Raw genomic sequence first — 140,274 nt, 5'->3', positions numbered from 1 at the left:
AGGATGCCTGAACCCTCGCAGACGTCGGCAGCCGTCCAGTTCCAAATAGACCTTGGTGACGGAAGTAACTTATGCTTTACTGCTTGGTATCTGTAAGCCCCTATCCCAAATAAATACCCTTTATAAAAACCAACCGATTTCTGGTATTTTGTATCAGCACCCCTTTGGCTGACTAATATAGACTTTGGTACCGAGGAGTGCGGAAGAGCTTTTGCAATTACTGAAATGCTGGAACGGTTTTATAAATGGGTAAGGGGTATTTTTTGGAGGAATTGTGAGATGCTTGATGGAAAGGCCTAGAATGCTTTGAGGAGACTGTTGATAGCAATATGGATGCTAAAGAGAGTTTTTATGGTGCCTTAAAAGTAAATAATGAAACTATTATTGCAAACTGGAAGAAAGGCGATCCGTGTTTTAAAGTTGCAGAGAATTTAGCAAGATTAACTCCTGGTGTTTTATGGAAGGCAAAATTTGAAAATGGCGAGCCTGGGCATTTAGCTGAAGAAATTTCCAAAGTAAATCCAGAGAATGTGGCTTGGCTTCTGTTTGCAGCTTATACCAAAATGCTAGGTGAGTGAGATAAGCTGAGAACTGAATTGTTGGGCACAAAGAAAACAGAAACTGATTCTGAAAATTCCTAGCCTCTGTAAATTAGGCTCCCGGATGAAAGTGCCCCACTGGAGGACTTAACTAAACTTGGAACTTGTAAATCAGGAGGGAAAATGCAGTTATGTCAGAAAGACTTGTGGAAAGTCTTACTATCTGATGGTTTGGACCCCTGCTTCCTGCATACTAAACCAACAAGGTTTTTGAGAGAGCTGTATGAACAAAACCACTGTCAGCCTGGAATAAAAAGGACATGGAAAGGAGAGACTGAAGGAGAAACAGCTTTAAGAGGAAAACCATGGAAGCTGAGATCTGGACTTCCGACATCACCTTGGGCAAAGAGAGGAACCCCACCCATGTGTACAAGAGGGTGAGTTTGCCCCAGCAGTTGAAGAGGGTGGATGTTCTTGTGAGATGTTCTGGGAGAGTTTTGCTGCTCCAGGGTACAGAGAAGGTGGGGCACATTCCCCAAGGATTAGGGTGGTTAAGGTCAGCACCCCACAGGTCTGAGAGGAGTAGACCTGTCCCCCAAAGGTTAGGGAAGGCCAGGTGGTCAACTCATTGCTCTGAGAGGGTTGTGCCTGTATGCCAAAGGTTAGGGGGATATTGTTTTCACCTCACTGTACTAGATGGGTTAAGACTCTAACCCGAATATTGGGTAAGGTGTGGCAATCACCCCAACACTCTTGGAGGGAGAGGTCTGGAGCTTCATTGACACCTAGATGTTTGATGAGGGTGGAACCAAGAAAATGGCTCTTGGGCAAACCAGTGGAAAGGGTGGGTCACCATATGGCCCCAAGGAGAAGAAACTGTCTTCTTAAGAATGACTCTCAGACTTTGAAATCGAATGGAGGATGCCCTGTAGGTTTACTGAACTGTAGAGGACCCATGACTCATGCTTCCCTCCCAATTTCTCCTTATTGTAATGAAAATGTTTATCCTATATCGTTCATTTGTGTATTGGAAACAGATAAATTGTTTTGTAAGTTTCAGAGGTCTATAGCAGACAGGATATCGCCCTGAGACAAACTGTATTTCCTTAAATAGATTGTGATATGATTTAGTACTTGCATTGTAACTGATTTAAGTTTTTTAAAAAATATTGTAATGTTTTTTTGGAATTGAGAGGGTAGAGTATAACAGCTTAATATTATTGATGAATTTCAAAAAGAAATATTGGATTATGCTTGTAATTTGATCTGTACCTGGGCAGGATTGAGTTATGATTAGGGCTTTGAGCCCCACCCCTTGGTGGGGGGTGACTCACAAATAAAAGGCACGGCAAAGAACAGAACTGAGGGTTTCTGATGTTGGAGTTTTCATTTTGGAATTTGATGCCGAAGACTTAAGCTGGAGCCCTGGGAATTCAGCTCACAGAGGAAAGAGAAGCCAGCCCCAGGAAGGAAGGAACCTTGAACCCAGAGTAAAGCAAGCCCCAGGAACGTAGGAACCCAGGAAGCCTGAACCCTCACAGACGTCAGCAGCCATCTTGCGCCAAATAGACTTTGGTGAGGGAAGTAACTTATGTTTTATGGCCTCGTGTCTGTAAGCTCCTACCCCAAATAAATACCCTTTATAAAAACCAACCAATTTCTGGTATTTCTCATCAGCACCCTTTGGCTGACTAATACAAACAGTAAACATTATCTCATAATTCCTGTGGGTCAAGAATTTGGGGGTGCTTAGCTGAGTGGCCCTGACTTGAGGTCACTCCTGAAGCAGCAGTCACGATGTTGACCGGGGCCAGAAGTCCGGGTGAAGGCAGGGGTGACTGTGCTTCCGTTTCTGATTGCTTCAGTGTTTGGGTTTTTTCATGGCCGCCCAAGATGAACCAAATCTTCAGGAAAGTGAAACCCAAGGCCCCCCCACCCAGCTTGACTGATTGTACTGGCACGGTGGATCCAATGACCAAGAGATTTCTCGACTGGCTGCTGAGATCAGGAAGATGAGAGAGGGCCCTGCAGAGAACATGGTCAAGCAAAAAGCCTTGCTGGTTTTAAAGCAGAGGCAAATGTGTGAACTGCAGTGGGACAATCTTGCCCAACACTCACTTAAGTAACAAGCCAATGACCATCCAGTCACTGAAGGACACTGAGACAACGGTTGATGCTCTGAAACTGGGAGTAAGAAAGGAAGAACACATACAAGCTCTTGAAAATCAATCAGATCAAGGATTTATAAGACCAGCTAGAGGATCTGATGGAAGATGCAAATGAAATCCAAGAATCTGGGAAGCAGATGTGGTTCAACTGATAGAGCATCTGCCTACCTTATAGGAGGTCCAGGGTTCAAACCCAGGGCCTCCTGACCTATGTGATGAGCTGGCCCATGCACGGTGCTGATGTGCACAAGGAGTGCTGTGCCATGCAGGGGTGTCCCTCATGTAGGGGAGCCCCATGCACAAGGAGTGCGCCCCCTAAGGATAGCTGCCCTGTGCGAAGAAAGCACAGCCTGCCCAGGAGTGGCACCACACACACGGAGAGCTGATGCAGCAAGATGACGCAACAACAACAAAAAAACCAAGACATAGATTCTGGGTGCTGCTGACAAGCGGACACAGAAGAACACACAGCGAATGGACACAGAGAGCAGACAACTGGGGTGGGGGGGAAGGAAGAAAAATAAATAAAAAATAAATCTTAAAAAAAAATAATGAATATGTCTTGATATTTAATGTATAGGACATTTATTTATGCTCAATAAATATTTTTCAAAAGAAAAAAAAAAAGACGTTGGCTGGCTGTGCAGTCATCTGCTGGCTTGACGGCGGCTGGGGGATGCCCTTCCGAGGTGGCTCTCTCACACAGCTGTAGCTTGATGCAGGCAGTCGGCAGGATGAGTTCCTTCTCGTGTGGATCCCTCCAAGAGGCCCGTTGAGCATCCTGACAACATGGCTGCTGGTTCCCCCAGAACGAGTGATGGGAGAGATAGCCTTAGAAGCCATATCCTGCCTTTTTTCAGAATATCCTACTGGTTTTACAGGTCAGCCCTCTCCAGCGTGGGCAGGGACCACATAAAGGCATAAATACTGGGAGATGAAGTTCACTGGGGGCCATCCAGGGGTTGGCTGCTTACCACAGGCCCTTGATCGGAGGGGAGAGTGCCAGCCCTTCCTCTCCTTTCTCCCTTGACTCTGCCTTGAATGCAAGAAAATTGTCCTTTTGTAGCTGGAGGGTATGTGGGTGATGGCAGAGCCTCAAAAGGAAGGCGCCAGCACTGTTGAGCTGCCAGGCCAGCCCTGGACCACCTGCCTGGCCTGATGTACGAGAGGAAAATACATCTCTGTCTCCTCGAAGCCACACTATTTCTGAGGCCTGGTCCAGGAGCCTGGTCTGTCCTCTAGCACAGCCCCCTGCTGAAGCAGCGTGCTTTGTCCCCCCATCCCCTGCCTCAAATCCTTGACCTCTGGGCCTACAGGAGGTGGACTGAGGAGGAGATGGTGACTGGATTATCAGCTTCTGCTCGTGGCCCTGCCATCCCTCGACAGGTCCCGGCAGTCTAGAAAATCCCAACAGTTTGAGCCACCAAATTTCAGCTCCATTCTTATCTCCCAACAGCCCCCCATCCCTGTCCCTGACTGATGGACCCTTGTGGTGACTTGGAGCTGTATGTACCCCAGAAAAACATGTTCTTAAATCTACTCTACTCCTATGGGTGAAACCCATTGTAAAGAGGACCTTTGGATGAGGCTGCTTCAGTTAAGGCGTGATGCCCCTCATTCAGGACGGGTCTTAATCCTCTTACTCGAGTCCTTTATAAGAAAATGAAATTCAGAAAAAGAGAGAGAAAGCCTCAGAAGCAAGAAGTTGAAAGCAAAGAAATCCAGAAGCCAAGGGAAAGACCCACAGAGGCTGCCGTGGCCTTGGCCTGTGATGTGCAGAGGAGCTGGACCCCCAGCAGCCAGTCTTCAGGGAGAAAGTTTGCCTTGGTTATGGCTTGACTTGGACATTTTCCTGGTCTCCAAAACTATAAGCTAGTAAAGCTGCATTGTTAAAGCCGACCCATTTCATGGCATTTGCTTCGAGTGGCCTAGGAAACTACAACAACCGTTCAGAGCATCTTTCCTTTACTGAGCTCCCTGAAACCACGGACCTTGCAGTGGCTCTGGGAGGAAAAGCCCACTCAGCTGTAGCGTCACTCTGCCAGTACCTCTCAGTGTTATCCTATTATCCAGTTCACTTGCCTAGATATTCTTGGCAATCTAGAAAGTTTTGTGTGTTTTTTTTTTTCCCCACCACCCCATTTTCTCATCTGAACCTGGAAACAACCCCATGAGTCCCATTTTACAGATGAAGAAAGTGAGGCTCAAAGAGAGCTGGGAAAGAATGATGGAGAGAGGGGAGCGGCGGATGATGGCGGACGGGCTCCTTTCAGCGCTTTCTGCTTTCCCTCATCGGGGCGTTGTTGCTCTGCCCAGTGTCTGCATCCCCCATGGGCTGTGAGTTCCTTGAGGACAGGGTCCTGTCTGGTTTGTCACTGTGTCCTCAGGGCTTTCCATCAAGTTTGTTGACTGAATGAATGAGGGTATGTGGGCATATCTATAGGGAGTCACAAGGGAGCCTGAAAAGTGAGGCGAGGGAAGCAGCTGCGGCTCAATGAGTTGGGCCCCCATCTACCATATGGGGGATCCTGCGTTCACGTCTCGGGGCCTCCTTGTGAAGGTGGGCTGGCCCACACCTGTGGAGAGCTGACGGTCTGCGCCTGTGGAGAGCTGGCGCAACAAGATGACGCAACGAAGGGAGACAAGCAGACACAGAGAGCGCGCAGCGAATGGACACAGAGAGCAGATAGCAAGCAAGTGGCAAGGAGGGGAAATAAATAAATACATAATAAATCCTTAAAAAAGAATAAGTGAGGCCAGAGGAAGAGTGTGCCCGTCTCCCTGGCCTGCCCCTCACCTGCTCCTGGCCTCATCAGTGCCAAACCAGGGCCTCAGAGAAGTCTTTCAAAGCCAGTGTCCACCCTGTGCTGGTCGCAGGCCGGATGATATCTTAAGCATTTTCGTAGATTAGTCGAGTTCCCATGAGGACGGCACTATTATTATCCCCACTTTACAGATGAAGAAATCAAGATTCTGAGAAGGGAAGTAAATTATCTAGGGTCACACAAACCCAGGCCATTCCTAACCACTAATCACCTGGCTTTGTTTGTCCTTGGAGGGGCCCCCGTCCTGCTTCCAGCACAGAATCTTCTCCCAGGCCTCGGACAATCGGACCACGGTTCTGGACAAGCACCGCCGGGTGACTTTTGGTAGGGATGGTCCAGAAGCATGTGGTTTCCACTTACTCCCAAACTTAAAAAATTACAATAGTTACATGGGAGGAAGGTTTGTTCAGTCCAGGCGCCCGCCAGCAGCTGTTCTGTTTTCTGCCTGTGTTCAGATCTCTCTGGGACTCTAACTGCCCAGCGAGGCCCGGCAGGGGTGGCACCTGCTGCAGAGAGCCTGCCTGCCCTCAGCTCGTGTTTTCTAGGTAAGCACAGATGCCAGTCTTCGCAACCAGATGGCATTTCTATGGCCTCGTGAGAACGTCCACCCAGCACAAGCAGCTGGAAGATGCTCCTGAAAGTCCCAAGGGAATTGGCCAGGGGCTTTCTGAGACTTCAGTGGATCAGCTCGTTCTGTTTTTGCTCATCCATGACAGCCTCTCCCCTCCTGCCTTAGAAGAACTGCTCTTGTGCGGGATTCACTCATTCATTTGGAGGTCTAGGTTGAGGCTCCCGCCATGTGGCAGGCCTGAGCAGGGAGCTGCGCACTCAACTATGTTCTCCGTACAGGCCTGCTGCCCTCACAGACTTACAGTCCGGCTGAGAAGACAATTTTTAAAACAGAGAGATACCATTTCACACCCACCACAAATTAGAAAGGTAGATCCTCCCAAGTGCTGGTGACGACGGTTGGAGATGGGAAACCTCAGGTGTCGACGTGGACATGCGAAGTGGTACAGTCACTCTGGGAAGCAATCAGGCAGAATTTGCAAAGCAAAATATGGGCACGCCTTGGGACCCAGAAATCCCACTCTTGGTAATCATTCTGGGAAATTTCCACAAAAATCCACAGGGGAGCTCGGGTCAGGATGTTTACTGCAGTGTTGGCAGTAGCAAAATTCAGTGGCTCCTTACTGGGGAGTTTGAAGCAGCAACAAGAAAAAACAAACTATACAGGCCATTACGTATCTTGCCAGAACCTACAGAATTGGGTGGGAGAGAGCGTAAACTACAATGTAAACCATAATCCATGCTTAGTGGCAATGCTCCAAAATGTGTTCCTCAATTGCAACGAATGTAACCACACTAATGAAAGAAGTTGTTAATATGGGGAAAAGTGGGGGGCGGGGGAGTGGGACATATGGGAATCCCCTTTATAGTCTCTGTAACATTTATGTAATCTAAGTATCTTTTTAAAAAAGGAAAAGAAACAAACAAACAAACAAAAATGAACTAGATGTACATCCAGCAACAGGGACATATAGGTCTCAAGACTGTAAACAGAATGGGGCTTAATTTTTGAAAATGAAAACACATATAAGAAGTCCTTAAAGGAAAACTTTTACAAGATTCATGCATGTTTGGGGAGGAGAAGGCAAATGAGAGTGAGAATCAGGGAAAAAGAGAAACATAAAATAATTAAGAAAGAGATCTTGCACAAAAACCACGTGCTATGCGCTGAACTTATTATGTACCTGGCAGTCCTCAGGAGCTAAATGAAAACAAGTGACTACACTGACAACCAAATCCGCCAGCCCAGTGGACATAATCTCCGTGTCCCAGCCCGGGCTGCTCTGCTCTGTTCTCTGGTCAGAATTCTCCCCTCTGGCCTTGGCCCAGTGGCCTTATACCAAACTTCCATGCTCGGGCTCTTTCACCTTCTGATGAGTCCTTTCCCTGAAGGTCTCATGCAGATCATCCCATGGTGGGGGCCCAAAGCCCCCATCTTGCTGAATCCCAGGGAGAACACAGCTGGTGAATGTGACATGTGGTTGCCGTACACAGTCACAGAACCTTAAGTCCTCAGCTAGAGCCTCGTCACTCACTCATTTGTAACCATTTATTGAGAGCCTGCTTGCTCTCAGGTCTGGAGGCATAAAGAGGGTGATAATGATGAACGCATTTCTATGAGCTTACTGAGTGACAGGCTCCATTCTAATGCTTCAGCTATAGCAACCATTTAAATCCACTCAAAGTCACAGAGACTTACAGCTTTGGTTAGTTGACTACGGAAAAGAAAGGAAAGAGCCAGGTAGTTTACATAATTCTTACTTGGTCATAACAAGTGGAAGAGTTCAAGGTTGAATGAACAGAAGTCTAACTTGTATCACCAAAACAGAACATCGCAGCCCCTCAATTAATTCCCAGCCTTGAGCCAGTTTACAGACCTTGAGTAGGGGAGGCTGGGTAGGGGGGACCCTGCTACAGGGCCAGGAATGTACATTGTTTATCTGTCTCCCAGCCTTCCAAGGGGCCTAGGGCCATTTTCCAGGGTGACTGTGCATTGGGGAAAGGGAAATAATTTGGGGGATGACTAGCCCTTAGCGCTGAACTGACAGTAATTCCAGGAGACCCAAAATGTCACTGTGGTCTTCCAGTCAAGAGCAGGTGCTCAAGGAGGTCAGACGGCGAAAGGAGCTTTAGCTCACGGTTGTCTCGCAGTGGCCCAGAAGATCCCTGAACCCATCCTGTGGCTGTTTCCCCAGCTCCAGAAAGCATGATTAGAGTGGACACCCGCAGTGACCGGCAGAACCCCCATGGGGAAGATACTGTTGTTATCATCATCCCCATTTTACAGGGAGGGAGACTGAGGCATAAGGCAGTTACGGTCTCACAGCTTGGAAACTGGATTCCAACCTTGGCAGATTGGCTCAGAGTCCACACCCTTAACCATTCTGCCCTCGAGCCTTTGATGCTTAGTGGGGGAGACAAGCAGGAACAAAAACTGTGCAATTGCAGGGATAGAGCTACCCAGGGAGGACTATGGGAGCTTGGGGTGGGGTGGGGTCCGCAGAGGGCTCCCAGGGAAGGAGAGGTCTAGTTTTCTAAAGATTTGCTGGAGTCGGTGAGACCGAGGTGGGTGGAGTCGGTCTGCCTCCCGGCTTGGGCCATCCGGGCTCCCCCAACCCCGCCGGGAGGCTTTGCTCACCTGCAGCCTGGGACGTTCCTGCGTGTCCCAGACTCGTGGCTTCTGTACACAAGCCTCTGCGGCTGGTTCGTGTTTAGCTGTGCCTTTTCATCTCAGAGTAAACACTTCGGGAGGTTTAGTTTTCGCTCCCTCTTTATTTATCCTCTGGACATACCAGGGACCCCCATCTGAGTCCCCCAGAGGAGGGCGGAGGCTTTCCCACCCACGGGAGGGGCGGGGGCCTTCTGCTGCCGAGTCCATCCCGGTCACGTGCACCGACGGGGCGGCCCTGGAGCCAGCTTTTCTCTGGTCCTTTGCAAACCAGCAAGACCCTGGCAAGGGAGGGAATAAACTGCCCCAGGCCCTGGCCACGGTTCCACGGGAGAGGAGAGGGGCGGAGCCTGTGAGCCTAGGGTGGAAGGGCCCTTTCCTGCTCTGAGACCCCTAGCTGGCCGTGATGCTCGTGTCTTAGCTGCTGTCTGTCCTGTGCCTTGAAGCATGAACAACCCAGTGTCTTTGGACTGGTGGAACTTGGGTAAGGAGACTGAGAACCTGGAGATGAAGGACTCATTCCTTTCCTTCTCGCGTACAGTCTTTCCCCGGAGTGACTACTATGGGATAGCAATTGCTAACTTTTTTGAGTGCTTCCTTTGTCCCAGGTACTGTTCTGAGCATTTTCTCATTGAATTCTCACCCATGATTCCTTTGAAGTAGATGCTGTTATTATCCTCATTTTATAAGTGAGGAAACCGAGGCTCAGAGAGGGAAAGCAACTTGCCAAGGTCACACAGCTCTGGAGGGGCAGAGCCAGGATTTGAAAGCAGGCAGTCTGGCTCTGGAGGCCACTTCCTCCCTCTTAGCAGAAGCCCAGTGGTGCCTCTTGGGCTGTTGCGTGAGGCTTCCCTGCAGGGGAACTGGGGGGAAGGCAGAGTGATCAAAGAAGACCTCAGGCCTCTCGTCCCTGCCCCTCCACCCCACCCCCGCCCCATCCGCAGGTTGACTTCCCACCAGCCACTCTCATCAAGCCTCTACGCCGCCTCCCTTGTGGCCTGGGCCAAGTCCCTCAGCACCCCCACCCCGCGCCTTAGTTGCCCCAACTGTAACATGGCGTATCCATTGTCCCCTGCGCACCCCGTGAGCTTGCACGTGGACGTGAGCGTGTGAGCAAAACGTGAGAGGCAGGCATTCCCCAATGCTGGCGGCTCTTCCCAGCGGAGCAGAGTCAAAACACGTGGCCGGCTTCCTGTGTGACCTTGGGCCAGTGACCTCTCCTCTGAGCTTCAGGTGTCCTTCTCATTTAGAGATAACTATGTCTCCCCTGCTTACCTCCAGGGGAGGAGAGCACAGGAGATGCCGAGTGTCACCACGCTGATCTGGAACATTACCTTGAGCACCGCTTGCGGCCTGTGCTGATCCTGGGTCCCTGGCGTGAGAGAGGCGGTCACAGCTCTCACTTACCTTGATACTTCCCCACAGTCCCTCCATCGACCCTCGTCCTCTGACTCAGGATGCGCCTGCCCTCCAGTGCTTGGTCCCCAGCTGTCGGCAGTTCAAGAGCAGGGCTCCCATGTGCGGGAACCGAAAGGGGATTTGTTGGCTCACGGAGTGGGAGGTCCAGGCAGCCCGGGATCCAGGTATTCACGCGATGCTTCGCGCGATGCTGTCAGAGCTCTCCTCTCTGCCTCTTAGGTCTGCTTTCCTTGCTGCTGGCTTTATTTTCAGGCTCTTCCCACAGGAAACGAAAGGCAGCCACCAGCTGCTCCCGGCTTGCCGCAAACCAGGCAGGCACCTTGGTGGAAGAGAGCGTCTTTCTCTGAACAGCTCCAGCAAACACCCTTGGGGCTACCCACCCCCCTCTGGGCTGGCGCTGACATCCTTGAACCAATCCCTGGTTAACTTGGGCCACGGGGATTGATGTGGGAGCAGCCTCTGGGGCAGCCCAGAGGAAATGTGAGGTTTGTTATCAGGAGACGGACAGGCAGACCGGTGAGGACAGAAGCGTCCTGAGCCCGGGTTGGGGAGCCTGCAGTCTGGGCTGCGTTTTATTATTCACTCCCTCTGTGGTCTTGACAAAGTCACTGTCCCGCTCTGGGCCTCAGTTCCCTTCAATGCAAAAGGTTTTTGGAGTCCATTGGTGGGTCCCAAAGTTTGGCTGCTGCTAAAATCTAAAATCCCCTGGGGAGCTGGTGAGTGTGTAACTTCCTGGACCCACCCAAGGCATTCCTGTAGGGGCAACGTGGGGTAGGACCAAGGACTCTGCGTTTCCGACAACCCCACTGGATGAGTGGCTGTTGAGGTCCCTGCCACTCCAAGGTCCCCCGCTTCTAGACTCGACTGGCCTTGGCTGGGAGGCTGAGCAGAGAGATGGTGGCAGACGCAGCAACCAAACGTCCCACTCCCTCGGGCACTTCCCGTCCCCTTTCACTTGAGCCGGGCCTAGCGCTGGCCATTGAGATGAGAGTGAAAGTGACAGTGTCACTTCCAGGATGAAGCCGTTCAACTCCCCTGCACAAAACGTCAGCCTCTCTCTGCCCTCCCTTGGTGACTGCTTTGTCAGGCGAAACTGGGCCTGCAGGGTCGGGTGGACCCCAGGGAGGAGAGAAGGGGGCTTGGGCCTGGGCGCTCTCCTCCCCTCCTTTCTCCAGCTGAGTGGGAGCCTCCCGTGTGGAGCGGTGGGGGCCAAGTTAAAACGGTGGCCCCCGGGGAAGGAACAGGAAGTCTGTCCAAGGTCAGAGGCATCTAGGACAATTGGAGAGGTCTCGGAGGGGGTGGCTGAGCTGCCCAGGGCTAGCTGATACCCATATAAGGCTGGGGGGGAGGGGAGCGCTTCTCCTTAATGAGGTTATTCTTCCTTAACGGGACTGGAAGGCCAGCCGGGCCGGCAGTGACTCACCCGGAATCCACGAATACCTCGGATGCTGGGGGAAACGCGGCCAGGGCCAAGGTCAGCTCCTTCCGTGCACCATGACTTCAGCGTGGCGTTGAGAATGTTTATACCAAGCCATGCACACTCCTTTGAGAGGTGACCCTTTGCTATCGTTTGGAAGTTTTCCCAGCTGATCTTAGAAGAAACCGGACTAGCGCTTTCCACAGTAAATTCTGTCATGTGGGGACACCAGTTTATGCCTCTGCATTTGGGTGTCTTGCCCCAGGCGAAGCCTCGACCCAAAAAGATGAAAAATTACTTCCAGCTTTTATTTTCCCTTTCGTTATATTTTTATTTCATTTTTATATAAGTTATATTTATATAACATACAATATATTTATAATTTATTACATTTTAAATTACACCGTTTTTTAGAAAGAATTCATTCCCATAATTAAAAAATTTAAAAGATAGGGACTCTTGTACAGTGAGAAAGTCCTATTCTCACTTGGGTCCTCCGGCTCCGCAGTTCCCCTCCCAGAGTAACTATTTCTTACAAGTTTCTTACAAATCTTATAAGAGATCATCTGTACCACTGGTTGACAAAGTTTTTCTGTTCAGGCTGTAGAGTAAATATTTTGGGCTTTGCAGACCATCCCACTCAGCTCTGCCATTGTAGTTTCACAGACAACACGTAAACTAATGAGCATGGCTGTGTTCGAAACTTTATTCATGGATGCTGACATTTGAATGTTATATGGCTTTCTTCTTCTGATGTTTTCACAACCATTTAAAAATGTAAAACCCTTCTTAGCTCATGGGCCATCAAAAGAATAGGCGGCAGGGAAGCAGACTTGGCCCAGTGGTTAGGGCGTCCGTCTACCACATGGGAGGTCCACGGTTCAAACCCCAGGCCTCCTTGACCCGTGTGGAGCTGGGCCATGTGCAGTGCTGATGCGCGCAAGGAGTGCCCTGCCATGCAAGGGTGCCCCTGCATAGGGGAGCCCCACGCGCAAAGAGTGCGCCCTGTAAGGAGAGCCGCCCAGCGTGAAAGAAAGTGCAGCCTGTCCAGGAATGGTGCTGCCCACACGGAAAGCTGACACAACAAGATGACGCAACAAAAAGAAACAGATTCCTGTGCCACTGACAACAACAGAAGCGGACAAAGAAGAACACGCAGCAAAATAGACACAGAGAACAGACAACTGGGGCGGGGGGCGGGGAGGGGAGATAAATAAATTAAAAAAAAAAAATAGGCAGCAGCTCCTATGGGCTATGGGCCACAGTTTGTTGATTCCTGGTCTACACATTTGCAAACATACAATCCCTGTCACATCCATATACATATATAATACGTTTATTTTTAATTTACATAATGTCCATAAAGTTTTTCTGTGCATTTCGTGGACAGGATGTCAGGATATTCCTTGGACAAGGAAGTCATGAACAGGAGCAATGGAAATCCACATTTTAATTTTTATAAGATAGTAATTACAAAATTTCCCAGCTTACCCAAATTATTAAAATAATAATTTTTATTTTGTATTGATTAATATTTAGGAGTTTCTCATTCATGTCCTTAACCCATTTTAGAAATTTGGATATTTTTTTTTATTGGTTTGGAAGAGATCTTATTTATTACTGATATAACATTTTGGTTTATGTGTAGTATATATTTTCCTCGGTTTCCAAATGCCTTTAGAACTTGACAAAATGATTCTGAAGTTTATTTGCAAGAATGAAATTCCTAAAAGAGTAACAAGGGGAAAAATTTTCTCTCAGATATTCAAATGTATTGGAAAGCTACAAGCATTTTAATGTTTGTTCTTTTTCTTTCCAAGAGTTGTATACTGCTAGCCTCTGGGACAAGATGCCTGGCACATAGTAGGTACTCAAAGAGTATATCTAGTTGAATGAACACTGGGTGAAGGTTTTCCTGCATCATCCCATCTTCCTAACGTGGTTTGAAGTACAAATTTTTTTTTTCAATGTGTCAGGGCTGGGAATTGAAACCGGGATCTCTTATGAGGGAAGCTGGCACTCGACCACTGAGTCACATCAGCGCCCCTGAGTTGTTTGTTTGTTTTTCCATTTTGCTTGTTGTTGACTGTTTTTTTGGTTTGTTTTTTTAGGAGGCATGGGAAACAGAACCTGGGACCTCCCTTAAGGAAAGCAGGGCTCAGCTGCTTGAGCCACACCTGCTCCCCGCTTTTTAAATTAGAGAAGTTGTAGGTTTACCGAAAAATTAGACATAAAATACAGAGTTCCGATATACAACCCTATTATTAACACCTTGCGATAATGTGGTAGATTTGTTGCCATTGATAAAAGAACATTTTTATAATTGTACTATTAACTATACTCCATAGTCTGCTTTAGGATTCACTATTTCTTTGTTAAGGCCTATGGTTTTTAAAAAAATTTTTTAAATTTTAGTAACATATACCTAAAATTTCCCTTTTCAATCACATTCAGATATATATTTTGGTGCTGCTAATTATGGTCACGATGTTGTGCTACCATCACCACCATCCCATCATCCCAAATAGAAACTCTACAATTTAAGCATTAACTCCCCATTCCCTTCCCCCACCTGGCCCCTGGTAACCTACATTCTAGTTTCTGACTCTATGACTTTGCTTATTCTAATTATTTCTTATCAGTGGGATCATACAATATCTGTCCTTTTGTGTCCGGCTTACTTCACTCAACATGATGTCTTCAAGTTTCATCATGTTATTGCATGTATCGGAACTTCATTCCCTTTTTACAAATGAATAATATTCCTTTGTATGTGTATATACCACATTTCGTTTGCTGAAGTAGAATCTTTAATACTAATGGGTAGAAATTAGGAAATAGAATTCAGGGTAATTTAAATAAAAACTTTCTAGTAATAACCAGTACTATTTATTAAAGTCTGTTGTATGCTGGGCATATAGTAGGTGCTTTATGTAAGTCATCTCAATAATGCATACGATGATCCTATAATGGTGGAACATTCCTGGAGAGGAAGCTAAGCCTTAGAAAGGTGAAATAACTTGTCCAAAGTCACACAGGTAATAAAAGGCAGGCCAGGGCCAAAGCCATGCTTTTTCTAGTGTGCTGATTGCCTTGCAATAATATTACTAACAGTGAAGTGTTTTTCCATTTATAAACGTGTTGCAAGATATTTAAGACACATGACAATCCTACAAAGCAGGCAAAACAGACATTATTGTTGTATCTAGATGATAGATGATGAAACTGATGTTCCAAGTGGTCCCATGGCTCCATTCACCAAACATGGACTGTGCCAACCGCCTTATAACTCTTAACAATTTAATAACCATCCCATGGAATTTCTTATTTTAGGTGTGAAGAAAGTGAGATTCAGAGAGATAAAGTGACTTGCCTTAGGTCACACCACAAGTAACTGGGAAAATCGGAATTTGAACCGCAGTCTAACCACGAAGTGATGAAGTGATAATCTCCTTCAAGCACTATCTACGTGTTAGATAGTTAAAAGAGGTGGGAATCATCTCTTTTAAGTTTTCCATTTGACTACCTCATAGATTCTCACATCCAAGCTAGGAGGGTGATGTTATTATTTCTATGTTCCAGATGAGAAAACCGAGGCTTAGAAGGGTGCGGTGGATTGTCCAAGGTCACATAGCTAGCAGGTGGTAGAGACAAGGCTTGAAACTGCTTTGGATTTTCCATGGAGTATCTTCTCCCAGCACCACGTGGCAGACTTTCGGACCTGCCCCTTTTTCTTACCCGGAGCACGTGTGCTGGAGGTGATTTCTGTATTCACCAAAGACTGTGAGCACCTGGCAGGTGCGCAGGCAAGGTAAGGGTCAGCCCGGGTGTCGGGCGAAATGATTTAGCAATCCTTCAAATCTGTTTCTAGGATTCCAGGGCCATCAGCCTCGATACAGCATTCCTTCTGGCCGTCCTTCTTTCTTCCGCAGTTTCAAAGTACTTTTCGCCACCTGAAGACATTTTGCAGTTCTCGGAGCTCAGGCCGAATGGGAACCTGGCCGACCTGTTGCGCCTGCCCAACCATTGGTTGTCGGCGGGGGCGGGGAACTGGGCTATTTTGCATAACGCGCTCGATTGGCTCACGGGAGGGAAGCGGGCGGGTGATCAGCTCCACCAGTCTGCCGGTGGCGCAGGACTTCCTGGAGGGAGTGGTGGGAGGAGCGCGCGGAGCGGTGAGCGAGGCCGCCTCGCTGTGGGCGGGGCGGAGGCGAGGGCGCGAGTCCCCGCCGCTCACCGCCGCTGCGCAGGTGCGGCCTCGCCGTAAAGGTGACTCTGCTGGAGCCTTTCACCAAAATAGCCGTGACATTGGTTAATTGTGGGGAGAGTGCGTTATTTCCGCGGTTGGGGGCGGGATAGGTGTGGCAGGAAGATTTTCATCTTTTACGCCCAAATTGTGAACCATGCATGGGAGCGTAATGAAACAGGTAGGTAGCTAGGTAGGTAGGTAGGTCTTTTTACACCATTATCAGAAATTTACAATAAAGCCCTCTGCAATCTGCCCTAGCCTTCCTCCCACCCGCCCCTCCACCCTGAACCCAAACCTGTAGTCTGGTGAATTGGTCTCTGTGCTCAACCCCCCTTTCCTGCCTCTGACTTTGCAGTTACCATTCTCTTAGCCTGCGCTGCTCTCTCTCTTTGCAGCTCCATCCAGTCTACCCAGTCACCCAATTCTACCCAGTCTTCAGGGATCTCCGCCTTGAAGCTTTCCCTGATTCACAGTCAGAATTGGTCCTTCTCCTCTGTCTTTGCCTGGCACATGGTTTGTACATGTTAGTGCCCTTGTGCCCACTGGTCCCCACTGAGTCATCAGCCCAGCTTCTTAGCCTTGGCAGCATGTATTTCCTGATTCAACAAACGTTTAATGGACACCTGCTCTGTGCCAGCCACTGTTCTAGCCCTGAGGACAGAGCAGGGAACCAGCCCGACAAGTCCCTGCCTTCGTGGAGTTTGCGTTTTAGTGAGGACAAAGAGTAAAGAAATAAATCAACACAAACGCAATTCGTCAGGTGGTGGTGAGCGCCTGAAGAGAGCTAAAGCGGGGTATGTGGGCCGCCCTAGAGAACGACGTGGGTTCTCTTTTGGATTAGGTGTTCAGGGATGGCTTCTACACGGAGGCGGCGTTTTCGGAGCAGCCTGAAGGAAGTAAGGGAGGGCGCCAAGCAACATGTGGGGCAAGAGTGTCCCAGGCCGAGGGACAGCAAGAGCAAAAAGCCGTGCGCCCACGCAGGGCCCCACGAATAGCTGTTGAGTGAAATTGGACAGTGGAGAGGCACAGAGGAAATGGCTGTGCACTGCTCCAGGAGCAAGTGAGGGCAGCTTATCTTCTCAAAGGATGGCTGATGGGGGGCTTAGCGGCTGAACACCTACTTCCCATATATGAGGGCCTGGGTTCAATCTCTGGTACCTCCTTAAAAAAAAAACCTGGCTGAGCTGTAACCAGTAAGACAAACTTTGGAAGCCACACCCACTGAGCCTGGCTTCTCTAGGGAGGCAGCAAGGGACCGCAAGAAAGAGAAGCCTGTTGTGAACTCAGATCCTGGCTTTGGCCCTTGTCTTTGTGAGCTTGGGGTCACTTCACCTCCTCAGCCTCGCTCCCTTTTCTACCCTAGCTGTAGGATAATAACATGTTGTAGGGAGCATAATATGAAGAGTGGACCATTTCTTGAGCTCTAGCTATGAACTAGGTCCTGGGCCAAGTTTTTCACCTCCCTTACCTCACTTACTACTCAAAACAACATTTTGAGGCAGGTCTTGTGGTTTGTAGAAGTTCAGTAACATGCCCAAAGCTGCACAGGCAATAGAATTCCCTGGGATTCAGGCTTGTCAGACTCCAAATCTCAGACTCTTAATCTTTACTGTGATTTTTAACTGTAGGTTGTGATCCATGAGTGTGCATGAAGTCAATGTCATGACTAGCATTTAAAAAATAATGACAATAAGATTAGAAGAGAAAATAGAGTACTTTTGGTGAAGCTTGTTTCATATCTGTGAGTATATTTGCATTGTAAAATTTTTTTTTTTAAAGATTTTTAAATTTATTTCTTTCCCCCATTCCCCCCCCCCCCCCCCCGTTGTCTGCTCTCTGTGGCCATTTGCTGTGTGTTCTTCTGTGTCTGCTTGCATTCTCATTAGGTGGCTCCAGGAACCAATCCTGGGATCTTCCGGAGTGGGAGAGAGGCGACTGCTCTCTTGCACCACTGTATCTCCTTGTTCTGCTATATCTTCTTCTGTTCTCTCCTCTGTGTCTCTTTTTTTTTTTAAAGATTTATTTTTATTTATTTAATTCCCCTCCCCTAGTTGTCTGTTTTCTGTGTCTTTTTGCTGCGTCTTGTTTCTTTGTCCGCTTCTGTTGTCGTCAGCGGCACGGGAAGTGTGGGTGGCGCCATTCCTCGGCAGGCTGCTCCCTCCTTCACGCTGGGCGGCTCTCCTTATGGGTGCACTCCTTGCGCGTGGGGCTCCCCTACGTGGGGGACACCCCTGTGTGGCAGGGCACTCCTTGCGTGCATCAGCACTGCGCATGGGCCAGCTCCACACGGGTCAAGGAGGCCCGGGGCTTGAACCGCGGACCTCCCATGTGGTAGACGGACGCCCCAACCACTGGGCCAAAGTCCGTTTCCCTCCTCTGTGTCTCTTGTTGCATCATCTTGCTGCGCCAGCTCTCAGCATGGTCCGGCCCTCCTGCACTGGGCGACTTTCCTGCACTGGGCGGCATTCCTGCGCTGGGCGGCTTTCCTGCACTGGGCGACATTCCTACGCAGGGCAGCACTCCTGCATGGGGCCACACTTCTGTACAGGACAGCGCTTCTGCGCCAGCGCTCCATGTGGGCCAGCTTGCCCTCACCAGGAGACCCTGGGCATGGAACCCTGGACCTCTTATATGGTAGTCGGGAGCCAAAATTGGTTGAACCTCATCCATTCCCCATAAAATATATTTCTTATAGTGGATTCGGGGCTAAAAAAAAAAAAGGATGAAAAATGCTGCTTTGGACACAGCCAAGGGCAAAGCTCCTGTCACAGAGGAGCACGTGGAAGTTTGCACGATGGTATGGAATGTAAGAAATCAGGCAGCACGCGTGGAAGAGCTCAGAGAGATCTGAGAACTCAGTGGCCCCCTGGGGTCTGAGATTTCCTGAAAGTCCCTCAAGAAATCTTGGTGCAAGGCCACTGGGCTGAGAGCATTGGTGGCTTGGGCTCAAGGAGGAGGGAAGCTCGGGGCTCTTGCTGGAAGTTTGGAGAGTGATGGGATGGGCTCAGAGAACCCCAGAGGGAGACAGAAGGTATGCAGCTAGGAGAGGCAGCAAGATGTGTCCTCGGTGATGACAGAGAGTGCCTGGGAACTGGTGACCCTGCCGTCCAAGCTCCAGTGCCCATGCTGGACTGATGGGTAGCGGCTCTTCCTGCTCTGACTATTATTATATTACCAAGACCCTGGAAGGCTCCTCCCTGCACCTGACCTTCCCTGCTGTATGGCTCGCCAACTCCAGGCTCGGAGGCAAGAGAGGGGTTGCTAAGAAGGTGGACCCTGGAGCCAGATGTCTGGTCTTGCAGCTTGGCTTCTCCACTTACTAGCTCTGTCATCTTGGGCAAGTCACTTCCCTCTGTGCTTTCGTGCCCTCATTTGTAACCTGGGGAATGTAAGGGTACCTTCCTCAAAGGGCCGTGGTGAGGATTAGAGGAGTTAATGTACGTTCTCGGAAAATGCTTGGTGCTAAATGCCAGCTGCTGCGGGCCTCCTAGAGGCCATGGAAACCGCTGACGGGGGTGCCGGAAGTCAAGGGGGAGTTGGCAGCCCCCTGGAGTCTACCTTCTGTCCAGACATTGCCGATAGGAGGGACACCTCTGGGCCCTGCAGTCTTGCTGCCAGCAGTTGATACCTTTGCCCTGTGTTTAACGAGGAGGCCCTCCCTGGCTGTGAGCTCTTGCCTCATTTCCAGGGCCCCTCCCTATCTTGCCCCACAGCACTTTGTGGTTTTGTCTTCATTTCCTTTGGTTAAATGACTTTGAGATGGGGGTGGGGGCGCTGCTTGGGCAAGAGGAATGCTTCCCCCGTCTCTTCTCTGCCTTGCCCTGGTCGTTGCCCCCACTGTCTGGAGCCTGTTTATCTCCCGGATCTTGCAAGTCACTCTTTCCCCACACAGGCCACGGAGACCGGGCTCAGCAGGCTTTGAGCTAGGCTGTCACCTCATCTAATGTTTACTTATGCTTGTCAGCCTCGGCTGCGCCTTGGGCATCAGGTCAAACTGCAGATTCTAACTCCGTAGGTCTGGGGTGGGGCGAAGGCTGCTAGTCTGAGACCATAGTTTGAAAAGCAAGGATCCCTTCAACAGTCACCTGCGGCAGGGTTCATCAGATGAGGAAGTGGAGGCCCTGAGGGGTTAAGAGACTGTTCGAGCCCACCCAGCTTGGAGGGGTGGAACTAAGACTCAACCCCAGTGTTCCGGTGCCAGGGTGCTGCCTTGCCGTCCCTGCTGCTCTGCACTGGGGGCAGAGCTGCATTTGCTCCAAGTCTCTCAAATCCTGTAACATCCCCTTGACTCCATCTCCTCCCAGTGCTCTGGGCTGTTGAGATGGCTGGAGAGGGGAGCGGGTGCAGCTCAGTGGTTGAGCGCCTGCTTCGCACGTGCAAGGTACAGGGTTCAATCCCGGTACCTCCTAAAAAAAAAGATGGCTTTAGCCATCAGCTTTTCCATCTTGGAATGGACTTCACACCATGTGACCAGAGTTCCCAGCAAAGGATATATTATGATCATGAAATCCTTTGCCACAGAGAGGTACCATGAGGCCAAACGTTACAAAACGGGACCTTGAAGGAAAGAGGGCCGCAGCTTAACTCCCGCACCAAGTCAGACACGCCAGGCGTGGCTGCAGGTGCCACACTGGGTGACGCAGAGAGGAGGCTCTCATCGTGGCAGGACGTGGAGTGGGCTGTGGTGCTCACAGCAAATGCCAGCGTCCATGGATCTGGAAAAGGCAAAGGTCGCTCTCTTAAAATTTACTTTTATTCTTTTTATAACAGCTGTACTGAGCTATATAGTTCACATGCCATAAAATTCACCCTTTTAAAGTGTGCAGTCAGTGGTTTTCAGCTCATGGAGTTGTCCAGCCACCATCGCTGTCTAATTCCATGGCATGTTCATCACCCCAACAGGAAACAGTACTCGCTGGCCGTCCTTCCCTGCGCTTGTCCTCGCCGCAGCCCCTAGTCTATATTCTGTCCCTATGGATTTGGCTACTCTGGACCTTTCATAAAAATGGGATCCTGTGTTACGGGATCTTTTATACCTGACTTTTCATGTAGCATAATGTGTTCAAGGTTTATCCATAACAGTACTTTGCTGCTTCTTATTGCTGAATAGTATTGTATTATACCACGTTTTGTTTATCCATTCATCAGTGGATGGATGTTTGGGTGGTTTCCACCTTTTGGCTATGACCATTTGTGCATAAGTTTCTGTGTAGACGTATGTTTTCCTTTCCTAGGAGTGGTATTGCTGGTATAATAACTCTATGGTTAATGTTTTTAGAAACTGCCAAATTATTTTCCAAAGTGGCTGTACCATTTTATAATCCCACCAGCAATGTATGGGGCTTCCAATTTCCCCACCATTTATTTTATTTTATTTTTTTTAAGATTTTTTAAAAAAATTTACTCCCCCTCCCCCTATTATTTATACACGCCGTCTGCTCTCTGTGTGCCGTGTCTGCTCATCGTCTCTTTTGGAGGCACCAGGAACCAACCCTGGGACCTCCCATATGGGAGAGAGGCACTCAGTCGCGTGAGCCACCACAGCTCCCTGCTTTGGTGTGTCTCTCATTGCCTTTCCTCTTTGGGTCTCCTTGTTGTGTCAGCTCACCGCACCTGCTGTTGTGCCAGCCCACTATCTTGCTGGTCTTCTCCAGGACACACAAGGAACTGAACCTGGGACCTCCTGGGTGGTAGGCAAGAGCTCAATCGCTTGAACCACATCTGCTTCCCCACCATTTATTTATTTTTATTTTTATTTTTTCAGTTAGGCCAGTAAAAAGAATTTATTTGGGAAGTGGGGCAAAGAACATAGCTCGCTTAGAAATGGGAGAGAAAGAAATACACGCAAAGGTTTGTTGCGGGCTCCTCTTGGCAGGGAGAGCGAGCTCAGCCTCATGTCATTACCGTTTAAACTGTTGATTATTCCTCCCCCTTCTTAATGATAAAGGAACGGACCCCAGCTGTTACTGGTTACCCCTCCAATAGTGGGACCAATCTGCCATTTATTTATTTATTTATTTTATTTTTTATCCCCTCCTTGTGGCTTTTTGCATGCTGTCTGCTCTCTGTGTCCATTTGCTGTGTGTTCTTCTGTGTCTGTATTTATTTTGTTTCCCCTCCCCCCTTGCAGCTTGCTTGCTGTCTGCTTCTCTGTGTCCATTTGCTGCACACTCTTCTGCATTCTTGCTTGTCTCCCTCTTTTTGTTGTTGCGTCACCTTGCTGAGTCGGCTCTCCACAGCGCTTGCGGGCCAGGCGGCGCTCCGCAGCGTGCGGGTGAGCCTCCTTCACAAGGAGGCCCCAGGACGAACCCCAGGGCCTCCCATATGGCAGGCAGGAGCTCATCTGATTGAGCCACAGCCGCTTCCCTCTGCCATTTATCTTTTTAATTGAAAACTTCTATTTCCACTTGAGCAGTGCAAGGTGGAATGAATATGCAGTAACTGTGACCCTCTGAAGCAAGCCTGCTCTTGGAAACAAGCAGGCCTGGCCTTCAGTCCTGGAGCTTCTGTTTTGCTCTGTGTGCTTGGGAGTCACTCACCCTCTCTGGGCTGGTGTTTTTCTCTTGAGACCTGAAGTAGGATCTAATAATAGAGATCACAGGAAAGTAGAGTGCAAGAAGCTTTGGCCTCCTTGTGCTTTTTTGCTGTGGTGGTGGTGGTTGAATCACCCACTCCCAAAGGCCTGATTCTAACTTCCACACTCACCTCTAAGAGGAGCGCACCAGTGGTAAAGAACAGCACGATGGGAGGCAGAGAGACCTCGAATTAAATCTCAGCTCTAATTCTTACTGTCTACCAGGCTTTGGGCTTGTAAACTTTACCTTTCTGAGCCCAGTGAAACAGAGATTGGACACCACATCACAGGATACAATGGGTGTGGCGAGCATGCAATAAACGGCAGGTGCTGTAATTAAAACACGGGCAGATCCAGTCATCCCACCCATGCCGACTGGGTTCCTGTTAAATGTCATTGCTGTGGTGCAAACATGATTAAGCTTCTTAATGCCTGCAGCTCCCAGGTTTGGGGAAGCTGATGTGTAGACAAATAACTGGGCTCCAGAGTGACAAGTGCTGTAAAGAGGTGTATCTGAAGCTCTCTGTGGTCAGAGAGGAAGAGGTGTGGCAAGCTGGGCTGGGCCTTAGGAAGCCGCTGCGGGCAGGTCTGGGTGGTGCCGGGGCAGGTGGGAGAGGCCCCTTTCCTGCAGCGTGGACAGTGAGGCAGGGAACTCCTGCACCGTGGCTCTCCTTGGTGCCTGCACCCTCGCTCATCCACGTCCACCCCAGGGAAATAGCCCGTCTGCGCTGAGGCTGGAGGGAGGGCAGACCCTTGTCTGGAAAATCCAGATTAGATAAAGGGGTCACACTCCCTGAGCACACACCCAAACCTCTATGTATCCAAGGTCAGGTGGCCACAGACCACCCTGGACCCCAGGAAAGGCCTATGAAGGTTGGGTTCATGAGGGAAAAGGACATTAATGAAATCCCAGATGAGGGAGCCGGGCAGAATGGTGCAGAGCGAAGGGCTTGCTGTTATAACGCTGCCATTTAACAGCCTCGTGATCTCTGGCAGGTCACAACTGCTCACTCTAGCCTCAGTTTACTCATCTGCAAAATGGAAATAAACGCAACCCTCTGCACACAGTTAATGCCAAAATTAAGGGAGGGACATGGACATGCCGTTGCCAAAGCTAAGTATTATCTGTAAGAAAGCTGGTTGTCATCTGATGAATGGATAAATAAGACGTGGTCTGTCCTACAGTGGAATATTATTTGGCAGTAGAAAAGCATGAAGTACTGATACATGCCGCAACATGCATGAGTCTTGAAAACATTATGCTAACTGAAAGAAGCCAGTCTCATATTGTACAATTCCACTTATTTGAAATGTCTTGTCCAGAATAGGGAATCTATAGAGACAGAAAGTAGATTAGGGGTTGCCTTGGGTTGTGGGATTGGTTATTTTGGGAGGAATGGGGAGTGACTGCTAATGGATCCTGGGTTTCTTTTTGGGGAGATGAACATACTTTGGAATTAGTGGGGGACGGCCACACAAGTCTGCAAATATACTAAAAACCACTGCATCATACACTTTAAATGGATAAAGATGTTAAAAGGAATACCTCAGAAGAACGGTTATTAATTTCTTCTTGCACACCTACCTGTGTATGACACCGTGGGGCATACATAGATGAATAATCATATTTTCTTGCAGTGATATAGAGCTCTCATATATATTCTTACTTAATTTTCATTAGCAAATTATTTACGCATTCACTCTCTAAACATGTATTGAGGGTCTTGCAAAGAGCCAGGCTCTAAGCCTAGTACTGGGTATCAACGCCATACAAAGCACCGATCGTCCTTGTGGAGCCCGTGGCCTCCTTATCTAGAAGCAGGCAAGCTGGCGGCATGAGGATTCCAGGACAGAAGCAAGCCCAGTGCTGGGGGGCACAGAGGGGGCATCTGTATCAGGTGGGAGGATCCAGAGAGGCTTCAGGGAGGGGAAGGGTAGATCTTTGAGTTATGGCATGGAGACAAGCGTGGGCCCTAGGGAGATCATGCTGTGCACCAGTCACAGGAACAATGGTACTGGATTCATGGAATAAGTGTTTGTTGAGCGCACGCTGGAGTGGGGGACCGAGTGGCATCCAAACAAGGAGGTGGTGTGGTCCTTTCGATGGACGACACATAGCTGGTGTTTAATCATCATTTGCTGAATGAGTAGTGAACGGTATAAAATACCTGTGCTCAGGACCCCCTGCCTAAGAGTCTCATTTAATTAAAATCTCCCCGGAGTTCGAATGTGCAGCCACAGCTGAGCATCTCAGATGAAATGGAAACTCTTCAGCATGACGGTCTAACCGGTGTGTGTCACACTTTAATTTGATGAAAAACACCTGAGGAGCTTGTGAACGTGCAGAATCTGCTCCAGAAGCTCGGGGTGGATCCCCGCCGGCTGCCTGGCAAGTCCTGCTGCGGGGCTGAGGGTTACCTTCCCTCGGCAGGCCCTGGCTGCTGCCACCCCTCCTGCCTCCCCGACACCCTGATGCCGAGGTGCTGGCAGTCCCACGCAGGCTGCGCCCCCTCCACTCTGGGCCTTGCACCCCACCTTCCTTCCTGGAACATGCTTCTACTCCCCCTTTATACAGATGACCCCCTTGCCCCCCCCACCCCATGCTTCTGTTTGTGGGTCTCAGCAGCTGCCCTGCAAGCCCCGGGCGAGCATCTTCAGTGTAGCACCAACAGTTTCCCCATTGCCAAATCCCAGCCCCTGGCATGGCGCCTGGCAAACAAGGAGCCCACAGTAGATACCTGGGGAAGGAAAAACAAACCTATTCGAGGACATAGATAGGAAGATGCATAGTTATAACCAAATGACTCTGTGCCTGGCCCGAGTATTGGCACTGGCATTATTTAAATCATTTCATCCTCACAATAACCCAATTTTGTAGGGACTTTCTTTTTTTTACTTATTTTTAGAATTTTTAATTAATTAATTACCGTATTTTTTAAGTTTTATCTCCCTCATCGTTGTTCTTTTTTTGCACACGTTATCTGTTCTGTGTGTCCATTTGCTGTGTGTTCTTCTGTGTCTGCTTGTCTCTTTCTTCTTGTCTTTCTCTTTAGGAGGCACCGGGAACCGATCCCAGGACCTCTGGTATGGAAAAGAGTCACTCAATTGTTTGCACCAACTTATCTCCCTGGTCTCCCTGTCTCTCCTCTGTGACTCCCTTTGTTGTGTCATGTAGATGTACACATATCAGAGAGATGTACACATACCATTCTAGTGGGGGCTCAGGGTCTTGAAGGATGTGTAGGAGTCTGGTGGAGGGAGAGGTCAGAGAGGGTGTAAAAGCAGGGGTGGTGATGGAGGGTAGGTTCAAAGCTCAGTGAGCTGGCTGCTGCTTGGGGGATAGGTCCCTGCAGAGGACCAGGGAGACATAAAGCTCAACAGAGCCTGGACACAATTGCCCAGGGCTGGGATACTGGGCAGGGAGTCTGGGTCGCCCAAGGCAGTGGAAAGCATCATGGGAGAAGAGAGGCAGGAGGTACTCCAAGCTCTTTCAGGGCCAAGGTAGTCTACTGAGACAGTACAGGGGAGCTGGAGAGGTTGCTGGATCTGTGGAGCCAGAATATCTGGGTTCACATCCCAGCCCTGCCACCGAGGAGCTGAGTGGCCTTGAACAATGAGTGACCTCAAACAAGGCACTTAACTCTCTGTGCTTCAGCTTTCTCATCTGCAAAATAAGGAGAATGACCTTAATAATAATAATTGGGCTTTGGAGAATAATAAAACAAATATAACAGTGTTGTAATTAGAATCAGAGACTCAACCTTATCTTGGGCACCTGACTTGATTCCTCCCAGCCTCAGTGTCCTCATCTGTAAAAAAAGGGGGGGGGGGGAGAATAATAGCAGCCACCTTAAGGGGCTGCTACGAGGATGTAATAGGTGACACGTGCCAAGGGCTCAGCCCCAGGCCTGGCACATAGTAAGAGCTCACTCGGTAAGTGGGTGTTGAGCGCTGCGTTTCCCGGGGTGCAGACATGTGGGCGGGTGCAGGAAGAGACACAGGGGGAGGGCTGAGGCCATGGTCCAGAGGAGAAGGAATTGGGAGGCGGGGAGAGGGAGGCTGGGTAAGGTGGTGGCGGGAAGGAGCCAGGGAGAGCCAGGAGGAGGGAGGCTTCGGGGTTTGAGCCCGGCTGCCACGGAGAGGCTGGAAACCTGAGCGGAGCAGGAAGTCAGGTGTGCAGACAGGTTTGGCAAGAACCAGATGCGGGCGCGGGGGGTTTGAGAAGGCAGTTTAACGAGCGGGAAACACACAAAGAATCTTGGACTTGGGTAATAAACTACAGGTGACTCAGATGCTTCTCTGTGTTATTCAGTTTAAAAATGAGCATGGATTATCTTGCATCTCTATTTTGTTTTGTAGCATGTTTTCATATTTAAATATAAATAGAAAACACCTTCACAGGAGTCTAAAATGAAAAGCTATAAAAGGTTTTTCAGGAAAAACACTCCCTCCTACCCCTCTTCCCCAACCCAGTTCCCCTCTTAAGGACACACAGTGTTACTCACTCCTTGTACATCCTTCCAAAGAGGAGATTCTCTATCTACTCTAGCATGTATTCTTTTAGCATAATATCTATCTATCTATCTATCTATCTATCTATCTATCTATCTATCTATCTATCTATCATCTCTCTATACATATATATAGCTTTTAAAAAAGACTGAAGGTCAGGATGAGTCTGGGGTTGGAGATACAGATTTGGAAGTCGTCCACATGCAGGTCTTCGTTGAAAATGGGGATGTGGTGGGCGGAGTAAGAGAGAAGCCCAAGAACGAGGGTGCGGGACGTGTGGTCATGGCCAGGGCTCTGAAGCCCCACAGACCTGGTGTGAACTCTGGCTATGCCACTTGGGTAAGTCGCTTAATCTCTCTGACGCTCCGTTTCCTCACCTGTAAAATGGGAGTAAGGTTTGCTCTGTCCTCTCAGTGTCACTGTGAGGATTAAATGAGATAAGGCTTAAATCATGCCTCAGCACAGAGCCTGCCGCGTTGCGAGGCACTCGGTGAACGCGAGGCTCCAGGAGAGGTGGCCGTTCAAGTCATTTAACACCAGGTAGAGCGAGGAGGTGGGAAGGAACAGTGCCTCCCACCTACAGAGGCAGCCACGCCACCCCGCCTGCTCTCCAGCCCCTCTCCAGCCCCGTCCACCCTGGCCCGGGGGCTGAGGCGCCATCTGTGAAGGGAGAACAAGGAATCTGCGGAGTTTCTGGAAAGTCTGTGAGGGCAGGGGGGTGGGGTGAAGGGCGAGTGAGGAGTGTGGAGCAGCTTCAAATGCCCTCTAGGAAGGATAGATCTACAGGTGTGGGCTCGCTGACCCCCGAGGGGCAGGTGTGGGCAAAGGCAAGTGAGCGCTGCAGGGGGTGAGGGGCGGGTGTCTACCGGCCTGAGGGCAGACGGCCCTGGAGAAAGCTGCCCGGGAGAGGAAGGGGAGCGCAGAGCTGCAGCCGCACCAGAAGGTGCTGGCTTGGTTCTTGTTTTGTTTTGTTTTTTGAAGATTTATTTATTTGTTTCTCTTCCCTCCACCCCCACCCCAGTTGTCTGTTCTCTGTGTCTATTTGCTGCATCCTGTTTCTTTGTCCGCTTCTGTCTTCAGCGGCACGGGAATCTGTGTTTCCTTTTGTCGCATCATCTTGTGTCAGCTCTCCGTGTGTGCGGCGCCATTCCTGGGCAGGCTGCACTTTCTTTCGCCCTGGGCGGCTCTCCTTGCGGGGCGCACTCCTTGTGCGTGGGGCTCCCCTACACGAGGGACACTCCTGCGTGGCACTGCACTCCTTGCGCACATCAGTGCTGCGCATGGGCCAGCTCCACACGGGTCAAGGAGGCCCGGGGTTTGAACCCTGGACCTCCCATGTGGTAGGTGGATGCCCTGTCCTTTGGGCCAAATCCGCTTCCCTGACTTGGTTTTAAGATAGGGAAATCCAAAGTATGTTTGTAGGCAGAGGAACGAACTGCCAAGATGTTGAGACAAAAGAGCAGCAGCACAAAACTGGAAATACGGGATGATCCCGATTTCATTTCTTTGTTTATGGTATTTGTATCTTTTAATTTTGAAATAATCACGAAGCTACAGAAAAGTGCAAGAACAGTACAAAGAACTCCCATAGAACCTTTGTCCGACTGCATTAATGGTTTACACTTTGCTCCAATTTTATTTGATTTCATTGCTTTCCTTTTTTTATTGAAGTATACCTTAGGGCAGGAAAGCACCTAACTCTTCCACGTACAACTCAGTGGATTTTACATGTGTGGAGATCAGAGAGCCAACAACCTGATCAGATATAGAACCTTTCCAGCATCCTGAAAGTTCCCTCCTGACCTGTTCTGGTTTCTGTCACTAGAGATTGGTTTTGCCTGTTCTAAACTTCACATAAATTGGAATCAAATTTTGTGTCATCTCTGTATCTTTAAAAAAAAAAAGACAATAAAAAATTTCAGTTAAAAAAATGAAAAAAAATTGGAATCACATAGGAGCTAATCATCTACTTTTTTTTTTATTTTGTTCTTTCCTTGGTTTTTTTTTTTAAGATTTTATTTTACTTAATACTTCCCCTCATTGTTTGCGCTCGCTGTCTGCTATCTGTGTCCATTCACTGTGTACTCTCTGTGTCTGCTTGTCTTCTCTTTTTTGGGAGGCACCGGGAACCGAACCTGGGACCTCCCATGTGGGAGAGAGGTGCTCGATCACTTGAGCCATCTCTGCTCCCCGCTTTTTGTTGTGTGTCTCATTGTGTTTCCTCTTTTTTTGTGTCTCCTTGTTACATCATCTTGTTTTGTCAACTTGCCACGCCAGCTTACTGTCTTGCTAGTCTTCTCTGGGAGGCACCAGGAACCAAACCTGGGACGTCCTGTGTGGTAGGCAGGAGCTCAATCACTTGAGCCACGTCTGCTTCCCCTCATTTACTCTTGTATGTCTAAACTCTTTCACTCAACCATGTCTATGAGATTCAGCCATTAAAAAACAACTTTATTGAGATATACTGCATATACCATAAATGGACCCTTTTAAAATGTACGGTTCAGTGGTTTTTAGTAGTCATGGAGTTGTGCAACCATCACCACTATCTAATTTCAAAGCATTTTCATCTCCCCGAAAGAAACCTCATATGCTTAGCAGACACTCCCCATTCCCCTGACCATGCCTCCCAGCTGCAGGCAGTCATTGATTTGTTTTCTGTCTCTATAGATGTCTCTGTTCTAGACATTTTATCTAAATGGAGTCATACAATATATGGTCTTTGTGTCAGATTTCTTTCAGTTAGCCTAATGTTTTCAAGGTTTATCCATGTTGTAGCCTGGACCAGTACTTCATTTCCTCCTATCTCCTAATAATATTCCATTGTATGGATATACCACATCCATCAAGTGATGGAAATTTGAGTCATCCCTAGTTTTACAGGTAACAGCAGTATGCACACTTGTATACCACTGTGTAGTATTCCATTGTATAAACACATCAATATATCCATTCTGCTATTGATAGACACTTCCCCCCACACCCAGATTTTCATTCTTTTAAGTGGCTGTGAACACTTTTGTACATGCCTTTGGTGGATTCAGCACTCATCTCCTGGGTATAGACTCAAGAGTGGAATTGTTTGGTCATAGCATATACATATAGATTCAACTTTAGAAGATACAACCAAACACTTCCAAAATGGTTGTACAATGTACACTTCCTGCAGCAGTGCATGAGAGTTCCAGTTGATCTGTATCCTCACCGACACTTGGCTATTTTTTTTTTTTTTTGAGGTATTGGGACCTTGTATGTGGGAGGCTGATGCTCAACCACTGAGCCACATCGGCTCCCCTGAGTTAGCTCCCTCCTCTCTCATCTGTTTGCTCATTGTTTTTGCTTGTTGTCTGTTTTTTTTTTTTCTTTAGGAGATACTGGGAACTGAACCCAGGACCTCCCATGTGGGAGGCAGGTGCTCAACTGCTTGAAACATATCTGCCCCCAGTACTTGGCATTTAAATTTTAGTCATTCTGGTGGGGGACTAGTGGTATATCCCACTATAGTTTTAATTTGCAATTCTATGATGCCTAATGATGTTGAGTACCTTTTCATAACTCACTGGCAATTTAGATATCCTTTTTTAGGTGTTGCTCATTCAAATATTTTGCCCATTTAAAAATAATTGTCTTTTTTCCTTAGTGCAGATGTTCTTGATAAATTCTGGGTACCATCCTTTGTTAGATTTATATACTGCAAACATTTTCTCCCAGTTTGTGGTTTGACTTTTCACTTTCTTATGTCTTTTGATGAGAAATTCTTCATTTTAATGAAGTTCATTTTAACAGTCTTGTCTTCTGGTTAGCATTTTTTTTTTTGGTCTTGTTTAAGAACGTTTTGTCTACTTCATGGTTGTGACGATATTCTTATATGGTTACTTCTAGAAGGTTTTTTTTTTTTTTTCATACCTCGTACCATTCATTAAAAAGATTATCTATTTCCACTTATTTGCAGTGGTAGTTTTGCAATAAGTCAGGTGACCATATATGTGTGGATCTCCCAATTTTATTTATTTATTTTTGAACTTTTTAAAAACTGAAATATATCACGCATACATAAACATTACATAAACAATAAATGTATAATAGTTGTGAACTTACAAAACAAACATATAACATCAAACATATATAACATCTCACCCTACCAACAATACCTTGCATTGTTTTTAAACCTTTTTAACTAATGATTAAAGAGCATTGTCAAAATATTACTACTAAACAAAGTATTTTTCCCCTAACCCATCTGATTATTATTATCTTTATATCATTTATATGTGAACATACATAAACAATTAAGCATATAGTAAAAGTTGTGAACTTACAAAGCAAACATGCATAACATCATATAGGGGTCCCATACACCCTCCACCCACCTTGTATTGTTATGAGACGTTTGTTACAAACTATGAAAGAACACTGTCAAAATCTTACTACTAATCATAGTTCTCATCTTACATTTGTGTGTTTTTCCCCCAACCTAAATATATTTTTTTATGAGAGAAGCTGTAAACTTATAAAACTATCATGCACATGTGCAGAATTCCCAAACAACACTCCTCCATCAACACACCACACTGAGGTGTGTCATTTGCTACAAATAAAATAATATCATCTGATTATTGCCATGTCCATAGTGTACATTTGGCTCACTTTTTCCATACTGTTTCAGTATCAACACAGTACATCTTTTGCATAGATGCAAGAATATTATGTTATTACTGCTAACCACAGTCCATAGGTCACTCCAGCTGTATTTTTCCCATGCTTCTTCCAATTTTATTTTAAATATATATAATATATGCATATCTATTTATACATATGTGTGTATATAATCATGGATGTGTGTTTGTGTGTGTGTGTATGCATGCGTGTTGGAAGTTACAAGGTTTGTTGATACTTGCCATGTTGGGGTGATAAGGTATGGGTGATTTTATTAATAATTGTCTTTTAAAAAATTATTTTCTGCACCAAACATAATACTCAGACAAAATAGATGAAACATTTTTCTAAAAATATTCCAGGAGTGGAAAAGTTTCAAGGGTGCAGGTTCTTGGAGGATGGAGGAGGGTTAGGCTGGATAGCAAGAAGTGGGGCTTCCTTATTTAGGGAAGCAGCTAGTCTAGTGGATGAGGAAGAGAGAATTCAGGGGGTGGCAGATCTGCCATCTTCCTAGTCATCTCAATTCCAAGGAAAGTCTGGGGCTAGGAGGCTGGGAGCTTGAGGAAAATGGAAAGATTATCAATAATGTACCCTGCTTAGCAGTTTACAAAACACTTTCAGGTCCCAGGTCTCCTGTGCTCCTTCGGACATTCCTGTGGGTGAAGTAAGGCCTGGTGATTACACCCATTTTACAGATAAGGAAACAGAGGCTCAATGAGTTCTGCTCAAGCATTCACTGAGGATTATTATATGCCAGACCTTGTGCTAGTTCTGGCCCATGGAGACAATTGAGGCACAGCCCCTGTCAGTCCGCAGGCAGCTTCCAGCCTGGGTAGGGAAACAGCAAGTTTACTTATCTAGGTAATTAAAATCTAGAGTGGAAGTGCTAGGAGGGAGGTGAATGCAGGTGATCAGGAAGCACAGAGGGGTACCCGACCTGGCCCAGAGAGCCAGGGAAAGCCTCTTGGAAGAGGGGATATTGAAATGAGTCTTTTTTTTTCACCAAAAATTATGCAAATGATACTTACGTTAGAAATACAGATAACCAAAAGAGAAAATCAATCACAACCCCTCTGTCAAGACATAGCCCCTGTTTACACTTTGAGGTAATTAATGCTTTTTAAACTTCATTCTCTTTCTCTGAGAAAGATACACATGCATACACAAACAAGACTGCATACAAATAAATGTTATCCCCTAGAGTAGCATTCTATAATGTACTCTTCCTCATTTAATGTATTTTAAACCAATATATACAAATTTACATAATAATTTAATGCCTTTTTTAAACATAAATGTATCAAAATTTATTTAGTCAATCTCTTATTGGATATTATTTATAATATTTAGAGAGTATAAACAATGTTGCAAAGAACTTTTTTACACATGTCTGTGCACTTCTCCATTTTTCAATTAAGGTGAATTCTCAGGACTGTTTTGGTCAATTTACTTTTCCACCTGCATCTCTAAACTTGTCTAATACTGGGCATTTTTATTTTATTTTATTTTTTCATTTTATTTGATAAGTGAAAATGACATCCTGTTTGCTTTTGTTTGCTTTTCTGATTATTAATTTAAAAAGAGGTATCCATTTATATCTCTCCCTTTTGAATTGCTTGCTCCTGTTTTGGCCATTTTTATTTTGGAGTATTTTGGTTTTTCTTATTGTCTGGGAAAAATTCTTTATATATTATTGATAATAATCCTTTGTCACAGAGTTGCTAAATCTTTTTTTTCAGTTTTCTTTTACCTTTAGAACATACAATTTTTTCTGAGGTTCATTTGGGAGAATAGCTTAGTCATGAGAGCAAGAATATTCCAGAGGAAAGAGTAACAAAGAGAACTTTTCTCTTTCAGATATAAAATGTATTATAAAGCTATCGACATTAAAGCATTGTGGAGCTGACACGGGAACATACAGAAAGATTAATGGCTAAAACTCAGAAACAGACCCAAGTATATATGAGTTCAGTATATGATGAACGTGGTACCTGAAATCAGTGGGGAAAATGGTGTATGGGCAGCTGACTATTACAGAAATCACATCAGATTTCTTTTTCACTCCAGAACCAAAATAAATTCCCAGTGGATTGAAAGAGAAGTATAAAAACAAAAATTTGAAAAGAAGCAATAATCAATGCGCTCTCTTCCTTGGCAGGAACCTCCCAGAAAGTGTGATTAGCATACCTAAAAAAAAACCAAACACACAAAAAACAAGAAAATATTTTGTAACAAGTATTAATCGGGTGGAGGTAAAGAGAGGAGCGGAGGGCATCAGGCAGAGGGATTGAGCAAATATCTGGAAGCTCTAAGGAGTAAAGCAGCGTGCTTTCCTCTAAACAGACAGGGTCAGGACTCGAACTCTGGACGCCCACAACGCAACCCGGCGCTGAGTCCACGCCCGCCCACACAGGCCTGCTTAATTCTGTAAAATAGCACTTTTCCCATATATGGTACTTAATATCTGTTCTTCTGGTAGGATGACATGGGGCAGGGAAAAAAGAGCCCGCGAGGCCCGGCGCCAGCACCCCCGACCTCCGGAGGCCTCGCCCCAGCGCAGGCAATGCACCAAAAGCCGGCTCCAGAGCCCGCTGCGGCCCCAGCCTCCTCCTCCTGATTGGGCCTTCGCCGCGTCAATCCTCCTCCTCGAACCTGGCTGTCCGTTGGCCCCACCCTAGGAGGGCGGGGCTCCCGCCTAGGAAGCGCGGGGGAAGGTGGAGTGGGTGGAGGTGGGGGCGGATAGGGAGGACCAGTCCCCGCCCCCTGTCCCCAGAGGCTCCGCCTACCCCGCTCTCCACGGGCTAAGACGTCCGTCCATCAAGACCAGGAGCCGGCCCGAATGGGCGACAGCCCGGGGGGCGGGGCCTGCCTCGGGCCCGCCCGCGGGCGGCGGAGAGGGCGGGGCGGGAGGGCGGCGAGGAGCGAGCTGGGTGCGGCGAGGCGCGCAGAGCACCGCGGTCCCCGGGCGTGACGCGAGCGGCCGAGCGAGGCTGAGCGAGGCCGACCTGCTGCAGCTGCCCCCGCGCGCGCCCCCCGCCGCCCCGAGCGCTCCCGCCGGCCGCCTCGGGAGAAGCAGCGCCTGTTCCCCGGGCCGTCCAGGCGCAGGTGAGCGGTCCCGCCCTGGGCGCCGGGTGGGGTCGGCCCGGGGCTGCGCATCCTCCGCGGGGCGGCGGGACCCCTGCGCGGGCTCCCGGGGCGCGGGCCGGAGGAAGGCTCGGGCCGCGCGCCCCCGCCTCGCCCCCGCGCGCCCCGCTCCCGGGCTCGCTCCAGCGCCGGGCACCCGGGAGCCCCGACCTCCTGCCGCCGGCGCGCGCCCCGCCCGGCCTCGCCCGGGCGAGTTGGCCCAACTTTCTTAACCCCTTCCGGGCAGCGGCCGCTCCTTGGACCCAGCCGGGCGGTGGAGGTGAGGTGCGGGGCGCGGGCCCGCCGGGCTCCGGCAGGGGTCCCTCTGGAAGTCTCCAGGCGTTTGGGGAACGGAGGTAACGGGCAGGAGGGGACCGTTTGGCAGCTGTCAGGGCGGCCTCCTGAGTCAGAATGGCACAGAACCGTGGCCTGCGCGCGGCTGCGTTTCCTCCCTGGGCTCCCGACTTCCTCATTCGCGGGGTTGCGATCGGCCGGGCCCGGGACGCGGGGCGCGAGAGGCACCGAGGGGTGCGTGGGCGAGCGCGCCCGGCGGGGACGCGGCCGCGGGCCAGGAAGGACTCTCCACCCCAACCTTTGACTCCTGTCACACGGGAGAGAGGAGGCCCCGGCACGGCTGCGGCCGTCGGGGCGGGCTAGGCGAGCACCTGATTCCGGAAGCCTCACCCAGGGCCGCGCGCCCGGGCCGGGCGCTGGGAGCGGGATCCTGCGGCGCTGGGGCCTGGCCTGGGCGTGCGCCTCGTTCCTGCTTGGGCCCGATCCGGGGTTTTTACCCCCCTCCCTTTCCTGTGCTGGGGTCCTCTTCCCATCCTGTTCCGGGGCCATGCTGAGGTCCAGCGTAGGACCAGAGGCCCCCGGACGCTCCACAGGTGCCCACCGTTTCACACTGAAACGGGGGGTACCTTCAGGACCGAAGCTCACCAGCGACCCCACCCACCCGTGGGGAGGAGGCTCCTGGGAAGTCCCAGGACCTGAGGGTCCCAAGCCACTTCTGGGTTCACTGATCTTCTGGGTTTAGCAGGATTTCAAAGTAACTGTTGAGTAACTGGTGAAGGGGAAGCAGCCCTAGCTCCGTCTGGGTGCAGCACTGGCCGCTTCTGAGCCAGGCCTGATAAGCTCAGGGGAAGGAGGGAGGCTGCTTAAGACCTGTTTAGACCCTCTGTCCAGGAATATTAGTGAATTTAAATATAAGGCTGCTGTGGAGGGGAGAGGGAGGCCACACAGATGTGTAACTGAATAAATATTTAACTGGCTTCTCTGTGCCAAGGGCTCAGCCAGGTGGTAGTGGGGGGGTGGGTACAAGGTTGAGTAAGACCTGGCGCATGCCCTCGGGCATTTAGGGGAGAGCCGAGACAAATCTGTCGATGACTCTAATGTGAGGTGGAGATGACAGGGACCTCAGAAAGGTGCTGTGTGAGTCATGGGGATTGGGAGAAGGGAGCTGGGCCTCCCCCGGTGGGGTTCCTGGAGGCCTCTTAGAGGAGGCCCTGCTCTCTTGGACTTTTCAGTCTTCTAGGGGAGGTAGTATCAGAATGGAAACACAAAGGCAGCCTGTGATGAGTCTCCCAAGAATGCCCCGGACAAAGGACTGGAGGAATTCCAAGATCCAGCGGGGCCACTTTTGTGGGGGGTGAGGAGGGAAGCTGCAGCGAGGAAGGAGCACATTGCAGGTTTGGCCAACTGAGGCAAGCACGTGGTGCTGGGAGTACATTTAGTGGATAATTGGGGAGTAATTAAAAGTGTCAAGATTGTACAGTTGTAATTTGAGAGCCATCTAGTCCCTGATGGCTGAGGGATCTTGCCTGGCCGGTGACACCAAAGAGCTTCACTCTCTAAACCCGGCAAGTCCTGGCAGCGCCCAGGGGCAGATATAGGTGCCCAAAGAAGAGCCGAGCTGGCTCTGGCAAGCTCCGTTCAGGGAGTTATCCAGTTCCTGGAGAAGAGCAATCAGAGAGGTGCATTCTATGGGGCTGCTTGTCCAAAGGGCTCATGAGGGTAGATGAAAGAGGTCCTTTTTATTTTTAAACTTCTTAATCTGAGGAGTTAGAGATGGACATCTTCTCTCTGGTAGGATGAACGATGCATGTTAATCACAGCCTGCCTTTTGCCTGCTCTTGCTCCAGAAAAAACGAAACAAGGATCTGTTAGTGCTTTAAAAGAAGAAAAGCACACTAAAAAAACGCAGCATTGCTGTGTTGCCTGGTAGGCTATGGCTAGAAACCAGGATGGCTCTACTTTCCTCACTTCCTCTTCTAGCTAATCAATCCTTCAGTAAAGTACTCGAGACAGCCCTTACCAGCCTGACATCTTTATTTCAAAAGGAGAGGAGGGGTTAGCTGTTGTTTTCCTCTGAGCCTGGCCCTACCCTTCCCTTGGAGGGAGAGAAAGAGAGACCTAAAGCGAAGGAAAAAGAAATCCATGCCTTGACAGCTTCCTTCTAAGCCTCCTGTTCCAAAAATATTTAGAATAACAAAATCTGTGTGTCATCTTAATTAAACAAACGTCCTAATTTGCTGAGCATAAAACAGCATCTCTGCCTGGGGCAGGAAATGCATTTTCCCTTTGTCCCGGCAAGTCACTGCTTCCCTGCCTTAACCCTTGATGCGCTGAGCCCCTGGCCTTAAATCCTCTGGTGACAACAGAACAGAGCCCTGGCTGTCCCCTTGGATTTATAGGATCCCCTTTTTTAGAGCTGGGATTTAGAGTGGGATGGAGGAAATAATGTGGACTTTGCAGCTAGTAGAGACATTGGGCAAGTTGCATAACCTCCCTAGCCTCAGTTTCCTCATCAATAATGATATGGGATTCAGGATGCCTACCTTGTGGAGTTAGATGTGAAAACTAAAAGAAATAAAGGTATGTAGAGGGCCTGACAGATAGTGGCGATATAGAAAGTTTTAAATAAAATATACTCAGGCTTAATTCCCTGGGTTGTTAGGTGAGGAAATGGGACCACAGAGGAGTGATTCAAACCGTTTTTTCCCGGCTCCTGGCTCAAAGCTCTGTCTCCTAAAAAGGTGTATGTGTGCAGTGCTCACTAGCTGTGATACACACGTGGTAAAGACACAGGTGGTCTGTCTGTGAGGCTTTTGGATACACTTGGTGATGAGCTTGTGCTGAAGGCCTCGGTACAGGGCCCTGGCTAGGGGCAGACTGCGCAAACTGTGGTTTTAGTTCTAAGACATCATTTCCTGTGATCTCAGAGATAGCTAGGGGGCCTTGTGTAAAGAGTGCTGGACTTCAGTGTCTGGAGACCTGGATTTTGTTTTGGCTCGAGTAGAGGGAGTGTTTGATTTGGTATAAAGTGCATATCACCCTGCAAAGATAGGCACCAGCCTATGTACCTATGAATTATGTGCAAGAGTGTCTAGAAAACTGAAGAATGAAGTTCATTGTAGTTTCTCCAAGATGCCCCAGTTTCTTAGTCATGCTTGTACCTTTTTGGTGGGATGTACATTGTACAGCTCATTTTTACGGGTCATTTGGCAATATCTGTCAAATCGTATTTCCTCTGACTGCATTCTAGGAATTTACCCCATGGATATACTCAAAGGGCAAAAGGAAATGTCGGAGGATATTCACTGTAGCATTGTCATTGCAAAAGATAGCAAACAAGCTGTCTTATCAGAAGGGTCAAATGATGCTATAGGTCTAAGTGGAAATCATTGCAGCCTTTAAAAAAAGAGGCCAATCTGTATGTACCAACATTGAACTTGCTCTCCATAATATGTCTTAAGTGGGAAAAAACCCACCTTGATGCAAAGTGCTCCTTTTTGTGTAAATCATGGCATGTCCACTCTGCTTCTGTACATGGGATATTTCAAGAAAGATGCTAAGACACCGGTAGTAGTGGTTGTCTCTAGAAAGGACCCAGGGGGCAGTATTACTTTTCACTATAGTATATGCCTTTTTATATATATTTCCTTTTGTGTGTGTGTGTCTAAAACTGCATATACATTGCCTTTGAATAGTCATACATTCAAAAGTTAAATTTTCTTATTTTTCTTTTCTGTAAGGGGGCTGGCTGACCACTTTTGTACTTCTCAACTCCCAAATGCATTGTTCTGGATTTCAAATCTTTTTCCTTACTGACTGTTTATCAAATGCCTGCTGGGTGCAAGGAATTAGGAAGGGTCTTAAAAATGCACCGACTTGCTCCAAGGAGCACTTCAGGTCTGGTTTTCTTCTCTGTGATGTCACAACATCACCAGAGGAACCCCTGAAATATCTCCAGATCCACTCCCTCGTATTCTGGGAAATGGTAGATGATTGCTTTTTCTTTGCTGTATGAGAAAAGGTAGCCACATACGTGTCTGGAAAGTATTTTGTGATTACCTTTTCCCCCAGTTTCCCACAGTTCCCTGGCTCCAGCTCATATGCTTCCTTTCATGGGTAGCTGCCTTCTGGGTAAATGAGACCATCACGCTCTTGGGTCATCTTTTTTTTTTTTAACTTGGACCAATTGCCCATGCCCCTTTCCCTTCATCCCCAGTTGTCCACCTGACATCTGGTCTGCAGTTTTTATGTAGTAATAACAGTGGAAAAGCCAAATTCTGGAGAGGGTGTGATCAGAGGGTGTTTTGAGTTGGCGGTCCTGAGCACCTCCTTCTCAAGGAAGACCCTCTTAGCATTGGGTGATGTGGGTGGTAGTGGAGCTGCCAGCTCTGCTCGCTGCCGGGCCTGGCTCTTGTCACCAGAGAGGTCAGCCGAAGACCCAGCCAGGGTCCCGAGCAGGCCCACCTCAGCAACACAAAATGAGCTGAATTTAAAAATGAGCCTGAGGAAAAAAATGGGCCTGCCCCCACATGGACGGGTGGTTTGAAGACTGGGTCCCCCTTGTCCCCCACCCGCCCTTGTGCTTAGATGGCACCCCTTCTTCAGAGGAATGCGGGAGCTGCCCTCTTGGGTCTGGTGTGTGGCTCTTTAAAAAGCGGCTGAGGCCTCTGTTGGAATTGCTCAGCCCTGGTTCTGAAGACTTAAATTTCTCGAGCCCAGGTGAGTCAGCACCCGGAAGGGACACAGCACCCATGCCTGCACATGTGGGTGCAGAGGAGGCGCTTGGTTGGCTTCCCAGCCTCAGCCTCAGCCCGCGTTCTCCCCAGGTCGGCGTTCCAGGTCTCGGATCGTGCCTCCAGCGGCTGTGCGCCTCTCTCGCCCCCTTTGCCATCCCACCCCCCAGGAACCCTCAGCTGGCTTGAGGGAGCTTGGAAGGAAGGGTGTGGCTTCCTGCCTGCGCAGGTGGGGCTGAGGCCTGTGGAGAGCAAGCCGCTTCCTTAGTGCTTCGCAGAGGGCCAGGACCTGTGAGAGGAGGGCCTCCTCGAGCCCCCCGTGGCCTTTTTTAATGCACAGAGGAAGCTATAATCTCATCTCTCTCTCACTCTTTTTTTTGAGGTATTAGAGCAGGGGATTGAACCCAGGACCTTGTATGTGGGAAGCCGGTGCTCAACCACTGAGCCGCATCAGCTCTTCTGAGTTGATTTTTTTCATTTGTTTGCTTGCTGTTTTTTTTTTTTTTGTTTGTTTGTTTTGTTTTTAGGAGGCATTTGGGACTTCTCTTGTGGGATGCAGCTGCTCAACTGCTTGAGCCACACATGCTCCCTCTCTCTTTTGGAGCAGATTGTCACTGACAAAAGAACATTTAACATTTACATTAAGGGAATTTTGGTCTTAGGGTTTTTTGGGTTTTTTTGTCTGTTTGTTTTCTTCTTTTCCTTTTACACTAAGTCTAGATGTTGCCCAGCTTCAAAGAAAAAGATGCAAATGAACAACACCAATTTAAAAAAACACAACAAACCCTTAATGAATTTACTTAGAAATAGAATGTTGGAGCTGGAAAGAATCTTAGTGATGCCTTCTTAATTTTTTTTTTTTTTAATTAGAGAGTCTCTTGTCCATGTTCATGCTGTGAAGTTGGTAGAAAGCCTCGGCCCCTGGTTTCACTCAACCCCATTGCCTTTCTTTAAATCACAGTTTCTTTTAAAAGTGTTTGAAAACTGTTATCGCCCCTTTCTTCGCATTTATGTACTGTCTAGCCAAGTAACACATACTTAGCTCCTTTAATCTTTCTTCAAAAATCTGTTCTCCCACTCCCTTAATCTTTTTCTTTTTGGTGGGGGGGGGGGGGGGGGCCGGGAGTGACAGAGGGTTAAGTAATGGGATGAGAAGTGTTTCGGGTGTCTGAACTTTTTCCAGTTGGACAGGGCCACTTAGCAGAAGGTTCTCACAGTGCTAACATTACTATTTCCCGGAGCCGGTGTAGCTCAGTGGTTGAGCGTGTGCTCCAGTACCCAGCAGTGTGGCCCATTTAGAGAGCTACACTGGCATCTCAGTGTCCTTTAGCCAGCCTTGATTTCTAGTAACTTAGAGTCATTTAACGTTGTCTTGTGTGGTTACAAACTGGTGGTTTCTGAGTGTGTGTCGATGGATTTGTTCTATTTTCCATACCCATCCTGAAGTAGAGGAAACAAAAGAGCTTTGGGATCAGGCAGAGCTGGTGGAACTGTTAGTCCATAGGTTGATTAATGTTGTCTCTTTGGGCCTCAAATTTCCCAAATGCAACATGGAGATGCCTATTTTTTTTTTTAAAGATTTATTTATTTATTCCCCCGCTATCCTGGTTGTCTGTTCTCTGTGTCTATGTGCTGCGTCGTCTTTGTCCTCTTCTGTTTTTGTCAGCGGCACGGGAATCTGTGTGTATTTTTGTTGCGTCATCTTGTTGTGTCAGCTCTCCGTGTGTGTGGCGCCATTCCTGGGCAGGCTGCACTTTCTTTTCACGCTGGGCGATTCTCTTTAAGGGGCGCACTCCTTGCGCGTGGGGCTCCCCTACGCGGGGGACACCCCTCTGAGTGGCAGGGCACTCCTTGTGCGCATCAGCACTGCACGTGGGCCAGCTCCACACGGGTCAAGGAGGCCCGGGGTTTGAACCGTGGACCTCCCATGTGGTAGACGGATGCCCTAACCACTGAGCCAAGTCCGCTTCCCCCTATTTTTTGATGATCAGAAATGTATGTAAAGTGACCCAGTCCTCTGCCCATTCCCCTCCCTCCTCCTCCTTTTCTTCACGTTATCATCCATCGTCTGTCCTCAGGAATATCCAAGTTTTAAGGATTCTAAATTTGTCCATGAAGCCTAACCCTTGATAACATGGTGCTGTTACTGATGACTGAGGAACCTTCTAGAAGACTCCCTGAGCTTTGAGGCTGAGGTTTCTGAGGGCTGCAACTTTTGCATCCTCCTTGTCACGCAGTAGAGTTCAAATTGTTATGGGACTCTGAGCATTTAAAAAAAGAGAGAAAGCCCCTTTATTTAGAATTGTCGATGTTCAAAAGCCGTGGTGTTTCCTGTGTTTTGCATTAAGTCACTGGGTTGGAGAAGGCAACTTCCTGTCTGATAAACATAAAGAACAAGGCATTTGGATGGATTTGGGTGACCTAATCTACCTGGGCCAGAACTGGGGAGAAGGTTTTAGAGCACACAGGGCTGGGAGGACCTGGAGAGCAGCAGTGGGGTCTGCCTTCACCTAACTGCATCACCTCCACTGCCCGCCGCCCTCCCAGCTTTGCTCTCAGGTCTCATCGTGGGGGCCCAGACATCCAAAAACTTTTGAATGCCATTTAGTGATCTCTCAGTCTTATAGAAAGCTCATGCTTGGTACTTGTTTGGGAATCTCTGGGTAGAGAAGGATGGTGGTAAGGAAGCATTTTAAGGCTTATATATATATTTATGTATTTAATTTAAGAGCCACCTGCGTGTGAGGAAGTTGCCCCCCAATTTCTCCCCCAAGTCATTCAACAGAGACTCATTGAGTTCCTGGCCTGGGGCCAGCACTGCACTGGGGGAGGGGGTGGGTGTCATTGGGGATGGCAGGGGCCAGACAGTCCTGCCCTCTGTCCTCAGGAGCCTTACCATCTTAGCGGGCAAGAACACACAGCGAATGGACACAGAGAACAGACAAAGGGGGTGGGGGAGAAATCAATAAAAAATAAATCTTTAAAAAAAAATTCCCTGCAGGAAGTGGGGAGACAGAGAGGGGGAAGGGGGAAGGCCTGGGACTCCGGAGGTCTGGGTTGAGGGCCAACTCTGCTGACCAGAACCCCTGTGTCGGTGACAGCCGTGATCTCCTGGCAGCCCTGCTGAGGCCCAGGCGCTGCGCTTGTGCTCCTGCGTGAATTAGCTCACGTGATTCTCACCACGTCCTGGGACGGGAAGCCTCCCCGTTTTACAGGTGAAGGATTCACACCGAGGCGCTGATTCCAGAGCCCTCCAGAGCCCTCCTCCTTCACCGCTGTGCCTTCAACCGCCTGTGTGACTGCAGAGGTGCCCTTGGCCCCTGGCCTTGCTCCGTGGCCTCAGGCATCACGAGGGGTGGGCCTGGCCCCCTGAGGAGTTGAGGAGTGATCCGGCCAGTGGAGCCTTGGCCCAGCGGCAGGGGGCCTAGTGTTCCATCGTGCAGGTGGCTCCTTAGGCCGGGGTGCCGGCCGGAGAGTGCCGCTGCGCCTGCCGACTTCACCTTTAACCCCGGCAGGCCACTTTTCAGTGTGCGTGTTTGGTCACAGGAAGGGCAGGTGAGAAGGCCACGCCTGTGCCGGCGCGAATGCAGGCCCTGGGAGAGGCCTGCCTGCTGTGGCTGTCGTGCTCACAGGCCAGCTGGCCGGAGGCCCGCCTCTACCTCCACTAGTGCGCTTTTCATGACATCAGCTTGCTGCAAACTGTTGCATTCATTCATTCTTTCCTTTCCTTTATCCTCTACCTGTCTGTGTATTGAATAGTCATCCAGGTTATTTCTGGGCCAGGCACTGGACCAGGGGCTGCTGGTATTCTGGCAGATACAGAGGGCTAGAAGCCCAGGGGAGTGGCACAGGGAAGTCTAGGAAGGCTTCCTGGAGGAGGCAGCATCAGAACTGTGTGCACGGTGTAGGGGCTGGGACATTGTTCAGTTGCTCAGACTCCAGCAGAGGTCGTTCCATGGTGTTTCAGGTCTGTTGAGGTCCTCTGAGGCACATGTGCTGGCGAAAGATTTCCTTCCCTCCTCAGGAGCTCCCTGCCCCGCTCCCTACCCAGCAGCAGCCCCTGGCGATCCACTAAGGCCAGTTTCCCTGCGCCTTTTCTTGGGAAATGTGGGAAAACCTCTGGGTTTCCATTTTGTTTACCCTGCTGAGCCCCAATCCTTAACCTACTGGGATTCTTGCTGTGCTCCCTGGCTTGTGGCCAGCAAGCTGTCCCCAGCTGAAGGACTTGGGATGAGATTTTTCAGGAAGTGTCAAGAGAATCTTAATTATTACTGGAATCAAGTCCCCTTTTAAAGTTAAAAGTGGATCATTTATAGCACAAACATAAAAACAACAAAACTAGCAAGAAACAAATTTGCCCTTTGCACCATCCACTGTTTGCATTTTTCTGGGTTTCCTGTCCGTGTAAATGCACATTTTACAAAACTTGTAAGCAGAACGTAGATGCTATTGTGTAGTCTGACTTATTCACTTAGCTCTATAATATAAACTTTCCTATGTTGCAACAGTTTCCACAGTTATAATTTTAATGGCCATATTATGGTACACACACTGGGGATAAGAACCATTATTTACATTGCCAGGAAGTTCCATGGGCTTTATTGACTCTTTCGGAAATTCATTCATCCAACAAATATGTCCTGAGTGCCTGTTCCAGGGAAGAAACTGCTTGGTGGCCAGGATGCTGATGAATGAGATGCCATAGGCCCAGGCCCCAAGGGCCCACAGTCTAGACCCAGGGAAAAAGTCACTTCAGCTTGGCATTGTGGGTTGTAGTAGAGGTGGGTTTGGAGAGAGTGGCAGCTCAGAAGCCCCGTTCGAGTTGATGGAAAGCAGGAACAACTGCCTTGTCGCTAGCTGCGATACAGCTTACGACGTAGTGCAGAGCTGGGAGGGCATTCTGGGCTCCTGGGGGAGAGTCATCAACCTGCCAGCTCCTTGCCCACGCCATCTCCCCGGCCCCCCCTGTATACATGCCGTCTGAATGGAGTGCTGTTTTTCCCTGTCCTGGAAGTAGGGATACCCCTGCCTCCCTGGTCTGTGTCTGCAGCTACAAGACCTGAGCCAGAAAACACGTTGACAGGGACCCGAGGCCTCGACAGGGACCGGAGGCCTCTAGGGCTTTTGCCAGCAAGGAGGCTCAGGGAATCGCCCCCTGGCCATACCAGGGTGGGGGCTGGAGAGAGGTGGGGGTAGGGGGTGGTCTCCAGATGGCCAAGAACCACTGGCAGCGAGTTGGTCTCTGCTCGCACCCGTCTTCTCCTCTCCCTCCCCCTGAAGAGGGGGTGAGTTGTAGCAACAAGTTGCAACAGTTTAGTTTTGTTGTAAAGAGGAAGCTTCAGAATCTTAGTGGTGGCTTTTGAGCAGATAGGTGTTTACAGTAGGGGATACATTTGGGCCAACGGTGGGCTGGGCGATGGCTTGCGCCAGGGAATAGAAACTGGGTGCAGGAACTGTCTTTGCGCTAGTGTTTTCTTTAATTCCAGGTAACAGCATCCTGTTTGTTCACTTGGGGGCGGGGTGTGTTGGGCTTCCCTCTTTCTGGGCCCCCTACTATCCCAGGCCCCCCTACAGCCCCCAAGTCATGTGATTCTGATTCGAATTCTGCCATCTTCCTAGAGAGCAGGAGCCAAGTCATTTGCGAAGGAGCCAGAGCCTTGCCACCCACCCTCCCTTGGGAATGAAGACGCCGGGGTGCGGCCACAGACGCCCTGGGAGGCGTCAGTGTCCTGCACGTGTCTCCCCTCTGGCCAGCCTCACTTCCTCTCTCCAGTAAGGCTTTAGCGCAGTGGTCAGTGCAGGCCTCTTGGGTTTGAGGTTTGACTTGGAGAGCTTCTGACATGGTCCTCAATCGCCCTTTCTTTGTTAAACACACACTTAAAAAAAAAGAAAGGAAACCCTAAACCATAGCCTTATTTTTACACACTGACTTAAATAATAATCTATGCAAAATGTAACTGGGATACCAGCACTTGTTAGATAGTAATGCTCATGGGTAGTGAAGGGCAAAGTTCTTGTCTTTCTTATTTACCTTCTGTCTCCTTGTTTATACTGCTACTTGGCAGTGATTATAGGCTGGAGATTATCTTTTAAGTGACACTTTAAAATTATTTACTCACTATTATATTAGAGGAGGGAATGGGTACAAGGGATGGAGTTAGACATAGCAGAAGGAGGAAGCAGGGAGTGGAGGGAGTGGGTGACTTTGGAAGCAGCAGCTGGGTTTAAATCCTGTTTTCCTCAGTTTATTTATTCATTAAATATGCATTAAATGTTGGCTGTGTGCTAGAGACTATTCTAGGTGCCAGGGCTATCTGGTTGAATAAAATAGAACAAAGTCCTTGCAGTTTACATTCTAATGGGAGGAGCCAGGCAGCAGTCGAATAGACAGTAGGTCAAGATGGCGGTCCATGGTATGGGGACCAAAGAATGGGGCCAAGGGAGAAGTGAGGGGGTTGTGTGTGTGAGCAAAGGCCTCTCTGATCCAGGGTCATTCCGTCAGAGACTGGAAGGAACCCAGGGAATGAGCTGTGCACGTGCAGTCCTGAGGGAAGGACCTTCCAGGGATTTTCTCCTTTGCTAGTCACCTGCTTTGAGCCCCGGTTTCCTCATCTGTAAAATGTGGCCCTTGGCCGTCTCTCGGTGCTTCTTCGGGGAGTTAAAATATGGAAGGCACTCAGCAGAGGGTCCGGTTCATGCTGGATCCCCAATAAATGTTAACTGCCCTCCCCTTCCCTGCCAGCGCACCTTGCCCTCCTCCCCTCCGTCCTCTCCACTCCTGAGTTCCACTCCTGGTCAAAGCCCATCACTCCCTGGGACCTTGGGATGGACCCGGAGCAGGAGCGCCTGCCTCTGCCCAGCTGCCAGGTTTTTGTGCCTTCCTCCAGGGGTGGTCACAGCCCCCCACCAGGGGTTCACTTGGTTTTCTCCTGGCCACTTGTTCTTGGAGGTGGCTCCTCCCCTCTGTTGAGCCACAAATAATGCTTTCACCCTACTGGGAGTAACAGTTGAAGAAAGCTGGTGCAGGACTGTGAAGGCGGCAGGCGCGGGCCACAGTTTGGCTGGCAGCCAGTTCCAGCTTGCCTTGCTGACGACTTCGCTGATGTCGACATTGCCGCGGTGCCATTGCCGCGGTGCCGGGGCAGTGCCTCAGGGCTCCTCGGCTGGCTCACTTGCCGAGCTGGTTTCCCCCATTCGAGGGGTCATTGACGGACCCTGGCGCGTTCTTGAGACCTGGGTGGATATGTTCCTACTTGAGAGCATCCGAGATTGTGCGGGGTTGAACAGACCCTGCAATCCACCAGGTCCCTCGGCCTCTGGGGCTCTCCCTACCCCCTCCTTTTACTCCTTCCTCCAGCTCTTCCTGGAGGTAGTTCCACTTTAAGCCTCCTGTGGCTTAGATAATAGATAATGGCCCGAGGGTCTGGCAGGAGCCTGCCCTGCCACTTACCAACTCCACCCTCAGGGGAGGCACTGGCCCGGGAGCCCGGAGCCCCGGTGAGGCCACTGCCCTCTTCCTTGGCTGGATGTGATCCTGGGCAGATCACTTGATTTCTCTGGGTTCTGAGGCTTGCTGGGATGATGTGCCCAAGCCTAGTATTTAAGCAGATAGGCAGAGCCTCTGGAGTCTTTCCTCCTGCCCGAATCTGATTTTCCTCACTTGCCAGCTCTTTGACCTTGGGTGAGTCATGTAACTGTGCCTCAGTTTCTTTATCTGTGGAATGAGGAACATTAAGAGGAACTACCACCCGAGGGTTTGGTGCTTAGTACACTTATGTTTTATTTATACACAATTGTCCAGAACAATGCCAGGTTATTTTGATCTTTTTTTTTTTTTTAAACCTATTTTTCTCTTTTTTTCAATGCTTTCACTTTTTGAAGTTTGAAGGCACATTCAGATTAGGGCAGTTAAAGTTTCCCAAGAGGGTGGCAATTTGTGTTCCCATTTTATAGCAGGTAAAATTGAGGGTCAGAGAACCTCAGTGACTTGCCTCAGGTGACAAGTGAGATCCGAGTGCCTCTGCGAGCTCTTAGATATCTGCTCCCCCTGCCTCTCCAGTCTTCTCATCCCACTTAAGCCATTATATGGATAATGTTTGTGAAGCCGGGATTTGGTAGAGTCTCGGCTTTTGTCCATAACCATAAAGCAGTGGTTGTGAGTTCCCGGTGCTTCACGTCCAGAAATAAAACACGGCCCTCCCTCTTGCACCGGAGCCAGGGCTGGTGGATGCCAGGTAAAGGTGGGCGGGCAGGTGACTGCTGTGACCTGGTCAGCCTGGTTCCCGGGGGGCTTGGCGTTTCTCCCGCAGCCTCCCCAGGCCTCCTCTTCTTAGCCCACCAGCATGCTGCTCACAGCTGCTCTTGCCCGGCGTGCCACCCACTGCCGGCTTCTGTGCCTGCCAGGATGAGGAGGAGGTGCTCGAAGAAGGCCTCGTTAAGAGGGGACGTACTTGCCAAGCACCTTGGAATTCGCAAGGCCTGTCAGCCTCTGTGTCCCCCGCCCCCTCTTCTCCCCTTTTTCTCCTTCTTGCAGCTCCTCCTGGGGTTCGTTCCACTTTAAGCCTCCTGTGGCTTAGGTAACAGGTAGTGGAGTGAGGGTCTGGCAGCGAGCCCCGCCCTGCCATTTACTTCCTGGTGTCCTCAGGTGAGGTCACTTTTTGGGGAGCTGATGTGGCTCCATGGTTGAGTGTCTGCTTCCCGTGTAGGAGGTCCAGGGTTCAATCACTGGTACCTCCTTAAAAAAAAAAGGCTCTCCCTTTAGAACAAGCCACAGGCTTTAATTATCCTTAGGTAGAAACGGTGGAGTTGTGTTTCTTTCCACCTCCTTTCCTGGCTTCTGGCTTTCAGACAAGAATCTGAAGAATGTGGTACTCAGTTGTGGACTTGAGCAAAGATCAGCGGCTGGGGCAGATTCAAAGGCTCATCCTTGGTGGGACTTTACACACAGCCTTTGTGCTCCTGGACCTGGGACATTCCAAATTGGTTGTGGTTGGGAGTCACAGACAATGACAGGCTCCTTAAATTCCTGGCTGTTCAGTTTGATCCCGAGACAGCCTGGGAGCTGTAGGGGTGGGCGACAGACTGCTCCTCCTCCCCCAACACTCTTATCTTGGAGAAATCTGGTTAAAAGGAATGTGGAAGGGGAAGCAGGCTGATCTGAGGCGGTCCTTGGCAGTAAGGAGGGCAGTCGCCCCTGCTTTGGCTCTGGGTGACGCGGGAGAGGGGTTTCTCCCTTCTCTCCCCCTCCACGTCACGGGGATGGCTGCTGCTTGCTTATCTGGCTCTGGCGGCTGTGCGTACGAGTGTTGCCTCACTGGATCCTTAGATTCAGGGAAGCCGAGTACTTAGGTGCAAAGGCGGCGGAGCCCAGGGTGAGACCTCTGTGCCCTTGAGCAAGTCCCTTGAACATTCTTGGCCTCAGTTTCCAGGACCTCCTCTAGGGTTGTTTGTAGGTACGATGGGATCACCCGTGAGAAGCACTGAGAGGTGGGAGTTGGCCCTCCTTAGGCCATCCTCAGCCCAGTCCTGCCAGGTGGGCTTACAGGTCCCCCTTTGCAGATGAAGAAAGGGCGGTTCCAGGGCATTTAAAAGCCTACCCAGATCCCCTCAACCAGTGAGTGGAGACCCTAGCGCTCCCGTCCACGCCTGCCTAACTCCCTGATGCCAGCACGCTCTGTGCTGCACGTGTGCAGGCAGGCTCTCGTATGTGTGCGTGTGCGTGTGTGCGTGTATGCGTGTGTGTGTGTGAACTGGGCTTGGGGCAGGATGGTGTGACTGAACCTGGCAGCTCCCTAGGGCAGGGGCTGCTCCCTTTCCCCCAAGTACAGGCTCAACCTTGGCCTCTTTGCAGCCAGACTGTGGCCTGGGCAAAGGAGCGATTCTCGGTGGGTGGTAAAATGGGCAGGGGCCAGGTTGCTGTGAAGGACGCGGCGAGGTCCTCCCCGCTGCCTGGCTCCCTGCACAAGGACACCTGGGGCTGGCCAGCCCTTCAGGAAGGGGTGCTCCCACAGCCTGCTCTGGGAATGGCAAGTTAACTTTTCTTAAAAAGTGATAGAAGTGCGTTTTATTTTAGTTCCATGGCCTCTATTTGGGTCATTTTCCCCAGGGAAGCAGCAGGCTCAAGGATGCTGCCCACCCCAGCTTCTCTGGAAAGCTTGGCTGTGGGCACCGTGCGGCTGTGTGCCCACGCTGGCATGTGCTGCTCAACTTAGAACAGGACCAAAGGATGGGGATACAGGGAGGGGAGACCGTGTCCATCCAATTTTAGGTTTACTTGATCTCGGAGTCCAGGGTAATCCAGCCAACCCAGGGGAAATGGCGTCCCTGGCCCCCCACCCCAGATCTCCCCTTTCCAAGCAGATCTCACTGTTGGACTGTGCTCACCGAGGCTTTGTTCCTGTGCATTTCCTCAAACCTGCCTTAGATCCTGCGCACTCCTTGGGAGGATGTGAAGGAAGACACCTCTTCAAGTCTTTGTTCACATTGCCTTGGTGGAGGAGGAAACTTATTTCTGGTCCCTTTGTTTTTTTTCTCGATTTGGAGCTTGAGTTTGTAACCAGAGGGCTCTCAAAAATCCTTAGACCGCTCTGCAGGGCCTCTGTGAGCCCCTGAAGTGGTATGCAGGGGGCTCACAGCCTTCATCACGTTCTCAGGTAGGGGAGGGGTCCTTGTTGGCTGATCTGGAGAAATGGAAACCTTGGGCTTCCTGTTGGTGGAGTGTGTCCCGTGTGTCTGTAAACAGAGCTGCCATCAGTAGGCTATTATCAGGCATGAGGGCTGCTTCTTGTAGGCCTAGGGTCTGCCCCAGGCAGAGAAAGATGTTGCAAGCCTGTTCCCTGACGCTTCAGTGCCGGACAAGGGCCTTCCTCTCCACTTGACCTTTGTAGTGAGAAGCCTTTGCTGTCACATCACTTCTGGGCGTCTCTTCAGTGTGGGGCTGAGGGTAGAAATTTGAGTGATGCTGTTTTCATTGTAGCTGGATTTGATCCCTTATTTTGGATACTGTGAGTACTGGGTTCTTTTTTCTGTCCTTGTCATCTTCTCCCTTGTCCTCAAAGATTGTTTCATAAATCTCATATTCAGGTAAGTCACTTGGCCTCTCTGAGCCTGTGCCTCTCTCCCCTTTTTTAAGGGGGGTGTGGGAGGCAGGTAGTGGGAGGCAGCAGAGCAGTGCCTTGGCTTTGTCAAGGTCGTTAGGATCAGATGATGTGAGCGGTGTGAGATGAGCGTGTCTAACAAATGTCCGGTGATCATTCGCTTTGGCTGCTGTCTTACCTGCCCGAAGCTGGCTTTTCCCACAGAGCCTTCCTTTGACTTGGGTTTTGAATTTCTGCATGGCCTAACTCACTGTGTGACCTTGGGCGTGCTGCTGAACTAGTCTGAGCCTCATCTAAGCACGGGTTGAATCAAATTGACATTTTCCAAATTATTGATGGAGACTTATTGGGGGTGTGCGTGTTGTGAAACTAGTAAAATGGGATGCAACCACCATTTTTAGAAATGAAATAAAATAGGCCCAGATAGGGAGCAGATGTAGCTCAAGTGGTTGAACACCTGCTTCCCATGTACAAGGTCCTGGGTTCGATCTCTGGTACCTCCTAAAAACAAACCAAAAAACCCAACTCTCATTAGGGAGTAGATGTAGCTCAGTGACTGAGTGACTGCTTCCCATGTGCGAGGGTCCTGGGTTCAATCCCTATTCCTCCTTTAAAAAAAAAAAAAAAAGACCTAAGTAGAAAATAGCAGAGTGCATGGCGTGTGTAGCATTTTGTGAAACTTATTTGTCATGCTTGCATGTACTTGTGATAAAAAGTTGTTTAAAAATTAAATTTCCTTTTTTTTTTTTTAAAGTGTAGTTTGAGATTAGAAAAAAAAAGTTTGAACACCAGGACAAGATGCTCCAGGAGGCCTCCTTCAGCCCTGACTTGGTGTGGTTCCTGCCTACAGGCCTAAGCAGAGCTGGGCTCCGCGAGGCCTTGCAGCCAAGCCTGTAAATGGAGCTCCTTGCAAGATCAGACTCTTTGGACTGAAGTTCTTTGCAGAATTCTGGGAAATGAACTGCATTCCCAGAGTGGAATAAATCCTGTTGCATTAGGTTAGGCAGGATGTGACTTCAAACCCTCGAAGTGGGCCCACAGTCTGTGACTGACTCATCGTGAGCTCAGCCGTGGCACGGGCCCTCTTGAGAGGCGAAGAGGCGGTGGAAGGGGGAGGGGAGCTGGTGCGCAGGGGGCGCCGCCAGGCAGGGTTCCTCTGTGAGCCCGTTTGTGGGCCGAGGGGCCGGGGCTCAGAAAGCAGTTGGCCTGGCCTGCTGGGGGCTGCCTCCTTGGAGGTGGCTGGTAGCTCCGCATTTTACAAAAGGAGAAACTGAGGCCCAGAGGCCAAGTTTCCTGGCAAAGTTGGTTCTGTCGTTAAGTGGCTGGTCCGGGGTTCCGATCCCAGGCGGTCTGCCTCCTGAGCCCGGTGCTTTGGGAGATGCTTTCCATAAAGGTCGCGAACACCTTATCACTGTTTGGAAGGTCTCTCTCCTTTTAGTGATGAAGCTTATTATCAGAGTCAACTTAAACATTGCCTTGATGAATATGGGAAGATTGCTGTTGACCTCTGGCCAGTCATGTGTCTCCTGAACACAGAATGACTCTGTGCACCTCAGATGTAGCTCGCCTTAATGCAGGAGAGTGGTTCTGGCACACACCGTGGGGAGAGTGGCTTGAAGGCAGTGACCGTCCAGCCGGGGCCCATTCCGGGCCTTGCTGTCCCACCTCCTGAAGGGGGAAGTGAATCATAGGAGAGTCACCCTTACATTGGGAAAGGAAGAGGCGAATTACTGGACTGCGTGCTAGCACTTGAGCCTGGGCGAAAGGGGTTTTCTTTGATTTCCCTCACGTTTGGACCTTCTGGAAGACTGGACCCTCCCCTTCCCTTAGTTCATCAGGCATTTACTCGGCACCTGCTCTGCCAGGCGGGGGGGGGGGGGGGGGGGGGCCCTGCAAGGACTGGGAACCTGCCCCTGCCCCTGGTTCTCAGCCCAGCAAGACCAGAGCCGGCTGGGGGGTGGTACGGACGGCCATGACTGAGCTGTTTTTTACAGTTTTATTTTTATTGAAATATCACTCAGAGAGTAAGAAGGCGCTGAAGGCCTGGGGGCACTGGCCTGATGACCTTCAGGGCTGTCTTTAGTTTCTGGTCTTGGCTTGCATTTCCTCAGTAGTCATGATGTGGACGAAGAACAGTGGCGTGCTGCACTTTCCCATCGAGGCAGAGGCAGCGGTCGTATAATTAAATCTTTCAAGTATGGTTATTTTTTTTTGCCTTGGGTTTCAGCAAACTCTGCTCAAATGCTTGAGGAAAGAAAAATCATTCTATCAGCAGAACCATAGGGAAGGAACGACTTCGCTGTAGGACTCCGAAGGGCTCAGGTTGCCTTTCCTGCGTGGACGGGAGGCCCCTGGCAAGCAGTGAGATGGTATCTGCGGGAGGGCATGGTGGGTGTGTTGTGTCCCATGCCAAATGTGAAAACTGCCAAACAGTTTTCCTGTCAATCTCTTCCAACATGGGGGCGAGTCTGAGGGGGTAATCTATGCTTGGCTGTCTGGGCGGTGATACCATCCCCATATCTGAAATACCTTGCTTCTCTTCGCAGCTTCCCCTGGACTGCTTTGGAAGCTCATTACTGAGTAGGTGAGGCGCATGGGTGAGCTCATCGTGCAAATATTGAACCAGTTAAAAGCAACGTCAAGGGTCTAGTACAGATGACTTAGCCACTGACTTGGCCGGTGGCCTGCCTGCCAGGCCTTTTACATTGTGAAAGTTGATTAATCCTGGTGCTGATGTGTCCTTTTTTTTTTTTAACTTTTTAAAAAAAGTATCCCTGCTACATTTAAAGATTTTCAAATTTTTATTTATTTCTCCCCACCCCCTTGTTGTTTGCATTTGCTGTGTCTGTGTGTTGTGTGCTGTTCTTCTTTTTAAGAGGCACTGAGAACTGAACCCAGGACCTCCCATGTGGCAGGGAGGCACCTAACCGCTTGAGCTACCTCCCTTCCCTGCTTTGTTGTGTCTCTCATTATGTTTTTCCTCTTTGTTTTTTTTTAAATAATATATTGGCTTTTTTTTTTAAGATTTATTTATTTTATTCATTTCTCTCCCCTCCCCGTACCCCGGTTGTCTGTTCTCTATGTCTATTTGCTGTGTCTTGTTTCTTTGTCCGCTTCTGTTGTTGTCAGCGGCACAGGAATCTGTGTCTCTTTTTATTGCGTCATCTTGTTGTGTCAGCTCTCCATGTGTGCGGTGCCATTCTTAGACAGGCTGCACTTTCTTTCGCGCTGGGCGGCTCTCCTTACGGGCGCACTCCTTGCGTGTGGGGCTCCCCTACGCGGGGGACACCCCTGCGTGGCAGGGCACTCCTTGCACGCATCAGCACTGCGCATGGGCCAGCACCACACGGGTCAAGGAGGCCCGGGGTTTGAACCGCGGGCCTCCCATGTGGTAGACAGACGCCCTAACCACTGGACCAAGTCCGTTTTCCCTGTTTTTCCTCTTTGTGTCTCTTGTTGCATCAGCGTGCTGGGCCAGCCCGTTATGCCAGCTTGCTGTCCTGCTTGTCTTCTTTAGGAGGCTCTGGGAACCAAATGTGGAACTTCCCATGTGGTAGGCAGGAGGGACCTCAATTGCTTGAGCCATATCTGCTTCCCTGATGTTTTCTTCCGTCCATCTATCCTCCTTCCCTCCCTCCCTCATGAGATGTGAGGGGATTAAGAGGTTATTATCTTAGCTAGCCAGGTCCCCAGAAGACACAGTGTGAGCTCGAACCCAAACCTTTTTTTTTTTTTTTTTTTTGAGGTACCAGGGATTGAATCTGGGACTTCATATGTGGGAAGCTGGTGTTCAGCCATTGAGTCACATTGGTTCTCCTGAGTTGTTTTTTTTGTTTGCTTCTTGTTTTTTGTTTTGTTTTTAGGAGGCACTGGGATCCGAACCCGGGACCTCCCCTGTGGGAAGCAGGTGCTCAACCTCTTGAGCCATAGCCGCTCCCCTGGAACCCAGCCTTTCGATCCCTTTAGTTCATGTCAGCAAACACTGAGGGAGGGCCCTCTCGATTCAGTACCCTGGACTCAGCCAGAACTCGAGTAAGTGGGTGGGGTGGGTGGGCAGGGGGTGAGCACTGTCCCTGCCTTTAGGGACAGCAGGGAAGACAGCCCGTTGAGAAACGGTGGTTCCGGTAGAAGGCAGGCTGTGCCACGCTCGGCCGGGGTGGTATCTGGGAGGAAGGCTGCCTGGGGGAGGAGCCAGTGGTCGGGGAGGATGGCCGTCCCCAGCCTGTCTTCTGGGGCGTGGGTGAGCCAAGAGCCTGCTGGGGAGCAGACTCGAGGGCTAGCCGGCGGCGTCCGGTGGGGGCCCCGAGAGGTGGGGCTGGACAGAGTTGGAGGCGCTGGTTTGGTCGGGTCTCAAGGCCCTGGGCGCCAGGCCCGGCTGGTCTCCTGGTCCAGGCGGGTGGGCGGGTGCTGCCTGCGGGGGCGGCCTCCCTGCTCTGACCGCGTTCCTCCGTGACTGATGGGCCCAGGACCTCAGTGGTGTGTCCTCGGCTCTGAGTGGCCCCCCGACACTTCAGTTGTCGTGACCGGAACCGTGAGAGCGTGGCCAGGGCGCTTTGGGGACACTATTCCTGGACTCTGGAGATAGCTGGGTCACTTCTCATTTAGGAGAAAAGCCTGGGAGGCTGTGGAGGCCCAAGAGCAGTTGAGAGCGGAGCAGGAAACGTTAACCACTTCCTACCTGCGCCAGTCACAGAACCTTGTTCCTCTCTGCTCAGGTTTGAGGCTCCCTCCAAGCTGAGCCTTGGGACTTTCCAGCTGCTGATTCTCACCCACACTTGCCCCCTTCAAGTGAGGTCGGGAGGTGGGGGGGTAGGGAGCTCTTTAAAATACAAATCTGATGATGTCACTCTCCCCCTGTCACCTCCACTGCCCTGTGGTGGCTTCTCCTTGTCTCTGGAGTAAAGTCTACATTCTTTATTTTATTTTATTATTTTATTTTTACTTTTTATTATGGGAAATTTCAAACATACACAAAAAGTAGAGATAATAGTGTTTCCCTCCCCACGTACCCATCGCTCAGCTGCCACGATAATCCACATGTGGCCAAACTTATTTCATCTATCCCCCTACTCATTCCACACTGGTGAATCCCAGTCATCTGTAATTTCATCTGAATTATGCTATCCAGACCACTAAAAGATAAGGACTGTTTTAAAAGACATAACCACCATAACATCATCACACCTAAAAATTCAGTAATTTTTTTTCTTTAACATTTTAAACTTTGTTTTGTGCATTTAATAATAGAAAATATAAACAATTTTAAAAAAAGCACGGTTGAATAAGCACGTTTCTCAATTAATTATACTGAATACCTATTAATTTTTTTTTAAACTCATACAGTATGTGTTACACAATATATTTTGTTCATGGTAGCGCAGTCATACAGTATTTGTCCTTTTGTGTCTGGCTTGCTTCGCTCAAGATAATGTCCTCCTGGTTCATCCATGTTGTCATGTGCTTTGCAACTTCATTTCTTCATACAACTGCCTAACATTCCATCGTGTGAATACACTACGGTGTGTTCACCCACTCATCTGCTGGTGGACATTTGCGCTGCTTCCAGTTTTTGGCAATAGTGAGTAACGCCACTGGGAACATCGGTGTGCAGGTGTCTGTTGGTGTCACTGCTCTCAGCCCTTCTGGGTTTATACCAGTAGTGGTATTGCAGGGTCACGAGGCAGATCTGTAGTCACCTTCCTAGGAACTGCCCGGCAGTCCTCCCCAGTGGCTGCACTGTTCTGCATTCCCACCAACAGGGAGTAAGTGTTCCTGTCTCTCCACATCCTCTCCAGCACCTGTTCTGTAGTTCTCTGTCTTTGTAATAGTGGCCATTCTGGGAGGTGTGAAACGGTATCTCATTGCAGCTTGGATTTGCATCTCCCTAATCGTTAGTGATGTGGAGCGGTTCTTCACGGGTCCGCGTTCCTTCACATGGTTGAGATCCTTGCTTCTCCCGCCCCCCAGTTCCTCCACACGTTGGGTGCCCAGGAAACCCTGCTGAGGGATTCTCAAGATCCTGGCCTTAGTTTCGACGGCCTGGGGTCTGTGGGTGTGAGATGCGAGCATCCCCCCCCCCCCGCCCCGTTCCCACGGGCTCACAGGAGTGTGGGAAGCCCTCGCGTGCAGTCTAGAGGGAGGAGGGGTGAAGGGGGCGGCTCTGGGGCTCTGGCCTTTCCCTGGCCTGGTTTTCTTATCTGCTGAGCATCAGCCCAGGCTGGGTTGGAATATTGCTAATGGAAACAAGCTCCAGCTTCTGCAAGCAAACAACATTCCTGAGGCGGGGAGGGAAGGGGCCCTCTGTCAGCGTCCCTTCCTCTCATCTCTGGGCTGCCGGGACGACCCCTCTCTTGTGGCCTTGGGGAGAGGGCCATTTCCAGCCTGCTGTCAGGTCGGCCCTGAGCGACAGAGTGGTCTCTTGGTGACTCCTCCCTGTAGATAACTGCGCCCATAACCTGTGTTTGTGCAGGGAGGCTCCTGTGTGTCGGGCTGGGTGAGCCTGATAGCAGCCCCTGCCGGGCAGGTAGCACGTCTTCCAGCTGGTGACCTCCGCAGGGCTGCCCACGCGGGCAGTGTCCAGCCAGGAGTGACCCGGCTCTCCCTCGCGGGCCTGGAGCACGTCCCGCCACGCCACCGGTTCCCAGTCTGGCATCCGAGGAATGTTTTTCCTGCAGGACATTTGTGGACACTGAGCCTTTTTGGGCAGAGTTAAGCAGGTCTCCTTACCGGCGGCTTCTCAGAACCTTCGTGGGCGTTGCGCCTCTGCAGGAGGGCCCCCGGGTGGGCAGCGTGGCCAGCCCCCCTCAGCCATGGAACCATTCCCTTTTGCAGATGCCTGTAGTCGGGCGCCACTGTTGTAGGCCGTGTTGTTCTCTGTGGACTGGTGTGACCTGGAGAGTCACTCATCTGGAAGCTGTCCCTAAGCCCCAGGTGTCATTCGCAGGAAGGATGGGGTTGATTAGGCCCAGAGGACAAGGTGCAGGAGGTGGGTAGGGGTTTCCAATGCGGGCTGGATTCTTTGCTGAGAACTTGTCACAACGCCTCTGATGCCGAGTGCTTTTTCTCCTCCTCAAGTCAGCGAACTGGGGTGCTGACAGCTTTAGGATCACAGGACCAGGGAGTGGGGGACACGGGTCTCTAGCCGAGGTCCAGCTCCCAAGGTTGCGCCTGTTCCATTGTCTCCGGATTTTCAGAATCATTGCCTCGAACAGCGTTGGCTTTTCCAAGTTCTCTTTCTCGCTTCTGAGTTGGTATTAAAGGTTGGAGTCTCTAGCTAGCACCTGTTTAGACCGAGTGCTCCACAAGAGGCATGGAAGGTGCCTGGGGCCTTTTGTTGCATCCCAGTGAGGGAGTTCCTTTCGGAAGTTTCCAAGTAAGCACCTCCACCTTGGGTGAAGTTTCCAGAAGACAGATGTTTATTCAACCTTATGCAAAACTTAATTTTACCTTTTTATTCCTCTCTGTAGATCGAAATCCCCAATATGCCTCCTTTCCCTTTTTGCTTTGCTTTGGTGATAGGAAAATTAGTCCATAAATGGCTTGGTTTTTGTAACAAATTAGGTGCCTGTGCCCCTCTTTTGCTTTCAACATGGGTCTCCCTGTTCACTTCAGTTCTCTAACGCTCTGGCCTACTTTGCATGGCTCAAGGGGATTTTCCAACCTCTTGGATAAACCTTCCCCATTACTATTTCTCCTTACCTTTACCTTGTTCCTCATTCACTCATTCACTCACTCACTCATTCTGAAACTCTGGGTCAGGTATTGTGCTAGACATTTGGAACCGAGATGACGAGACCTGGTCCCTGCCTTCAAATAAAACTGTATATAATTACAGTCCAGCTGTTTGATTACTACAGTGGGGACGAGTATAGATCACAGAGGGGAGGGACACGGAGGGGAAGTCCTTTTGCGGCAGTTGGAGGGCTTTACAGAGGAGGTTGCATTTGAGCTGAGATTTGAGAGAGGGTCCTGGCACAGAGGCTTCTTTGAAGTGGGATGTGATCTGGGAATTTTGACTAGTTCCAAACGACAGTGGCAGAAAGGAAGGGCAGGTGGCTGCACGTTAATGGGTGGGGTCACATGGGACCTGCACCCCATGCAAGGATGACTTGGTTTTATCCTGGAAGTGTGGGGCCGGTTATATCAATCAAATAGGAAGCAGTGTGAATAAAATTTTGAGCTGGCAAGTAATCCTGAAGATAGGGAGGAAGACTGATTAGCAGATGGTGAAAGAGTCAGGAAGGCTAGCCAAGGAAGCAGTTGTAGCCCAGTGAGGGGGCGATGTGGGCCTGGCCTGGAGCGGGGCCCTGGCCGTGGAATTGGCAGAGGGCTTGTCCCCGAGTGGGGAGGAGTGTGGCGTGACTGTCTTGGGTGACCAGATGGACAAGGTCTTCCCCAGGGGAGGGTGCAGGTCTGGATTGTCGGGGGCACCCAGGTGAGATGGCTGGTAGGTGCTTGGATACATAAGAGTGCTCGGCGGAGAGAATTCATCTGGCCTTTCCGTGTTGGTGGGAATCCACGGGCTCCCTGGGCCTAATCCTGATTTGCCAAAACTACTCAAATACTAGGAATTGATGGAACTCCCAGGGCGGGGAGCTGGCACAGCCATGGGAGCCACCCCGAGACCTTGCTGCCACCTGTCTCCCCTTGCTCGCCTGGGCCTTCTGCAGCCGGGGAACTTGGCTTATGGAGCATATGCTGAGCTGCCATGTTGGAGGCTCTGAAGATTTCATGCCCTGCTTTTGTGAGGCATCTCCTTTGCCAGATTAAAAAAAATTTATATTTATTTTTTAAATTGAGCCTTTAGGAATCTTTAAAGTACAGGCTAGCAGGTGAGGGTAGGTAAATTCCCTTAAAATACAGTATATTAAAAGGGAAACTTACTCCTTGGTGACAGTGCCATAAGTGGGTCATTGTTTGTCTCCTGGGAGGGTTTTTTTTTGCCCTGGAAACTTGTTTTTATAAAGGAACTTTGGACTGTGCACTTCAGAGTTGGGAGAGAATTTACTTAGCACAGTTTTTGTCTACACGGTGCTATGAGAGCTCATATAACCCCTTAAATCAGTGGTTCTCAACTGGAGGCAATTTTGTCTCCCAGGGAACATTTGACAGTGTCTGGTGGCATTTTTGGTTGTCACAACTGGTGGTGCTGCTGGCATCTCGTAGGGAGGGCCCGGGATGCTGCTCAGCACCCTGCAGTGCAAAGGACAGGCCCCGGCAACAGAGTTCTCCAACCAAGGTGTCCACGTGCCAGGGGAGAACACCTGCCTGCAGGGAGCGGGCATTTCATGCTTAGTGAGGCACTGCCTCCCCTTTCCGTATTTAGGCTTTCACTCTTCTCTGTTGGCCTGGGACTCTGTTCCACCATCTTCCTTCCCAAGCCAATGTCTACCCAGCTTAAATGTCACAACATCCGTGAAACTCTCCCTTGAGATTCCAAGTTTTTAATTGAACGGCCACTTTCTCTTTGTTGCTACAGCAGGTCGCATGTTCCAGTCCAGTCTTCCCGTCCTTCACCAAGTCTTGTTAGAAGTGCTTGTTTACGTGGGTCTTCCCCTTTGCGGTGAACCTCCCAGGTGTCCCTCTCATCATTAGGTCCGTCAGCCTCTCAGTGCTAGGTTATATGTTGAATTGAAAGGCCCTGCGAGATAGGGCAGGCAACACGAATCTTATCTGCACTTGCAGTTGCATCCCAGAGAGGTGGCGTGTGCCAGAGGTCACACGGCCAGTGCCTGATCTTCATTCTTTCCTAGGGCAAGCCTCTCTATTAGGTGCCTGCTGTGTTCGGATGTCGGATACCAAAGGTGAACAGAAAGAAAACCAAGGAACTTGTTCTCTGCCCACTTTAACTAGTTGTGTGTCTGCTACCTGTTACCCTACGACTGTATACACTCCATGGGTCTCCTTTGCTCCTTTGGCACAATTTTTTTTAGTTGATTGTATAAACAAATCTAATGGGTTTGAAAATGTCTGTACTGTATTATTACAGCAGCTGCTTGCATAGAGCCCTCCTTCACCATGGAATTCAGGCACCTTAATGGCTTCATTTAATGCAGAACCAATGGCTGTAAGGAGAAAGAGAAGGGGGGGTGTTCTCTGGCATAGGGATGGGGGTGAAAAAGCATATAGAGGGCCTGCTTGCATACATCAGAGAGGATGCTGGGACTTGAGTGTCTTGTTGGGGCTTCTGGGCTCTCTGAGCTAAGAGCCACTGGTGATTGATGAGTCCAGCTCCTGGCAAACCAGGCTTGCCCAAGGTCACCCCTGGCTGAGCCGGTGCTCACTCACCTTACTTTAGCTCCAGCAATTTACGGTGAATATGTGCAGATTTTCTTGTGAAAGGCAGTCTGAGGGCATGAGTGTACAGCTCTGGGTCGGCAAAATTAACGTCTGTTTCACCGATTTGTTAACCAGGGGAGTTCTCAGTTCGTTTTCACCCAGTAACCCCAGCGAGTGCATGGGAAAGGCCATGGAAGTGGAACTGCTCACAGCATCAGAACCACATAGCTCCGAGTTTGAACCTGAGTTTTGTGATCTGAGTCTCATTTTCGTCATCTGTTAAAGAATTATGATCTATACCTTACGGAAGTTATTGTGACGATTGAGTGAGGAAGTATAGAGTTTAGTAGCAGTTTTTTGATGAGTGTGATTACTTGAAAGCTCCTGCTAGCTTGGCCCAGGGAAGACTTGACATAAACCCTAGTTGTCTAGGAATGGAAAGGCCTGCCGTGTTTGGACCAATATGTTCTGTCTTAAAGAGGCTAGCAGTTTCTTTTCCAAACAGACAAATAAATAAAAAGAGAAAAAGAGAGAGGGAGGGATGGAGGGGATTTTTTTTTTGGAAAGTAGGAAAAATTAAAGGTCTAAATGGATGTTGGGGGTGGGTAGGGGAGAAGGGCAGATAATCGAGGAATATATTTTGGGTTGAAAGCCAAGGTTTTTGGTCAACCTATTTACTTTCAGTTTCATCATTTCCTGAGAGTCCTAATTTAGCCTCTGGTTGTGTGTGCTGCTCGATTATGGCCTAAAAAGGCAACTCCTTGGGTCTCATGGAGTTGGAATGGCACCCGCAGGAAGCCGCAGGCAGCTGCCTCGCCGGAAGCTGGGTGGGGAAGGCTGCATGACGCCCCGGCCAGTCCCCAGTCCCCAGTCCCCCAGGCGCTGAGGGCTGGCCTGTTTCCCCTTAACTCCTCGCCTGCCTGCCCATTCCTTGCCGATTCCCAGGACTTCCTGAGGTTCCCTAATCGGAGCCACAAAGATCTTTCCTGTAGACCTACGTAAATAGATGTTGTTGAAAGGCGGTTTTCCCTCACTAGTAAAAAAATGTAAACCAGTTACAATTTGATACCTGTTAAATTAATTGAATGCTATATATAAGTGGATGTGTATATTTCATACACACACACATATATTTAATGATACCCAGTCCTGCTTTGTGTAGCAAACTGTTACATGTATGTCCTGCTCGAATGGTAGCGCCCACCCAATCAAGCCTTTCGGAAAGCGATTTAATAATACATGTAAGGGCCATACAAATGTTTGCATGTTCCTTTACTCCAGTAACTCTTCTGGGACTTTATCTCAAGTGGCTCTTTAAATGAAGAGGGGGAAAATTCCTTAAGAGGGGAAAAAAACTAATAAGTGGTAGTTAAAAAAAAAAACCTGAAGAACAAAACACCCTTTGGAATATTATGTAGCCATTAAAAATTATTAATAAGCACACAATAGCACTAGGGAAAAAGGTCATCATAAGTGGAGAAGACACAAAATGTGCCGTTCTGTGCCCTGCATATGACATTAAAAGGCAAGGGTTTCTATGAACCAGGACTAGATGGGACCATATAAGAAGGGAACACTGATTGTTTGGGAGGGTGTGGTGGCAGGAAGCGAGGGGTATTTTCTTTTCATTTGGGGGATGTTTATAGTACGTGCCGTTGGAGAATGTTTCCGAGAGGCTGTTCTGCGCATCCGCGTGGCCGTGAACAGTGGCTGCGTGGGGGCTGCTGCCTTTAGCGGGTCGCCTTCCTGGCTAGTATCCTTTTCCTACATTTTTTACATTTGGAAGCTCTTTGCAGTGGCTGTGTGATCCACCTGCCTCCTGGAGAGGTGGCGTTCTCCTGCGGGAGCTGCTGGCTTCCTCCCCGGGTGTGTGTGTGTGGGGGGGCCTGAGGCTCTGAAGGTGCAGGGTCGGGTGGCCCGGGGCCTTTCACAGAGCCCCCATTGTTTCCTGTGACCTCTGCGGCCCTCCCCATGGTCTATCCCATGTATTGATCTTGGCCCTGCGCTGCCCCACGTCATCCCCGCGGTGGCTGAAACCAGGAAACCAGATAGCCGTGTCCTTGGCCTGGCAAGCAGGGCTGGCCCTGCGTGAGGAGCAGTTCCGCTGCGGGAGCTCCGAGGCAGCGGGGCTCCTCTCAGCTGGCTTCTCGGGGGTCCTTGGCCCCACTGGCCTTTGGGATGAGGGAGCAGCCCTCTGTTGGACAAGCACATGCCTCCCCGCCCCTTTAATTAAAGAGCTTGCATGAGATGTGATTCACGTGCCTTACAGTTCACCCGTCCACACTGCACAGATCAGTGCTGCTTAGTGTGTTCAGAGTTGTGCAGCCATCACCCCAGGCAGTAGTAGAACATTTTCACCACCTCAGGAAGAACCCCTGTATCTTCTAGCTTTGTCTCTGTGGTTTCCTTCCTCTGGGCTTTCCCGGGAATAGGATGGAGTCAGGTGGGATGTGGGCGTTCGGGACTGGCTTCTCTCACTTAGCTGGTATCTGCAGGGTACGTCCATGCTGTGGCGCGTGTTGGTGCTCCATTCCTTTTTGTGGCTGAATACTATTCCACTGTTCGCTTAGACCTTGACACTTGGAATGTTCCCACCTTTTGGCTGTTGTGAATGGTGCTGTGAGGAACATTGTTTCACATTTGTTTCATTTCTCTTGGGTAGGACAGGAGTAGAATTCTCCTGGGACAAGAATTGCTGGGTCCGACGGTACCTGTTTAATCGTGTGAGGAGCGGCCAGGCTGTTTTCCAAAGCAGCTGCACCCCCTCACATTCCCAGCAGCATGTGAGGATTCCGATTGCTCCGTGTCCTTCCCGGGTCTTGTCCGGCTTTTTGATTCTATCCATCCTCTGGCTCCTCTTCATTTAGCTTCAGGAGTAGACAGTGCTGGCTGGTAACTAGCTGTCCCCTCCCCTTCCCGAAGGCCTGAAGCTAGAATTCTTCCGCCTGCCCCTGCCAGCTGCTGTTACGTTGGTGGCCCTCTGGCACAGAGATTCCACGAAAGGGTGGATGACAGGGCTGGGCAGTTTCGCCAGGTTTCCAGGATGGGCCAAGCTCCCGGCTCCTGCAGCCCGAGTGGGCCACCAGGCCGGTTCTTGAAGCTAGTCCTGCGTCCTGCTGCTCATTGCGCCGGGGCTGGCATGCTGGAATGAAGTGGAGTCTGAACAGGGCTGGCAGCCGTGCCCTCCCTGTGCCCAGGGATTCTAACACATTCTGCTTTTTGACAGGCCCCACAGTCCAGGCTGGGAACACGCGCTTGCTCAGCTCCCTGCCTGATAACACTCAGCAAATATTAGTTGGGAGTTGAGAATGCACTTGCCCCCAATCCCATGCCTCAGCTTATCGACATTACGACCCAGCTCAAGTGCCAGCCTGCCTTCTCGGAGGGTCCCCAGGACAAGTGTGCAGGGCAGAGCCCAGGCGGGGGGCCAGGCAGACGAGGGCTAGGACCTCCCTCCCCCACCTGGGTGGGTGGCTCTGAGCCTTTTACTCATGTCTAGACAGGTAGTGAGACCTCTTGTTGGGGGCTTGGCAGTTAGGTGAGGCTTGGTGTGCACGGGGAGTCCAAAACTTAATAACCGCCTCTCTGCCACCTCCTGCGAGGGTCTTGTAGAGGCTTCTCTGGGCTGGATCAGGGGGCACTCCCACCCATCAGCGACTTTAGGAGTTTGGGGGGGCTTCAGGTGAATCCCCCTTCGTATACTGATGGGAGGTTGTCTTGTCCATCCTTTGTGGGGTATGCAAGAAGGTTGACCCTCAGCTGCCTGGGAGAACCTGTGCTCTGTGACAGCCGCGCCTTCCTAAGCGGGTGAGTGGCGTGATGCGATGCGATGGGGAGCTTCGGGATTCTGCTTTCAGGGGCCTGGGTGCTGGGACTTCAGTGGTCAGGTGGATGGCAGGGAGGTGGAGGAGAGCTGGTGTTCACTGTGGCAGAGAGAGACCTTTGATTTCTGTACTTGGACTTGCCAGAGGGGAAGCAAGGAAGCCAAAATGAAACTAGCAGTGCCCTGGGCATTGCCTCTTGCCTAGACCCCAGACCCACATAATAGTGGCCACATGAGAATGGCAGGCCATGGGCCACGGTGGTTTCCTGGAGTGAGCCCAGAGGAGCCCATCGCCCTTGATCTGGAAACGGTTTAATGAGCCCAGGGAAGGCCTGGGCAGCCTCTTGCTGGGCTGGTTAGCCTTTTGCTTTTATTTCCCTCCCAAGCTTCCAGCCTCCTTGGCCTCCATCTGAAAGCATGGACACCTGTGAGGCTCTGGATTTGGATCTGGGTCCTTCTGGATTTCCCAGGGCAGGGGTGGGATGGGGCTTGACCTCATGGGGGAGCTGGGCCATGAGTTTCTGGGCCAGCTCCTTCGATGGGCTGGCGGCCAGGGGCTGGATCTGCCTCAGTGAACCAGGGTCTCAAGCCCTGAGCAGCAGTCGCCAGCCAGGCCAGCCTCGTGGGAATAACTACTGTGCTAGTGGTGGAAGAGCACAGGGCTGGGAGTCCGAAGCCGGGGCTTCTCCTCCTCGGTGGCCTTGCACAAGTCTATTTACCTCTGGGGAGCTTCTGTTTCCTCATCTGTAAATCATAGGTAGGCTAATCATACCTACCTACCTTCCTTACAGAGTTTTTAGGACAGAGATCTATTGAGATAACTAATTAGAGTGTGAAAACCTCCAGAAACTCTAAGCTACACAAGTATAAGGAATTGTTGTTTCATCATCTTTATTTTGCAAATGCGTTTCAAAAAAAGCAAACACGCATGTGCTTAAGCTCTCCTCGCCCAGAAAGTGTGAGGGTTGCCTTTTCAAGAGTGCCTCACAAGACTGTGAAAAAAGAAAAAGCTTTTCAAAATGGAGACTGGTGGTAGTCTCTTGGATTTTTTGGTTAATTAGAAACGTGTTTTTGTTGAAAGTCCTCCTCAATTGTATGGTTCCACTTCCCATGCTTTAGCAGCGACTTAAATTGCCTGTCTTTGAGACTCATTATGCTTATCATTTGGCACAGTAATTCTGTTTTTTTTTTAATTTTTTAATTTTATTATTTTTTATTGACTTTGTAATAATGTAATTCTGTTTTTAGATTCATTTGATTGATGATTGATCCTAGGGTACTCCTTACCACTAATTTCTTAGAAAATCTCTGTTATCAACTCGTGTTTTCAGCAATGTAATCTTTCTCCCAAGAGTGGGGAGTAGAAAATTTCTGGCTAGTTGTGCAGCCCTGTTCTAATAGAGTTCTGCTGTATTATCCTGCTATAAAGTGTGCAAAGATAAGAGGTGAGTGTGAGTGGTGCTCGTGTGACTGCAGCTGTGTCTAATGCCTTTTCCTCTTTTCTCCCGCAGGTCCTGGCTCTAAGTCGCCATGGCTCAGCAAGCTGCTGATAAGTATCTCTATGTGGATAAAAACTTCATCAATAACCCGCTGGCGCAGGCCGACTGGGCAGCCAAGAAGTTGGTATGGGTGCCTTCAGAGAAGAGTGGCTTTGAGCCCGCCAGCTTTAAGGAGGAGCTGGGCGAGGAGGCCATTGTGGAGCTGGTGGAGAACGGGAAGAAGGTGAAGGTGAACAAGGATGACATCCAGAAGATGAACCCACCCAAGTTCTCCAAGGTGGAGGATATGGCGGAGCTCACGTGCCTCAACGAAGCCTCGGTGCTGCACAACCTCAAGGAGCGCTACTACTCAGGGCTCATCTATGTAAGTGGCTCTCCGAGCCCCCCCGGGGGCTGCAGCCTGGGCACTCAGGCGTGGGAGGTGCCAGGCCCCCACCCTCTCAGATGCCCAGGCCCTGGACCTCTGGTACACAGAGGCTTTAGGGAATGCCAGGGTGACATCCTTGAACTTTAGCATCTGCACATCGTGGTGGAAAGGTCTCCAGAGCATTACTCTTGTGTCTTTCCTGCATAGCCACAGCACTTGATGGAAATAACAGGAACTCTGTTTTAAGTCTGATTAGGGAGAAGAGCAGCCATGTCTCAGTTATGCCCACCCACCGGCTGGCCTTGGTCCACACCCTGAATCTTGGTGGAAACAAAGAAGTTCAGGCCAGCGTGGTAAATTCCTTCTAACTTGGGGAATGCCGTCTCTTGGTTTCCTACCTTTGTCCTCCCTCACCACCAGTTCCTTCTGCCCTCACCGCTTTACCCAATGTCATGCTTGGCACCTCTGCCGTCTTATTCTTTGTGGAGGCTTGTAGGCGTGACTCAGTTCTCTGGGGACCAGGGTTTGAGCAGGGGTGAGCACCAAGAGGAGGACTGGAATCAGCCCATCCAACACTTCAGTCCCGGTTCCCTGCCAGCGTGACGGAGAACAGCATGTGCCAAGACCCCAAACATTCAAAAGATCAGGAGTGGGCTTTTCTTTTCTAGACAGGCTACATTGGCAGAAAGATGGCTCATCACCTTTTGAGAAAATGTTAGAAAATTACCATTTGTACTTTCTCTTGGTGATAAGACTCCAAGCTTTTATATTCTCCAATTCCTTATGTTCTCTCCCCAGTGGGGAAGAAATACCTTGTTCTGATTATTCCAAAAATAGCTATTTTTGAAAATATGCTGTTATAGCCACCCCCAGCCTTCTTGGTCTTGGGGCTAGATAAACTGTTCTCAAATTTTTTTCTGAGCTTCAGGGGAAAAAAATCTTGAGATTATTTATGATGACCCTCTCATTTTACAGTTGGGGAGATCAAATCTCAGACCGAGGGGTTTGTTCATGATGTAAAAAAAAAGGAGTAGCTGGGCTCATCCTGTTACAGGAACAATGAGCAGCTCTCAAAGGGTCAGCCTTTCCACTTTCTGAACAATTCAGAGCGACTTCAGGACTTGTTTCCACAGGCCGCTGGCTTGCCTTAGCCCACTGGACTGGTATTTCTGAGTGCCCTGCCTTCTACAGAAACCCTCCGTGTTGAACCGTGGGCCATTTGGGCTATTTGGATTGCTCAGAAATACTGCCTGGGTCTGACTGTGTGTGAGGACCTTGCTGATGGCTAAATCAGTGCATGATAACTAGGTCCCCTCTTTTCTGCCATGATGACTTCCTTTTTCTTTTTTTTTTTTAAAGATTTATTTTTATTTCTTTCTCTCCCCTTCCCCCCTACCCCCTCAGTTGTTTGCTCTCTGTGTCCATTCACTATGTGTTCTTCTGTGTCTGCTTGGATTCTTGTCAGCGGCACTGGGAATGTGTCTCTTTATGTTGTGTCATCTTGCTGCATCAGCTCTCTCTGTGTGCGGCGCCACTCCTGAGCAGGCTGGACTTTCACACAGTGTGGCTCTCCTTACGGGGCACACTTCTTGCGCGTGCAGCTTCCCTACGCGGGGGACACCCCTGCGTGGCACAGTATTCTTTGCACACATCAGCACTGCGTGTGAGCTGGCTCACCATATGGGTCAGGAGGCCCTGGGTTTGAACTCTGAACCTCCCATCTGGTAGGCAGATGCTCTATCCATTGAACTAAATCCACTTCCCATGATGACTTCCTTTTGGGGATGAGCCTGATTAGTTGAGGACCCATCAACAAGTAGATACTGGAATGATCCACCTGGAAAAATCCATCTTCATAGACAAGCTTAGTCCATTTCTAAGAATTGAGGTCTAGAGATGGCAAGGAACTTATCCAGGGTCACGCAGCGAGGTGGCAGAGCTGAGGCTGGAACTTGGGTTTCCTAACTCTCAGCTTGGTTACTGCTCTGTTTTGTGTTTTTTTTTTTTTTTTTAAGATTTATTGATTTATTTCTCTCCCCCCACCCCGGTGTCTGCTCTCTGTGTCCATTCACTGTGTGTTCTTCTGTTTCCGCTTGAATTCTTGTCAGCGGCACCGGGAATCGGTGTCTCTTTTTGTTGTGTCATCTTGCTGCATCAGCTGTCTGTGTGTGCAGCACCACACCTGGGCAGGCTGCGCTTTCTTCACGCAGTGCGGCTCTCCTTACAGGGCACACTCCTTGTGCATGGGGCTCCCCTATGTGGGGGACACCCCTGCATGGCACAGCACTCCTTGCGCACATCAGCACTGCGCATGGGCCAGCTCACCACACGGGTCAGGAGGCCTGGGTTTGAACCCTGGACCTCCCATGTGGTAGGTGGACGCTCTGTCCATTGAACCAAATCTGCTTCCCTGCTCTGTTTCTTTCTTTTTTTTTTTTTTTTTTTTTTTAAAGATTTATTTATTTATTTAATTCCCCCCCCCTCCCCTGGTTGTCTGTTCTCTGTGTCTGTTTGTTGCATCTTGTTTCTTTGTCTGCTTCTGTTGTCGTCAGCGGCATGGGAAGTGTGGGCGGCGCCATTCCTGGGCAGGCTGCACTTTCTTTCGTGCTGGGCTGCTCTCCTTACGGGTACACTCCTTGCGCGTGGGGGCTCCCCTACGCGGGGGACTCCTCTGCGTGGGGCGCACACCTCTGCATGGGGCGGCACTCCTTGCGTGCATCAGCACTGCACGTGGGCCAGCTCCACACGGGTCAAGGAGGCCCGGGGTTTGAACCGCGGGCCTCCCATGTGGTAGACGGACACCCTAACCACTGGGCCAAGTCCATTTCCCCCTGCTCTGTTTCTTGATGAGTGTATTTTATGGACCAATTAAAAATTCCCTACCCCTGGGAGTATTAACCACTGAAGTGCAGCACTGGTGACTTACAGAAAAATGAAGAGCCTTCAAAGAAGTATGTCTTTCTGCAGGAGTGGGGACCACAGACCCATTGTCTGGGGGTGGGAGGCTCTTCTCAGCAGGCTTTGTGGCTTATGTTGTACCACTCTGTGGTGTCGGCAAGCCAAGATAGTCTGTGCTCAGTAAAGTAGAGTGATTAAGGGCATGGGAGTTGGAGCCCCAAGACCTGGTTCAGATCCCAGCTCAGCCCCTTCCTATGTCACTGGGCTGCACGAAGCCTCGCTTCCTCCTCCCAGGATTCCGTGAAAGCTTTGTCAAGTACCCAGCCAGCACCTGCTCAGCGGCAGGGTCTGGACTCACATAGCTGCTGTTACTTGTTATAAGTGAAGGTAACTCCATTCTTCTACTTCACCTTTTGCCAGTGTCTCTGTTCAACTTGAGTCCCGTTAGAGATTGACTGAGCATGCAATTGTTGGACAGCGTGCCCTTGCCCATATCAGCTGGCTGCAGATAGTCTTTCCCTCTCACAAGAAGAGGGATATCAGTTATTAAAATGCATTCAGTATTTCTTGGTCTTTTCCTCTAAAAGTGACATACATGCACAGTCTTATGCAGGGACAGTGGGTAGGACCCTAGCTTGTGCTCTAAACTGATTGGAGGCATTAATGACCGTTTTTGCTCCTTGTCTGCAATCTCCCAAGTCTGGTTTCTCTGCTGCTCATACCAGCCTCCTCCTGTGCAACACCGCTGGGGAAGTTGATTGTCCCTGCAGTGGTCCTAATGGAGACCCCAGCAGCGGCAGAGCCCCACTGGTGGGGTGACCGGGTAGGGGTGCCGCACGGCTTGTGAGCTGTCCACTCCTTTGCACGCGGGGTTCCAGATTGCTAACTCGGACCTGTGTGCGGAGGGCTTGCCTGGCATTGTGGGTGGAGTGGCTCCTTTTGTGCCACAGCTGCTCTGTCCTTTCTTTTATGGGTGAGGCCCTGGGCCAGGGGGCGGTTGGGCACAAAGAGCCTCTGTGGCCCGTGAATGGAGCAGGCGCGTGGGAGCAGAGCCACTTGCTCGGTGTCTGTGCTCCCAGGGCTGCCGTCTCCGTCCTCCCACCTGGTCTGAGCACTGCTTACACGGGGCTGACTGTGATCAAAGCCTCAGATTTGCTGGGATTAGCCCCGGGAACTTGGAGCCCCATACAGACCCTGCCTCAGGACCGTCTGCTTGCCCAGCTGCCGCAGAGACTTGTCCTAACCCTGCATCCCTTCTGCTGTCATCGCCAGCTGTGTGAAAACATCTGGCCCCTGTGGAACTCCATAAATGCAGGGCCGTGTGTCCATCGCTTTTATCGGGCTGGAGTTCCTAGAGTGTGGGTTTTCGCAAACTCCAGGAACAAAGCTCGATTGTCTCTGAGCTCCTGGGATGACCTGCCGCTCCCTGACTTCTAGCTTGTCCCCGCTTGACAGTCACATGGAGGGAGACCCACACAAGTTTCTCACTTCACTCCTGTCTCCACGCGATCCCCAGGCTGCAGGTTGGCAGTGCCACATTTGGACTTCTTTGCTTTGGAGCTTTCCTGGTCCCTTGTGTAAAGGGGAGTTGGAGGGAAAACAAATGGCTGATTATCCCCAGGAATAAAGGAAATCGAGGGCCTCCGTCCCCTCCTCCGAACAGAAGAGGCAGCCAAACACACTTGTTGTTCATTCCTAAGCTCAGCTGCTCTCTTGAATGGAGACCAGTGTATGGTACATGGGTGCCCCAGGAGTTCTGCTTTCCATTGAACTTGTGCTTGGAAATTCCAAGTGCTGTAGCCTTTGACTAATGTCCGGGAAGCGCCTTTGTCTTCACAACTGGTTCCTTGTGCACCTTGTCTGTGGGTTCAGCTGAAAGATTCAATCTCAGTTTTGGCGGGACCGGGTTGGCCCACTGGTGCCGACCCTCAGCTCTTAGCTGCTGTTGGATCAAGGGGGAGAACAGGGAGCAGTGAGGAGTTGAGGAAAAGAGAGGGATGTAATGGGCTCGGACTCCCGCCCTCCATGAGCAGGGAGGTCTGGATGGGGCCTGGTCCCAGCCCTGCGCTTCATTGCTTTGCTGCCTTCAGTGGCACCGAGCAGTGTCAGGGCTGCAAGTGTGCAGAAGCAGGGAGCGCCGTCTCCTGAGCCAGTCCCCTGGGCCCGTGGCACGCTGTCCCAGAGGTGGGTGCTCGGCTCACTCCAGATGCCTGCAGAGAACCACGTCCTCCCTGCCATCTCAAGGGCTCTCTCAGCTATCCGGATTCTGCCATTTTTTGGTGGTGATGAAGGATCTTGGGGGGAAAATAGGATAATTATTAGAAAAAGAATTAATGCCACAAACTAATGTGGATTTACCTTACGGTACTGAGGAAAGACAGCTCTCTATAAACTGGTGACACTGGGAGGTGTTCTTCTGACGCTGTGGTGGGTGCCGTGCCGGCCACTCACCCTGTTCAGTCCTCAGGGAGCTGTGGATTCAGCCTGTCCTCACTGTGGAGATTGAGAAACGGAGGGAGAGAGATGTTTAGAAACTTGACCTTGCTGGATTTGAACCCAGGGAGTCTGACTCCAGTGTCGGATTTTAACCTGGTCAGGTCAAGCGTTGCGTGTTGGGTGCATTTTAGGTGCCTCCCATTAAGGTCACTGACTAATTGGGTTCCATCGGGGAAAGACCTGAGTCTTGAAGAAGGCTTATGGGAACATCCCATGCCGCTGACAACAACAGAAGTGGGCAAAACAAGAACATGCAGCAAATGGACACAGAGAACAGACAGCTGGGGCGGGGGGCGGGGGGGGTGGAACAAAAAATAAATCTTTAAAAAAAAACAAACAAACCTGGACTTTAAGGCTTTGCAGAATTTTTATGTGAATGTCTGTAGAACAGGCACCAGGGAGAGAGGTTTCTGCCAGCGATCCACTAGCCCACAAGAGATCTGCCTACTTTAGGAGTACAGAGGGTTTTCCCAACCTTAGGAGGGTTTAGAGAATCCTTCAGTGTAGAATATTTTGTGTTTCTACACAGTTTGCTCTGCTGTAACTGAAACCTTTTCTCTTTGTGCATCTTTCATGATGAGAGACACATCTCTTACTGTCCTTTGGATACTGCTTTGTAACTAGACTACACACCCTGATTGACATACAAAGCTGGCAACAGTCGTGCAGTCAAGGGAGGACCATAACTAAAAGAGCAGAGAGGTGCTGGTCACCCCACACCTGCAGCCGTCTGCTGGAGCAGCGCCGAGAGAGCAAGGGGTCCCGGGAGTGGTCGATCCTTGGGCTGGCTTAGGGTCGTTTGAAGGAGTCATATTTCAGAATACCACAAAAGTTGCACACTGTTGAGAAGCAGACATCCTAACCCATTCCCATTTGCTGCTCTTTCCTGTAGACTTACTCAGGCCTGTTCTGCGTGGTCATCAATCCTTATAAGAACCTGCCCATCTACTCCGAAGAGATCGTGGAAATGTACAAGGGCAAGAAGAGGCACGAGATGCCCCCTCACATTTACGCCATCACGGACACCGCCTACAGGAGCATGATGCAAGGTGAGTGTCGTGGGGCCGAACGGCTTTGTGAGCAGGAGGCCGGCTCGCCTCCCTGCGGCTGAGCCTTCACCAAGCTGCACTCCCCTGCTTTTTGCCCTGTAGTGAGAATTAATTCGCACTCAGAGCCACACTGGTCATGGCTGGGCAGCACTGATGGCACTAACGATGGGGCAGTGTATTGTGGAATTCTGAAGCCGTTTTAGGGGAGCCAAGACCAATGGCTGTCCAAAGGATCTGTTTGTAAGGTTCTGGGTCATTCTAGAAGCGCTATAAAATACATTTCCTATTAGTTTCCCTAGTTTCCATTCTTGTTGAGAGCTCTTATGCCAGTCCTCTCTGCTCTCTTCCCAGCCCGTTCTTTCCAGTTACACCCTTTCCTCCAATTTTCTCAGCTCTTTCTCTTACTCCTTCCCTACAGCCTGAAAACATGATTGAATATCTCTCATCTTTGAAAAAAAACAAGAAGCCTCTCCTGGATTCTGCACCTTGCTCTGGCTTGCCCCGTGCTGGCTCTGTCCTGTCAGCTCCATCCCGCCCTGCAGACCTGGCCTCGGGCCCCACCACTTCTCTGACAAAGGTCACCCATTACTTCTTGGTTGCTAAATCCATTGTCCTCCTGAGTTCTTATCTTAACCTCTCTGCAGCATTGGGCAGTCTTGGCCACTTCCTTGTGAAAGCCCTTCCTTCCTGGGGCTCCCTCTGGCTCCCTTGATCTCTGCCTTTCCTTCTCCTTGGCTCCCTCCCAGCTCCCCGCCCCCTGTGCTCTGGTGATGACCACTGCCCCTCGCGTGGCTTCCACCACCATCTCCAGGTTGAGGACCGGCACTGGCCCCCACCTGCCACTCCCCCCACCACATGCCACTCCCCCCACCACATGCCTTCCTGTCCACCCACCCCTCCTCCATCCATCCAGCCCCCAAGCCAGGAACCGGGGCTCATCTTATGCTCTTCTCTCTCTCCTTCACCCCTTTCTATAAGTCAGTCAACACTTTCTACAGACTTTCTTGCTTTTGCTATTCTTTTTTTTTAAGATTTATTTTTTATTTATTTCTCTCCCCTTCCCCCTCCCCCCCAGTTGTCTGCTCTCTGTGTCCATTCGCTGTGTGTTCTTCTGTGTCCGCTTGCATTCTTGTCAGGCGGCACCAGGAGTCTGTATTTCTTTTTGTTGCATCATCTTGCCATGTCAGCTCTCCTTGTGTGCGGCGCCATTCCTGGACAGGCTGCACTTTTTTCATGCTGGGTGGCTCTCCTTACGGGGTGCACTCCTTGTGCTTGGGGCTCCCCTATGCGGGGGACACCCCTGCATGGCATGACACTCCTTGCACGCATCAGCACTGTGCGTGGGCCAACTCATCACACAGGTCAGGAGGCCCTGGGTTTGAACCTTGGACCTTCCATTGGTAGGTGGATGCTCTATCTGTTGAGCCAGATCCACTTCCCAGCTTTTGCTATTCTTGAAAAAGCTCCTTCCCTTGCCCCCAGTGAGCACACACAGAGCTCTTGGTCTCCCTTTTACCTGTCCACCTCCCGGCCACACAGAACTGCTTATGTTTCTCTAACAGGCCACTCTGCTTCCAGCTGTCCACTCCAGCTACCTACAACCTTGGCCAGTCCCTCTTCTGTTTAAAGCTGTGACCGGCACATCACTGCTCTCCAGACAGAGTATCTGGGTCAGATTGTCACCAGAACCCTGGCTTCTATGTGTACAAATCTGTTCTTGGTTCCTAGACATGGACCTAGGTTGCCCTTATATTCCCAGGGCTTAACCTGGCATGTGGTGGGGGTTCAGTGGAATGCTAACGCAAACCCAGCTTTCGGGCCCCGTTCACGTCTCTTACAGAGACTGTAGGCTTTTCATGTCCTGTTACATGTACATCCTTTTTTAAACTTTGTAGTCAATTTTGACAGTGTTGTTTAAAATTGCAACTTTGTCCCTGATTTAGTGGTTTAGTGGTTTAAAATGGCAACCCATGGGTCTGTCCTACCACATCAGGTGCTGTGGAGACGGTATTTCGTTGCTAAGTTTGGTTAGTAGGTAGGGTGTACTAGTTTGACCTAGCCTTTGATTTTATATTTCCATCTACCAGCATTCCTTGAGGAAGCCCATTCTTTGGTTTTAAAGTAGGATATTTGTTGCAGAGTGTTAAACAGAGCAGTCTGGTGGAAGAATGTTCTGTGAAAAGAGTTAGTATCTATCTCTGGAGGTTATGAGTCAGGCTTGGGTAAGACGTGCACCCTGGCGTTGTCTTTAAATCTGAACTACTGGAGACGGGCATGCTCCCACACTAGGATGCTGGGTTTGGATGGTTTTCTAGCACAGGCCTTCTTTGCAGCTAGGCATGCTTGTCTTATTATGACAAGAATAATGTAGTGCTAAAAAGCACGTTGCCAGGAGCTGGAGCCCCTGGAACTGCACTGTCAGCCTTTCTTCATACAACCTGTGGGACTTCTTTCTGAAGTGATTTACCCAAATTCTATTTTCAACACCAAAAAATAAAAAATTTAAAAATTGGGGCAAAGCACAAAGCCATCCCATAAGTTGGGGATAATTAAGAATACTGAGTATCTTACTGTGAGAGGGCGGGAGCTTTCCTTTGTGCTGACCAGGGGGTCTCGGCCAGGAACTGAAGGCCTGCCCCACATTAGAGAATGAGTGGTTGAATGTTTTCCTCTCTTGGAGACTGACGAGGGATAGGAAATATATTTGTGGGTATGTGGAACCTAAAATCTTGGAGCTTTCTTCTTTTTTATTGATACATATTGATAAAGCATACAGTCCATCCAAAGTCAGTGGTATTTGGTGTAATCACATAGTTGTACATTTATCACAACGGTCATTATTAGAGCATTTTTATTATTCCAATAATAATAATAAGCAAAAAAACAGACAAAACTCTACCCCTTAATAATCACCTCTCAATCTCCCTATCCTTCCCCTGGTGGACGTATCTGCTCTTCTTTTTCCGACTTTCTAATTTATTTATATTTCTGGTTTGTACAGATGGAGTCAAACAGTATGTAGTACCTTTTGTCTAACAAAGTTTCTTTCATTTAGAATATTTCCTTTTCTTTTTTTTACCCTTAATGGAAAATTATTAATATATTACTGTACACTACTGCCCATATTTTACTTTGTTGTATTTTTGCGTTATAGTAACATCTTGTAACATGAACATACAACTGTTCCGTTTCAAAGAAAAACATTCTTATATACGCAATATTATCCATACTAGTACTTCACATGAGGTTTTGCTACGCTATAGTCCCATATTACATTTTTTAGCTTTCCTTCTAATAGCATAGGTGACTTTACTTATTTATTTTTAAAGATTTATTTCTTTATTTCTCTCCCCTTCCCCCTTCCGCCCCGGTTGTCTGTTCTGTGTGTCTATTTGCTGTGTCATCTTCTTTTTGTTGTTGTCATCAGCACGGGAATCTGTGTTTCTTTTTTTGTTGTTGTTGCATCATCTTGTTGTGTCAGCTCTCCATGTGTGCGGCACCATTCCTGGGCAGGCTGCACTTTCTTTCGCACTGGGCAGCTCTCCTTACGGGGTGCACTCCTTGCACGTGGGGCTCCCCTATGCGGGGACGCCCCTGCGTGTCAGGGCACTCCTTGCGCGCATCAGCACTGTGCATGGGTCAGCTCCACACGGGTCAAGGAGGCCCAGGGTTTGAACCGGGGACCTCCCATGTGGTAGACGGAAGCCCTAACCACTGGGCCAAGTCCGCTTCCCAGTACAGATGCCTTGGATGTTCCTTTTCAACCACTGTCATACCCATATATTATCACTGCTAGTTAGAAACGCTATGATGTGCTTTCACCGTTTCTATTCCTTACTAAAGATTTACAAACAACCTTTTTACCAAATCTGTACAGATTAATCTTCAACTTTCTATTCTCTAAATACATTGAGTTTTCTGGTGACCTATATTCTAGTTATTAATGCCCTGAGTTTACACAGTATATTTATTCATAATAGTGCAGTCATACAGTGTTTGTCCTTTTGTGTCTGGCTTGTGTCACTCAACATAATGTCTTCCAGATTCATCCACGTTGTCATATGCTTCATGATTTCATTTCTTCTTACAGGTACATGATATTCCATTGTCTGTATACCTCACAATTTGTTTACCCATTTGCCAGTTGAATTTGCCAGGGTCGTTTCCATCTTTTCGCCGTCGTGAATAACACCGCTATGAACGTCAGTGTTCAGATGCCAGTTTGTGCCACTGCGCTCAATTATTCTCAGTTCATACCTAGTAGTGGTATTGCTGGACCATGTAGCAAATAGTCAACGTCCTTAGGACTGCCAGTTGTCCACAGTGGCTGTATCATTCGTTCTGCATTCCCACCCAGTGGTGAATAAGTGTTCCTGTCTTGCCACATTCTCTCTCCAACACTTGTAGTTTTCCAGCTTTTTAATAGTGGCCATTCTAATAGGTGTGAAATGATAACGCACTGTAGCTTTGATTTGCATTTCCCTAATCACTAGTGATGTTGAACATTTCTTCATGTGCTTTTTTCCTTCATTTGTATTTCTTCTTTGGACAAATGTCTGTTCAAGTCTTTTGCCCATTTTTAAATCAGGTTGTCTTTTTGTTTTTTGGTTATAGCATCTCTTTATATGTCACGGATATAAAATGTTACGATATGCGATTTCCAGATATTTTCTCCCATGGAGTTGGCTGCCTTTTTACCCTTTTGATAAAGTCCTTTGATGTGTGAAGGTGTTTAATTTTGAGAAGGTCCCATTTCATCACTTTTTCCTTTTGTTGCTTGGGCTTTTGGTGTAAGGTCCAAGAAACCACCACTTACCACAAGGTCTTGAAGATGTTTCCCTACATCTTCTTCTAGTAGTCTTAGAAGAAATATAGTCCCGGCTTTTATATTTAGGTCTTTGATCCATTTTGAGTTAATTCTTGTTTAGGGAGTGAGTAGGGGTCCTCTTTCATTCCTTTGGTTATGATTATCCAGTTCTCCCAGCACCGTTTGTTGAAGAGACTATTTTGTTCCAGTAATGTCGACTTGGTAGGTTTGTCTAAACCAGTTGGCCATAGAGGTGAGGGTCTATTTCTGGACTCTCAGTTCTCTTCCACTCATCAATGTGTCTGTCTTTATGCCAGTACCTTGCTGTTTTGACCACTGTAGCTTTGTTATATGTTTCATTGTCAAGGAGTGAGCATCATTGCACGCCATTCTTCTTTTTAAGGACTTTTTTTTAGCTATTTGGGTGCCCTTTCCCTTCCAAATAAATTAGGTGGTTGCCTTTTCTGTTTCTGAAAAGAAGGCTGTTGGAATTTTGATTGGTATTGCATTGAATCTGTAAATCAGTTTGGGTAGGATTGACATCTTCATACTACTTAGTCTTCCAATCCATGAACATGCAATGTCTTTGCATTTGTTTAGGTCTTCTTTGATTTCTTTTAGTATTGTTTTTGAGTTTTGTGAATATAGGTCCTGTCCATAGTTGGGTAAATTGATTCCTAGGTATTTGAGCCTTTTTGTGGCTATTATAAATGGAATTTCCCCCCTGATTTTCTCCTCAGATTGTTCAGTTCTAATGTACAGAAACATTACTGATTTTTGTGTGATTTTTTAATCCTTCTACTTTGTTAAACTTGTATATTATTAAGTAGCTTAGTCATAGATATTTCAGAATTTTCTAAATATAGGATCATGTCATCCACAAATAGAGTTTTACTTCCTCTTTTCCTGTTTGGATGCTCTTTTTTTTTCCCTTTTTTTTTTCTTAATTGCTCTAGCTAGAACTTGTAGTACAATGTTGAATAACAGTGGTGACAGTGGGCATCCTTGTCTTGTTTTTTCATTAGAGGGAAGCTTTCAACCTTTCCCCAATGAGTATGAGGTTGGTTGTGGGTTTTTCATATATGCCCTTTATCATATTAAGGAACTTCCCTTCTATTCCTATTTCAAAGTGTTTTTATCAAGAAATGATGCTGGGTTTTGTTGAACGCCTTTTCTACATTGATAGAAATGATCATATAGGTTTTTTTCCTTCAGTTTGTTAATGTAATATATTACATTAATTGGTTTCTTGCGTTGAGCCACCCTTGCATACCAGGAATAAATCCCACTTGGTCATGGGGTATAATTCTTTTAATTTGCTGTTGGGTTTATTTGCAAGTATATTGTTGATAACTTTTGCATCTCTGTTCATTAGAGAGATTGGTCTGTAATTTTCTTTTCTTGTAGTGTCTTTGTATGGCTTTAGTATTAGGGTGATGTTGGCTTCATAAAATGTATTGGGTAATTGTCCCTCCTCTTCAAATTTTTAGAAGAGTTTAAACAGAATTGGTGTAAATTCTTGAAATGTTTGGTGGAATTCACCTGTAAAGCCATCTGGTCCTGGACTTTTCTTTTTTGGGAGATTCCTGATGACCAATTCAATCTCTTTGAATGTGATTGGTTTGTTGGGTTCCTCTGTTTCTTGTAGAGTCTTTGTAGGTTATTTGTGTGTTTCTAAGAGTTTGTCCATTTCAACTAGGTTGTCTAATTTGTTGGCATACAGTTTCTCATAATATCCTCTTATGATTCTTTTATTTCTGTGGGGTCAGTCGTAACATCCCTCTTCATTTTTTATTTATTTGCATCTTCTCTTTTTTTCCTTTTTAGTCTAGTTAGGGGTTTTTCAATTTTATTGATCTTCTCAAAGATCCAGCTTTTTGTTAATTATTCTCTTGTTTTTTTTGTTCTCAATTTCATTTATTTCTGCCCTAATCTTTATTACTTCTTCTGCTTGTTTTGTGGTTGGTTTGCTTTCCTTTTTCTAGTTCCCCAGGTGTTCAGTTTTACCTCTTTCTTCTTTTCCTATGTAGGCATTAGGGCTATAAATATCCAGCTCGATACCGCCTTCTGCTGTGTTCCATAAGTTTTGATAAGTTGCATTCTCATTTTCATTCATCTCAAGATATTTACTAATTTCTCGTACAGTCTCTTCTGGGACCCACTGATTGTTTAGGAGTGTGCTGTTTAGCTTCCACACATTTGCAATTTCCCCTTTCCTGATATTGATTTCCAGCTTCCTTCCATTATGATCTGAGAAAGTGGTTTGTATGATTTCATTCTTTTTATATTTACTGAGACCTGCTTTGTGACCCAGCTTGTGATCTATCCTGGAGAAAGATCCTTGAGTACTTGAGACGATTGTATAACCCACTGAGTTTTGTTCAGGGTTCTGTATATGTCTTTTAGGTCTAGCTCCTTTATCATATTGTTCAAGTTCTCTTTCCTTGTTGATATTCTATCTAGTTGTTCTATCTAATGTTGTGAGTGGGGTATTGAAGACTCTGACGATTATTATAGAGATGTCTGTTTCTTCCTTCGTGTTTTTCCAGAGTTTGCCTTATGCATTTTGGGGCAACGGTTATGTCCATGGATATTTATGACTTTCTCCTTTCTAGTGAATTGTCCGTTTTGTTAATGTATAATGGCCTCCTGCATCTCTAATAACCTTTCCGCATTTAAAATCTCTTTTGTCCGACGTTAGTATAGTACCTCTGCTCGCTCTTTTTTTCTTTTTGCGCTAATGGGGCTGATATTGAACCTGGGGCCTTATATGTGGGAAGCTGGCACTCAACCACTGAGCTACGTCGGCTCCCCTGAGTTGGCATTTTCGTTTGTTTGCTTGTTGTTGTTTTTTAGGTTTTAAAACGATTTGCATATTTAAAAATTGTGCATTCCAATAATTAAAATCATTTGAGCAAAAAGAAAGGGCACTCTGATTAAACTGCATTTTACAGCCTGTAGGACACCTTTAAACAGCTTTTGCTTTTCCTCTAGATTTCACTGTCATCCTTCACCAACATGCAAGTTCTTTTCCTTCCCTGTCAGCCCGACAGGCAGGTGGAGAGGCAGATACAGCCTTCCTTGTCAGCAGTTCTTGAGTCTTTGATGTGAAAAGGGGCAGCATGGTCACTTGAACTTGATCCAACCTCTTTGCATCTTACAAAGTTAACAGCTAACAGAAGTAAAATAAGAAGGCAGTGCTTGTGGAATGTACAGTACTTACAGTGGCGCATGCCTCATTTACAGCTCGCCTGCTTCTTCCTGTTAGATCATTTATTTGGAAGGCAGTGGATTTTTCTCTTGTGTTTCCTGTCTTCTTTGATTTTGATTTATCAAATTTCTCAATTTCAGCCATATCAGGTTTGTCGGATGTGGTTGCAAAGGAAGCTGAGTGAGGTGCACAAATGAGAGAAGTCGGGCCTACGTAGAGGCTGCTGCGGATGCCTGTTTTTGGTTTTTTAATTTATTTATTTATTTATTTTTTTAAAAGATTTATTTATTTATTTAATTTCCCCCCCTCCCCTGGTTGTCTGTTCTTGGTGTCTGTTTGCTGCGTCTTGTTTCTTTGTCCGCTTCTGTTGTCGTCAGCAGCACAGGAAGTGTGGGCGGCGCCATTCCTGGGCAGGCTGCACTTTCTTTTCACGCTGGGCGGCTTTCCTCACGGGCGTACTCCTTGCGCGTGGGGCTTCCCCACGCGGGGGACACCCTTGAGTGGCACGGCACTCCTTGCGTGCATCAGCACTGCACATGGCCAGCTCCACACAGGTCAAGGAGGTTGCGTGCATCAGCACTGCACATGGCCAGCTCCACACAGGTCAAGGAGGCCCGGGGTTTGAACCGCGGACCTCCCATATGGTAGACGGACGCCCTAACCACTGGGCCAAAGTCCGTTTCCCATGTTTTTGGTTTTTTTAAGGAGGCACTAAGGATTGAACCTGGGACCTCCCATGTGGGTAGCAAATGCTCAGCTGCTTGAGCCACATTCACTCCCCCCTCCTCTCTTTTGGTTACTGTTTGCGGGGAGTATCTTTTTCCAGCCTTTCACTTTCAGCCAATATGTATCGTTGACTCTAAGATGAGTCTCTTGTAGACAGCATATGGCTTGTTTTTTAGCCGTTCTGTCAGCCTACATCGTTTGATTGTGGAGTTTAATCCATTCACATTCAATGATATTACTGTATATGCATTTTATTCTTTGGCTTTTGTATGTTATATCTTATTTTTGTCTGTCTTTTTACTCTTTTTGTTATCCTTTCTGCTGTTCTTGCCTTCTGCACTCTCCTCTACACCTCTCCCTCTTGTCTTTTTCTTTCAGGCTATAAGGCTCACTTTAATGCTTCCTGCCAAGCTGGACTCTTTTTTACGAATTCTATTACTTTTTGTTTATTTGTGAGTATTTTTAAATCTCACCTTAATATTTGAAGGACAATTTTGTTGGATAAAGAATTCTCGACTTGCAGGTTTTCTCTTTCATTACCCTAATTGTCGTATACCTGTCTTTTCGCCTCCATGGTTTTCTGATGAAATCCACATTAAGTCTTACTTGGTGTCCCTCATATGTGATGATTTGCTTCTTCTTTGTGGCTCTCAGGTTTTCTCTTTATCTTGGGCGTTTGAGATTCTGAGTAATATTGTTCTGGAGTAGGTCTATTTGGATTTATTCTGGTTGGTTTATGCTGTGCTTCTTGGGCATTTAAATTCATTTCTTTCATGAGAGTTCGAAAACTTTTAAGCATTATTTCCTCAAATGCGCTTTCTGCTCCTTTTCTCCTTTTGGAACTCCTATGACCTATTTGTTGTTGCACTTCATATTATCATTCAGCTCCCTGGGCCCCTGTTCTATTTTTTCCATTCTTTTCTCTCTGTGCTTTTTTTTCTTTAATTTCAGCTTTTCTGTCTCCTTCATCTCTTATTCTTTCTTCTATCATTTTGAGTCTCCTATTGTATGCTTCTAATTTTTTTTCTAATATATATATATTTTTTAAGATTTATTTATTTATTTCTCTCCCCTTCACCCCCCCACCCCCACCCCCACCCCCACCCCCACCCCAGTTGTCTGTTCTCTGTGTCTATTTGCTATGTCTTCTTTGTCCGCTTCTGTTGACGTCAGCAGCACAGGAGTCTGTATTTCTTTTTGTTGCACCATCTTGTTGTGTCAGCTCTCTGTGTGCGGCACCATTCCTGGGCAGGTTGCACTTTCTTTCACGCTGGGCGGCTCTCCTTACGGGGCGCACTCCTTGCGCGTGGGGCTCCCCCCACCTGGGGGACACCCCTCCCCCCACCTGGGAGACACCCCTGCGTGGCAGGGCACTCCTTGTGCGCATCAGCACTGCGCATGGGCCAGCTCCACACAGGTCAAGGAGGCCCAGGGTTTGAACCACGGACCTCCCATGTGGTAGACGGACGCCCTAACCACTGGGCCAAGTCCGCCGCCTCTAATATATTTTTGATCTCACCTATTGTGCCTTTCATTCCCATAACCTCTGTTATTTTTCTGTTCAGGTTTTCACATTCTTCTTTGTGTTTGTCCAGTGTCCTCTTGATGTCTCTTTTCTTTTTAGCCTTGTTGTTTTTGAACTCAGTAATTTGATTTAGGAGATTTGTATGGGCCTTGTTAATTGTCTCAAAACCTGTCTCTCATCTGGGTCTTTGGTATATTCCTTTGCTTGGGCCATATCTTCCATTTTCTTAGTATGGCTGTACTTTTTTGTTGATATCTAGGCAACTGATTATGATGGTGAGTTTACGCTGATGTTCAATTTCTCTCTCTCGTGTGGGGATTTAGTGTTACTGCTGTTCTTTGATTCTTGGTTCAAGCTGTTCTGGCTCTTTAGAATTATCCTTATTTAGTTGCTCACATCTGGGCCATGAACCCTGCAATAGGTTGTAGAACCGCTTTCAAGCGCCTTTAGGATCATGAAGCTATAAAGGCCCGAAAAAACCTCCCTCATTTATTTACTTCTTCTCACGTACTTCCTTGGTCTGTCTGCAGATGGCGCACTTTGACAGGCCTCTCAGTTCAAACCCTGGTTGGGACGTCTTAGCCCCAACACAGACTACAACAGTGTGACAGAGGATCCTGCTTCAAGGCTATTTAGAGTTTTGCAACTCAGACTTTCTCAGGGGCTGTTCTCCAACCTTTGCTGGGTGGGAAATAATTCCACTTCTCTCTGTGTCCTCAACAGCCAGTCCTGGTCAGCTCTTGAGAAGATTTTTCCTAATCACGATTGACCTTCAAAGAAATTTGCAACAGGTTTCTTCTTCTTGGGGTGGGGAAGAAGTTAATAATGAAGTTGCCCATGTTATGACAAGACGTTCACCAGTAAGGAAAGTTCCTGAGAAGAGCCTTTGGTTCTTGCCCTAAAGCAGATCTCACAGTGGAGCCCCAGGGTCTGCAGTCACCTTCTCTCTTTTGCAGTGAAATCTTAGTCCACCTTGTCACATTGCTGACCTTGGGGGGACCTTGGGGGAAACAAGTTTGTTCTCTGCAACTCACATCTTAAAAGGTATGGCCAGAAGTTCCTTTTCTGCTGTATCTTTAAAGAAGACCTAGACAAAGATTCCCTTGACGAGCTGGCTCTCGTTTATGGCATTCTAACGTTTGTTCTGACAAGTCGCTGGTGGCTTTGTCTGGGGCTCTCACGAGGTGTGTGATGAGCTCTTCGATCCTTCCCAGGGACTTCCCTCTGTTTGTTTTTGAGATGCGAGCTTTGCCTGGATGGTCCTGGTTGACGCCTCTTGTCCTGGAGTTGTTACTGAGAGTGCCCTCTTCCACTTGCAGAAGCATCCCTGTTTAGATGATAAACCATGTGGCCGTGCCACCTCTTCCTTAGACTCAGCCAGGGTTTCTCTGGCTTGCACTGTTGACATTTGGGGCCGGATAATTCTTTGTTGTGCGGGGCTGTCCTGTGCATCGTAGGCTGTTTCCCAACACTCCTGACCTGTCCCCGCTTGTTGCCAGTAGCACCCCACCACCCATATGTCATAACCAAAAATGTCTCGACATGGCCAGATATCCAAGGGAGGTGGGGGAGAACTGTCGCCCCAGTTGAGAACCAGTGAGCTGAGGAGTACGGATTAGCTTTCAGCTCTGACCCCCCCTGATTCCGTGCTGCTGGGGCCCCGTGTTGCCAAGGAGTGGAGGCTTACAGCCAAGGACTGCTGTGATGGGTTAGCACTGCCTGCGCTGGGCGCAGGGTGGGCATGGCAGTACGAGGTGTCCTTAGATTAAAAAGCGCCAGACTACCAAGGGGCCCTGGCAGGCAGGAGCAGAGACTAGCCAAGTTGTAGAAGGAGATCTGTGGCTGTGGCTGCAGAGCAGGGCCCCTTGTTACCCATACGCTGTTCCGGGGCACCTGAGACAGATGCAGATGTCTCAGGAGTTCAGAGGAAAGCGAGGTCGCTGAGGCCCGGGGTGGGCGGGGAGGCACCTCCAGGTAGGGCCTGCGGAAAGCCTGGCAGGTATTTGTCAGTAAGTGGTTATTGTGCAGCCCAGACATGCCCAGCACAGTTTTGTGTATGTTTCATTTCCTGTCCTTGGTTTAATTGAAGCTGTGGTGACAGGGAGGGTTCATGCTCCCCACCCTGGCTTTTCCTTTTGGTTAATTGTTGTCAGAGCCATTAGTGGGGCTTCCTGCCTGGGAGGTTGGTCTGTTGGTCTGTTGCTCGGGATCCTGTTGGGGGCTGGAGGCTTTGCACTGCCTGGGACTGGGAGGATGAGAGCGCAGGCCCTGTGCTGCTGCCCTGGAATTCAGGTGGAAGGAGCCCTGGGCCTGCCACAGAAGCGGCCGGGCTGGACCATGGTGCTCCTGGGGTGAGGGCGGGCCTGTCCTTACAGGAGAACTGGCCCGTGGGGGAGAATTTGAGCCCAGTTACCACCCCAGCAAGAGCAGGAAAAAAATAACCTTCTGTGTTAATTAGTCAGAATGCCAGGTTTTGTTCACTTTCAGTGACTTCATGGTATTTTAATGAGCTCCCAGCATTTCTGGGGGAGCAGCAGGGGTGGGGGCGTGGGGGGGTGTTTGCCTAAACTAATCCAAGAACTATTTAACCCTTTGTTCCCTGGCCCCACCTCTGCCCCCCAGAGGAAGCTCGATGAGAAGTGTTAGGTGACCGGAGACCCCGGCGCCGCTCCCAGTGCCTGGGAGAGTGTCCACGTTCCCGCCAGTGGTTGGCTGACCTTTCCGGAAACAGCGAAGGGTAGAATTTTAGCGCCATCTGCACAAATGAGCACGGTCCTGATCCCCAGGCCCAGAAGCCTTGACTGGCTTGTCCACAGGCACCAGGGAGCCTGCCCGGGGCCCGGTCTCCCCGTCCTGCGGCCCCCGGGCCAGCCTGCGGCGCCATCCTCCTCGTCCCGGCTAGTGTCTGAAGGAACCCTTCTGTCGGGTTCGGGGGTTAGTGGGGGGAGGAGCACGCCTGCTGGTTGTCCCCCGGGGAACTATCTGCCCTCCACGGCCCTCCTGAGGAAAAGCGTGATATGGGTCAGAGACCAGGGATTGCTTCATGGGCACCATGGAGCCCCGGTCTGAGCAGCCGCGCAGGTCAGGTGGCGGAGGACGCGAGCGGCAAGAAGCCGCAGACGCGGTGACCCCACCTTAGTGGCCCTGTCAGCCGCCACCACACAAAGGCCCTGCTGTCCGCCAAGAGGCCTGGAGTCAGGTCTCCTCACGCGTGTGCGCGCCGGAGGCCGCGGCAGCCCGCTCTGCCGTCGCCCACGCGCTGGCCCTGACCGGGTGGGCAGGTGGGCGTAACTGACGGAGCCTTCACCTTCTCACCTGCACTGGGGCCTGACGAAGCGTCCTTTGCGGGGTTTTGTAAGGGCTAAATGAGACGCCATGCGGGGTGCCTGGGCCATAAGTGCTCCTCAGAAGGAAGCAGTCGGAGCCTGGAAACTTAGTTCTGTGATGGAACTGCCCCTGCCTGGCGTACAACCTTAAAAGCACTCCCTTCTCCACCCATGCTCCCTCCTGTGTAATGAAGGCGATAACCAAACGCTTCCTCTCTCCCGGCTTTTTAATCCCACCCAGGGAGTCCTCCAGGCGCTCAGGCTCTCAGCAGCACGCAGGAAGCCGCTTGTCAGTTGTCTGCCCCTGCAGCGGCCGCGGAACGTTCAGGGGCAGACGCAGCTTCCAGCTTGCCTGATCTAGTCCTTGGAGCCGGAGCTCGTAGCTCGCAGCTCGCAGCTTGGAGGCCTGGGGGTGGATGTGGTCTCGGTTGAGCTACGGGAGAATGTTGGGGATGCTTCGGAGTTGGATCTTCAGCAACACTGAACCGGTTTTCTGTTGACTGTCCTGGCGATGAGCCAGATGAGATGCTGCGACAGAATCAGCGTAGGAAAGAGGGCCAGTTTCCACGCCCCGGCCCTGATGAGGCTGCTCAATTACAGTGTGGTCCTGCCTGTCCGTCTCATTTCTATAAAATGTTCTTCCTAGAAGAGGGATCTGTGGTTAACTGGTCCTTTTCAAGGATTCAGCTTTATGCTTGCTTTTTAAAAAAAAAAGCCCACTATGTGTTGCTTTGCTGGCTGAAGTGGGAGATGAGAAAGAATTGCCTCTCAGAACCTAAAGCTTTGTTGGTGGTTGACAGTGTGGCCCACCGTCTTGCTGTTACCACCTTCAGCCCCCAACCAGCAAAACAGCTGCCCCGTGACACCCCCAGCAGCTAAGCTGCTTTGCACCTTTAACTTCCGACGAGGCCCCCACAACCCTTGGTGAATACCCTCACCAGCTGGTTTGTCGTCTTCTCTCAAGTTCTGGCTCCGGGACCCCAGAGGGCCATGTGCCAGCATGGCCAAGCTGAGCGCCACCGAACATAAAAGCCAGTTCTCTGCAGGAGGCTTTTGTAGAATTGCTTGAGTCTCGACCCAGGCTGTTGCCCAGGGAGCTCCACGAGCCAGCTGCTGTTTCTGCTCTGCCCCAGGCGTGGCCGGCAGTTTCCACCTTGCCCCCGGCTGCCATCCTGTTGTCTTTCCTGCTGTCCTCCACTCCCTTCTCCCCGCGAGTCCAGCCCTTTGTGTATCCCCTCTGAAAGCCCTTCTCCTCTGGGATTCCACTGGGGTCCCTCTTCCTTAGGAGAAATGTCGGGCCAGAGCAAGGCGGCGTGGTCCCTGGCTGGTGGCTGCAAGCGGCACAGGCGGGTGCCTCCCGTGACTTTGAACTTCCCTCCGGCCGGTAGACCTGTGAGAGCCGCCTTGGCAGCAGCCCTGCAAGGAGAGTATTCTCTCTGCCTGCCGTGCCTGAGGGAATGCGGGTGGACCACCCCCGGGACATTTCTGGCCCCTTGCCTGTGTGCTGGGAGCTGCCTGTGTTCCGTAGGTTGCGCTGGTGGATTGGTCTGGCTTCTGGAGAAACTAGCAGATAAGCCTGAAAGACTATGGGCGGGTTAAATTGAGATCCTTCCTGAGCGGGCTGCCACCTCCCCTTGCAGCCCTGGGGGAGGACGGCGGAACCACAGGTGCCCTGCCCTGCAGGAGCCCGTGACGGGGTGGTGTGGGGAGGGCCCAGGAACCAGAGTCCTAAGTGTTGGCCCACCACGTGTGCTTTGAAAAAGCCCTTGGGTTTCTGGGGCCTCTGTGTCCTGACCTGTAATGAGGCGACCGAACCAGCTGCTTGCTCAGCCTCCCCGCCTTGAGTGCTGAGCTCAGAGCCCATCGACTCCACGCAGGCCAGACTAGGTGATCGCTTGGCGCTTGCGCCCTCAGGGCCTCTGTGCCGCCAGAGAGTCTTGGGGAGTTTGCCCCAGGCAGCCCGGGGCTCCCCTCCCAGGCAAGGCCAACAAGTTTCCCTGCTAGGGAGGTGCAGCCTCCACCAGAGGGTGCCCCCTGAGGTTTGTGCCAGAATTTTCACGAGAAACAAGTTGAATAGACCCCTTGATAGAGGAAAGTTCAGGCGTTTGTCACGGTTCATCCAGGCTCACCCACCAGCGTCTCACCCAACCCGACGCTGTGCCCGCCCCCCTTATTTTTGCCCCGTTCCATTTCTACTCTTCAGTCAGTTGTCAGGAAGCCTGGTTGACCCAAAGCCGGGGTCCCACAGCAGCTTCTCTCCCAGGTGTGCCCCCAGAGCAGCTGTGGGCCGCACTCTCCGGGAGGTGTTTCTCACTGAGCCTTCTGATGAGTCAGTCCCGGGCCATGGCTGTCTGTCCCACTGTCGGTGAGCCAGGCCCCGCTCTTTCTTCTCTCTGTACTTCCTGTGGGGGCTGATATCACTGCTGCTTAGCGTGACCTTTTATGGACATGAATTGGCCTTCCGTGCCTCTGGCAGAGGAAGTGAGTGATAAGGCCACAGCAGGAGGCTTTGGTAGGGTTGGGTGCCTGTCAGGGTACCCCCTCCTCTCGCCTGCGTGGGGGCCTCCTGAGCCGGCTGGACACCTGCCCACTGCAGGCAGCCCCCATCAGCCCCGGGACGGCTGCTGCCCACCCCCTGCCTCACTGGGTACACTGAAGGTGTACCCTGAAACCCTTTTTGTTCTAAGGAAGGTGTGCTGAGAGCTTGCTGGGGGAGCTGGGGAGCTGGAAAAGGCTGGAAAAGGCGGCTTGTTGAGGAGGATCATTTCCCTGGGAGCCGGGAAGTGCGAGCCAGAGGTGGCTGCTGCTGACACGGGGACCAGGAGTCTTCAGACTGTGTGCGGAGGACCCCAGCCCCCAGTCCCCGCCCACAACTCCCTCTTCAGCCACAGCAGCTACCGTTTTTATCTTGTTTCTCACTTTGGGAATTTGGGAAGATTTTATCTGAGCAAAGGTGGACCCTGCTGCAGAGATGCGCAGCTCTGCCTCAGTGGTGCCCACCCCTACCTGGGCATCTGCTCCTGGGCGGGGTTCTTGGGGGGCTCTCTCTGCAGGTCCAGGTTCCCAGCCCAAGGGTTCCTGTGTGGGTGTACACCTGTGTCTGTCTGTCTCTTCCAGTTCAGCAGAAGGAAGGACATTTTCAAATAAGCCCTTGGTCCACATAGGCCACGTCAGGACTTGAGAACCAATGGAGTGGGCTGGGTTCACCTGGTAGCCTCGTCCTGGGGAGGGGGAGAAGGGCTGGTGGAGGGAGTGGTGGGGATGGGTCCTCCCGGGCTGCACAGGCTGGTTTGGCAGAATAAACGGAGTCAGGTCAAGAGCCAGCTGGCTTCAGAGAATTCTAGTCAGCTCACAACCCCGGGAGAGGTGCTTCTGAGCCCAGGAACAAATCTGGAAGAATGCTGTGAGCAGGGACCTGTGCAAAGCAGGGGCAATACCCACCTTATCTAACGTACCTGGGAAGGTTATTGTGAAGAAAACCTACTGCTGGAATTGATTCCAGGCCGCTGGGTTTGGGACTCTAAGTGGTGGGTGCAAGAGTTGAAGAGATGAGAAAAGCTTCCCATCGGTTTTCCTCTTAAAAGCATTTGGTTCAAGGACTCTTTCTGGTAAAGCATGTTAAGTTTTCTTCAAAGTGTAATATTAAAGCCACAGAATATTTCCTTTCAGGCTGTGTTGACTGTGGTAGCCCCACTTGAAGAATTGGAGGTGAAAGGTCAGAGGAGTAGAAAGGGGGGTTGGGGTGGCATGGAGGTTACAGTGAGTTTTGGTTCTGGAATTTTGGAATGTGGAGCGTGTGCAGGCCTCTGTGTGTGCATCTCTGTGTCCATGTCTGTCTGTACAGGCCCCAGTGTTTGCAGTCTGCATGTGCATGTACCTGCACCCGTATGTCACATGTACTGTGTCCATATTCGCACGTGCTCATGTGTCTTTATGTGCTCTGCATGTGTCCTGTGTATGCACATGCACCTGTGTGTACATATATCCATGTACATCTGTGTGCCTGAATGCGTGTGTCCCCGTGCCTGTCTGTGCCTGCGTGTGCTTGCGTGCACGCTTATATGTGTGTTTGGGGACTCTGCTTCCTGTTGTTCAGCCGCCCAGCATCTGACTCCTCCTGACACAATTAGAGGAATTCCAGCCATCCCAGAGAACAGGCTTAAGCAGCCCTGGGAAACGTTTCCTTCTGCAGGGGATGGGAATGTTTCCTTTTATGGTAGGGCTCGCGTTGCAGCCTCCTCACTTGCCAGCACGTGCAGGTACATTCTTGCCTCCTGGTGGAGGGTGACTAAACATGCCCGCAGCTGGGCAGACCGCAGGGAGCTGCAGTGGGGGAGGGCCAGGGCCTGGGGTTGCAAAGCAGCTTGCGCCCAGCCCTTCCTGGTTGCCACACTGCCCTGTCTCCCCAGCCCTCGGCCCCTGCTGCCTCCTTCCTGAGCACGAAGCTGCTGCGGAGCTCAAACCTCAGGCCTTGCTGCTCAGCCTTGAGGGACCCTGGTGTGGGGAAAGCCAGGAGGGGGGAACTTCTTTGGGGGAGAAGAAGGCTGCGTGAGAGCTGGAGCTGCCGTGTGTGTTGGGTGTGAAGCTGGTCTTGTGTTCTTTCTGTCCTTCTCCCCTTCCCTCATGGACCTCCAGCAGATGGGAGAGGCCAAGATTAGGCTGCCAGAGAGCCCGCCTGCTTGTTGGGGGTGGCCTCCCGCTCGGCTCTGCTGGCGTCCAGTGGCTAAATTCATCTCCCGAGGCCTCACACACCAGAAAGCCATGAGTCATCCCCCAGCTCTTTCAGCTCGTGCCCCGTCCTGTAGGCCCTGGTTGGGCAGCACAAGTCGGGGAGCCTGGCCTTCAAAAACTGCCAGTGCCCGTGTTTCCTTCCATCACCGACTCGGACTCTGCTGACCCCTAGTACTCCTGATTTCCCCACTGCGCCGGCCATGCCACTGCCCACACCACGGTGACTTCACGAGGCAGAGGCACAGAGCAGCTCCCGTTGTGGACCGCACAGCTCACAGGGTGCCAGGCCAGGTCCCTTTCCTGTGTTATTCCCAGTTCTCAAGATAATCCTAGAGGGGAGTTGGTAGCACTTCTACTTTACAGATAAGGAAACTGAGACTTGGGAATTAGATGCTTCACAGCAGAACAACCATTAGGAAGGAGGCCAAGCCTGGAGGGGGCTGTGATGTGGGGTGGATGCAAAGGAGAAAACCGAGTTTGTATTTTCAGCTACTGCTTAAAATTGGACGCCCAGCCCTGGACTGGGTCTGCCAGAATGTCTTCAGCAGCTCCCCTTGAACTGAGCTCTCCAAGTGTGCGGCTTCACCATTCCTTCCGTACCCCAGGGAAGCAAGGTGTCATAGCCCTACTTGCTGAGTGGTCCACAGAGCTGGGGGTAGTTGCTGAAAGTTTCTGACGCCCAGGTCTAAAGATCAAATTGTTACAGAAACTTGTCAAAAGCTGTCATTCTGATAAACTTCCTTTCTAGCCATCTCAAAACTGAACTGAGCATCTTGCATGTGCCACGCACTGTGCTGGGCACACTCGCGTGTTTTATTTGCATGTGGACTGTTCCCCATGTCACGGAGGAAGGAGGAGGCTGAGGCTGGGAGACGAGGCAGCGTTTTACCCCAGGCCTGGCTGATGGCAAAGCCAAGCCTCGTGTACTCTGCCCCCTTTCCCAGCCTCTTAAGCAGTACTCCTTATTTAAATGGAGACACTCTTTAAAACACCTGCCACATATGTGTAAGGTAGACTCCAGGGCATTTCCTACAGATTGGCTTTTAGTCTCTAACGGGTTCTTAACAAGGGGTGATCCGTGAGCTTAAATTGAGATTCAAAAAAACATTCTTATGGGGACGTATTGGTGCAGGTGTGATATATTTATTAACTAATACACAGTATCGTGTGGACTTAGAAAGAGGTCCGTGGTTTTTACCTGCCTGGCAAAGGGGTCCGTGGAACAAAAAAGGTTAAGAGCCCCTGCTCTAAGGTGACTGGGCGGGCCAGTGAGGTGGAGCAGCCCGAGCCAGGCCTGGAGGCTGGAGCAGCTGCCCGGTGGCCACCGCAAATACTCCTGCCCTGCCCACGGCTGCAGCTCCGGGCGGCCCCTGCAAGGGCAGCAGTTGAGGCTTTGTACCTTCTTGTGTGCAAAATGGGCTGTTGAGAAGAAGCCAAAGCTGGAACTTTGGTATCTGGCAGATGTTAATTTTGTTCTGTCTCATCCTATGTTTCCTTTTTTTCAGACCGAGAAGATCAGTCCATTTTGTGCACGTAAGTGTTCTCCAGGCATGGGTGCCTTATTTTCTCACTGATCTGTTTATACTGTTGAGGGCTCCTGGTGAAGCCTGAGCCCATGAGTTCCAGTCCCACTTCCAAGGTCCTCTGTCGCCTTCTCCAGGGACAGGAGTTGTATGTTTACTCTTCAGTGGTCCTACACCAGGGATGAGCTTTATTTCATGGCTATAGATTGAACTTGCCTTCCTCAAAGGAGCCGGTGGGCAGGAGGGGTGGGGTTTATAGCCGAGAGGAACCTTAGCATAGCAGGGAATTGCTTGGCCCTCCCGTAGTCCTGGGCAGGATAGCTGCCCTCTGGCTCCGAATAGTGGCTTTCTTTATCTGGCCTTACCAGGACACTGGGTCCTCTCCCCCTGCCCCCTGCCCCTAACAAGGAAACAGAAACCCCACTGCTGAGGGGCTAATGGTACAGCGCATTCCTTCCCGTGGAGCAGTTTCAAGGGGACACGTAGAAATGCCTTTGACCCCTAAGTCAACAGCTGCCTAAAACCGATTCCTAAAATATTTGAATGCAGCGCTGCCAAGTGACCAGCACAGGCAGTGGAAATATGTTTATTCTCCTCAGGCCCTGGGAAATGACCGAATGAGAATTCCAGACTTAGCATTTATTTGGCTGCCCCCCTTTGCGCCACTAGGCGTTGGGTTCCTCCTCGGCACCCAACAGAATGGTGGTGGTGGTGGGGCACACAGTGGGAGGGACTTGGCCACCTCTCCCCTGAGGACTTGCGTGCCTCTCTTGGCAGGGGCGAGTCTGGAGCTGGCAAGACAGAGAACACCAAGAAGGTCATCCAGTACCTGGCTCACGTGGCCTCCTCGCATAAGAGCAAGAAGGACCAGGTGAGTCACAGCCTTCCTCCCACTGCCGCTTTCTGGGCCTTTGGTAGGATGACTTAGAAAGTGCCTGACCTTCCCGAGGAAGAGCATTTCGTGTCTCGTGGCTTCTGCTGAGAATGAGCTGCTCTGGGGTACGAAGCCGAGGCTGGGCCTGCTTTCAGGCGGCTGCAGCTTAGCCCTCTTTCAAGTGGGCCAGTGGTAGCAGGTTTGCTGGTAGCAAGCCCATTTTTCCCTTGGCCTTGTAACTTTCCATGTTGCTGTGGAAACCGGAGGTGACCCAGCCTGGGTTTGCATAGCAGCACTCTGGGAGTCTGCAGCTAATTGCTGTGTGGGAGCCACCTCTGGAAGTTGCAAGAAGAGATTCCAAAGCTTGGTTTTCACATGGAAGGAGACTTGCAGGGTCTTAAATTCCTGCTGCTTTTCCCTACTGTGGAACTGCCTCTGGGTGGCCAGCCCCCCAATGAAGAGAGAAATTGCAATGGGAAAGTCATCTCACTTCCATTTTCTTCCCTCTCCCTTTTGATGGATTGTGGTCGATCTCGGCAGTGGCCTCGCTAGGTGAGCTGCACGTTTACTGCACGTTCTGCACCAGGAATGCGTGTTCTGCCCATCGTGTGCCCTTAGAGTCTTTATTTTTTTCTAAGCAGCTTTTCACTCTACACTGTTGTCACCTTCTGCAGCTAGAACTATTCTCGTAGTCTCGGCTCACTGGTTGTTTTGGGAGGGGCTGGGTGTGACACACAGTGACCTCTCATGCACTCTGAAATGGTAACTCCTGCAAAATCAGACAGGCCTTGCGTAGACACCCTCAGAAACCCCGGTCATGCCCAGGATTTCCCCTAGCACCCAGCGGACTGACGGCCCGACAGTGGAAACCCACCCCCACGGATCCGTCTTCCAGACTAGAGCAGGAGGCTGGTCCCTCTCACCTGCCACTCCTGTTCTGGCCAGAAGCAAGCCTGGGAAGGTCCCCGTTGGAGTTTCCCAGGGGTTGGGGATGCTCAGTCTTCAGCATGACCGCGTGGTGCTCTCTCTTGCTCTCTCGCTCTCATGCACACACTTTTAAACTTCCTGGTGAAATCTGAGTGCTAGTGGTGTCCCCTCAAGCCATCAGGGTACGCTCACCATACTGGCCTGCTACGGGCCTCTGTAAGTAAGTGGGGGCGTGTGACTCTCTGCATGCAGATCTGAGGTGTGTTCTGCAGAATGTCCTAATGAGTACAGTTTTCTGGAATTGAACCAAAAGTAACTTTTCTTGTGCCAAATTTCATAAGACACTCTAAATCTTTTTCCTTGAGGTGCTAAGAATTATATTTAGAAACCAATGAAGTTTCTTTTCTTCCCTCTATCCACTCCCCATTTTCCACCCTTTTTAGGAGGTTTATTTTAAAAACAGAGCTGTGAGTGAGATTAGGAATTCCCAGCTTGGTTTCCTGCCTCTGTCTGGCTTTGCAGTAAAATCAATTTTCCAACTGTTTACTGAACGCCAAGAGTGTGCCTGGTGACATCGGAGGGCAGGAGACAGGACCAGTTACAAAGTGATAGGAAGACCCATCTGCCCTGTGCCTGGGGCTCCAGCACTCAGTGACGCCGCCGTGGGGGGCACAGGGGTGATAAGTGGGAGCGCGCAGGTCGCGTCCTCCTCCTCAGGATGCACGTGCAGACCCTGGCTCTAGCAGGCGTCCAGGGTGAGTGAGTCCATCACCTCTGGCTTCTGATACTTCTTAGGTCCTTGCTTTTCAAGGCAAGGGGCCAATTTGGTGGATTTCCTTGCCTGAAGCTGCACTGTGAGTTCCACATGCAGCAGGGGCACAAGACACTCTTGAACTTGGGTTAGCCGGCCCTGCATCCTGAGGCCTGTCACAGCATACCCTGGGAGGGACCGCACCCTCTCACTTGGAGTGGCCCAGTTCTTATCCCAAGGCCGCCAGTCAGAAGGTTCCAGATCTCACCTGATGTGGGGCAGCCAGGCTTCCCCCAGGGCTGCTGGTCGATGAAGCAGAGCTTGGCCTACGAGGCCCACAGTCTCGGATAAAGGGACTTTCCGTTTGGACTTCGTAGTCTGACCAGCGACCTTTGGTCCTTCCTCTCCCTCTCAGTTTTTTATGCATTCGTTGGTGCCCGCTGGCAGTGCACCACCCAGTGGAGCCTCTGAAACCAGATGGGTAATTCCCAGCCTCAGGAGTCTGTAATACCTTGTTATTTCATCTTCAAGTTGCAGTGAAAAATAAGTCTCCTCCATGCCCAATTACATTCCATGGAGAAAAGCTCACAGGTCAGCCATCCCCCTTCCAGCAGGGTCCTCAGCTCTGGAGTCTGAAGGGTTCTCCCAGGCTGGCCTGCCGCTTCTGCTGTCCACGGCCCCAGTTTGTGGTCCCTCACGGGGGGCTCAGCCTTCCCTCCAGACCAGGACAGGCGGCAGGGTTTGGGGGGGGGAGCACACTCCCACCCGTGGGGACGGGGCAGCTCACCCATCCGGCTGCTTGGCCTGTGCTTTGGGAGGAACGCCGTGGTGGGTGGGGGGCGGCTCTCGTCCGAGCCCGGCTCCCTGGGCTGCTTCAGGCAGGCGCCCCCCGGTCCCCAGGCGGGGGTGGGAGCCCTGGTGCCGCTGCCCTGCGCCTCGGCTTGAACCCCAGCCCCTGGCCTGCCTAGGATGCCGTTGGGAAGAGCAGGGTCTGGTGGGCTTCCGCCCTGCCCACCAGGACCAGGGCACCTGCAGTGCTCTGCAGACAGGGCTGCGCTGCCACAGTGCGCCCGGCAGCCTGGGGACCACGGCTCTCCCGGGGTCTCCCGCTCTTACCAGTTTCCCTTCTGTCTCTCATGAGCAGCCTTTATTCCTGTAAAACCCTGGCTGGATTCCAGCCCCACGGATAAATACAAAACCCCACCTGGCCCTTCCGTGATGATACTTCCCCCAGAGGGTACCTGGGTGTTGACATGAACGAGCCCTGTATTTTCCTCAGCCAGAATGGGCAGGAGGAGACTGCCCCTGAGGCTGACCTAAACCCATCAGCTAGAACCCCCCCCGGGTGGGGCTTGGGGAGCAGGTAAAGGGCTGCAGCAGCGGCTGAGAGGTGCGGTTTGGAGACCTGGATGCCACTGTCCCTCTGCTGCTTGGTAGCCGGATGGCCTTGGGCAAGTGCTTCACCCTCCCTCAACCTCAGGTCTTTCTTCTGTGAAGTGGAACCACTTTGTCCTGTCTCCCCTGATTATTTTGAGGATACAGGATAAGAAGGCACCAGATGCGTTTGTAAACCACCTGAAATCACGGGTAGGGTAACTGGTGTTATCAAGAACTAGCTCTGAACCCAGAACAGGCCCAGGTGATCCCACGGGCAGATCCCTGACATGCTGGGAGTAGGTTTCGGGACTGGCAGGGCAGGGGACCAGTAAGGAAAAGGAAATGTTTATCAGGACCTGCATGAGATGAGCTGCTCTCCTTCATGGGTCTGGTCCCTCATCTCCTCCTAAGTAAAGGGTGGGAGTGGAATGGGGCTTAGTGGCAAAAAGGGAAGGATGCCACCGTCCAGCCTCTTTAGTTTACCTGCTGCTTTAAGGCGTGGTCCTCCACGGACAGTCCCTGTTGGGAGTACCGGGTCGCCTGGAGCCGAGCGTGTTCCCCACTTCTCCTTTTCCAAGGCCAGTAGCTGGTCAGGTCCATGAAAGTGCAAACTGGGCATGATCCCGAGGGCCCGGCGGGAAGACTGTCTGAGGATCCAGGGCCTGGGCATGGCCGCATCGGCCACCAGAGTCCCCCGCAGAAAAGCCCTCTTCCTGGCCTGTGGGTGTCAGACCCTGCTCTGCTGCTATCCCTCCGCCTGGTGGGGCGGCGTTGGCAGCACATGCCGCTGTCCGGCCCTCACAGTGCCTCCGGGTTCCTTTCCAGGGTGAGCTTGAACGGCAGCTGCTGCAGGCCAACCCCATCCTGGAGGCCTTCGGGAACGCCAAGACTGTGAAGAACGACAACTCCTCGCGATTCGTGAGTAGTGGGAGGCGGTGCCGACTCCAGCTCCTGGGGCAGGAGACTCATACTCGTGAGCCCTCTCGGCTCCTACCCAGGGCTTTGGCAAGTGTTGCCTTCCACTCGGGCACTTGTACCTAAAAGAGGAGGAGCTTCAGATTGGGTGCTCTGTGGTCCTGTTGTGCCTCATTGCAGCTGGGGGGACCTGCCCTCTCCCTCCTTTGTAAAGGTGGCGAGAAGCCAGCGAGGGAGCAGGGAGGCTGCACCCCTGCTTGTCTTATTGGAAGCAGGATCCAGCGAGTGCCTGGGTCCCACAGAGCAGTGAGGAATACTTGAGATCCTGGGGCAGACCTCTTCCCCTCCGGGAAGGAGCAGGCCACCCCTCGAGCTAGTTCCTGTCCCCAGGCAGCATGGTGCCCAAGTCCTGGGCAGCTAGAGGGCCCCTGGTCCCCACACGGGGTACATCAGCCTGGTTTCCTCCCAACTGCTGTTCCAGGCTGGGGCGGGAAGGCCCAGGCACCTTCTCTGTGGTCTAAAGCAGGGGCCCCTAATCTCTTTACCCATCTTTCCTTAGGGCAAATTCATTCGCATCAACTTTGATGTCAATGGCTACATTGTTGGCGCCAACATTGAGACTTGTATCCTTGGGGCCTCCTGGGTCTGGGGCAGAAAGAAGGGCCCTTGGTAGAGAAGAAGCTGCTTCCTGGTTCCAGCCACTTCCCCCTTCAGGACCTGTCAGGACCCTCCTCTGTGGGAGCTGGGAGGTGGGAGGATTACCAGCCTGTTGAAACCCCGGCTCTGAGTTCAGGTTTTTCTTTGTAAATAGGATAGAGTCCTGCTTGGAACAGGATAGAACTATTGAAAGTCATCTCCTGTAGCTCCCAGAAGGGTGGGGTTTGGTCGGCTGCTACTTCATTCCTCCCCATTGCCAGCCTTACAGCCTGTGCATGCAAAGAGCACCCTGACGTCCGTTTCCTCCCAAGAAGGGCCTTGTAAACAGATCAGGCTCCTGGGTATGTGAGCCTCCCTTTGGGATGTGCTGCACCCCTGGAAGGATAGAACCAAAGTAGCTTTTTTGCTTTTGCTTTATGTGTTGTTCTGCCACTCAGGGCCATTCTTTCTACCTGGTGACACTCAGCACCTTTTGACCAGGGGTAAGAGGAAAGTAGAGGAGTTGCCTTCCCTCCTGCTTGTATAATTCCTTAGCTTTTGCAAAGATCTTTTGGAGAAGTCTCGTGCCATCCGTCAGGCCAAGGACGAACGGACCTTCCACATCTTTTACTATCTCCTCTCAGGGGCTGGAGAGCACCTCAAGAGTAAGTGGCCGTGGCGCGGGGTCTTCTGGAAATTGAGCCGGAAGCACTGTTTGGGAAGTGAAGGCTCTGGTTTTGGGCTTGGGAGGAGAAGCGTGAATGACTTCTGTTCTCCGTGCTGTCCCGAGGACATGGTCTTCTGTTTCTGACCGTGCCAGAGAAAAGCCGGGGCTTGTGTACACGAGCTGTGAAGGTGGGCCCTGTCGCTCCACTGTGCTGGCTGACTGGGCGAAGTCAGGGCTCTGGGGGACGCCGCGGCTTCCCGAGGGTCCCAGGGCCTCGAGTCCATTGTCTGTCCCCCCAGACCTTGGCAGTGCAGCGTTGCCTCTGGTCTCTGGTTTCGACACCTCACTGAGCTGCCCTTGCCCCCGCCCTTGCCAGCCGATCTCCTGTTGGAGCCGTACAACAAGTACCGCTTCCTGTCCAACGGGCACGTCACCATCCCTGGGCAGCAGGACAAGGACATGTTCCAGGAGACCATGGAAGCCATGAGGATTATGGGCATCCCGGAAGACGAGCAGATGGGTAAGGCCGGCCTCCTGGGGCAAGGGGCGGGAGGCGGGAGGCTGGTCGTCTCACGCCCGAGGCCCTGGGGAGAGCTCCTGTGGGCTGTGACTCTTGGGGAGGCCCACAGAGCCTGGGAGGAAGGCCTCGGAAGTGGGGAAGCAGCCCCCGGGTCTGGAGCCCAGGGCTCTTCATTCCCGGTGGCCCCACAGGCCTTCACGCAGAGGGGAGCGAAGGCCCGAAGCCGGAGCTGCCCGTGGGCTGGCTCCTCTCCAGGGTCTGGGTCTGCTCTTGGAGCCCTTGCCCTTGTGAAAGTGGCGAAAGTGCAGTGTCTCGGCCGAGTGTGGAAGAGCAGGGCTGGGTTCTTTGTGTGGGTGAAGCCCAGAGCAGATAGCAGGGTGGGACCTGCCTGTGTCTTCTCACTTCCCTAGAGAGGGAAGGTGGAGCGCGGGTTAGGGCTCTTCTCAGCCTCACTTCAGGCTGTGAGTTGGAGCATCGAGGGGGTGCTCCTTTTCCCTAGGGTGAGGTTCGTGGACACTTGGGTGGCTTTGTCTTGTCTTACTTCACCTTCCTAAGCTGAGCTCCAGTACTGCTTGTTACATCCTCTACTGAGACAACCATCAACCTGTACTGACTTGTGCATATGTCCTACTAGACCATGAGTTTCTTAGAGGGTAGGGACCATGCCTGCCATCACTGCACTCCTCCTAATGTCTGAGGGACAGGCGCCTCATTCTGTAAACCAGCACGCTTTTAGCTGTGGATGGGCCGTTAGAGCAGCCGGGCCCTGCCTGGTTGCCTGGACAACCTTTAAAGCTCCCAGTAGCAGTACATTCTCATGCCTGCTGGCTTGACGTCTTCAGATATTTTCTCACTAAAACTGGGATTGGAAAACTTTTTCTGTAAGGACCAGATAGGCTTTGCAGGCCATGTGATTCCTACTCAGTGCTGCTGCTGCAGCCGCAAAGCAGCTGTGGACAACACGAAAATGAGCGGGCCTGGCTGTGTTCCAGGAAGACTTTGTTTTCAGGGGCAGACAGTGGACCTCTGGGCTAGAGGCACATCTGGTACGGACTTGGAACGCCGGGAGCGCAGGCCGAGCTGCGCCTGAGCCCGGGGCTGCCCAGGCCAAGCCTGCGAGAGGCCCCTTTGGTCAGGAGGTGGTGGGCGTCCGTTGGCTTGTCTTGCTGAAGGGTCCCCTGGGGGAGGGACCACTCCCACTCAGGGGGCTCATGCCAGCCCGTGTCTGGTTCTGAGCCGCCTTTGCTTGCACCCCAAAGGCTTGCTGCGGGTGATCTCGGGGGTCCTTCAGCTCGGCAACATCGCCTTCAAGAAGGAGCGCAACACCGACCAGGCGTCCATGCCCGACAACACAGGTGACGCCTGGGCTCGCCCCTGCGGACCGCGGGGACAGGTCCCAGAGCTTGCATGTGCTTAGGAGTTCCAGACACTGGTTATAAAGGGGTCGTCCTCTCTTTTTTAGCTCTGTGCATGTCTGTGACTCTGGCCCTGTGTTTGTTGTCCAGATGTAAAATCCTCACATGCACTTCAAGCCCACAGTGCAGGGGCTGCTGCTCACAGAGGAGCATCGGGTTGAAATGGACCTCTGAGCCCACGTACCAGGGCTCCCCTCACGCTCGAGCAGTGGTTCCTGCACTGGCTTTGTCTGGGAACCCTGGGATCATGAGCCACTGCTCTGACTTGGCATCTCCTAATTCCTTGGGTTGGTGCAAATGTCCCCTTTTAAGGTCCTTGCCCTCGCCATACCCTTCTTGCTGTCTTTTTAAAAATTTGACCATGTGGGCTCATGGCTCGTAGCAGGTACTCCCGTGGGCCTGTGTGGATTGCAGCCCTCGCACTGGGGGGCGACTGTCTCTTGAGCCCTGTCCTTGAGCAGGGTCCCCTCTGATCCCCGGGAGGTGCCAAGGCAGTGCAGAAGACCTGGTGCGGACCCCCGGTTTGCCTGCTGCCTCCCTGCCCCATGGCTCCGTGGCTGCCAGGGCTGCCACGCCCACTGACCTGGCACAGCCCAGGCTGCAGGGAGACCGGGCTTCCGTGGCCCTGCTGAGGAAGGGCGGGACGGAGCCGTCCTGGTAACAGTCGTCTGTTACCACCACAGCTCTCTTCTCTGCTCCCAGGCTGAGTGGAGGGACTTGCCCTCTTGGGTTTAATTAAAACTCTCTCCCTCCTCTCTTCCCCGCTCTCTGAAAAATATCAGCTGCCCAAAAAGTGTCCCACCTCTTGGGTATCAACGTGACTGATTTCACCAGAGGAATCCTCACCCCACGCATCAAGGTGGGCCGGGATTACGTCCAGAAGGCACAGACCAAAGAGCAGGTATGCTGCCCTACGGGGAGCTGGGTCGCCTCCTGAAAGCCGTCCTGGGGGCCAGCACTGGCGCCTGCCGTGGGGGCGTGGTCTGGGGCCCGCGGTGGGCCTGTGCGGTGTTGGGAACTGCAACCTGGGTCCCCTTATTCAAGCCACACAATGACCAGGGAGTGACGGCCTGGGGCCCAGGGAAGCCAGGGGCCTGCCCGAGGCCGCACCCCAGGAAGTGTCTGCGCAATGAGGGCGGAGCAGCCAGGCCCGTCACGTATAAAACAAGGACGCGATGTTTCCATTGCCTGTCCCGCTTGGTGCCAGGGTGGCGGCATCTGCTGTCCCTGAAGCTCGTGCCAAGCGGCTGTCTCAGCACCACCTGCTGCCTTGCAGCTCGTGGTGAGAGACGAGCAGGATCCTTTCCTCGTTGTCCTGGACAAACGTGATGCCTCCCCCAGGAGCTGAGGTCCCCGCTGGTGTGGACTGATCTCCCCTGCTCCTGCTTCTAGGAGCCCTCACGGCACTGGCGATGGGAGTAGTTAAGGTTCTAGTGGTCCTGTCTCAAACTTTTTTTTTTTTAAGATTTATTTTATGTATTTCTCTTCCCTTCCCCCCACTCTCTGCTCTCTGTGTCCATTTGCTGTGTGTTCTTCTGTGTCCGCTTGCATTCTCATCAGGCGGCACCAGGAAACTGCATCTCTTTTTTTGTTGGCGTCATCTTGCTGCATCAGCTCTCCATGTGTGCATTGCCACTCCTGGGCAGGCTGAACTTTTTTTTTTCCCCACGCCTGGCGGCTCTCCTTGCAGGACACCCTCCTTGTGTGTGGGACACCCCTACACGGGGGAAACCCCTACGTGGCATGGCACTGCTTGTACTCATCAGCACTACACATGGGCCAGTTTACCACACAGGTCAGGAGGCCCTGGATATTGAACCCTGGACCCTCCATATGGTATTCAGATGCTCTGTCAGTTGAGCCATGTCCGCTTCCCTCTCAAACAGCATTTTGAAGTTTGCGGTGGTTAATCCTCCTTCCTAAGGGAACCATCCTCCATGCCTCACACCGGTGGAGAGAGCCTGTGGGTGATTCTGTGCACAGCCACCCCGTGAAACACATTGTTTTCAAGAGGCAGTGTGCATTACTGTCGGCTGTTCTTTCCCTAAGAATTCAAGAACACTGATTTTTTTCATAATGAAAATATATGAACACTTAAGAAATTTTGGAAAATACAGAAAAGTAAAGAGGAGAAAAAAAATTAACCATAGTTCTGCCCAGTAGCCGTTGTTCTCAGACAGCTTTTCTGTTTCCAGGAAGTCTTTTTTTTTTTTAAAGAGTTATTATTTCTTCCTCCTCCCTCCATTTTTTGCTCTCTGAGTCCATTCACTTTGTGTTCTTCTGTGTCTGCTTTCTGCTTGTATTCTCATTATGCGGCTCTGGGAACCAATCCTGGGACCTTCCAGACTGGGGGAGAAGTGATCATTCTTTTGCGCCACCTCGGCTCCCTGGTGTGCTGTGTCTCTTATTCTCTCTTCTCTGGATCTCTTTTTGTTTGCATCATCTTGCTGCGCCAGCTCTCCACGTCGGTGGGCACTCCTGCGTGGGGTGGCACTCCTTGTGGGCCAGCTCACCGCACGGGCCAGCTTGCCTTTACCCTGGGCATCGAACCCTGGACCCTCCTATATGGTAGACAGGAACCCAGTTGCTTGAGCCACATCTACTTCCCTCTTTCATTTTTTAAACTTAGTTGTCATGCTGAGTTTTTATTTTGGAACTTTTCAAACATGTAGAAAACAATAGAAAGAAGAGTAGCCTGAACCCCACCCACCCATGATGCAGCTTCACCAGTTATCGACCCCTGTTCAAACCCAGTTCATCTCAATCTTAGCTCCTTCCTAGCTCCCCCGACTGCATTGTTTTGAAGCTGATCTCAGACATCTTCTCGTTTATTCTGCAAAAACTTGAGCACGTTCCCATTTTATTTACCAAAGGTCTTTGCAAACGTCTCCCTAAATTGCCAGTGTCCGCTTTGTTGCCCGATGAGCGTGTTTCAGTTTCTCGTTGTAAACACTGTGGGGAACGTGTTTGTGCCAGAAGCTTCCCCCTTGTTTAGGAGTGTTTCTTTGGGGGGGGCCCCCACAAGTGGACTGTATCTGACCCCACCCCCGGTGCTGCTCCTCCCAGGCTGACTTTGCCATCGAAGCCCTGGCGAAGGCCACCTACGAGCGGATGTTCCGCTGGCTGGTCCTGCGCATCAACAAGGCCCTGGACAAGACCAAGAGGCAGGGCGCCTCCTTCATCGGGATCCTGGACATCGCCGGCTTCGAGATCTTTGATGTGAGCCCTCCCCCTTAGCCGCCCTCCCTGGCCCCTCCTCAGCCTGTCGGCTGCCTCTTCCGTGGTCTCCCGGGGCTGGCCTCCTCCTTGCGTAGACGTGGGGTGGCTGTATTCTAAGCTGAACAAAGGTGCACGCTGCCACCCACAAGTGCTGGAGAGGATAGCACCTTGTGCCTCATGCTCCTAGAGGCTTCATGGCCAGGTGCTTTCTATTTATTTTTTCTTCCAGCAAATATTTATTTACCGAGCGTTGGCAGAAGACATCATCCCTACACGTAAGAACTTTGAGGTCTAGGAAAACCTGATAATTAGAGTGGATCCAGAGATTCTTTAAAAAGCCAACCACATACTTAGAAGGCAAAACATTTACTTTTTTTTTTTCCACTAACCTAATGAAATTTTGCTGTTGAAAAAAACTGCAACAAAACACAACTGTGAATAGACCTGTGATTTATCACTTAACAGAAATCAAATATTTTCATGTCACACTGCAGTTGTTGCAAAGACCATGTGTCATTTATATTCACCTCTCCAACATTTCAGAAGTTATTAAACCTGCTCTAGTATATTATTGTCTTGATACTTTATAATTGTATTTTAACGATTTTATGTAATTCTATTTCAACATAACTTCTTTCCTTTGCAGTCTGTGTATTTTATGCACTTAAGAGCAGTCTTCTAAGAAGGGCTTTACCAGACTGCTAGGGAGGGCCTTGGGCCCCAGATAGCGGAGGTCGCCTGCTGTAGCAGGTGGTGGCAGGAAGGTCGCCTGGCGGTCCAGGCCTTGGAGACGGCAGTGCTGAGGGCCCTGGGGGCGGGGCGTCCTTCCCGGGGGCTCCTGGCCTCTGAGCAGGAGGCTGGTGTCCCTGACCTGGCCTCCCTCCTTGTAGCTCAACTCCTTCGAGCAGCTGTGCATCAACTACACCAACGAGAAGCTGCAGCAGCTCTTCAACCACACCATGTTCATCCTGGAGCAGGAGGAGTACCAGCGCGAGGGCATCGAGTGGAACTTCATAGACTTTGGGCTCGACCTGCAGCCCTGCATCGACCTCATCGAGAAGCCAGTAAGGGCCAGGCCCGGCCTTTTGCCTGTGCTCTCCAGGGCCCTGCTCCTCGCCTCCGGCTCGGTTTCTGTCGAGGCGTGGTGGGTGCCCGGGGCTTAGACCTGGCAGGCCGGGGAGCCCCTCCCAAGGGAGACGCACTGGGCTTGGCAGCTGCCCCCCTCAGCTTTCTGCCCCCGGTGTCAGCCTTCCTGCTGGCGTCCCCCAAGGGCTGCGCCCCGCAGCCAGCGCTGGGTCTCAAAAAAACCTGGCGTTGTTATGTAATAAAACTCCACCCAGACACTTTCAGTCGGCCTAGAATTGGGTATTCTGTAGCCGCTGCCTGCGGAATCCTCTCCCTGGAGCCCCTGCCGAAGCACAGTCCTTTCTCCCTTAGGACTGTTACCCCACGGGAGCTTTTACTCCACGGGAGCTTTTACCCCACGGGAGCTTTTATCCCACAGGAGCTTTTACCCCAGCATTAGTGGTTTGAGGGTGGCTGTAGCTAGAATCTGTTTCCCTTTTCCAGTCGGATCATACTTGAAGCTCTTGCCAGGTGGAATTTGGGGTGCCTGGTGGCCTGTTTGTGGGGGGCTTAACGGAACTCGAGCTACTTGTGATGTGGTTCTGTCTGGATTAAGTTAAATTACTGAACTCATTCTCTCTGGGATCCCGAGCTTCTTGAGAATGTGTGTGCCTGAGCTATACTGAAATGTTAACTAACCAGAAGGCCTGGGAAAAGGGTGGTTCATTTTGAAAATATTGCTAAAGGGAAGTGGGCACCGAAGTTCTGCTTAGTCCCAGTGCAAAACAGTTGACTTGCGTGATGGAGTATTGTTTTTTAATCATTTGAATCATCCAATTACTAGGAGCCCAGTCGGCATCAAGTCTCAACAGACAGTCTCTCCGCAATGTCTGAATCTACATTCTTGTCTTAGGTGTTAGGGAAGCTCTCTCTTCCTCGGGGGGCCGGTTTAAACATTATGTCTCATCAGCTAATTGTACAGACATAGAGAGCAAGAATTAGAGTGTCTCGAGGCGGGGAGGCACCCCGATCCTGTGTCAGTGAGGGTACCTACTGAGCACCCCTGGGAGTCAGAGCCCCCGGGGGCGCAGGCCACGGCCTCTGCATTCAGGTGATGTCCGGTTCCCTGGAGGTGAAGAGCTGCTGTGACGGGCCTTGGGGTCCGGTGTCTGTCATCCTCAGCCAGGACCCAGAGGCTTCTTTGTAAACCAGCCTCTCATACTGAAAGCCTCCCTAAGGCTCCCTTTTTCCTTAGGGGAAAAGGGCTGCCGGCTTCTGGCTGCCTGGGGATCACAGTTAACCAGCTTCGGCTTCCTGGGTGGGCAAGGGCCGCGTCCTGATGCTGTGCTTCCTCTAGGCAGGCCCCCCTGGCATCCTGGCCCTGCTGGACGAGGAGTGCTGGTTCCCCAAAGCCACCGACAAGAGCTTCGTGGAGAAGGTGATGCAGGAGCAGGGCACTCACCCCAAGTTCCAGAAGCCCAAGCAGCTGAAGGACAAAGCCGATTTCTGCATCATCCACTACGCGGGCAAGGTGAGGCGAGCTCACAGGCAGGTGTCGGAGGTGATTCCTTCCAGGACCCAGAGCCGGGCAGCCTCAGGAGGGCCTGGCCCATGACTCACCTGGCCACGTGCCTCGTGGCAGGACTCAGCGTTGGCAAGCACATGTACTTGTTGGTTTTAGTTTTACCATCATATTTGTCATATTTTTCTGTTAGAGCAACCGAGGGGTTACAGAGAAATCACACGGGAAGTGCAAAGTTCCCGTAGACTGCCTCTCCACGCACATGGTTTTCCCTGTTAGTAACATTTTGCATTAGTCGGGTACCTTGTTGCAGTTGATGGGCCAATCTTCTGTTACTACCTGAAGTCCCAAGTTTCCATTAGGGTCCGCACACTACATTTGTCCAGGACGCTTGCAGCAGCTCCCTGGGGTGACCAGGCCAGTTGTAACGTTGTTGCTGTCGCTTGGTCCATTTTCAGACCTGGGAGTGAGGACTTCGGCGCTAACGGCACAGGCTCTGAAGTTGGAGTTAGAGCTCTGGCGCTCATAAACTGTGGGCCCTCGAGCCAGTGGCTTACCCTCTCTGATCCTTGACTTCTCAGAGAAAACAGGCCAAGCACCCACCTCACAGGCTGCGAGTATCGAACGAGCTGGCGATGCCCGTGTGTGCTGCGTGGAGCGCTTCTCGGCCTCGGTGCTCCCGGCCCTGGCCCGGGTGGTTGGTTGGGGTGGGGGGGGTGTTTGCTGTCCAGTGCGTTGTGTAGCAGCATCCGTGGCCTCCCCCACAGGCCAGTAGTGTGCGTGTGCACAGACGCAAACACCCAACCAAAACTCCTTCAGATGTTGCCGGGTGTCCCCTTTTGGAGGACAGCACCATTGCCCCCGGCTGAGGGCCAGGCTCTGGGTGGCAGGGTCGTTGCCAAGGTCACACAGCCAGTGGTGGCAGAACTGCCCTTGACGCTTGGCCACACGTCCTTCCAGGCGCTTGTTGCCGGGGCATTCCTCACGGAGCAGCCGTGTCCTGTGCCCGGAGAGGCTTGCTCTACAGCTGGTTTTTCTCAGCATGTTTGGGCTCCTTGCGTGAAGTGCCTCACCAGTCACTGCAGCCCGAACACGTGATTCGTGGGGGGCTGGCCCGCTCTCTCATCAGTGACGACGGGTGAGGGCAGCCGTGAGCCTTCACAGCTCTGCTCCCAAGGCCACCCTCCGTCCCCACCCACGGGTCCACGCCATGGCGGACACGCCCGCCCCTGTCACTTAGCCCGCCTGGCTCCTAAGCCACCGAAGCAACCCTCCACCCCAGGAGATGCTGCATGGGCCTGCACAGTGTCGTTCACCTTTGAGACGTACGCCGAGACGGCTTTTATTGTAGTGTTGCTTTTAGCATCAAAAACGAAACACCTGGAAAGTCCTTTGTGGGGCGCGTGGCGGGGTCAGCGGGGTCCCTCCCCGCTCTGGGCTGCTGCACAGCTCCTCCGAGCCCCAGGGACAGCCGCCGAGGTCCAAGTAGAAAGATGGCCCAGGCATACAGTTCTGGGGTTTTCATTTACCAGCAGGGATACTCTGGCCCTGGGGAAAGAAAAACCAGCATTATAAACTTCCCTTTTCTGCAGCCGTGCACACACACACAGGGAAGGAGAGGAGAGGACACAGCCGGGAGCTCGGGCTTCCTTCTGGGCTGCGGTTTGGGTTAGGAGGAGAGAGGCCAGCGGGGGCACTGCTGCTCTGTTTGTGTTCTTTTGGGACTTTTTGCAAGAAAAATAAAATGTTCCATTACTTGACTTACTAAGAATGTAATTTTAAAAAGATAATAACCTGCTCATTAGAGAAAACTTGGACATTCTGATAAAACCGAGAGAAAGCAAAAATTACTTATTAATCAAAAAGAAATATTACTAGAATTTTGGTATATGTCCTTCCAGAATTTTTTCTTTGCTTATATTTATACTACCTTTAGAAAAGCTTCAAAACAGCATTCTATTACGTAGCCATATCTTAACTGGTCCTGTGCTGCAGGCATCTGGGTTGGTTTTTATCTTTGCCCTCATAATCAGTCCTCGTTTCCTTCTTGGGCGTGGGAATACTGGCCAAAGGGCAGCCCGCCTCCGGACTTGGCCGTGCGTGTGGCCGTGCCCTCCAGAGTGGTCACGGGCCCGCGCGGCTCCGGCCGCCTCTCCTAGGTGGACTACAAGGCCGACGAGTGGCTCATGAAGAACATGGACCCCCTGAACGACAACATCGCCACGCTGCTCCACCAGTCCTCCGACAAGTTCGTCTCGGAGCTGTGGAAGGATGGTACGCCCTTTGCCCTCCGCCTTCCCTCCCCTGCCGGGGGACAGGCCGCCGAACAAGGGGCGCACGTCTCCCCTGCTCCCGTTGGGAACCAGCCGGGTGGCTTCTGGCTTCTGTCCTCTGTGCCTCGAGAGGCCCCCTGAGACCCTCCCGCGGTGAGAGCCTCTCCACGCTTCCCGGCTGAGGGCGGCCCTGGCGCCGTCCGCACGTGGGAAGCTCTGAGGTGGCCCAGGGCACCGCTGCCATTCCCAGTCCCCCGTGCTTGGTTGCCTTCCTGCCTTCTGCTCCTCGGTAGGCTGGTGGTTCCAGAGGCTTCCTTTGGAATGGTTCCTGCCGGTCTCTCCTTTGCCTTTGCCTGGGTTTTGCTTTAACCTCTCTGTTGCAGAGCTGCAGAGCACTCAGAGAGCCTATTTCTATCAGCGCTTTCCCATTCTCCACCTAGAATCAGGTGACTGGCCACCCGAGTGGCGTCTCTTGTGTGTGGTGCATCCTCGAGCTGTGCAAGAAACGCTGTGGCTGATGCTGCCTGCCTCCCCGTGCCCTCCTGCCTGCCTCTACCCCATTCCCCTCATCTGCCCTGGGCTTCCGCACAGGAAAATGGGGGTTGTGTTTAGATATTGGGGGACCTCACAAGGGGAAAAGTCTACAAATTGACAGCCACCACAGAGCGCCGCTCTGTTGAGGTGGTGTCTTCCCGCATGAATGGCTGCAGGCGTCTTGGCATGAGGTTTGGGTGTTGTGTGAACTGCCATGTGTGGGACCCTAAGAGCCAGGCCCCCAGGTGCAGGACACACCCAGTGAAATGGCCGGTGCCCCGCGGCCACCCGTAGCCTTCCTCTGGGCAGCCTGGTGGCCTCGGAGTCCCCTGGTGGCAAGGAAGGTCAAAGCTCCCTCCTGATTCAGTCGGCCGTTCAGAGGCCGGTCCTCACCCCAGCTTCTGTCTTGAGCACCTGTCCTGTCTTTAAATGGGTAATCGGGTTCTGCCACAAAGGAACAGGGGGCGGGCTTTGTCTTGGAATTCTTAGCTTTTACACCCAGCGTTGGAAGGCTCCACTTTTAATCCCAGCTTGTCCTTAAAACTGCCCTCAAATCGCTGGCCCCTTTGGTTTTGTTCGTTTTGGTTTTGCCTTGGAGAAAGCAGGTTTGTTCCCTGCTGCTGGCATGAGCCACAGTGACAAGGGCTGCTTCCCTCGAGGGGGTTTAAATGGTAACCTCTGAGCGAGGGGGAAGGAGATGGGAGAAATCTGCCAGCTTGCACGTTCATCATCTGCAGTGGTTCTCGTGTGCTCTGTTCTGGCACCACCAAGCACTGCTCTAGGTCCCTGACTTGGAGGGCTGTGCCTGGCTGATACCAGGTATAGAGAGAATCACCCACAGTCCAGTAGGTAGTGGCCCGGGAGCTCCCAGCCCCGCGCTATTAGGTAAAAGTCCACGTGAACTCGAGACTTTTTTCCCCTTGAACTGGGACCATGTGGCTACAGGACGATTCTGTAAGTCAAGTTGTGACTCCTTAGAGGCAAGCGAGTGGAATTCTCCCTGTTCTAAAACACGTTACCAGCTTTGTTGCATTTTTGGGAACAGGAGCTTCCAAGGCGGGCTGAGGCCAGGTGCCCGGCCCTTGACATGAGCCTTTGCGAATGCCCCGCTCCCTGAGAGAAACCTGCCCGGTGGCTTTGCAGTCTTCCCCTTCCCCCTTTCCCGTCCAGAAGGTCAGGTTCGCTCCACTTTGGGGGTGCCCCGCGCACTTTGTGGGGAGTCCAAGCCTAAAGGGTGCCGCTGTCGGTCCTGCCGCCTCCTCTCCCGTCCACGTCTGTCTGTCTGGCGCGCCCCCCGGGTGCGGTGCTGATGTGCGCCGTGTGGCCTTTGCAGTGGACCGCATCATCGGGCTGGACCAGGTGGCCGGCATGTCGGAGACGGCGCTGCCCGGAGCCTTCAAGACGCGCAAGGGCATGTTCCGCACCGTGGGGCAGCTCTACAAGGAGCAGCTGGCCAAGCTGATGGCCACGCTGCGCAACACCAACCCCAACTTCGTCCGCTGCATCATCCCCAACCACGAGAAGAAGGTGCGGCGCACGCCCAGCCGTCCCCAAGCGGGGCCTTGCCCGCCGGGCCTCCCCGGGACCCTGGGTCCCGTCCCTACGCTGCTGGCTCGTGGTGCCCGGAGGAGAGGGCTGCGCGTGGGGCCGTGCTTGCAGTTGGCTCCGCCGTCTGCTCCCCGCGCCCCCGGGCCCGAGCCTCTGGCCCAGCTGCCGAGACCTGGCGGCGGCAGAGCCCCCGGCTTCTGTCCTGCTGGGTTCGGAGAGGCCGTCAGTCCCTAGGCGCGGAAGCAGGACACAACGTACGTTCTCTCCTCCAGGCCGGCAAGCTGGACCCCCACCTCGTGCTGGAGCAGCTCCGCTGCAACGGGGTGCTCGAGGGCATCCGCATCTGCCGCCAGGGCTTCCCCAACAGGGTGGTCTTCCAGGAGTTCCGGCAGAGGTGAGCCGGGGCCTGGGCCCCCGGGGGGCTGCCCGCAGAGGGAGGGCCCGGGGCAGCGGCCATTCACACGCTCCTCTCTTCCACCCTCTATGGGAGAAGGGCTTTCCCCTCTTTTATTTATTTTTTTATTTTTTAAAATCTTTAAATTTTTGTTTCTCTCCCCTTCCTCCCTGCCACTGTCTGCTCTCTCTGTCCATTCACTGTGTATTCTTGTCTGTTTGTATTCTTGTCAGCGGCACTGGGAAGCTGTGTCTCTTTTTGTTGCATCATCTTGCTGTGTCAGTTCTCTTTGTCTGTGGCATCGCTCCTGGGCAGGCTGTGCTTTTTTTTCACGTGGGGCGGCTCTCCTTGGGGGGCGCACTCCTTGCATGTGGGGCTCCCCTATGCGGAGGACACCCCTGCGTGGCACAGCGCTCCTTGCACGCATCAGCACTGCGCGTGGGCCAGCTCCACACGGGTCAGGAGGCCCTGGGTTTGAACCCTGGACCTCCTGTATGGTAGGCGGATGCTCTGTCAGTTGAGCCAAATTCACTTCCCTCCTGTTTTCTTGCTGAAGTGGAACTCGTGACCGGGGCACCTGGTGCTTTTTGCTAAAGTCAGAGGAGCTGTGCACGGAAACTTAAAAAGGGCCCGCCAGAGCATCAGAGGATGCAGGGCGGTACAGGGACGTTGTGGACGTCGTCGAGCGCTGCAGCTTCTTGCTGGGTGTGCAGAGGCTGCCGTGACCCGTCCTGTTTGCCCGATGACGGTTTCCGTCTCGGTCGGTATTGCGGTGCAGCCTCTACTTGGTGGACTGCCCCAGTGTATTAGCGGGTCCCCGCAGCACCCCGGGAAGATCCGAGCTCCCCCAGCCCAGGCTCGCAGAGGAGGACCCGGGCAGGGGCCTGGAGGCATCCAGCCTGACGCTCACCCCCCAAAAGTGATTTAAACAGTCCCGCAGGAGTTCCCACCCAAGTTGTGGAAACCACCAGGCCTCCCTCCTGTCGTTCAGCCTTAGTCCAGGGCAGGGTGGCATTTGCCAGCATCCCTTTTTCCCTTGGGAGCATCTGTGAAGGAGTTCTCCACCAGCCGCACTGGGGGTGATGCTGCTCTCCAGTGCGTTCCAGGCCCCGGGGCTTGCAGGATGCGCTGGGGGGAGGGAGGAAGGAGGTGACCAGGCTCCTCTTTCCTCCCCCAGGTATGAGATCCTGACCCCCAATTCCATTCCGAAGGGCTTCATGGACGGGAAGCAGGCGTGTGTGCTCATGGTGAGTGGGGCCGCTGCCCCCGCTGCTGGGGACAGGCGGGCGCGGCTCTGGCAGGCGAGCGCCCCTCGAGGGCTGAACTCAGGCCTGGACTCTGCCGGCCGCCCCCAGCGGCCACCCCTCGGTCCTTGGATAGTCGGGATGGCGTGGGGCTGGGCCGCGGCCCCCATGGGTGGAACGTGCTCTACTCTCTTGCTTGCGTCTCCTCTGGTCTTCGCCCACGGTGTGGTCAGTGGGCAGCTTCTCCCAGGAGGAAAGGAGCTCGCCGGCACCTGCTCCCCCAACCCCAGTGGCGGCGAGGCAGGCCCTTGGGCCCCTTCTCCCCACGGCCCCCCATGAGCCTCGCCCGTCCCCTCCCACCAGATCAAGGCCTTGGAGCTGGACAACAACCTGTACCGCATCGGCCAGAGCAAAGTCTTCTTCCGGGCGGGTGTGCTGGCCCACCTGGAGGAGGAGCGGGACCTGAAGATCACGGACGTCATCATAGGGTTCCAGGCCTGCTGCAGGGGTTACCTGGCCAGAAAGTGAGTTCCAGAGACACTGCCCCCCCTCCAGCCTGCCCACCCGGCAGGCCCTCCCGTGCTCCCTGTTTCCAAGGAGCACTCGGGCAGCTGTGACCAGCGGCACGGTAGCACCGGTCAGATGTCCGCCCAAGGGAGGCTGCACGGCCCTTCCTGGCCCTCTGTCCCCTGGGCTTCTAGCTCCGAGTGGAAACTGGCATCTCCACCTGAGGTTGACAGTCGCCGCCTAGGAAGGGGAGAGTGTGCAGTTTGCCTGCCCCAAAAGCTGCCGCTGGCTGGGACCTGCCACCAAGCTCCCATGTGGCGTGACCCCTGTGTCTGCTGCCCCACGGAGCCCCATGCTTGACTCCAAGAGCCGCACGCTCGGGTGCTGGGGACTCTCCTGCTGCGGGGTGTGGCTGCACCTTAGTCCCCAGGGCCCGAGTCGGTGCTGTCTGGGTAACGAAGGCCCCTGTGTATCACAAAGCCCTGGTTCACGTCAGGCTTTGGCGGCCGGAGCCCCCTCGCCCTCTGTGATGGCGGGAGACACAGTAGGCCTGGGCCGGCTCGCCCTGCGCAGGTTCTGCGCTTGCCAGGGTCACACAGCTCCGGGGTGGGGGCCACCTCCTCCCTGCTCTCCTTTCTGAAGTGCCCGGCAGGAATAGGTCCCCTGCAGCCCTGGCCCAGGGCGCGGTCACCCCGTCGGGTTGAGAGTCCTGCCCGCCTTCCCCAAGGCTCTGACCGTGTCCCCCTCGCCCCAGGGCCTTTGCCAAGCGGCAGCAGCAGCTGACGGCCATGAAAGTCCTTCAGCGGAATTGCGCCGCCTACCTCAAGCTGCGCAACTGGCAGTGGTGGCGACTCTTCACCAAGGTGGGTCCTGGGCCTCCCTCCCTTGCCCGGGGGCTCTGCGGGCCCCCAGCCTGCCCTGGAGCCCCCAGGGGACAGCAAGCCTCAGACCTGCGCCTGTGACCAGCAAAGCACAGAGAAGGAAAATTAAAACACACCGTGCTCCCTTCTCCTTGAGCCACCAGTAACAGATGACTCAGAATTAATTCCTGGTCTTTTTCTTTTTCCTCGCTCCTTATAAATCCCAGCTACGTAAACCATACGCATTCTTGTATTTTGCCTTTTCCGTTTAACATTCCTTCACGAGCATCACTTTTAAAAAGCCATTATACATGTTCCCTAGAAGATGTTTTATAATTTGCCTGGTTTTTCCCCCAATGCTGGAACTTTATGTCATTCCTCACTTTTCGCTCTTCCAAACACTGCCTTTGTGAGCATCTCTGTGCAGAGGGCATGTCCCTGAAATGTCATTAGCAGGTCAGAGGCCTGGGGTACACTGCACTGAACTGATCTCCAGGAAGATTCCCCACCCCCACACCCCAGGAGCTCACCTTTCCTTCCAGAGGAGAGAGGAAGCTGGAGGCTACCTGCTCTCCAGCTGAGCTCGTCCCTACTGCATCTCCTCTCCTAGGTCAAGCCTCTGCTGCAGGTCAGCCGACAAGAGGAGGAGATGATGGCCAAGGAGGAGGAGCTGGTGAAGGTCCGAGAGAAGCAACAGGCTGCAGAGAACAGGCTCACGGAGATGGAGACGCTCCAGTCCCAGGTGCGCTTCTGTGCAGCGGCCTCGGTGCTGCCACCTGCTGGGCGCCTGGGCGCAGGGCATGTTTGAAGTTGAAGGAAGTGTTTCTCCCGTTGGGATGGGAACATGGCAGACCCCTCTCAGTCTTAAGTGGCACAGGCTGGCTCCCGCTGGGGTGGCAAGAGCATGAGTGTCCGCTTCTTGCTCCCGCTGCAGTACTTGCCTCCCTGAGCTCGTTTCTGGGAATCTTGGCACATGGCTCATGGGCAGTGGTAACGCAGACAGGGCACCATGTTGCAAATGCCCCAGCCTGAATACCCTCTAGAAGGAAACTGTTGTTGTGGGCTTGTCCCTCTCCCTCCGGGAGCCTTGACTCGAGAACTTCGGTCCCGGAGTGGCTGAGGAGGTTGCGAGGAGTTTGAGTCCACTGTGTGCTCGCTGTAGCTCATGGCGGAGAAGCTGCAGCTGCAGGAGCAGCTCCAGGCAGAGACGGAGCTGTGTGCCGAGGCCGAGGAGCTCCGGGCCCGGCTGACCGCCAAGAAGCAGGAGCTGGAGGAGATCTGCCACGACCTGGAGGCCCGGGTGGAGGAGGAGGAGGAGCGCTGCCAGCACCTGCAGGTGGAGAAGAAGAAGATGCAGCAGAACATCCAGGTGCGCCGCCGCCCCAGGGGAAAGGGGCTGGGCCGGGCGCTTGAGAAACGGGGCACTGGGGACAGGTCAGGGCTAGAGGTCCGGGGACACGGGGACCAGGATTCCCATAGTAAGCCACCTGTCCTCCAGGCACCCTGGGAGGTTCTCTTCCTCGAGTGGTTATTTCTAACTTGTGTGCCTCAGGTCCCCACAGGCACCACAGCCGTTTAATTTTCTTCCTTCCAGTCCGGCCCTGACTGGTCTGCAGGGTGGGAGGCATCAGCGGGGGGCTCAGGCTCTCTGACAGTCTTCCCATGTCACTGGCAGGCAGCTCGCAAAAGGGAGCACGGAGCACAAGGGGCCGGGAGGGGGCCTGGGGCTTGCGCACCCCCTCCCCGGTCCCGGGTGCGTGGTTCTCAGTGAGGGGGTCGGGCCCCCTTTTAGCCGCCGCTCAGAGTCTCCCTGGGTCTGGCAGGAGCTGGAGGAGCAGCTGGAGGAGGAGGAGAGCGCCCGCCAGAAGCTGCAGCTCGAGAAGGTCACCACCGAGGCCAAGCTGAAGAAGCTGGAGGAAGACCAGATCATCATGGAGGACCAGAACTGCAAGCTGGCCAAGGTGAGGGGCGCCCCAGGCTGGGCGGGCGCTGCGGTCACACCCGAAGGGACGCTGCTCGTTAGTGACCCGGGCCCAGGGGAAGGGTTCGGCATCTCTCCTGGGTAGAGCTGTCCCCAAGCTGTGGATTCCTGAGGCCTCGTGGAGCAGTGCATCGACCGCTGTCGTGGGCTGTCGTGGGGCTTTTTCCGTGTCAGCCACGGGCGGGATTGGCCTGTGCTGCTCCTCACGCCATCTCCGAGGGGGCTGGCTGTCCTGAGAACGTCTGCCCTGTGGGCGAGTGAGGAGGGACGCGTCACCCAGAGCAGGGGCGGTGGGGAGGGCAGGGCGCCCGACCCGGGGCTCATGCTGGGGGGCAGCACTTGCTCACCGCCGCCCGGCTGTGTGGCAGGTTGGGGTGGGCGCCTTATTGAGCCTGGGACTCCGGCATGGGCACACAAAGCAGGAAACGAGGAGAGCACCCTGGCCTATTTGGGGTGTGCGGAATGGGGCGAGGTCACTGTGGCGCAGTGGCTGAGTGCGAAGTGCGCGGGAGCTGGTGGCACAGGTGAAGCCCTGATGGCTGCCCCTTCAAGGGCCACGGCTCCAAGGTGTCCGAGAGGGCTTGGCCATCCGCCTCGTCAGATCCTAGGGAAGCTTCTCTGGCTGTTGTAGGGGGGCTTGCGAGCTTTCAAAATTTCCCCTCTGATCCAGGAAATCGTAATGCGTTTGGCCAGGTGTCTCAGGCCCTGCCTTGGTGTTCGCCTCTAAGTTTATGGAGGAGCCGTCATACTGTGTAGAGAGCGAGGTGTTCTGTGCTCCACCCAGGCTAAAATGCCGCGCTCTGACACTGCTCCCCTCCCCTCCCCAGGAGAAGAAGCTGCTGGAAGACAGAATAGCCGAGTTCACCACCAACCTCATGGAGGAGGAGGAGAAGTCCAAGAGCCTCGCCAAGCTCAAGAACAAGCACGAGGCCATGATCACCGACCTGGAAGGTAGGGGGACGGCCGCGATGCGCCTGTCCAGCACCGAGCCCCCAGGAGCCCGGGGTGGGCGCACGCGGGCATGGGGGTCGGCACCACCAAGGCGGGCAGGTTGTGAGGGCATGTCTGGCCCCCGGGGAGTCCGGCCCCGGGCACCTGGTGCTCTGCGAGCAGGAGGGATGTTCTCCGTGAAGGAGTCAGGTCAGCGTTGGGCATTTCTGTGTCAGGCACCATTTTCACACTTCCGAGAGGCCCAAGGTTTGACACCAAGCTCTATCTTCTTAATCTCCCTGAGCCTTAGTTTCCCGATCTGTAAAGTGGAGGTAACGACACGGGGTTTTTGAGGATTAGACTCAACAGTGCGTGTGAAATGCAGCTTCACTGTAAAGTGCTAGACAGGTGTTGAGAGGCCAGGCTTGACTTGGGGCCCGTGGTGAATAGTGCCCTGTGGATCTGTGGCCGCCCAAGGCCCGCCCCCGCCCCCAGAGGAGCAGCCAGCCGGGTGAGGGAGGACAGGCCACACCTCTACGTGTGCCGGAGCCGCTGCTTATGCGGAGACTCAGCCCTGCGGACCCCAGCAGAGAGGGCAGTACTGCAGCGTCGGCAGTGTGCAGGCTGGCCCCAAGGGGATTTTCCCCTCTTGGTTTCGGGACCCTGCCTGGCCTGTTCACACTTGGATGGGATGGGCCAGAGCAGGCTGCTCGGGAGAAGAGAAGCCCTAAGGTGGAGGGCTCTCCTCCCAGCCGCTCTCTACCTCCCTAACTCCCTCCCTTCTCCCAGAACAGTCTAGAGGACTCCGTTATCAAAGATCAGCCAAGAGGTCTAACATGGGCATGCCTGCTCGACTGCAGGCTTTTGAAAGTTGGACACCAACCATTGTTGACATAAACATAGATGAGGGGAACCCACGCATGCTGCTGGTGGGAGTGTGCCTTAGTATTTGGCTCTGGGAAACGGCTTGGCACTCTGCAGCAAGCTGCAGCTCTGCACACCCTGGCCTGCAGGGCCACCGGCCGTGCCATGCATGTGCCCCGGAGCCGTGGGCAGGCATCGTAGCACTGGTCACAGGAACAAGCACCACCACAGTGGATAAGTAACATGTGGCGTGTTCACAGTACAAGACTAGGGAGAAGTCAGAATGCGTCAATTGCAGCAGCACCTGGCAAGCTAAACCTCAAAATTCTAATCTCAGTGATGAAGGCATTTCTAGGACTGGACTCGAGTCTGCCACTGCCCGAGACTTAGCCTGGACGGGGCATGGGTGTGTCTAGTGCTTTGACACGTTAACTCACTTGAGCCTCACCTCAATCTAGATCTCCTTATTCAGAGGAGAAAGCTGAGGCACAGAGAGGTTAAGTAACTTACCTGAGGTCATAAAGGGAACTGTAAAGCCAGAAATGGGACCCAGGCAGTCTGGCTTTGGAGTTCCTGTTTGGTCCCAGCCTTGCTGTACTGACTTGGTGGAATCGATACACTCCTTTTCCAGTGTGTAAGTTCAAATTCATGCAAAATTAAACATTTTACTCTTTATGGATACAGACGTGGCACCACCTTAAGGAGAAACTAGGGAACAGTAAACGCAGCCTGTGGGAGAGTAGTTGTCCTGTCGAGGAAGGACAGGCCTGGGGTGGAGGGACAGGACCACGAGGCTGACGGTGTCGTGTTTTAAGGCGAGCGATCGGGTGGGAGCGCTGGTGTGTCGAACTCCTGTTTCACGACAGTTGTATCTACTCAATATTTTATGTAAATAATTCAAAACAAAACCAGGAAAGTCAGGGTTCTCCTGCTTTCTCCCCTCCTTCCTTCTCAGAGCGCCTTCGAAGGGAGGAGAAGCAGCGCCAGGAGCTGGAGAAGACCCGCCGGAAGCTGGAGGGAGATTCCACGGACCTCAGCGACCAGATCGCCGAGCTGCAGGCTCAGATCGCCGAGCTCAAGATGCAGCTGGCCAAGAAGGAGGAGGAGCTCCAGGCCGCGCTGGCCAGGTGAGGCCCAGGCCACCGGCAGCGCGGGGACAGCAGGCACTTCCACGTGCGCTTCCTGCCTCGAGCTGGGTGTATCCGTGAGCCGTGAGCACCTTCTGTTGTTTTAAAAGCCAGGTTCACGGCAGAGCAGTTCTTAGCCACTGAAGCACAGCCCGGCCTGCCCTGTGTCCTTTATTATTATTTCTGGGAATCTAAAGAGTCCTGTGCAGCTGTCACCCCTACTCGGCAGCCCACGTACCTCGATGACCGCCTGGCTGGCCGTGGCTGCTCCTCTGCGGCCCCTCCGGCTCACGCTGCTCTTGGAAGGTGAACTGACCTCCTGTGGTACCTCTCGTCTCTTTGACAGAGTGGAGGAAGAAGCAGCCCAGAAAAACATGGCTCTCAAGAAGATTCGGGAGCTGGAATCGCAGATTTCTGAACTCCAGGAAGACCTGGATTCTGAGCGTGCTTCCAGGAACAAAGCTGAAAAGCAGAAACGGGACCTCGGGGAGGAGCTGGAGGCCCTGAAGACGGAGCTGGAGGACACGCTGGACTCCACCGCTGCACAGCAGGAGCTCAGGTGGGCCCCGGGCTGGCTGCTCGTCCCTGTGGATGGGGGCAGCGGGGCCCCGGCCTCTGCACACATGCCGGCGGGGCTGTTAGGTAGCAGAGCTAGGACCCGAGGTCCCGGGCAGCGTCTCTGTACCAAGCAGACCTCCTTCAGAACCCAGCTTAGACTTGGGGGGGGTGGTAAGGCTGAAAGGGTACCAGTGGCCTCCCCACAGTGCCCATGAGGCCGGGTGGAGGCTCAGCCAGGGACAGGCCCAGGGCGCATTGCCCCGGCGTCCTCGGCCTGCGCCCTGAGGGTGTGTCCCCATCCAGGTCCAAACGCGAGCAGGAAGTGACCATCCTGAAGAAGACCCTGGAAGACGAGGCCAGGACCCACGAGGCCCAGATCCAGGAGATGAGGCAGAAGCACTCGCAGGCCGTGGAGGAGCTGGCGGAGCAGCTGGAGCAGATGAAGCGGGTGCGTGGGCCGCGGGGGCTGCCAGGGCAGGTGCCTCCTGAGAAGGCCGCGGCCGCGCTGGGCAGTGTGGCGTCCACCTGTCCTGCGGAGCCGAGCGGGCCTGCGTCAGGCCCTCGGGGCCCAGGTCCAGCTCCCTCCCGTAGCGCTGTGAGACCTCGGCCACTGGTCACCTCTGTGCCCGTCTGTAAAGGATAACGCTAGGCCCGTCCCACGTGGCATGTTGTTGCCAAAGGAGCCGAGACTGTGACACGGAGGGCCTCAGCAGTCGTCGGTGCTGTACTTTCTCACTGTCATACTTACTCTGTTCAACCTGCCAGGCCACAGTGCATCGTGGAATCGAATAACCCCGAAGCTGGGGTCCTCTGAAATACCCCAACAAGTGCTTGGTCGGGGTCTTTGGGGGAAAACCCTGGTGACATCGATCCCATCTGGTTTCTTGGTCAGGGAGCTGATGGCTGGGCAGTTCTTACCAAGGCCGCTTGCTGCCTGTGGCTTCCAGCTCATGGCCAGTCTTGTTAGCTGCTAGAGAAGTCTCAGAATCTCCCACGAGGCCATCTACAGAATGCTGTAGAGACATACCAAGCCCGTTCATGTTCTCTCAACTTCCCCCACTTCTCTACAAGTTAGAGCCTTCCCTTGCCTTGACCTCTTTCCACCCGACCTACTGTTGCATTCTCAGGTCCAGTTTATCCTCAGACTTATTGGTGACCCTGTGACTCGATCAGTGCAGATTAGAATTGGATTGTTGCATTTATTTTGGAAACTCCACTTTTATATTTTTTGAGAACACAACTAGTTAGAGCAGCAGTTTTCAGAGGTTTTATTAGAAGTCCAGGGACAATTAAAATTTCCTTCACCCTATAATACTGCCGTTAAAATCAGCGATGCTTGTCCCTGAACGTTCCTTCTACCCAGCGAGGGAGGCTGGGCAGGGGTTGAGCATGGGGCGTGGGGGCCCTGTGCCCGTCACCCCCCAGCAGGTGAGAAGAGCACAGATCAGGCCAGGGCTCCTACCAGCACGCCACATCCTGAGCTTGCCCAGCATCGTTGTTGCTGTTGGTGGCAGCGGTTTCTGGATCTGCACTCGGTGGCTCTTCCAGTGAGGCCCCCCGCATGCCAGGGCACAGGTGGCCCCTTCACCTCTGGACTTTCTCCCCTCTCAGGTGAAATCCACCCTCGAGAAGGCGAAGCAGACCCTGGAGGACGAGCGGGGGGAGCTGGCCAGTGAGGTGAAGGTCCTGCTGCAGAGCAAGGGCGACTCGGAGCACCGGCGCAAGAAGGCGGAGGCCCAGTGGCAGGAGCTGCAGGCCAAGTTCAGCGAGGGCGAGAGAGTGCGCACCGAGCTGGCCGACAAGGTCACCAAGCTGCAGGTGAGGCCCGTGAGGCCCAGCTTGGGGACGGTCCCCAGCGGCTCCCCGGTCCCAATCGGCAGGCGCCCGCCGTCTCTCTTGCCTCACTCTGGCTCCTCAGTCAGATGCACTGAGGTTCATTCAGCTTGTGACCTGGGTCCAGCTTTGCCTGAAAGAGCCAAGGTGGAGTTGGTCATGGTTCCTTGTCTTTCCTGTCCTCGTGCAGGTGGAGCTGGACAATGTCACAGGTCTTCTCAACCAGGCTGACAGCAAGTCCAGCAAGCTCACCAAGGACTTCTCCGCTTTGGAGTCCCAGCTGCAGGACACCCAGGTAGGGGGCAGTGGCTGGGGCCATTCCCAGGACCGCCTTGTGCCCCTGTGGCAGCAGCTGCCAGGCCTCTGGGTTTTCATCCTATACCTGCCCCCTCCCCACCCCGTCCTGATCCCCGTGGTCTCGGGGTCCTTCCCCCGCCGGCCTGTCCCCTGGTTCATAGTGGACGTGCGCCTCCCTCCCTCGCGGTGGGGTGGCCGTGGGCTTTGGTGCTGCATCTGCTGAGCAGCCGCTCGGCCCCCCGCCCCGTCCTGGAGTAGGAGCTCCTGCAGGAGGAGAACCGGCAGAAGCTGAGCCTGAGCACCAAGCTGAAGCAGATGGAGGACGAGAAGAACTCCTTCAAGGAGCAGCTGGAGGAGGAGGAGGAGGCCAAGCGGAACCTCGAGAAGCAGATTGCCACCCTCCACGCCCAGGTTGGGTGCTGCCCGGCGGGAGGCTCAGGGAGACTGGTGGGATTCCACCGGGGCGCTGCCCCCTGCTGAGCACGCGCCTTCAGCTCAGGGCTCTCAGCCTGGGTCCAGGGCAGGGTGCAGGGGCCCTGGCCTCGGGCGGGAGGGAAGGAAGACCTTGGCTTTCACTGGTCTGTGGCTGAAACATAGTCGTTCCTCCCATCACGGAGCCAGACGGTCAGCCAGGGAGCGGGAGCAGCGCTGGGACTCTGTCACCAGTCACCCGGCTGTTGCAGGGCTCGTCACTGCTCCAGGGTTGTTGTTAGGCCTGCCTCTAGACCTCGTCACTCTGCATGTCGGTGAAGGTGTGCGTAGGTTATCGTGCCACGATTTTAAAAAGTAAATTGCAACAGCATTTTCCTATAATTGGTTTGTTAGGAATCAAATATATTTTATTTTATGTATGTTAGGGAATTATAGTGTTAAGGGGTCCAGAGGCCTCTCTAGACTGTTAAAGAATTTATGGCCAAGAAGGTATTGAGAACCACTGCTGTAGATCCTGTCTTGGGCCTCGAATGCGCCAGGCCAGAAGTCCTGAACCCCCTCGTTCCCACGCCTGGGCAGGCGTGAGCAGTGGGCTCATGCGGTCGTGGTGTAAGACGGGGGCTGCCTGGTGGGTACTTGGTGGTCCTCTTGCCTCCAGCAGACAACACCCCTGCAGGGCTGCAGCCCCACTCCCCGGGCACGGGCAGGCTCTCCTCTCTGGGCATCAGTCTTTGTAAAATGAGGGACTTGGTGGACCTTGTTATTCAGAGTCCTGCCAGAGCTGACCTGTGGCCTTGACCTTGGGCTTCACGCTGGGCAGAAAAAGTTCACGTTTCTTGCCTCTGGCTGAGGAGGGAAGAGCTTCAGGGGGTTCCCCTAACTCGGTTGCTCCCTGGTCTCCCTCCATGGTGGAGCAGGCCAGCCCCCGGGTGCAGGCATGTTACCTGAACAGGTGCCACCTTAGGGATGTCCTTCCTCCTTGCCCCCACCCAGGTGACAGACATGAAGAAGAAGATGGAGGACGGCCTGGGGTGCCTGGAGACTGCCGAGGACTCCAAGAGGAAGCTCCAGAAGGACCTGGAGGGCCTGAGCCAGCGCTACGAGGAGAAGGCGGCTGCCTACGACAAGCTGGAGAAGACCAAGACACGGCTGCAGCAGGAGCTGGACGACCTGCTCGTGGACTTGGACCACCAGCGGCAGAGCGTCTCCAACCTGGAGAAGAAGCAGAAGAAGTTCGACCAGGTGTGTGGCACAGCTCTCCCCCCTCTGGTGGCCTCTTTCCTCTAGTCACCACAGCCCAGGACAGAGGCCACTGCAGACCAGCTCAGAGATGAGGCTGGAGGCACCACTCAGGTGTCCCTCTTGGTTGTCCAGCATGCTGAGGGACGCAGAGAGGAGGTGACTAGAGGAAGGGTAGCTGCATGAGATGGGTTTAGGGTGACTTTTCCCCTTCCTGGTTTTTTAAAATATTATCTAAGTTTTCTCTAATGGATCTGACTCTTTATTTAAAACTTTTGTTGGTGTGTTTATACCTGTTTCTCACTCCAAAAGGCCTGAGGTAAATTAGAGGGATGTGGACGATAGAGGCACAGGGTAGAAAACTAGAGTAAACCAGAGGTCTGCACACCATAGCCAGACCCAGCCATCCTGCTTTCGTAGATAGTTTCGTTGAACACAGCCTCGCTCTCCCTCTTCTGCTTGCGTCTTGCTGGCTTCCTCATGCTTCAGCAGCACAGCTGAGTAGTTGCCACAGAGACCACGCAGCCCACAAAGCCTAAAACGTTGGTTATCTGGCCCTTTAAAAAAGAGTTTCCCAACCCGTGGATAAGTGAGGTACTGGGGCAAAGGGAACAGGAAGGTGGAAAAACAAGGTTCAGCCAGAAATGGGCCCGGGCAGAGAATGAACACCAGAGGGATCTAAGCCGACATCTGAGGAGGACCCAAAGTGGATTTGGGCTTCTCAGCAGCCAGATTGAGTCTCTCCTAGATACACATTAACCAGTTGTTCAGAAGAACCAAAGCTTTTCAGATTCTGAGAGCAAGAGAAACAGTGCCTGTGTAGGTTTTCATGAAAGGGGCACCATGTGACACATGGGATCATCATGAGTAAGTGGTAGAAATTAAAGAGACTTAACAAAGTGGCATCGTTGGCAATCTCTGCCCTTGACTGGTCCCCAAATTGAGCTGGACAGCATGTCCCCTTGGAGCCAGCGCCTTCTGCCAGGTCGTCTGGGCAGCAGCCTTGGGCTTGCTCTGGGGTCCCCCCTGCCCTCCGCCCCCTACAGTCCCAGCATCTGGGATCCTCATTCCTGGGAGTTTGGGTCCAGATACTTCGTCCGGCTTGTAGTCGGCAGCTTTGAGCCCTTCCTGAGAGCCTGTTCCCTCGAGCCTCCCGGCCTCCCATCTCCCCCCCAGCTCCTGGCAGAGGAAAAGACCATCTCGGCCAAGTACGCCGAGGAGCGGGACCGGGCTGAGGCCGAGGCCCGAGAGAAGGAGACCAAGGCGCTGTCGCTGGCCCGGGCCCTGGAGGAGGCCATGGAGCAGAAGGCGGAGCTGGAGCGTCTCAACAAGCAGTTCCGCACGGAGATGGAGGACCTCATGAGCTCCAAGGACGACGTCGGCAAGAGCGTGAGCGCCTGCGCCGGCGGGGTCCCCCCCAGGGTGCCGGGTGGGGTGCTGCAAAGCCGAAGGGAGGGAGGGAGCCGAGGCCGGTGGCTTCCGGGCCCTGCTCGGCCCCCTGGGCCTGAGCCGGGCCCTCGGGTGTGACAGGTCCACGAGCTGGAGAAGTCCAAGCGGGCGCTGGAGCAGCAGGTGGAGGAGATGAAGACCCAGCTGGAGGAGCTGGAGGACGAGCTGCAGGCCACCGAGGATGCCAAGCTGCGGCTGGAGGTGAACCTGCAGGCCATGAAGGCCCAGTTCGAGCGGGACCTGCAGGGCCGCGACGAGCAGAGTGAGGAAAAGAAGAAGCAGCTCGTCAGGCAGGTGCGTGCGTCTCCCCGACCCCGCGGCCAGCCCCTCTGCCCCAGCTCTGGAAGCCCCTCTCCTTCCTCTGCCCGGATCACTTTAGGGCTCCTGGCCTTTCCTTCCATTCCTTTGCCCGGAGGGTGAGTCACTTGTCTGGTTAGGGTGTTCATGGTTAACAATCCTCGCTGGCTCTGGAGGCCCTGGGGCTCCCACCAGGACTGGCTGGAGCCCATTTGGGCTCGCGGCTGGCGCAGGGGCCATGGACAGCAGCCTCCCGAGCTGTTGGTGTCTCTCCAGGTGCGAGAGATGGAGGCCGAGCTGGAGGATGAGCGGAAGCAGCGCTCGATTGCAGTGGCCGCTCGGAAGAAGATGGAGATGGACCTGAAGGACCTGGAGGCCCACATTGACACGGCCAACAAGAACCGCGACGAAGCCATCAAGCAGCTGCGGAAGCTACAGGTGAGATCGGGCCAGGCCAGAGTGGGTCCTGGTGGCACTGGGGTTCACCTCTGGGCCCCAGCAGGCTTGCCAGCGGGGGCCAAGCTTTGCCCACCTTCCCCCTCGGGGAAGAGCCAGGGTTCCCTTAGCCCCATGCCTCAGGCCTCAGAATCCCAGAGGTGGAGCAGCACATTAGACTGACTCCTGCCTTAAAATCGGTGGCTTTGTATGTGTATGTTGAAAGAACACAAACCTAGAAGTGCAGTGGGCTGGGGAAGACAGCACTACCTGGCAGGTTTCCAGAATAGTTCAGGTGCTGACCCAGGCCATTAGACACAGTCCAGCCTTCACGGGCAAATGACCGAGCGCTCTGACTTGGTGGTTCACTGGAGAGGCAGCAGAGCGAGGGACACACGTGGGAAGTTTCTGTTTCCCCAATCATTAAAGAATAACAAATTGAAAACAGCTCTCAGAGGCCTTGTCGGGCCTCCTAAACCTGCAAGTGCGAGAGTCCCTGTTGGTGAGGTTGTAGGGAAGGAGACACTTGGGTGGCTGGTGGCACTTCTTAGCTGGCACAGTTGGCCACGTGCAGCCAGTCACACCCTTTGGCCTGGGCAACGCTAGTTCAGTATTTACCTGCAGAAGTTAAATGAAGCTACATGACTGAGATCTTGCGAGTCGGTCGGGCACACTGCGGGGAGTAACAAGGAGCTCCATTGCCTGCCCCGTAGTTGGGGGTGCCTGGCAGGCGATGGCTTACAGTGCTGGGTGCGTTAGGGACGGCACCCAAGCACTGTGCCCAGGTCAGCAGCTGGAGCTAACGTGTGCTGTGGACACTGAATAAAGCTGCCAGAAAGATGCTTTATTCATTCCAACAGGCAAAAACATGTAAAAATAACGCAGGATAAAAGAGCGTTTTGTCTGGTTATTATGTTGCCCTTTTCCAGTTAAGTTGGTTAAACGTGATGGCATCAGGCTAAGCACCAGCTGCATCTTGCTCTCGGCAACACGTCCCTGCAAGGGGGTGGGGGGTGTCCCTCAGAGGGGGTAGTGGCAAGCTGAGCAGGTGCATGTGGGCGCAGTGCCAAGCCTCTCCCCCGACCCACAGGCCCAGATGAAGGATTACATGCGCGAGCTGGACGACACGCGTGCCTCCCGGGAGGAGATCCTGGCGCAGGCCAAGGAGAACGAAAAGAAGCTCAAGAGCATGGAGGCCGAGATGATCCAGCTGCAGGAGGTGGGCCTGGGAGCGACCCAGCCGGGCCTCAGCAGGGGGCGGGCTGCTCTCAAGAGCGTTCCCCAGGTGCCTGCCGGGCGGCGCCCTGGCGTGGCTGAAACGTGGGTGGGCTACATCATGACCCTGGGGGCCCTGCATGAAGTGAGGCTCTGTGGCGGCCCACCTCCTGCTGGTGGTCACTGCCGGGCAGCTTCCACCCTGAGCAGCGGGTCCCCAGGGCTCGTTGCGCATTCCACAGGGGGATGCTGAGGGCTCCTGCCTGTGAGACCAGAAGCCTGGGCACGTGCCTGTCACTGCAGGCTCACGGCCCTCACGCTCTGGCCCCAACTCACACCTCTGCCCCTCTCGACCTCTGGTCTCCCCAGAATGCGGCGGGGTTGGCTTGTGGGGCGTCCGGCTCTGCGTCTGCCATCAGGCTGGCTTGGTTTCTCAGTTCTCTCTCTCTTCCCGGCACCTGTCTTGGCTCCCGGCACCCAGTCTTGGGGCTTTGTAAGCCTGTGCCCGAGCCATGAATTCAGAGGCAGTCCCTGGGAGGTGGCGGGCCTGGAGAGGAGAGGCACCCAGGGGGCATGGCCTTGCAGAGTGCAGACCATGGGGAGCAGCAGAGGTGGCTCTCCCCCCTGGTGACATCCTGGTCCCCCCCGCAGGAGCTGGCCGCTGCCGAGCGTGCCAAGCGCCAGGCACAGCAGGAGCGGGACGAGCTGGCTGACGAGATGGCCAACAGCAGCGGCAAAGGGTGAGGCATCAGTGCAGAGGCGGGTGGGCGGGACACTCGGGGCGACCTAGCTGGAGACCCCCGCCTCTGGGCTGGGCCCCTCACTGCCCCCCACCCCTGCCCAGGGCCCTGGCGCTGGAGGAGAAGCGGCGCCTGGAGGCCCGCATCGCCCAGCTGGAGGAGGAGCTGGAGGAGGAGCAGGGCAACACGGAGCTGGTGAACGACCGGCTGAAGAAGGCCAACCTGCAGGTGGGCGGGCCCGCGCCAGGGACCAAGGGTCCCGCGCACCCCACAGTGAGGCGGGCCTTGGGGGCAGGCATGGGTGACACCTGCTCCCCGGTGGCTTAGGGGCCACGTCCCAGCACCTCAGAAGGGCTCCCCAGGGATTCTCTCTCACAAGTTTCTGCTCCTGGTTTGTGGGAGAGCTGAGAGCTGGGAGCCTGGATCTGGGGGGTAGAGCCTGCCCCCTCCCCTGGCCGGGGCCAGGCCTGCCTCGAGGTCACCTGGCTCTTCCTCCCGCAGATCGACCAGATGAACACCGACCTGAACCTGGAACGCAGCCATGCCCAGAAGAACGAAAACGCGCGGCAGCAGCTGGAGCGCCAGAACAAGGAGCTCAAAGTCAAGTTGCAGGAGATGGAGGGCACCGTCAAGTCCAAGTACAAGGCCTCCATCACGGCCCTCGAGGCCAAGATCGCCCAGCTGGAGGAGCAGCTAGACAACGAGACCAAGTACGCCACCCCCAAGCCGACATTTCTGTTTGTCTGTCTGTCACCTGCAGCAACCCTCAGACCCTTCTGGGCTCCTGTCCCAGGGTCAGGCCAGGAGTCAGCTCTCTGCCCCAGGTCCCAAAAGCTGCCTCTTCTGTTTCACTGAGGCCCCTTGGGTTTGAGGAGCCCCTGTGGGGAAAGCCAGGGGCTTGATGGCTGCCTCAGAGAGAAGTGGGGTTCCCCCCCTGCTGGGGCAGACAATCTTAGGGGCTCAGCGGAGACTGAGACTTGTTTGGAGGAAGTGGGGGGTCACACCAGAACCCAAATCTCAGTTTTCCCTTTTCCTGGCCATATTCTCTCTGAGATGTGCCACTTTGCCTCCCTGAGCCCAGTTTCCTCATCTGTAAAATGGGAATAATCCCAGTGCCTCTCGTAAGAGGCAGAGCACACAGAAGGCGCCCAGTCGCCTGTCCCCCTCAGCACCAAGGCCCCCAACAGGGGTCGGGACCAGCGAGGCCCCGGGTGACGGGTCCCCAGCGTGGGCTGGGATCCCATCGAGCCGCTGGGCCTGTGCCCCGCAGGGAGCGCCAGGGGGCCTGCAAACAGGTGCGCCGGGCGGAGAAGAAGCTGAAGGACGTGCTGCTGCAGGTGGATGACGAGCGGAGGAACGCCGAGCAGTTCAAGGACCAGGTGCGTGCGCGGCTGGTTGCCGAGGGGTGGGCGCCGCGCAGCTCAGGCCCCTTACGAGGGCCACTGGCCACCCCTCTCCGCAGGCCGACAAGGCGTCCATCCGCCTGAAGCAGCTCAAGCGACAGCTGGAGGAGGCCGAGGAGGAGGCCCAGCGGGCTAACGCCTCCCGCCGGAAACTGCAGCGCGAGCTCGAGGACGCCACCGAGACGGCGGACGCCATGAACCGCGAGGTCAGCTCGCTCAAGAACAAGCTCAGGTGAGCCCGCGGGCGGCCGCCCCCTCGCTGGCCCTGCGCCTGCAGTTGGCCATTTCCCTTTATGTTTGGCCCTTTAACGAATTCCCGTCCTCTGTTCATCACTGCTTCTTCCTCCCAGGCTCTCCCCCGGCCTTGGAACGAACACTAAGCTCTCGGTGCTTTACTCCCAGTCTCTCTTAGAAGTCTGTTCTGGTCGCAGCTTAACCCCAGTGAGAACATTTCCACGCTGGATGTTGAGTTAGAAGTTGCTTGAGGCAACTTGGCCCAGCCCCTGGCACATAGTAGGTGCCCAGGTGCCTCGCAGATCTCTGTTGAATGGAGTTCTAGTGTCATCTCACACTGCTATATAATTGAAAAAGCCTCTTTTACTTTTGGGGAAGGGACACGGCTGTTGCCATTTCATGAAGAATTCAGTGGTGAGGCAGAGGCTCTTTTTTCCCCAAGATTCTCATTTCTTACCTCATTTGCACAGGAATTTTTTTTTTTTTAAGCGTAAAAGCAGCAAGCCCAGATGTGTTATGGTCAGAATTTATTGTTTGTTTTCTGCTGTGTGGTCAGAAGAAGTTACCCATCTTTGTACACTGCACAAATTGTGCTTTTTTTCATCTCGTTTTGTAAGTTTGAGCAGAGGGTGGCCTTTTACAGGAAGCAAATCAGAGCCTCCCCTGTGACGCCCCCCTTTTGGGCCATCCTGCTTCCCTGGCTCTCTCCGTTGGTGACTCCAGAGGCTCCGCATTGCTTCTCCCTTTTGGAAGAAGTCAGGCGGGTTTCCGTCTACGGATCGCTTTGAAACGTGGGGGCTGCGCAGTGGCTGCCCTGCGAGCCCGGCCCGCCGACCCCGTGCATCTGCCCCCGCAGGCGTGGGGACCTGCCGTTCGTCGTGCCCCGCCGGGTGGCCCGGAAAGGTGCTGGTGACTGCTCGGACGAGGAGGTGGACGGCAAAGCGGACGGGGCTGAGGCCAAGGCCGCCGAGTAAGGGTCCTCTCCTGCTGCTGCCCGAGGGGACGGGCGACCACTGCCTCCTGTCCCGCGCCGTGGTTCCCCCACCCCTCCCTCCTGGGACTGCTGTGACCGTGACCCTTCCCCAGCCCCCACCAGGCCGGGGGCCTCAGGCCTGCAGACTCCTCCCCCCACACACACCTTGTCGTGGGCCGTCGGCTTCCTCTGCTGCAGCCCCTCCAGCTCCCCCCCAGCCACCTCCCAGAATCTGATACCAAAGAGCCAGGGTCCTGGGCCCCAGCCCAGGAGAAGTGCGCCTGGCAGGATCTGCGGCCCACTCTTGCCGAAAGCAAAAGATGAGGCAAGCAGGGCAAGCCCCCAGGGGTGGGCAAGATGTTTTTTATGAATCTATTTTTCTTCAGACTAGAGGAGTTTGGATAGCGGTTGCCCCCCGAGTCGTCGCCTCCCCACCAGCCCTCCCCTCACCCTCCTTTGCTCTTGGCAATCACACGCGGTGACCTCACATACCTGCTGCCTCTTCAGCTTTCTGCTCCGGGGGCCCGGGGGGCTGGGTGGGAGCAGGCCCTGGCTCTCCGCTTCTGCGGGGTGCAGAATGCTGGGGCAGGGAGGGAGGGAGGGGCTAAGTTCTCCCCCTCCCCTCCTGGCCAGCCCTCTGTCCCCTGCCCGATGCTAAAGTGTCTCAAGTGCAATGATGACCCCCTCCCCCTTTGCCGAGGGCAGCCCGCCCCTGCCACGGCGAGGCTGCTGGGGCCAAGCTGGGGCAGCCAGCAGCCTTCCGGTGGCTTCTCCCAACACTCTTGGGGACCAAATATATTTAATGGTTCAGGGACTTATCCCAAGTCTGCCAGCCAGACCGTTAGGGGGCCAGGGGCCCTCCCACGTGACCTTGCACCTACTCTAGGCTGGCGCCCACGGCTAGTTTATCTGCACCGTTGACTCAGCATGGTCTCGAGACCTGTCATCTGCACAGATATATTTTGAAAGTTAAAAAAAAACAAAAGTTTTCTTTTCTGCTCCTCTTATAATAAATGATAAAATTCCAAGTCTTTATCACTGCCTTTCCTTTGGAACCATGTTTAGAAGAGAGTAGCTTGTCCTACACTGGTCTCCACTGGTTGCTGAACTGATCTGTATTCTTAACTGTTTTGTATATGCTGCATTTAGACTTACCTAGGGCAAAGAAGGCATTTTTTTTTAAGGAATAAACTCTCCATGAATCATGAAGATATATAAAAGCTACAAATGCCTAAAAAGCGCTGAATTCAGGTCCCAGTTGCTGTCACAAAGGAGTGCTGGAACTCCCACCCCCTTTTTTATATAATGAAAGTGCCTTAGCATGTGTTGCAGCTGTCACCACTACAGTAAGCTGGTTTACCGAGGTTTCCACTGAGCGTCACAATAAAGAGTACCACGTGCTCCGAGCCGCCTGGTGTCGTCTGTCCGCCGCGGTGGGCCTGGGCTGCGCTTCGTCTCCTCCCCAGAGGCCTGCCTTGTGCCTCTCCGGGAGCATCAGTGGGGCAGGCTGGTGAGGGCAGGGGCTCAGGAGGGTGGGCAGGCGTGCAGAAAAGATCACAGGAAATCAAACTGGGGCAGATTCAAGATGCTCTGAGCATCCTCCCTGAGTGCCTGGGTTCAGTTCAATTATGGAGCACCTACTGTGTGCTCAAATCCAAAGTGGATGGGACATAGAAAGATGTTGAAGACCCAGAAACTGGCTTCCAGGAGCTGGAAGTGGCCCAACGACCAACGCCTGCCCTCGGAAGGTTTGTCCCAAGCCCTGCAAAACCAGGAAAAGGAAAGTCCTGGAGTGGAAGGCCCTTCCCAGAACTCTCACGCTGTTGCTTATTCCGTCATGCTTCTCACAAATGCTGAGCATAAACCAGGCCCCTTGCTAAGCACTGGGAGTGCAAGGGCAGTGCAGAGTGTTACAAGGGCAGGGAGGGAGGAAAAGCAGAGTCATGAATTCCACTTGAACACAGGGCTGCAAAGCAGCCAGCCCCCGGCGCCTGGCTACAACCGTGGCTTAGGAAAGCTGCTTAGGAAAGCTGTGCTCCTCTAGGCAGGAGGCGCTCCCGGAGTGCTCCCCAGCCCTCCAGCCGGCCCGCTCTGCCTCTGAGCGGGGGCGTCTAACCCCTGAGAAGGAGCAGCAAGGGGCCATATGAGAGGCAGGTGGGGACGGATGGCTGGAGGTCCAGGTGCGCCTTTTCCTCCCTCCAGTAGCATTCGGGGTTTTCAGTCCAAGAAGTAGTAGCTGTTGCTGTGTCAGGTGCTCCCGGGTTGGTCCCAGCTCTGCCACTTTTTGGGTCCCTGGGCCCAAGGTGTTGGCTCTGTGGGCGTCCTCAGTAGGGCTTGTGTTGCAGGGAAGGTGCAGGTAGCCTCCCGTGATTGCCAGCTCGGCTTCTCCTGGGGGACCTCGGGCAGGTTGCTCAGCCTGTCTCTGCCTCAGTATCGGCTGTGCAAATGGGGAGAACAGTCGCTGCTGCAGGGTTGATGAGGGATTAGGTGGCACACGTGAGTCGATGACAGCATGAAACCTGCTGTGGGGACGGGCTTGACCCAGTGTTCCCTGCAGCACGGTCCTTACCCCACCTCCTCCTCAGGTGTTCAGGAGGGTGAGGGCAGAGCTTGACGGAAAGCCTGCTTTTCCATTCCAAGGAGAGCGTGAATTACTGTATGACCTGGCAGTCCCACTCCAAGTGACATACCAAACCTCACTGGAAGGGACTCGACCAGGTGCACACCCACATGCTTGCGCTCACGGCCGCAGCAGCCACAGTAGCCGGGAGGTGCAAACAGCTCGTATGTCATCAGCGGATGAATGGAGAAACAAATTGTCGCACAGATGTGCATACATACAATGGAATGTTAGCCACAGAAAGGAATGCAGTGCCAAGAATGCAACCACGTAGATGAACCTCAAAACATAAGGGAAAGAAGCCAGAGGGACATATTGTATGCTTCCGTGTATATGAAATATCCAGAATAAGTAAATCCATAGAGACACAGCAGATTGGTGTTTGCCAGGAGCTGGGGACAGAAAATTGCTCAAAGGGTGCAAGGGTACGGGTGCTAGTTTAGAGTCACGGAAGTGTTTTGCAACTAGATGAAGGTGGTGGTTGCACAACATTGTGAAATAAGCTAAATGCCACTGTTGTGTTCACTTTCATGTTGAATTTCTGTTATGTGAACTTTTGTGAGTTTCACCTCACTGTGTGTGTGTGTATCCTAGTAAATATAGATTTAGCTAAAAAATAATACAACAACTTCCTCCAACTATCCCACATATGGCCCTGCAACATGTCGCATCCCTATATCCACATTGGAAATTGTCTGCTTTGGAGAGAGGAAAACAAAATAAGTGTGCACTGTGTGTATGAAGAGCGTTTAGGGTCTCCCCGGCCGTGCTGGGCTGTGCTGGCCGCAGTGATCTCGGCGCTGGGCTCCTCTCGTGGCCGTGCACGTGGCGGCCTCTCCGGGCCTTGGTTCTCCTCGGGGCTCCACTGAGTTTCAGCTGCTTTCTTCCCAGGGCTTTCTCTCCTCTGTCTGAATTTCATGCTTTTAAATGACTCCAGTAATAGGATAAAGACCCCTCCTCTTTGGGCTGGGCCACACCTTAACTGCAGTAGCCTCATCAGAAGGTCCTGCTTACAACAGACTCACACCCACAGGAATGGGTGAACTTTTAGAACATGTTTTTCTGGGGTGTAGGCAGCTCCAGACCACCAGCACATCATCCAGTTTGTGGTACCTCGTGATGGCCGTCCTATGAAAGTTAGACACGTCCAGAAGGGGCAATTCTTGTACTCCATGTCCTCTTGTCCTCCTTGGGCTGGAGAGTCTGGATGATGGCCAGCTTCCACGTGGCAGAAAACAGCTCCCTGGACATGGGCAGAGCCAAAACGGGGAACCTGGACCCCTTGACGACGTTTTGGAGCAAATCCACCTACCTCCCGCGCTGCCAGCAACTTGGACAAGAAAGAAGTCTTCTGGATTGTGTGAGTCAGTATATTAATATTTTGTGAACTCTTTGTTGCAGCAGCTTAACATCAGTATCCTAGCTGGTTCAAGGGCCATCTCTAGGCTTCGTCCCCACTCTTTGTTTGTCTGTTGTTTTTTAAAGATTTATTTACTTTTATTCCCCACCCCCCTTCATTGTTTGAGCTTGCTGTCTGCTCTCCTCCTGTTCATTGTGTGCTCACCTTTTTAGGAGGCATCAGGAACTGAACTTGTGACCTCCCGTGTGGGAGGGAGGTGCCCAATGACTTGAGCCCACCTCCGCTCCCTTGTTGTTTTTATTTTTTGGGGTTTTTTTTTGAGGCACCAGGACCAGGGATTTGAACCTGAGACCTTGTATGTGGGAAGCCGGCACTCAGCCACCTAGCCACATCAGCTCCCCTACGTTGTTTTTGCTTTTAGGAGGCGTCAGAAACCAAACCCAGGACCTCCCATATGGAAAGCAGGCGCTCAACCCCTTGAGCCACGTCTGCTCCTCGTTGCCCACTCTTGCCTGAGTCCTCTCACCCTTTCTGAATTTCTCTTGAACGTTTCTTGCATGGCCTATGGCTTAGACCTTACCATCCTCCAGGGTCTTGCCCCTGGATCCCAGTGCCCTTGAACGAATGGCCACTTGAGGCTTCCAAGACTTGGTTCTCAGACTAGACCCAGCCCAGCTCCCACCTCAGACGACATCCAGGGCTCCCCTTCCCTCCTGTTAACCACCGCGTGTCTCTGGTGGAGTAGCCAAAGACAGAGAGGGAAAGAGGTTCCTGAAAAGGCCCGGGAGGGGTGGCCGAGGGTCAGATGGAGGAGGCCGAGGATAGAGGGGAGGAGGCTGCGGCCAGGTCCCTGCCTGCAGACAGTAAAGGGACATACAGGAGCAGTTGTGCCTGAGGCTGCTGCTTCCTGGAGGTGAGCCACGTTTGGGGCTGGGGGTGGGGGGGGGGTCCTGCACTGTGGGGGGAGATGGGGGGGCTGGGACTACTAAGATCCTTTCCATCTTTATGACTCTAACTCAGCCATCAAAAGAAGCAAACTACTGATACATACAACCTGGGAGAATCTCGAGGGCATGGTGCTGAGTGAGGGGGGAGCCAGTCTCAAAGGGTTACATACATGTGACTGCATTTATAAGACATCTCAAAATGACAAGTACAGGTGGAGAGCAGATCACTGCCAGGGTTTAGGAATGGTAGGGAGTGTGTGACAAGAAAGGGACAGATTCATGGTGAATCCATTCATGCGACCAAATGTCAAAGAACTACCGCAAGGAAGGAAGATGAGCATGTGATGTGCAAAGACCGGTGAGGTTCAGGTAAGGTCCGTGGTCTACCTCGTTGTATGGGGCCAATGTCACTTTCCTGGCCTTGATAATGGATTATGTCAGGTACCGCCACTGGGGGGCGCTGGGCGATGGGTGCACAGGATCTCCCTGTTGTTTTTTTTTTTCTCCTCTAAATCAGTGAGTATTGCCTACCTACCTGTTCTATTTTTGTGACTCTTGTTATCATGTACGTATACAATTCTTTAAAAAAACGCACACACAATTCAAGAGCTGAATGGATCAGTGGGTAAACGGGGGAGCCCCTGTCTTGTGACCTGGGGAACATGATTGAATTTTTTAAGGCTGTTTCCTCCGCTGTGAGATGTGGATCGTCCGAGCAGCAGGAAAGACGACGACGCAGTGATTGGTGAGGGTCCCACGTACGCACGCATGCTCAGAACATGTGGACCCCTATTTATTGGACACCCACTCTATGCCCAGCACCATCCATCCCCCACCTCACACTCTGGGCAATTCTCTCCTTAGCCTTCCTTATTCTGTAAGCTAGGAAACTGAGGCACACAGCAAAAAACTTGAGAGGTGAATTCCAGCAAGGCCGCCTGGGCCAAACGGTCTCTTCCAGCTTGTGGAAGAGCGGGAGGCCGGGATGTAGCAGGAATTCACAGCCCTCTGCGAGGTAGACATTTCAGGGCAGCCTTTCCCACCCCCTGGGAAGTGCGGGCTGCTTGCGAAGCCTGTGGACACGTCAAGGACCAGCTCCCTGTGGCCACCAGGGGCTTAGCTGCGGGGCTCGTCTCATAAGCCAGGCGGATCTGAGCACCAAAGTCGAGCGGCACTGCAAGCTTTCTGACGCCTCTGGAGCTGACCGGGAGAATGCAGGGAAGAATGGTCCATTTTTAGAACTTGAGGCTTTTACGGATTTCCCTTCCTTGGGGGAAGCTTCATGGTCTAGAAAACAGATGAGAACAAAACAAAAGAGTCTGAGAGGCCTGGATATAAGCCCAGCTGTGCCAGTTTTAAATAAATCACCCCATCTGAACCTTTTTTTCCCCTGCAAAATGGGAATGATGAATGTTTACATCGGGCGGCTGTGGGAGCAGGTCCAATTGCGTGTGTGAAAACACTCTGCAAATTGCAAAGGACCCAGGTACAGTTGTTTTTAAGGCCATACCTTGGTACAGTGGTGACATCAGGCAAGAGTCCCCCTGCCAGGGAATAGGGGCGTGAGGGCGGGAGGCGGGTGTGCGGCTCTCACAGCGCCCCCCCCCCACACACACCACTCCTCACCCCTCCTGTCTTGGGATCTGCGGATCATGAGGTTCCTTCCTGTGTGGGCGACGGCAGCTCTGATTCTTGTATTTGCAGCATCCTCAGTACCAAGCAGAGGGCCTTTCAGCTTAAAATCATTAAGTCGGCTCCTGGCCTATTTTAAATTGGAATCCCAAAGCTGCTCTGTTAACTCTGCGCATGTGCCGCACGCTTTGACATTAAGCGCACGTTTGACTTCAGCACACGGGTCTTAATACTGTGGGTTTGCTCCCATGCAGCGTTTACACTAACCCTCCCTGAAGTCAGTCAGTTCTCACTAAGGGCGTGGTCTTGCCACGTGGGGAAAACAAGGAGGGCTGGCCCTGGAAGATGCGGGGTGCCCACGAGCCCCCCGGGTGGCATCAGACTGGCGTGCAGGTCCCCCGGGCTGCGGCCCTGAGGTCTTGTTCTCTGCTGGCCACTCCCGGGACCTAAAAGCCACGGCCAGGCTCGAAGCTCCCGCCTCCTTCCAAAGTCCCTGTCAGGAGGGAGTGCGACAGCCACAGCGGTTCCCTGTTCTGGGGCAGATAAGCCGTAGCGTGCAGCCGTGTGTGACCCACGGGACGGCCAGTTCTCCACGGGACAGCCAGACGTGGTGCAGGCAGGGGTGGCTCTGTGCCCTCGTTGTTGACCCTTTGCCTGTGACTCTCAGCCTCCACCAGGTGATGCCAGTGGTCCGCTGGCTGCCCTCCTGAGCCACGCCGGGGCTCCTCTGGTGGAGTTGGGGTTACCCCCTCTGTGGGCTGCGGTTGCTGGTCGAGCAGGGCCTGGGGCCGAGATGCCAACCCTGGAGGAGCAGACACCCTGGGTGACTTCCTGTGACACGGAGGGTCAAGCTGAGCCCTGTTTTATACTCGTTAGATCTGTAGGGTCCAGATGGGGGGTTCCCGGCTCATTTCCCAGGATGCAGGAGACGCTGATTCCCACCTCCGTGTGCGCGTGCAGCCGCCACCGTGCTGCTCCACCGTGGACCGTCCTCCACTGTGCCCGTGCAGCCCACTCTGAGCTCTTACATGTTCTTCCTGTCTGCCAGGGCAGCAGCTCCCATCGATACCTAATTGGGATCTGTATCTCTCAGTTGTTTGGCTGTCAAGCTAACATCTGATAATGAAAGAAGAACCAGGAGGAAGGCGGGTTACAGAAAAAAAGGACAAAAAAGAACAAACAGCAAGTGGTCACAGTGTCAAATGTCAAACGCAGCTTAAGTCTTGGCTCCTCCCCTAAGCTGCTGCATGGAAGCCACTGCCTCTCTCTTGCCTCAGTTTCCTCACCTGCAAAATCCCAGCATAAACACAACTCTGATTATACTGAGAGCCATTGATTGTACACTTTGGATAGATCATGTGATATGTGAATATATCTCAATAGAACTGCTTAATAAATAATAGTACAAGAATAGCCAGAAATAGCAGCAACGTACAGCCAGAAAGCACAAAAGAGATTGAGAAGTAATGAATTTTCTTGTTTGTTTGTCTGTTTTTTTTGTTTATTATTATTGAAATAATGAAAATGGTCTAATAATGATTGAAGGGATGAATGCACAACTGTGATTATACCAAATACCACTGATAGTATACTTTAGATGAATCGTTTGTTTTATTAATATGTATCAATAAAATTGATTTGCTAAAAAAATAGTAGAAAAATAGGGGGAAAAAATCACGTTGTGATACTGGCCTTCCTATAAACCTCCACAGTTTGGAAAGAAAAAGGCCTGTCATCCAGCAGAAGTAAGCAGGGTGGAGCACAGCAGCTTTCTCTCAGCACACGCCCACACGCTTCTGGGTCCATCCAAACGGCATGGGACACCGAGGCTGTGCCTTGGGTGGGTAACCAGGGACCCACAGGAACCAGGTGTGGTCCTGCCATCAGGATGAGGGCACAGAGAGATGCCCAGATATGGAAACAGAGGCCACACAGCTGGACTTAGAGCACCCCCCGCCAGGTGCCAAGGAAGCAGAGCAGGGGCCGTGGGCTCTGCCAGAGAGGATGCTGGAGGGCTTCCCAGAGGAGGCAATGATAACTTGGGCTTTGAAGGATGAGCATGATTTTTCCAGGTGGTCGAAGAAAGTGTTCCTGACCAGAAGACTCACAGAAGCAAATGTCTAGAAGCTGTAGGGTCATGACATTCAACAATAGTAATATTTTTTAAAAAGATTTATTTTGTTTATCTCTCCCCACCCCCTCACTATTTGCATTTGCTGTGTCTGTCTTCTTTGTTTCTTTAGGAGGCACCGGGAACCAAATCCGGGACCTCCAATGTGGGAGGGAGGCGCCTAGTCACTTATGCCACCTCCTTTTCCTGCTGTGTTGTGCTTCTCATTATATTTTTCTTCTTGTTTCTCTTGTTGCATCATCTTGTCACGTCAGCTCACCATACCTGCCTGTCACACCAGCTCGTTGTCCTGCTCGTCCTCTTTAGGAGGCACTGGGAACCTCTGCTCCTTGCTTTGTTGTGTCTCTCATTATGTTTTTCTTCTTGTGTCTCTTGTTGTGTCATCTTGTTGTGTGAGCTTGCTGCACCTGGCCATTGTGCCAGCAGGCTGTCTTCTTTAGGAAACACTGGGATCCGAACCATAGACGTCCCGTGTGGTAGGCAGGAGCCCAGTTGTTTGAACCACATCCGCTTCCCAACAATAGTGATTTAACAAGCACACGGCAAGCACCTGGTATGTGCGAGGTGAATAAGGCAGGTGTGCAAGGCCAAGGGGCGTATGTGCAGTCCGGAGCCTGGCAGTTTCCAGGGACCCACAGCCAGTTAGTGGCGGGGCAGGGGCTGGCTCCCAGATGGCTGCTCCTTCCCAAGGACCACACAGACCCCCGAGGAAGCCAGGCAGGGCGGGGGCTGTGGCTGATCCGGGTAGCTAGACCTGGAAGGGTCTGCCGCCCTAAGTGGGTCAGCTGCACAAGGGGGATTGAGCTGTGGTGGCGCTAGCAAGTAGGCGTGGTCCTCTGCTGTGACTGGGCAGGAAGTAGTTTCGCTTTCGGGTTCCTGGTTACATCTGGGAGCCCAGAGGATTTGCCCAGCAATCGTGCTGACCCAGAGCTGGCATCTGGTTCCACACCGCCCAGAAGAGCCCGCAGGGAGAAGCGGCCTTGGTACGCTGGGGATGGGGGGCGGGGATTGGGACCCCCCCAACTCCTCTTCCTCACAACAGCTCTGTCGCTGACTTCTGTCATCGCGTGATGGCATGTGGAGGAAAAAGACGCTCCAAGAGGCTGGTGTGGGCCACGCAGTTAAGTAGTGCCAGAATCTGCATTTGCACCCAGGTTTGTCTGGCTGCTCCTTTCTTGCCTTCGGCTTGGCTTGGGTTCCGGGGGGACAGAGAATGGCCAGGCGGCC

General features: G+C 52.2%; 2 protein-coding genes across 5 annotated transcripts in view; both read left to right on the top strand.

Annotated features, from left to right (window-relative positions):
* The first annotated feature begins 34,493 nt into the window (after positions 1-34,493).
* Positions 34,494-131,763, top strand: MYH9 (myosin heavy chain 9). The gene is made up of 41 exons (XM_058308745.1): positions 34,494-34,702; positions 66,456-66,807; positions 73,097-73,253; positions 93,085-93,112; positions 93,880-93,973; positions 97,857-97,949; positions 98,506-98,569; positions 99,149-99,247; positions 99,626-99,769; positions 101,029-101,124; positions 101,967-102,085; positions 104,251-104,403; positions 105,294-105,467; positions 106,826-106,999; positions 109,150-109,264; positions 111,131-111,324; positions 111,618-111,739; positions 112,917-112,986; positions 113,347-113,507; positions 114,245-114,353; positions 114,961-115,092; positions 115,513-115,719; positions 116,174-116,311; positions 117,159-117,282; positions 119,081-119,252; positions 119,599-119,811; positions 120,114-120,258; positions 121,422-121,628; positions 121,834-121,938; positions 122,199-122,351; positions 123,366-123,614; positions 124,788-125,000; positions 125,142-125,354; positions 125,634-125,795; positions 126,883-127,011; positions 127,659-127,747; positions 127,852-127,975; positions 128,249-128,457; positions 129,018-129,126; positions 129,210-129,382; positions 130,241-131,763. Exons 2-41 carry the CDS (start codon positions 66,475-66,477, stop codon positions 130,356-130,358), a joined length of 5,883 nt encoding a protein of 1,960 aa, XP_058164728.1. The 5' UTR covers positions 34,494-34,702; positions 66,456-66,474; the 3' UTR covers positions 130,359-131,763.
* An 8,143-nt stretch (positions 131,764-139,906) lies between these two features.
* LOC101411126 (apolipoprotein L3) overlaps positions 139,907-140,274 on the top strand; it is a 22,567-nt gene continuing 22,199 nt past the window's right edge. For 2 of the 4 annotated variants that reach the window (XM_071219047.1, XM_058308743.2), the window contains exon 1: positions 139,914-140,030. The gene's annotated coding sequence lies outside the window, so the exon portion shown is untranslated. Of the gene's footprint in view, positions 140,031-140,060; positions 140,202-140,274 lie in introns of those variants that run through there. The other 2 variants (XM_004456392.4, XM_004456393.5) reach the window with 2 other exon arrangements.

The sequence above is a fragment of the Dasypus novemcinctus genome, chromosome 12, assembly GCF_030445035.2.
Source record: "Dasypus novemcinctus isolate mDasNov1 chromosome 12, mDasNov1.1.hap2, whole genome shotgun sequence".
NCBI lineage: Eukaryota > Metazoa > Chordata > Mammalia > Cingulata > Dasypodidae > Dasypus > Dasypus novemcinctus.
This window is presented reverse-complemented; position numbering and strand designations above follow the sequence as displayed.

Coding starts and splice junctions, on each gene's coding strand:
- MYH9 (XM_058308745.1), top strand. CDS start 66,475: ATGGCTCAGCAAGCTGCTGATAAGTATCTCTATGTGGATAAAAACTTC. Junction 105,468..106,825: donor TCGACCTCATCGAGAAGCCA/GTAAGGGCCAGG, acceptor TGCTTCCTCTAG/GCAGGCCCCCCTGGCATCCT. Junction 115,093..115,512: donor TGGAGACGCTCCAGTCCCAG/GTGCGCTTCTGT, acceptor TGCTCGCTGTAG/CTCATGGCGGAGAAGCTGCA.